Below are 144,179 nucleotides of genomic sequence, written 5' to 3'. Positions count from 1 at the left end.
GGAGCGGTTTCCAGGGAGCTGGGCTGGTTCACGGCTCCGAGCTGGGCGATCGTATCTGCACTAATGTCTCCGTGCAACTGCTGGAGACTCGGGTGACAGACTCCATTTGCACGGCTGATCATTAGAGACCGAGAAAAGAAAGAGGGAACATGAGAACCAATTACTGACGCGCAAATAGAGCCGAAGCGAGGGGGAGTCAAGTGCGTTCATTAGTGCTTTGTGTCAGATTGGTTAATTGTTCAGTGAAGTGCGCGGAATAATAACTCGGCGAGGTTGTAACGCCTTTGGTGAAATGTTGATAGGGGTTCACTGTGATCAGATATGTGTGTTTTTTGATTTTCATCCTGGATGCATTATGGAGCTCTGCTTTTGGCGGAGTTGCACCAGCATTCGCTGACCTGGCCGGCATCCAAGCACCAACTCATTGTGATGAGTGGGTTTCCTTCATTGTACCATTATTTCCCGACTACGAAATATTCTCTTTTGTAGTCGGAAAATCATTTTCCTGACCCTCAACGCAAATAAAAGACAACTTCCCACGAATTGTGCCCCGCAAATGCATTCGTACACGCAGGCAGTTCTACGTTGGCCAGAAAGTTGCATTCATGTCCAACTTGAGGATAACTCCGCTATCCCGAATGGCTTGGTTCCACTCTCAGTTTCACGTTGACTGGAGTTAGTCGTTTTCAAGAACTCAGAATATCATTAAAAGGTACGTTTAATTCAGCAGCTCAACTCTCACAGTTTTGCAGCCTTATCTACTGTTTATCTTTATTTCGAACAAAATAATAATAATAATAAAAAAAACAAGTACTTGCATTCAAAAAACACAGCAACAGAATACATTTTGCAACATTAAAAAAAGACATCTTAGCTATTTCCGTTTATTGTTAGGACTTTCCACTGAAAGGCAATGTTACATTTAAAAGCTGATAATAGACAACAGACCAATAAACCCCATTTTTTAATACAGAAATGTCTGCTTTAACACCAGTGGAAACACCAGTTTAACACCAGTAGTTTACGTTTATAAAAACTACTTTAAATCTGACAAATGAACAGTATTCTAGACCCACCGGTGTAATCTCTTTAGTAAATTGCTTTTTTAAAATAATTTTTTGGGTGTAAGATGTTCGAAATATATCTTTCTCTTATTAATCAACTGTCCCTCCCAAGTGACTTTGTGTTGGAGTTTGACACAAAAAATCCCGATTGCTTTTGTCACTTTCTCTTGATGAATTTGCACTTTGACGTTTCGGTCGCGCAGGTTGGTGAAAAAGCTGCACGTTTTGCATGTTGCCCTTCAGGCTGTACTTCTTCCAGAACCCGCTATGTGACTGAGGCATTTTTCTTTAGGCTAAGTAATTAGTTTCTGTCCAGAGTCGACTATGAGTATGACCAAACCAAATCCGTCCGATTCAAGAGAATCTGAGACGTTTTAAGCACTTTGGTTTTGTTCCCGGTTGAAGATCGGTCTTTTCTTCAGCTCGTCTCCTCCAGCTGCTTCACGCTTGTTCGAATCAATGGAATCCAGTTTGAATCAGTTTTGCATATTGTTTGTTATCAGCCCTTTTCGGCTCTAAGCTTTGTGATTGAGTTATTTACTCCTCTGTGATTGTTTTGCCTGCAGCATTTATCAGATGGAAATATTGAATGTGTTTGGTGGATCGCTGATAGAATTTTAATTTACAGCCGCTCACTGCAACAAACACAATGCTCGTAAGAAGTTGTCTAGGAAAAAAAAGAAACGACAACAAAAACGGCATATTTTGGTTAGCACGAGTCTTGGAGCAAATTCAATTATTCGTATCTCATTAGCTGTACTCATAATTCTTTACAATGACGGAGAGGGTATTGTCTCCTTTATTAAGAATAGATTGAAGAAAAACAATTTATGAAAGTATTCAGTCTTTGTGAAGAAACCTTATCAAGCTGCGATGTACAACTTAGCAGGAATCAATCCTAACTAAATCAATTCGATATTCGAGATAACGAAATGAGAATCAGAAGGCACTTAAACTTGTTTTGGTCCTGCAAAGCAGGACCAAAACAAGAGCAAAGTCTGTTGAAGCACTAAGAAACACATTTTATTTTATTTATTTCATCAAACAGGATAGCTGTGCTTTCTTATCACTTACCAAAGAATCCTAACCTGTTACTATAGCAGTTTAGTTAGAAACGTCCCTTTCCAATGATGCAACAGAGATCCCCTAATAATGCTACTGAAACTCATGCTACGCCATGCAGACCCTCTGTTGAAGATTCAGTAAACCAACAAGGCAGAGGAGTTGTAGGTTTTACATTAATTGATATTGTTCCCATCTGTCTGGGGACATTCATGTAGTTCTACTCATTAAACGTTTGTCCTGAGACGGCCAGCCGATGTGATACAAAATATACTATGCATGATAAAATATTTTGTATTCTGTCACATATTTCTTTAAAGAGAGAGGAAAAAATACACCCCCAGAAAAAAAAAAAAAACTGAAAATGTGCACATCTTCAAACCGACGCGTTGAGAATCAGAAGGCGCTTAAACTGTTGAATAATTTATCTGATGTAGTTCAACATTTCACATCTTGCAATATCTTTTCAACCCTATCATAAAAAAAAGAGCTCTCCAATCTTATTGCGTAATGTTCAAACCGTCACAAAACACTCTAAAGTAAAACTGAGAGAAAATCAGGATGCTGCCACCACCGTGTTTCCCTTTGGGTAACGTGTTGGTTTTGGTGTTTTTGTCTTAAAGCTTTGGGAACAGGGCGCCAAACCAAAACGTCAAGTTAGGATGGAGCCAAAAACGTTTAGTTTGTTTCTGAGTTGAGCTATGCAGCACGAAATAAAGCCAACAATGTAATTTGGCGCTGTCGCCGAACAGCACACTCACGAGCTGACATTATGTCGGTCACATGATTGCTTTTCTCTTCTTGAATACAAACACATTCACCAACCGAGTGCTGCTTAAAGCAAACAACTGAATACATTTCCTTTATATGTGAAACCTAGCCTTTATATGTGAAACCTAGCCTTTAGATATCATGTAAATGATTCATGTAGAAAATAAATGTAAGCCTCGACTGTTGCATAATATGCATCTTTAATGAATGCAAATGATCTTGATCATCAAAATTCCACAGAAATATCTTTATTCCTAACGGATGCAGTCCTTTGCGTGCGTCTTTATGTTATCGGCTGCTTCCCTGACTGAATGTGAATGTAACATTACGTTATTATTAAAAATGTTCTTGGCTTTAACCTTTGGAAAACATCAATACGCTGTTGGCGAGATGTCGCATTACAAAGTTTACTGTACTGAAAATGGTCAAAGTGATTACTTTACTCACGGGTATCAGATTATTGACTATTATGACACCGTTTGCTACATGGCACCTTAAAAACCAAAATGAAATTATTGACCGAATTATTGCCTGACATTTTCATGCTGGAGCATTAAAGAAAGAAAAAAAAAGACAAGAAATTTTAGATAAACACCCAAAATTTGGATCTTAAAATGTTGATTTGTGTACAGAAATCTGAAAATATTTGCTTATTTTAAGAGAAAATGCTCAAACTTAAACCAATATCTCAGAAAGTCTGTATAATTCTGGAAGTAGAATCAATTCTTTTTTCTTTTTCTTTTTGTTTTATGAAACTCTTTGACAGTGTACCCAAGCTTCAAGTTGGGGGTGAATTTTCTAAGACTCGTTAGAAAAATGTAATTAAGATATATGATGTGTTTGACAGATTTTAAATACGGATGACTGAAAATGTTCCAACGCTAAAATCAAATCAAATCAAATTTTATTTGTATAGCACATTTCAGCAGCAAGGCATTTCAAAGTGCTTTACATCATAAACACAAAGTCATGATTCATGGAATAAACAATACATTGTTACATATTACATTTCAAATACAATTCTAAACAGGTGTGTTTTTACTTGAAATTTAAAGGAAGTCAGGGTTTCCGCTGTTTCAGTTTTCTGGAAGTTTGTTCCAAATTTTTGGTGCATAGATGCTGAAAGCTGCTTCTCCTCTCATGGTAATACTCAGTTCAGTCCAAATGTCTCATTTAGCTGCAGCCGGCCTCTCTGGGGTGCACCAGTGCAGCGCTGCATCACACCAGGGTGTGATTAAAGAAACTGCTTGTCAGCCTGCTAACAAGGAACTCAACCCTCTCTGAAAATGCAAGTGTGAACGCTTGTTCGCAAGCGCCTCCCATTTAAAACCTACACAAGAAAGAAAATAAAAAATAAAAAAACTATCCAGACTCTTACTGATGGCTCAGTCCGAGTCACGAATCTGGCACAGCTTGTTAGAGCTGCAAAGCCCATCTCATGTCCAAACACACTGACATGCTGCACACAGCATATGTGACCGAAACAGTTCATTGGTTTGCTTCTGCTGCCACCTGGTGGGGATGACGGGACCAACTCTTCCCCAGTCTTTGCTTATTTATTCCGGAGCTGTTTGGAGTCTGGAGCATGGCCGGAGGGAGCACCCTTCACAGATCATCGGCTCATTACGGAGTTAACTTACTGCTGCAAACTATCACTCATGTTTCCACCTAAGGTCAATTAAAGCTCTCTCGGTCCGCCTCGCCAAGCCCGTGGAAGTGTGTGGAATTTTTAAAAGGGAAAAATGTATGCATGTGCCCTGCAGAAATATTCAGATCACTGAAGCCTTTTCTCAAAGAGCGAATGGCATCACGAAGACCAAGGGGAAGACAGCGGCGGAGGTGTTTATAGGCAGCATTGGGTTATGGAAACGGCGTCGTGGGTCTCAGAGACCACCAAGACGTGGACACCCATAACATGAAAGAAAGAAAAATAATCAGGTCGTCAACCGAGGAGCTTGGTGTGAGCTGCGGGTGGCAAAACCTGTTGACGGGAAAGTTGTGCTTTGCTGTAAAACGGGCAAGAAGACGCGGACGCTGCTAAGAGTGCAGTTCATTTCTAAAACTCACCAGTCCAACAGTGAAACATGGGGGTGGCCGTATCATGTTGTGGGGATACTCTATCATCTAATCCGATGGAGCTAATGATCATTTAAAGAACGTTTTATTGTATCACTGTCCAAACCTGGTAGAGGTGGTAATATCTCAGTTGGGGTTACAACAAGACACATTCTTCAGCTTTTTAGTTGGAGGAAGAAGAAAAAAGAAAAACATATCACTTTGATTCCACTTCAGATATTATTTTTGCTTTGATTTATCCCATGAAGTCCTGACAGTTACCTTGGCATTTTAGGCTGTCCGTAATGTGAAGACCTGAACATTTCGAGGGTAATGAATACTTTAGCAAGCCACAGAATGTCTCTAAGAAACTCCCGACGTAAAAAGCTGGAAGGAGGAATTAAACCTTCATGTCAGGAGATTATCACAGCAGGGGCTCCGGCGCTACAGCACTTTGCCCAAAGTGCCCCACTGATTGCCTTGAATTTGAATGTCGGTGGGTACTTTGAATGACTAACAGCATTAACTCCATCAAACGCGAGGAATGCAACTAAACAGGGAATATCGTTAAAAATTAATGTGATGATAATATAGCATTTGCAGTCTTTTGCTTTTTCATCCGAAACCAGGTTTTGGATGTTTTGGCATCGTTATTTTTTGAGGTGTAGAAAGAATTCTGTTTCATGTGGAATAATGAAATATTGATCAACCAGAGTAGAAAAGTGATCTTACAATATATAACAAATAGTTCAGGGCTGTAGCTTAGTGGTGGCCAGAAGGGGGCTACCCCACGTAATAAATGACAAAAGCCTCCGACAGTTTCTGAAGGTAGATGTAGTCTGTCTGCTGCCTGAGAGGTAATTCCTTTAGAGAGTAACATGCAGACTAATTTTGAGAGAAAAGTGTAACCAAACAAGAACATTTCACCTTTAGCTGCGACAAATCACAACACCTGCCAGATTAGAAATGACTCAGTCAATATTTTATTGTCCCCAGTACAAATCAAGTTTCCTTTGATGCCAGCTTCCAATTTGACATGCTTATCGCTTCCTTCAGCAAACCAAACTCTCACAGTCCTGAAATATAATGATTAGTATTTATATGGATTATTATTTACAATTCTAACCATTTCCTTTTTCTTAAATATGCATTCTGAGATGCTAAGCTAATGCTAATCCTCTCTGTTTTGATGTGAATTGGGTCAAAATGTATGTCAAGTGGTTCCAGTGAATCATGCATCGACGAAATTGCAAGAGAAGTGTTCACCTACCGGTTTGCTGTCAGCGTTCTTAAACTTCATCACTCGTGTTTCAGCTGCTCTCTGCTGAACTCATACTCCTGGAAAGTTGTTCAGGAGCATCTGCAACGCACTCTCTCGTTCAGTGTGAAAGGAAGGCGAAGGGAGGTAAACAGACTGCAGGGGAACAGTCTGAATTATTAGGGCAATAATGTGTAGTTTTGCAAACTGTTAATAACTGGCCGCACTAACACAGCCACCAGCGGTACACGAACAACAAACAACTACATTCATTAATAAATGCCTTGATCACGACTCCCATTCGATACCAAGCATTAGTGTGAAGGATGCATGAGCGTCGCTGTTTTTAAAATTGTGTTTTAGTTTAACCTTTAAAAATAGAAATGTCACCTGGATGAGGATTTAGATCTGTGCTTCAAACAAACACTTACGCCTACACTCACTGTCGTAAGAACAAATCTTGGATATCAGTGCTTGTAGATTTCGTATTGACGCTGACAAAAGACGAAAAGAAACTACCACTTCCCGGCAGCAACGTTTGGAGACTGGGCGGGGAAAGACTTCTCGTCCTCACCGACAAAATGAGACTTTGATATGCTACAACATGTGGTCCATAATGAACGATTTTATTCACAATCGTCGATCAAAACCCCTTCGGCTCATCAAACTCCGACAAAAACAGTCAAATGTGGTAACTCAGCTTTTCTTGTTTTTATTTTTTCTTTTTAATCAAAAACTGGTGAGACGGTCACTTTTCCAACAAACCAAAGTAGCGAAACAAAACCCAGCAAACAAACAAGGTGGCCTGTTATTACTCACCTGCCCAGCAGCAAAAAGGGTTAGTCAGCTCCCTTCCAACCGTCCTTCTTTCTTCTGTAGACTCATACAGCAAATAAAATCCTAGCCAGAGTCGGTTCCTGCTGGCCAATTGTCTGTTCACTTTCTTTATTTCGCTCCCAGTCCTGGTCTTATTGTGTTTTCATGTCTTCGCTACGTCTGCTGTGATGCGTGCCTGTCCACAAAAATGTCTGGTTTTTATTTTTACTTTCAGATGGGGGGGGAAAAATCATCCAACAATTTCTTTCTTATTTTATGACGCACCTGTAGGGGTGTCACTGAATGGGAAATGAACGATGTTTATGGGTTTAACGGCTGAAACGTGTGACTAAAGAAAATGTAGGAATTTGGTACAGCAGTTAGCTGCTCATGAAGTTAAAATCTGCTTTGTATTGGCTCGAAGTTGAATTATTTCAGGTATTTAACTATCTGGATGGCTTTTTTTTTTTCAAACCCAGTACAAGATGTGCAATACTTCTACACATCTCATCTAAACAGGATAAGTTTACACTAAAATTAATCACAAAGTTTGGGGTTTGCGATTCTGAAAAAATTCAAAAAGGAAGACATCTTGAATACTTTTGCAATGACTATGGAATTAGACAATCACACAAACCGTGAATTATGGAGCAGGTAGCATTTTTACACACCTTTTATGGGTAAGTGGGAAATTTTACAAATCTTTTTGGCAAGTCACATTTTCTTCTGAACAACTTTAGTCAGATTTATCTTTAATCGTTTCTGCTAAGAGGAACACAACAATGTTTGGAATGCAATTGATGAAATTGCAAAATGTTTTCTTGGGCATTTTATTACTATTATTCTCAATAATAAAGCTTGAAAATGTAATGTTATGTGAACGTCTCATGTCTTTGTACCTCATTTCTCAGAAAAAACTTGGACACACGTTTGCCTCCAATATGGTGCCATATGCACCCGTGAAAACCAAGATTTCAGAAAAAGGATTAATTTCCATAAACCAGCAGTTTGAGAACAACCAGAAATGATTTGGACAATTCTCATACCTCTCTATTTATAATTGCATGGCGTCACAGTAAGTAGAACAGAAAATAGTTTTAGGAATTTTATTGAAATCTTACAGAGTGCGTAAATTGCCACTCTGTTAAAACTTCGGACATCACCGAAAGTTAAAAACAAAACAAAAAAAATTCTCAACGCAAATAGATCTCGTCAATTGATTTATCGTAAATGTCCTCATTGCAAGCCGAGCTGAAAAGAAACTGCGGTAAAAGTAACTGAATCTTAATTAACTCTAACGCTCATATGAAGCATTCCATGATTCATCTGTATAAGTAATGTTGCAATCCCCAGGATCGCAGCTGATGAAAAGCGCAGATGCGTATCACTACAACTGCGTAACTGCACGCCGTTTCTGTGGCATAAAACTGAGTTTGACCTGAGTGCGAACTCCTGCGCTGAAAGTCAGCCTGGAGCAGAAGTTCCTGTTACATCATGCTAAAAAAAGTGCTTTTACACACACTGATGTGCTGATCTTTTCCAGAGTGTTTCCCTCCACCTTATTTCTGCTACAGAGAGCAGAACTGTGAGATGATATGCAGAAGCAGAAACTGTTCCAAGAGGTCTTCGACTGATGAGAAAGTGATGTTTGCCGATATGTCCGGAGGAGTTTTTGCGTTTAAAAATGCTTGTCAGTCTTAAAACTCAACTCCTTCAGGGGAACTCGTTGGGTTTGTTGCCTCCAATTTGCATGTTGGCAAAAAAAATAAAAACTTCTAGCTAAACTCAGCCGCTTGAGTTTTTAGATCTTTTCTTTTTGAGCAGTGCCTTGTTTGCATTTGTTGATCTTTGCTGACGTTCTTTTGGGAGGTGATTTCTATCCGTCCGTCCTCCATCGAATCTGTCTCCAAGTAAAACAATATTTTGTCTTTTACTTTATTAAAGGGGGAGTAGTGCTTAAAATTGCCTTTTTTGAGCTTGAAGTTACGTTAACATGTTATTTCCTCAAAAACATCCCTGAAGTTTTGCCTTTATTCTCTCATGCATGATTAAGAAATCCTTTAATCTCCCAATGCAACCACACGGCCGCGCAAAACACTCGGTGGGACCGGCCGCGCAAAACACTCGGTGGGACCGAACGCCACCTTTAAGGATGAAGGTCCTCCTTGGAGCTGCAGTTTCCGAGCGCACAACGCTCCCACTCGGCTCCTTCAGACTAGCTAGCAGTGATTAGCAAACACCTGGTGGAACTGAACATCTGCTGAGCTACTTCCCATTGTAATGGCAGGCAAAAACAGCTGTTAAAGGGTTAATGACGTCCTGGAGGTGGGGTGTGGGGAGGATTCTTAAAGAGACGGAGGTCCTAATTTCGAGGCATTTTATTGCAAAGTCAAATTCCTTTTAAGTCACATTTGATTTCTATTGCATTTTCATAACAACTGAAAGTAGCACTTAATTACACTATAAATGAAAAGCATAATAAATGAAAAGCATAATAAATGACCTCAAACACCTTCACATCTGGGGATCACACTAAGAACTCTAACGAGGTCAGGCACACTTCATTTTACGTGTTGCTCCGAAATGACATATGAATGTTTCATGAAATAATCTGAATGTTTTTATTACAGTCCACTGTTCCGCTTTATAAGGCGACTGTATTATTTAAATTTTTTTGTTTGTGGGGTTCATAATTTAATTAGTCCCTTCTTCCTGCTTTATTGATTTCTGACTACATCCCGGCTGCCGCGTAAAACTGTTGATGAGACCGGACGCATTGTGCAGCGTTCGGCTCACAAAACAATTATTAAACGTTTTGACTCCTTTCCCATTAAAGCCAAACTGCTTCATTATTAGCGCTGCTTTATGCGCTTGCTCGATTCCATGCTGAATAATTTGCTTGCTGGTCCCGTTTTGCCCTCCATAACCTTAATTTTTATTATTGACGTCTCAGCTCGGAGTCGGTGTCGGTTCTCTTTCATCCACATCCACCAATCTGCTCTCCTTCCACATTTTGCCCCCCTGGTAGAAAATACTTCTTTGCTCACAGAGGTGTTTTCACTTTGTACATATTTCTTCATGCTGAATGATATAAATCCAATCACGAGGGAACTTAATTATTTATCTACCTCCCCCCTTCTTCTTCTTCAAAGTTTATTAGTTACAAAAACTAATAAAACAGATCAGACTGCTCCCTTTTATGCCGTTTGTATTTATCTTGCTTTTGTCCGACCCTGAGCTTAAATTACAGCATTTTCATATTTTCAGTTATTAGTCCCAAATCCCTCTTGAGCAGCAGCCATAAGAGGTCATAATAAACTCCAGTGAGAGGCTTCAGCGCAGAAAGACTGGAGTTCAAGACTTAAAGGACAACAACTCCCCGGGTCTCAGGACAACTGTATCGTAGTTTCAGAGTTATAGGGTTTTATAACCGAGCTGACTTGCTGTCATCAGGCCTCTGAGGATGCAGTGGGTGGAACATATAGGGCTGTTTGATTTTTTATTTTTTTGATTGCTATTGGGAAAGATGGGCAGATACAGCAGTCAGTGAGCGCCTGTTAAAGTTTCCATCACTGGGGCAAAAAAAAAAAAGAGTCCATAATGTTGGAAGATTTACAATTTATGACTTTGATTTTTGCAAACGAAGAGGTTTAAGCACTTGAAACTGTGCGAAGGGTGAACTTTCGACAGAGACTGTTGGATGAACTCTGAATGGATCTGGATGAACCAGCTTCTGTTTAAAGTTTAAAGCCACTTTTGCCTGAAGCTTCTGCGGCTGCTTCTTTCGCTCTCTGGCTTGTCGAGTGTTTAGTTTTCAGACTAAAAATAAAATAACAGATTGACTCTTTGCAAAAATGTTTATATTCCTCAAAGTGTTTCCCCATTTCCTCACATCAAAATGTCAAAGTGCAATGTTTGTTTTATTGGAGTTTTATGCGATAGGCCAAGACAAGTAGTGCATTGTAAAAAGAAAAAAAAAAACATATAAATATGCAGTTCTCAAAATATGTTCAAATTGGAATCTGAAATGTGATGTACAGCTTTACATTTGTTCCCACGATGAAAAGTGTTTTTATAAACATATGTACAGCAACATAAGATGTTGAAGCCCCCATTGTTGGTTATTCCAGTGATCTGCAACCAAGAGCAAAAATATATATACAGTATATATTTATTGTACGTGTGTTCTCTCCACCATTCTCCAAGCCTGTATTCGCATTACTTTCCAGACAAAGAAACCCCATGAATATCTTCTTTTTTGGGGGCTAATACTGCCAAAAATAAACGCATTAAAGATTTAAGAGGGAGATAAATGCGTATAATCCTAAACACATCATTGCTAATCTCATACCACCACCCACAACTCACCACAAGCCGTTTTGATCTGTGAAAGATAAAGCCTTTTCCTGTTTTTGAGCATCTTAACGCTCAAAGTAATAAATGTTTACTTATTGATTGCTGTTGGCATGTATTAGTCCCACCGATAAAGGTGTGTTGAAAAAAGAAACGTACAAAGAAGATTAATCTCACATAAACAATTAGAAGGAAATGCATTCATTTGACTATTCAGTGGGGTGAAAAATAAGCATGTTTAGAATGAGGTTTTTAGCTAAATTTGTCCCGACGCGGTTCTTGGCAGCCCTGCTTTCAATACTTTGTGCAATCCCACTTTTGTCAATAGGACAGCGCTTGTCAATCCAGTCTTTTCCCACAGCATTTCACCAGTTGAGAGCATTTAAAAAAAGCTACATTTCACTCTTCTTCTTTGCACAATCTATTTAGAACAGTGGCGTCCAAGTCCATTCCTTGAGACCTACTATCCTGCAACGTTTCATCCCTTCTCTCTGTTATTATCTCTTTTTCTCAGCACATCTCACAGGTTTGGTTGAAGCTTTAGGCTATCATGCGCAGAATGAGGTTCTGAGGATAAACTCAGTCCTAATCTCATCTGAGGAAAGCGCAGGGCTCCAAATGAAGTTCAGTAGAGTTCAGCAAACTCTAAATGCTTGTATTATAGCAGAAAATAATTAGTTTTGTTTTGTATTTTTGTCAATCGGCCAGCTGGGATGGAGAAGGCATCATACTGTCGTTCTGGACGACTTTTGAGTCGCTGCTGTGGTTCTGTAACTGTGAGATTTGGCTTGTGTGTCTCTTACCATCCTGATCACTAAGTTGGATGGGAAATGGGGAGAAAGAGAAATGATCGTTTTTGTGCTAAAAGAAAAAAAAACACATCAATGTGGACACCAATTAATTAGAAATTTACAGAATATAATCAACTTAAAAATGTTGACGAAAAATACACTTATTACCAGATGTTCTCCCAGATGATTATATGAACTCAAACTACACTACAGTTGGATTTTTCCCTTTTTTTTTCAGTGTGAAATGATGCAACTGCAATGAAACATGAAGTTATATTAAGGCTCTTCATAAGGGTTGCTAGTACACCTTCTCGCCAGAAATATGGCTCCGAATCATTAAATCCCAGTGTTCCAGTCATCACGGCGACAAATGTACAAAATCCGGCACCGAGACATGCAGACGGCTCTGCCGGGGGAATTCAATATAGATTTTTCATTTAATCATCGCGGTACGCCTCGCGCGGCTGACCAGTCCTTACAGTCTGCTTCAAAGATGAAAAATATTCCCGGTGAAATGTGAGACGTCTTTTTCTTTTTTCTCTGAAATTTCCGGCTTTTTTTTTTGTTTTGGATATTTATTTTCCTTAAGAGCGTATACTTTCATTAATGAGCATTTATTATTATTATTACTTGAATATGGTCTCAAAAAAATTGTATTAGTAATACTAATTATTAGTATTAATGCCATGGGATTTAATGTCATTCATGTTTATGTATGTGAATGCTGTCAAGCAAACACCCTCTAACATAGAGGGCACTGTTGGGTTTTAAAACGAGCAGCATTTAGCTCTTCATCATAACGTGCCTTATTACCACTACAATAAAACAGCAGCATAGTTTCTAAGCAGAATTCATCTTTAACAAGTAGCTGCTCTCATCCATATTTAAGGGCACTTGAACTGCCTGAGTCTGGATACATTTTTCCTGTTATTTTTTAATTAATGCAGCACTTGGCCAGTTATGACTTGAATTAAATATACGAGTTACACACACACACGCCAGCAAATGCATATCCTTGCAAAAATTGTTATATCTCTGGACGCTTTATGTGAGTTCCAAGGATTCGAGTAATTACCATGGATCCTCTCCTAAAAATTTTTTTTTTTTAAATCCTTTTTTGTGAAAACATGCTTAGAAGGTGCAGAAATAATGGGATGGTAGGAAGCCAATCCTTGAGAAAGGTATTCTTTGAAGAATTTTGAAAAGTGAGCTCCTTCAGAACCTGATACAGTCGTCCCTCTTATAATGGCAAAAATGCATCGGTTTTTCTCCCACACTTGGTCTCCGCTCACAGAGGGAAGATAAGAACGCAAGTTCATGTTCAGATAGAAGGAGGTTTTGTCTTGGTGTGTTTTGTTGCTCGCTGGTTACTGAAACAGTAATTTGATTAGGAGCCTTTGATCAATCGGTGACGTACTGATGAGGCACAGAGGTACGGCTGGTTTGAAATGAACTCGGCAGAGAATGAAGTTGGCCGACTGATCCAGGAACACCAAAACATCAGATGATCCATCACACTGCTAATATACCGTTATTTTATTTTATTTTTTTCAAAATCGGGAGTGAAACGAGCTGCATATAAATGGATTCCTTAATTAATCATTTACCTGCACAAAGTTTGAAACCCTCCAGAGTGAAATGTGGAGATGAGTTTATGAGCTTGTTTTAAAGCCGTTTCTTCTTTCCAACTTTGAGTGCAGGAGCCATTTCAAAGCTGACGGGTTATGATTGCCTGATGAGCGCTGAGTGAATCATTTATCGCTCGGTTGGGGGATTGTGAAACTTGTGAAGTTATTTTTTTTTCTACTTTGTCAAAATCACAGAAGAAGAGAGGTATGGTTCTGTACTGGACTGACGGCTCTGTCAGACTGTCAAGATTGACCGGTCGGATGACACCTGCATGCACCAGGTTCTGGGTGAGCAATTTACGGGTGTATTGGTTTAAAGAGAAACCCCAGAAGGATCCTTAATAAGATTTGTTGGAAAGAAACTTGAGCCGTATATCCTCGCCTGCACATTTTTCAACCTTATTGACTCGTTTTCTTTTGTGTGCTGTTGTTGAATCAAATGATGCTGCTGTTCTCCAAATATGTTGTTGTGCCGGTTTGTTTTTTTTCCCCTCGTCATTGATGTATACATTGATACAAACAATGACCCATTTTGTTTGAATTCTCTTAAAGTATTCAGACGCGTGCGTTCTGTTGAGTTGCACCTTCAACTTTAATGTATTTCACTGAGATTCTATCTGACAGACCAACATAAAGTATTTGATATCAATGAAGTGAAAGGAAAAGAAACCTCTTCAACGTGTAGCGTGGATTTATTTTTACTCTCCTGTCCGACACCCTAAAATGAATTCCAGTGCTACCAGAGGAGGTTGTCTGGTAGGTAAACAATGTTCATGACTTTTATCTTCCAGTTTAGAGGCCAGACGAGGAGAACATTTATCTGAGAAACGGTCAAAAAGCTCCACAGTCGATTCGTCCCCATTTCCAGCGGTCGTTGGACAAAAGGAAGGGCATACACCCTGGAAAGGTCGCCAGTAAATCACAAACAGGACAAACGCCAACGAACACACACACACACATATTTCAATATATATATATATATATATATATATATATATACACACACATGCAAACTACATGCAAAACAACTCCAGGATGTTGCTGCATGGCAAAACTCCCACCAATAACTCAACGTGCGGCCCGTAGACAGGCCCCAACATTTATATTTATATTGCTTCAGGTACAGATAAAGGTGTAAAAAAAAAGAAGAAAAGAGAAATGGGGATCATACTCATTCTATCCACAAACAAAACACATCGAAGTTGTGAACATAATGTAGCAACATGTATGAAGGATTAACATGGCAAGAGACTGTAAGTATGTCGCATTTCTACAGGGACAGCTAAGGTCCAAATGAATAAAAACAATAAACAATCTTGGTGTCACAACTCGTGCATTTTTGTCATAATTATGTATTTTCACCTTCACTGTTTCCTTCTGGTCAGAGGGGGTCTCTTAAGCCAAGTCAGGTGTAATTTCTAACCTTGCATAGACTGAATAAATAAAGAAGCTGTGTCGTCTTGTAAAATTTATGTGCAACCTTTTCTCTGGAAGAGGTGTTAAAACATAATCGTGCGGCGGTTTCCCGAGAGACAAAGCCGGAAAAGGTCCCCTGTGAGGATCGCCCCGACTTTCCACTGTGAAAACACAGCGAGTCACTCAGCTCACCTTGGAAAGGTCAAGAGAAAAACTTTACAAAAACACACTCCCATTCTACTGAATATCTTCTTAAATAAAGCTCTTCTGCTATGCAAGAATATACGCAGTTTGAATGTTAAAGAACAGAAACATTAAAGCATTGCTTTGACTCTAGACATGAAAAGAATAAAAGTAGTAATAATGTGTCGTTATTAAAAGATGTTTTCAGATCACCTTTGGGAAAAGGTGGTCAAATGTTTCAATTAACGTTTTTTAAGCCGATTCTAATATCGTATTAGAATAAGTTGATGTAAATGGCAAAATTTGAAATATTTTCCTTACGAATAATGGGGTACTAATAACAAGGAGCTTTTGAGCTTTCCCCTGAAAAAGAGTTAATTAACTAAAGGGTAACGGAAATTTGCCCAACAAGTTTCGAAACATTCACTGGAAGGTCTGTGACTTACTAGAGGCACAGTACTCAGAAAATATCTAAGTCCAGACATTTGACTTAGTGTCTGCACATCTCAGCATCCTGTTTTTGTTGTTTTTTTACAGCATAGCATCAACATCTGAGCCTGGTTGAGTTGATCCAGACAAGTAAATGGAAATGTACTAAATTTGCTTTTTTTTTGGGGGGGGGGCAATATTTCAAAAGTTAGCAGCCCAAACAGCTCGGCTAAGCCAGAAAATAAGAAATATATTGGCACAATTCAAGACTCTTCCTTACTGCGAACTTCCTTCAAATGTAAAACGATGAGATCGAAAACATCACCGCCCCAGAGAAAACTAACCCAGATCAGAAGCCTTTTGTTAAGGAGACAAACACAGCTGCTCCGTTAAGTGAAATCTACTCCGTTGTTTTTGTGTCTTTTTTTTTTCTCCCATTAGCTCATCAATTTAACTTTTAATTTCTGCACTGGTTAAATGTTCCTGCTGGTGAATGCACAGTCAGGTCCCCGGAGAGTCCGACCGCGTTAACTATGCCTATTGCCTGATGCAACAGGGCTTTGTTGCTGTGAATGAGTGCCACATCGTTTTTCCTCAGACCATTATCAGCCAAAACAAGACTCATTTTGCTAGTCATGCTTTGCTCTGAGTGGGCGTTGCGGGCTGGCGAAAGGAGGACGTCTGAAAATATCTAAGTCCAGACATTTGACTTAGTGTCTGCACATCTCAGACATGGGCACAGCAAATGACCGTCTGAATGAATGAAAATCTGCAGGTACGCTAAGCTGCTCACTGAGCTGAGGTTCTCCGGACTGCGGAAACCCTTCACATACAATTTTAGACTATAACCCAATGTCAGTCCAAGAACTTTGTGTTGCGTTGCAGTCCCCAGACAATGTGGCACACAGAGATTTAAAGAGCTGCTCTGCAGTGAAGACGCTCCCAAACATACAGGGGACTTGCATCATCCAATGAGTGAATTCAGCTGTGAAGTAGAATCTGCCGTAATCATGACTCCCACGTGTTTCTGCCACGGATTTCAATTCTCCAACATTTACCCTCTTTTCCACTTCAGTCGGTTCAAAGCGATGCTGTTGAATTAAATGGAGTGTGCTTAACTGTGGAGCCTTTTAACTCTGATTCCTACTAATGCGTAAATGCGGACGCTGTATTTCCGTCCCACTTGCAAAAGACGGAACCTTGAATTCACCGACGCACTTTTAAAAACCGTTATGGTGCCTCCACCCGGCTTAAGTGTTTATTTATTTTGATGTCAAAACTCACAGATTTTATTTTTTTTTGGGAGGGATTTTATGTGGCAATAACATGTGCATTGTGAAGGAAGACACTAAGGATGGTTTTCTAAATATTTCCCAAATAAAAATATGAAAAGTGTGCAAAGGCAATACTTTGTAGAATTAAGTTTTGCTGCAATTTCAACTGTGAGAAATCTTTTGGAGTTTATCTCTGCACTGCAAAAACACAATCTTACTGAGTGCTTAAAAAAAAAAAATCTAGTTGTACAAATATCTTAGTGCACTTGAAACGTACACCACCAGTACCGTTCTCACCCCAGTCCATTACAGCCAATCAAATTGCTTAAACTTGATTTTGTCCTTTAACTGTGGCCACGTTTAAGCTGTAAGTGTGGTCACAGTTAACAGCTTTGGTCATTTCCCACTCAGCAGCCAAGCAGTGAACATCTAACACAGTGCACTTACAGTTAACATTTAACATTCAGCAGGCAACACATTCACAGCACACAAACATTTACACTTAATCATTAACTACAGGCCGTTTACACTCATTTCACACACAGCAGCCAACTCGTCAACATGCAGAGCTCCCAGTCAGATATTGTTGAGGTTGGCTCTTTGAATTCTCAGACACTTCACGATGCTGTCTCACAGTTTCCTACAGTGTCTGAGTTTCTTGGAGCTGACATTAGAATGAGTTTCCATTCCACATATATCAGTGAGCCTGAACGAGACATTGAAATGAGGTTTGACGTTGATGGTCTGGTGGTGGAGCTGCAACGTACAACAGCTCTCTTAGCTCCCCTCCACTACCTATTGCTGCCTTACATTAAGGTCCACATGCTGAAGGACAGCTACGTGTTCCTGAAAAAGCATGTGGACCTCACAAAGTGCAGTCCAGAGGGGCTTACCGCACTCTGAAATAGCTGTGGCTACACGATTGCTTATGTGGATGGTGGCTACCATCTCTCCATAATCTTCACGCCAGTTTCGTTGAGTGACCCAGACACACGTCTGAAAAAAGAAGTCCCTGTTTCAAATCTATGCATGTGAAATGTTTAACTGCATAGTTCATGAATACCAAAAGGAGCTGAAGAACGCAAAGGGGGCAGATAAATCCAGGGCCACCCTGCAGAAACAGGTAACAAGCAACACAAGCCGTTACCATGTCCTCAGGCGTGACATCTTTTATATCCTTTCCCTGCTTGACAAGGCTATGAAGAATATAGGTGAAAGCCACCTCTTGAAGCCTGCTCTGTACCTTACTGTTTTTGGACAGAAGGACGAAGACAGTCTGGACATGGCAGAAGTCGTAGCTCCCACGGGAGTCGCCAGTTTGCACCTCAGCTTCCGCGTTCGGGGAAAAACGGCTCAATTGTTTCTGGTACATTAAACATGTCATTTTACAGTAGGTATTTGCAGGGCTTGCCAAAGCTAACAATTAATGATGTACATCGGATTTGTAAGGCGGGATCCAAAGCCCCATCAAGCAAACTAGAAAAAGGTTTTAAGATGTAGTCTCATCATATATTCATGGATACGAGGGTGAGTATTACTTTAAAGTTCTTAAAACTTTGTGGCTAATGTTAGCTTATGCTTATGCTAATACGCAATATTCTCGGACATTTTACTCATACAATTGTGCTATTTATATATCTAAACATTCTTATTCTTTCTAAGTACAATATTGTTACGTGATTTTGTATTTATTTTTAAGTGTATAGTCTGATTGTGTTTGTTGTTGTTAGTGTCAAACACAGACCAAGTAACGGGGGAGATTACGGTTCGGGCTTTTTGCTTCCGAATCATGAGGAAGCATGAGAAGCCCCATGACTTAAAAGTAGGGCAGCACTATTAATGATTTTGAGTTTGAGTTCAGCTGAATGTTTAGGTTCAAATTTGTTATTTTGATAAATATAAGGCCGTGTTCCTTAAGGCCTCCGTGTTATTTCGTTTTACTACTTGTGCATGCTTCTTGTGGGATTGTGTTTACAGCCTCCTCCCCTTCAGACATATTTAATTAAGAAACCAGAGGCGAGGCGAGTAACCCAAATTTTAAAAAGAAAAAGGTTTGTTGCGGTTTTAGCTTAGCTTACCTTGTGCAAAATCGGATGTCATCGTCAGACCCGGCGAACCTTTGTAATCCAAAGGCAGATTGAATTTTCAGTTCTTTAATCTGGTTAGTCAGGGCTTTTAGTTCTTCTTTTAATTTCTCATTTTCATTTATTGCCATGTCCAGGCCAGCTGGTTCTGGGACAGAGCAATAATCGTGATCAGCATAAGTGCATTGCACAGGCGGCTCAGCTGCTCGGCTGTCAGGCTCTGGTCTGCTCACTCGTTCCCAAACACTGGCTCTTTCAGGCTGAACTCAGAAGTTGTTCCACTGAAATAACAAAGGGACGGGTCCTTTCTTCACCATTCTTCTCCCACCTGCAGTTTTAGGTTGAAAAAGCTGATCCGGAGGGAAGTGAAGGCTGCAAACTTTGCTATGAGCTGTTAGCTTGAATTTGACTCGACGAATATTTTATAAGCCACCGTCTTTTTACGTCAGGATCTTTCGGAAATCCGTGAAAACTTAAAAGGCCGTTATGTTTGGAGGACGCTATGCACCGTGGAACACAACAGTTTCGTGGTATTGCTTAAATTGCTTTTGAAATACGACTTTGTCTTTCTTTGCGGTCATGATCGGGTTAGGTTAACCGTAAAGCGGAAAAGAATTAGCCGCTTTTGCGCATGCGGATGTGACGTCAGCGCGGCAGGTGCAAAGAGCTCATAAGGTAGAGACAAGTAAAATTGATGCATTTACTGGCGGTAGTAAATAACAGTAATTAACAAAACGCTACATTTATTCTGTGCTTTAAAAGTTATGGACTTTTACAGTGGGTAAAACCTCCAATATGTGAGTGTAAAACATTAACCAGGTTAAGTAAAAGGTGATTACTGTTTAAGGCGAAAAGGCCTACAATACATTGTATTTAAAGATATGTTTAAAGTGTGTAGGAGAAAAGAGCTTTATATATAACCTCAAGGGGTTACATTATTATTGACTTCCCACCAAGCTCCTACATTTCTACTTTGTTGTTTTAAGTGTACTAAGTTGTTTGCACTAGAAACTAAATCAGAAAGACTCGATAAAATGTTGTGTTTTTGTATGTCTGGGGACATCTATCTTCTTTTCCCATTATTCTTTGCTAAATCCAATACTGGCCTTAAAATGACTTTTCCAATTTGATTCATAACTCAATGAAGGCCTGAAATTTGGGACATTTTCACAAGTTGTTTTCATCTCAGCTATTTGACTTTAGCTGTTTGTGTTGAGTTATTGTCGTGCTGAAGGGTGAATCTCTGACCCATATCACGTCTGCATGGAAATTGCATATTCTTTAGATATCATTTTCAGGTCTTAAAGTTCTGTTTTGTTTTTCGTCACATTCAATAAAATTTTGCATAAAAACAATTTCAGTGTTGATCATTCAAAGCAAGCCAAAGCCAGTTTGAGTAGAGTAAATGCATGCTACAAAATCATCACAGAAAGATTTGTAATCCTGTAGTGACAAGGAATTCATAGAGTTTCATAGCATGTGGCAGCTGTTGGGTAGCTTCCGTGAACAACCTCCACAGAGACTTGCTGACAGATTCTCCCATCCAGTCCAGAATTTCATCAATTCTTTTAGTTCAGGTGGTGTGGCTTTGGAAGAGAACAAAGCCACAATCACATTTTCAAATCTAATTTACTATACATCTGCAACATATGGATAAGATACTGGTAGTATATTTGTAACTGGATTAGTCAAGACAGTTTTACTCTTTATTAAAATGTCAGTTCTACCCTGAGAACCATTATTTTAGTAAAACAGAATGTACTTTTATAGATATAAGCTCACTGGCAGCAAAAAAATTTATAGCTTTGGCTTGGAAAAATGTCAACAGACCAAGTGCCACGCAATGGTTGAGAGAGATGGCATCCAATTTGCCGCTAGAAAGAATAACATATATTAAGAAATCCAAACAATATCTTTTTGAGAGAATATGGGAGCCTTTCATTACTTTCATTAAGGACTTAGACCTGTCAGAGGGCCCATTTGAATTCTGACTTGTAGGAACCTGCAATGTGCTACGATGTATAGAAGTGTACACTTATATCTAAATTGTCTGAACACCCCCGTTTTATGAGAAGCTGTGTTCTGTGTGTCTTTTTTCTTTTTTTTTTCTGGTTGTCTTTTCTTTTTTTCTCTAAAGATGTGGGAAATTACAGTCATGTAAAAACTGTAAGGAGAACTTGTTCAAAAACTCAATAAAAAATGTTTTGGGGAAAAAAAAAAGTCAGTTCTGGAGCCGCATGTTGGGATAGAGCTAGACTACACACTGAGAACACACAAACATGCATGCAATTCAACTGTTTGAATTTTGAGATAAGATGAAAACTGAATTGTGAGGTACCACTGCAAGCAACTAAGAAAAGAAATTTCTCCTACAGCAATGCTTCATTAAAAAGTTATCTGAAAATGTCCAATCAGACATTGCTAACATTAGCATTTGCAATAAACTGTTTCAGATATCCTGAAATGCGGCATTTCTTTTCTTTTGAGCAGTCGTCGTCTTCATCACTTCTGTCATCTGTATCTGGCCAAGTGATATGCTGAAGTACCACCTAGGTTTAGTAGAAAAAACTAATTACGTTGTGTTTAACACAAGAAAATGTGTTATTGAAAAGGCATTTCATTAAAAGAAGAACAGATGCAACACCATAATTCCAGTTAAATCGAGCTTTAATGTATCGAACTTCAGGAGCAAAATGAAATGTATTACAAAAATATGAAAGCATTAAACTCACTGTTGGATTAGCATTCGCCTCCATAGTCGCCAGCCTCGGTGATTTCTTCTATATGACGTGGCGTCTTTTGATTGGCTGGTGTTGGACTCTGACATCCATTGCTCATGTCTGTGACCTGAAGTAACCTTGCCATTTTTAAACAGCGGATTTTTAGACACTGAATTTGAGACAGCGAATTTGAGCAAGTTGAATTTGAGGACAATGAAAATATTGCATTTGAATTTTGAAAAGCTGAATTTTTTATATGCTGAATTTTTTGACACTGAAAAATTAAACTGGAAAAATATGTACGTTGAAAATGTTATCACTTTGAAATAGGAATGTGAATTTTTTTAACAAATGAAAATTGCAACCACGTGCAAATAATGACATAGTTTTTTTTAGGTGAAAAATATATTCTACATTTATTTTAACACTGAAAATGTAAAGACTAATATACAACATTCAAATTTCAGAGGCATTTTTTATTAAAATCCTCATGGCACATATTTACTTCCATAAAGAAATGCCCTGAACAACCCCGACGGCAGCGGCTCAAGGTGAGTGTGAGGAGGCACTCAGCTGATTTCGTGCCAGTTTTTCCATTAGCTTTCAAAACATGGCTGTTTAAAAAAACACACACACACTCACACAGATGGACGTAAACATTAAAATGATCTTCCTATTTATAGCAAAAGACACTCCAAAGGTGTTTCAATGTACAGGAAGAAGTGTTAGTGATTTTTATTGAGGGTTCATTTTATATTAAGCATTTAGTGCATGCCTTAGCACCATAAATATCCAGTGACCGATGGAGTCTCTCTTTTAAGCATCAGGGTAATTGGGCTGTGAAGTATTGCTGGCCAGGGATAACATCCATTTAGTCGCATTTTCAGGCCTCTGTTTCTTGTGCCGTCGATGCCGTGCAACAAACTGGCAGCTCAGATAAAGTGCTTGGATTGCAGATTCACTTTGATGTATTATTGACTCTCTTCAGAGAGAAAGCAGTTAATGTTGGTCTAAAAATCAATGGATTTGTCGTTAGGCTCCTGTTCTGAAATAAAGACTCGCAGAGAGTTTTGCTGCTGCGGTTTCAGCCTCGCGTTTTTGGCCATGTATTGACAGAGTCTTTCGTTCATTTTTGTCGAATTGATTATAAAACAGAGTTTCGATTATTTATTTATTTTTTTTCCCTACATGCATCATATAAAATGCACATAGCTATTTTTATCCTGCAATCTGTGTGACATGTCAGACTTAACTTCCCGTTTCACCTTTTGCCAGATTTAGAAGTTTGAAAAACTTCCCTTTAGTATTTAGCTGAATTGCTTTTTCGACTATGAGTATTTACTCTTTGGCATTTTGCTATGAAATTCTGTGACTTGGGTCAAAAACCTGAGACATTCCTGAGGCTTCACATGATAATGTGCTCACATTCTGTTCCATCCCTCCTGGTTTGTAGTCCTTTTTCTTGCGAACACCTATTTCGTTGCTCGTTTGTCCAAAAAAAATCAAGCCATGCCTCAGAGGAAAAACAAGAGGATGAGGATGAAATTCACAAATTCAGGGACAGAAATGAGCAAACGAAACAGAAGAAAACCAGCAAAGTTGAAATTTAGCTTTATCCAAGATTGATTTATGTCCATTATCATACATGAAAGCATTAATAGTAATAGCAAACTACTAGCCAAGGATCATACAGGTGTCTTTTGAGGTTTTTAATTTTCAATTTCTCTCTTCAATCTCGGTTTTTTCTGTCAACACTGCAAAAACTACAAAAAACGATTTCTAAAAAATAATTTTACAATTGTGTTACAATTCTTTTTGAGAGCCTATTTCACCTAGTTTCAGCCCCAAGCAGTCCCTTTACACTATTTTTGCATCTTGAATGCAAAAATAGCACAATGAAATTGAGTAACCATCTGGGGCTCACCTTTGAGGGTATAGCTCACCTCAAAGGTGAGCTATACCCCCCCCTTGTGGAAGTATAAAATAAAACAGCAGAACCAGATGGACAGTTTCTGTTTGGACAACATACTGAATAATTCCTCTGTCCACTTTTTCTCTTTCTGTGTCCATTGTGGCCTTTCCTTTTGACTTTATCTAAAAATAATTTCATTCCAAATGATACTAGGTATCAAACACTACTGTAGGCTAAATGTAATTAATCAAAGTAGTTTAAAAAGTGTCTAAGGAAACCCAGCAGATTGCATCGAGTCGGTGACTTGCAGCATTCACTCCTCCTGGACTTTGAAACGGAAGACAACGGCTTGTGTTGTTGTTGACTTTACAGCAATTTGTCATACATAGCATGTGGTGACAGTGACAAGGAAAACCTCCCCCTTTAACAGGGAGAAACCTCCAGCAGAACCAGAACCCAGCTAAAGATAAGTGTCCGACTTGGTCAAAAGCCATGATGAAAATGTGATGCGTTTAGGTGAACGGTGGTGAATGGGATATCTCGTTGTCCATGATCAGCTTCCAGTATGTTTTCAGTTACATGTATTCTTTGAATTTGTCTGTGTCATAAAATTTGTAGCCGTCTTATTTGCAGTATATAGTATTTGGACAACTTTCCTCACAAATTATGAGTAAACAGGAGTTATTTTAAAATAACTAAAAATGTTTGATTGTACCATTGCTGCAATCAATGGTGCAATCAATTGATTGCACCATTGCAATCATGATGATGACGACAACCAGTGTCATTATCATCATGATTATCATCAAGTGACTTTTGGAAGGAATAGAGCTGAGAACCAGAATTCAAATGCTCCTCATAATTTTTCAGATTCTTTTTTTTTTTTGGTCAAAATGCTTGAATGCTCACCAAAAATGAAGTCCCAATACAATAAAATAATGTAATGCGTATTACAATTCTGAGGTTTCTTCACCCAGCTGACACACACTTTATCTACAAAAGACGGAAATCAGCTCAATTTTGTGTACGATTTCAATATCTGTTGACAATGATGGATTATAATTGGCATTATGGACGCCAGTTGTTGGCATTTATTGATTGCGTCATTCAGGATTTTTATTTATTTATTTTTTTTGTCTTAACCTTTTGAAATTCGGCAAAACATTGTTCAGGCTTGCAGGCCAGAGGAGCTCTGAACTGGACAAAACCACATACTCATATTTTGCAGCTGACTTTTTCCACATCAAAGTCAAAAAGAAAAAAAAATCGTTTCAGTAAACGGTGCGACTGAAAGCTACTCAAGTGAAGGTCTCATCGCGGGGTGATGTCAAATCTCAGCAGTTATCTTCGTATCCAAGTCGTCATGGATGTCTGAGAAAGGACAGGGAGGCCCTTCAGGCTGCAGCGTCCAATCAGTGCTCTTTTCAGGCCTTCGATGTGTGACATTAACAGATCAGTGGAGCCATGAAATGGAAAGCCGAGGAGTCCGGCTCACGCTGTTATCCTCTCTCCGGTATTAAAAGTGATCCCCCCTTTTCCTTACTGCCCCCCCGTGTTACTTCAAATAATTCACCGACTTACTGCCCAGTGCGTTTTTTTTTTTTTCTTTTCTCTTGAGGCAAACTTGTAAGAAAAAGATGAATAAGAGGAAGTGGAGTGTTGTAACAGTGGGGATCCAGCCTCTGGTGGGGAGCTGAACATGCAAGGCAGTCGAGCTGCCTATGCGTTGCCAGCTGTTTCACGCCTGCTCCCGATCTACATGCGGGCTCATTTAGCAACTGGCCGCTTGTGATTCGGCTTCGCGTAGTGGGGTCTACGCAGCGAAAGGCCGAGGAAAACATATGCCCCCCCCCCCCCGGGAGGCCCTGGATGTGGAGGACAAACTGTGCAGTGTATCTGCTAAAAATGTCAGGCGAGAGAAAAAAATGCTGCAACCTTTATATGAAACTGTCTGTGTTTCATTTATAAGACTGTGCATTTAAAGCTACATTATTTGTCCAGTTCAGCCGCTGTAATGGACAACCTGGGTTGCTTGATAAACCAAAGCCGCAGGTCTTCATTCATCCAGTGACGGGGCAATTTTCCCCTCACCTCAGCCTTTCCTAAATTAGCTCATCAGGCTCTTGCCATTTCAGGATCCTCTGCTAATAAGTTTGTGTTTCTTAACTGTGATGTAGGCTGTACTCTTTATATGATTGCTACGATAAACTATGTTCACTTGCTAAGGCTTTTCCTCACAGATCCTGTCTCTGTTTGATTTCACCATGCAGGAGTTTGAAGAAAACCATTCCGTAGACGAGATTCTCGCTCCGGGGTGCAGTGAAGAGTAATCCCGACAAACACTGCAACTCCTCTAATGAGACGCATTAATTATAATATCTTGTGATGTTGCTCCTATCCCTACACGTTTTCTTTGGCAACCACACACTCGAGGTGTGACCAACACACCGTAGCGCAATAAACTGCCAGGCAGCACAAAGAGAACACTAATCAAAGAAACACCCAAGAGGCCCGTGGTAGAGAAGCCACAGCTTATGTGGGAGAATCTGTTGACTGCAGCCTAGTGTTTATTTATTTATTTATTTATTTATTTTAGAAATACAATGTATTCCTTATGCTCAGGAAAAACTGGGCAATGAAATAATAAAAAGTCATAAAAGGACACTCATGCCAGGACAATTTAGTCTTCTAAAATTTAGTCCTCTAAAGCCTGAATGTCTTAGGGACATCCAGGCTTTTACCTCCTCAAGTCGTGTCTGTAATCTACCTGATTGGATTCATCAGGATTTATGGATTTATATGGCTGAGTACCATTCGGCATACAGTGGAAATTTTTCTCATGTGGTTTGATTTTATTTTGTTTTTCTTGTTCCCACTGGAAGCGTCCGTGCTAAAAAGAACTGATCTTAACACAGAGCCCTGTGGTACTCCACAAGTCCATTATCTGAGGCCAAGAGAATATTGTTTGCAACTTAAACGAGTGCTATGATCTCCGAAATGTGACCAACTCTTCAAACAAGTCACTGCCATTTAAATGCTCACACACTTTGTTAGCAACTACTTCCTCAAGGACTGTAGATAATAAGTCACAGACCTATATCTAATCTTCCGTTCATACGACGCCTATATTGGGTAAGCAGTAATCTAAAGTAACAGTCCAAACTCATATGTTCAGTTCTGTATCACTCACTAAAGCAATCGTGTTCGGAAGGAATGGGCAAAATATGGCACGAGCAAAGCTTCGTCACAGAATTTGAAAGCCATAAATCATTTGTTTCACCTCACAATTATGCGTCACTTTAAAACAGTGTCCAGGTATGTTTAGTTTTACATTTTAAGTGGCAAAGCTTATGTGGTTTGTTACTTTTTCAAGAAACCTTCAAAAATAGTAGCCACCAGCACGTCCAGTCCGTGCAAACCAGTTCCTTTCTGCACAGACTGTTTCTCTTCATCTCCACTTGCATAGTGATGACTTGGTACTGAAACCCTGCTCCTGCTTGCTGCGACGCACTGTGACGACGTAGATCCTTCACGACTTTTCAAAACGTCACTGGATGTCTACATGTTTCCATCCACATGAGGGCAGCATAACACAACTTTTTTTTCTTTCTTTTTCTTTTTTTTCCTTCACTGTCACCCAGTATTCAGATGGAGAGTGCACAGCCCCGCCTGTAGCAGTCAGATGTGTTAAAGTGTAACAGATTGAAGCCAGTGGGATGAATGCAGCTTGTGAGTCCTGCAGCACTGAACCACTCTGCCTGCGCTGTTTACCCAGTAGGTGATCTGTTGCTGTGTTAACAGGCAGGCGGGCCCAACAGGAGCGCTGCAGCACCAACCCACCTGCAGAGTCACAGATGTAAAGAGTGATTTTTTTTTTTTTTGTAAACCATCCCGCTTCTCAACTCAGCTGGCTCTCTCTTTTGCTTTCACTTTCTTTCTCTCCATGAGTCGTCATGAGCTGTGATGCAGAGGGCAGTCATCTGCAGTAAAAACAAAAGAATATCTTCTTCTTCTTGGTCAGCCGTGGACAGAAACACCCTTTCATTCTCTCTGGTGCTGCAGACTCGCGTGCATGCAGTTAGACGGAGAAGTAATTGAGAGTCCCGACACCCCCGTATCCATCGACGCATCCGCGAAATGCGGCGCTGATGAATAAATAATGGCAGCTCCTTTCAAGCGCACCTTTGAACAGAGATGAAGTTTTCAGCCCAATGAAACCTGCAGACAGTTACAGCCCCGCAGACCATAAACCTCTTATTCAAGCCTCACGCGTTTCGCCTTTCTCTTTCAACGCCCCCACCCCGGTTTTCTTTCTACTATAGTGCCCCCCACACCCCATCCCCACCCCCCCTCTGGCTCTCCTTTCATCAGCACCAACTCTCTGCGAGATGCAAACACAAAGCTCCCTTATATGTTATGAGCCAAGGATGTGGCAGAGACCCCAACTCCCCCCGCACCCTCGTTTCACTTTTGTGGAACAGCTCAGGAGCCCTGGAGGGATCAGGGGCCCCAATCATTTTTTCTTACTTTGAAAATCCGGAGGCGGCCGCGCCCGCTGCGGCTCATTTGTTTGCGTCCCCCAGAACAGATTTGTCACATTACTATGGCACTGAAAGAGTTAAACGGCGCCATCTAATTTCTAATAAAACAAAAAACACAAAAAACGGCTGAACTGCGTTCACCGTTCAGGTGAATCAAGTATCAGTGTCACATTGGGCTGAGCTTCAGCCGGGCTTCCAGTCACGGCCTCCGAGTGGAAACGGTGTTGATGCGTGGCTCTGTTTTGCTGTTTGTCCTCGTATTATGACAGGAAAGTACGTCTGAAAACGCATTTATCAGGGCTTTCGATCGGGGGTCATGTTTCTTCAGAGAGATGACGTGTTTTTTTTGGTTTGTTTATTGAATGGAGTTGAATTCTTTTTTTCTTCTTTCATCTTTTTCTATTTTGATTTGTATTCTCTTTTGCTTACTCCAATTTTGTAGATGTTTTCTCTTTCTTTGCAGTTGGTAGCACTGTTACTTTGCAGCAAGAAGGAGGTCATGGGTTTGATTCCTGACCCAGGCTCTTCCTGCATTTGCCTGGGTGGGTGCAGGTACTCCCACATGATTGGTCTCTCTAAATTCTCCCTGGGTGAGTGCGTGTGTGTGTGTGTGTGTGTGCGTGTGTGTGCATGGTTCTTTGTCTCTGTGTTGCCCTGCGACAGGCTGGTGACCTGTCCTGTCAGCAGGCACCTTTAGAAAGTGGGTGGATGGATTGTTGTACATTGGTCTTTATTTTTTCAGCAAAATGACTTAAATCTCTTGACTGACTAATCTTACCTACCCTCCATAAGTTGTTGTGACTGATGAGCTTCAAAACGTTTAAGAACAGAACTCAACCTCCAAGCTTTCCAATGAGGAAATCAAATTTTTTATTTTTTTTTGTCTTAAACAGTTGTATACATTTGTATTATTTTCTATTAACTCTGTGCGCTTGACTGCCATTGATGAGCCAACGATACAAGATATTCTATCTTTGTACCAAATAGGTCTTATTATTCACAGTCTGGCTCGTTGAGGAAATATCTTTGTTTTTGTAGTTCTTTTGCTCATGGCGGCGCAGCTGCTAAGCTGTGGTCCTGCTTCTTGAGTTTGCATTTTCTTCCATGAGTTATCTGACAGTGCTCTGGCTTCCTTTGACTGCCCAAAAACATTAAAAAAAATAAAAAATACTAAACCAATTTGTTTGCAAGAGACATCACCGGACTGAACAGGATGGAAGGTATTGGAGACGCACAACAGCCGCCAGAAACCCTGGATGATTTAAGCAGGTAAGATGGGATGAAGAAGCCTTCTTCTAAAGTTAGTGACTAAGAAAAACTATTTTGCGTATAAAAAATGGCTGCCAGCAAAGTTTCGAGCCCGCGGCGACGGATTGACGGTGGAAGCTCCTCGAACAGCTCCGGCTCTCAGCTGGATTTCTCCAGGATTGGCTATTTCAGCCCTCGACTGCCGCTGTCCTTTCTGTTGTGGGTCATTTTTCTGCTCCGACACACCTGGATTGAAAGAGCGGGTCATTAGCGGGCCCCTGCAGAACTCGGTGACAGGCTGAAGAGTTAATTCGTCAAGTCTGAGTAAAAGCCCAGCGCACACCGTGGCACTCCAAACATTGTGGAAGGTTTTGCTGGATGTAACATGTTGACGCTATCTTCTGTCGCACTTTGCGAACTTCACCTGTCACCGCGAGCATCTGACAGGGACCGATGTAATGAGGAGACAGTTGCTCCGCTCTTGTTGTGAGGTTTTGACTCAGGAACAGCTGCAGAGGTGCTCATAGCTGGAGGGGTGGGAGGGAGGATAGACTATCGGACATGAGTCACAGCTACTTAATGTTTCCAGAAAATGTCAGAAAGTGCTTGGTTAACTTTTGCTTTCTCAGACTACTTCACACATGGTTGTGAATTGCCACAATGAGCAAATCGCAACGGTGAGAAAATATTCTATGTTTCTGGCAATGACAGCTTTTGTTTGAGATGGCTGAACCAACAAGTTTTTCAGTGTCTTACGAGAATTCCTTCATGACTCTTCAAACGGCAATCCCTTTGTTATTTACTTCAGGCAAGATGCTTACTGCTTGTAACTACTCCGCGAAAAGCCTTTCTGAGAAAATCAGAAAGTCATCATGGCCTGATTTCAGCGCAGCCATGAAGCAAAGTGACTGATATTGTTCTGGTAAGGGTCACAAAATGTGTCCAAGGTTTTGGAACTTCAGACGTTGTCGTCAAACAGAGAAAACACGGGACAGTGGCGGACGTGTCCAGGAGTCGACCAAAGTGACTCGAACCTTTTCACTCGATTAAACGGACCAGTGATAACTTGACTGAGTCTGGAGCTCTAAGTTGAAGTGTTTGGCTGTCTGCCGAAGACCAGTCGTCACGATCCACGGGTCTTTAATGTTTCGCTTTTCTTCAAAAGAAAAACAAAACAAAAACTTTCTTCTTTTTTTTCCCGGCTCTTTCAAATGAATGGAGTGTTTCTGGCCTCCGGGGAGCTGGATGACTGAACGCTGACGGGAGAATTCAGAAACCCGACTGATGTGTTTGGGCCCAGAAATACTTGTGACGGCTGAGGTCGTCGTGATCGGTGGGAGCGCCTCTGTTTTTCTTTTGCGTTTCTTTTCCAAGACGTACATGCTCGTGTTGCTCACTCTTTGTTTCATTTCTTTTGTCAGTTTCTACACGTTTCTTGTGTGCTCCTCCATGCAGTTTGTTTCATTATCTCTTGCCATTGCTTGGCTTTTTCCTCTTTTTGACCTGCAGATGATCTTGAGTCCAGTTCGTCTGCCCGAAGTAGCAGAAGTGTCATGAAGGGGGCAAAAAAAAACAAACAAACCCAAAAAGCTCTAAAGAGTTAGAGAAGACGATTGCTTGGTGTCTGGTTCTCTGCAGGTAGAATAGTAGAGGGTGAGAATGTGTTGGCTGGTACAGTCGGGTGAGTCTGGAGATGTCAGTACGTTCAAACGAATAAAACGTCATTGATCGTTTGTGGTGTATTGTCAATCGGCGGATGAGACACGACAGTCAATTGATGCGGTTTTTCCTCCCCCTCAAAAAAGAGAAAATAATGTGTGAGTTCATAGTTTCAGGCTGAGATTTGTGCAGTAAAACTAATTTCTTTCTCTTTGTTTTAAAATGAGAAATTTCTTGGCCGTGAATCACAGCTGGCACACACACATCAGTTGTATTATTGTATCAGTCAAGTATTTCTATTGGACCACATGACACCAGTGAGAAAAGATGTTGAAAATAAAGATGGACTAATCCAACGCTGAGAGAACTATAACATTTTAAGTTTCTTAAAGGCTCGTTTAATCTGCCACAAAGGAATGCTTGAACTATATTAACCTGTGTGCAAACGGTCAGTTTAATATGTCAATTTGACTGTTCAAATGTAATGCAGACTAAATGAACTTTTTAACAGTTTTCTATGCAGCTACACATGAAGACCCTCTCTTTCGGTTTGCCTTACTTTTGTTGTCTCTCAGCCACCTGATGGGAGCCACGTATTTTGGGCCCTGCAAAATTTGGCCCCACAGCTCTTTTACATTTTTACACGCAACCAAACCAAACCCCCCCCCCAAAAAAAAACATCCAGCACCCTATCATCACCAGTCTCCCTTTCTCTCCTCTGTGTGCCTCCCTCTCTCTCTCTCTCTCTCTCTCTCTCTCTCTCTCTCTGCTCTTTTCCTGAGTGCTGAAGTGGAGATTGCAAGTGCGCACGGTGGCAGCGCTCCGCGTCTCACTTTACGGACTTTTGCCGCGCCGAGGAGCACCAGCCCCGGACACCCGGATATTAACAGGACCGGGGGAAACGGGAGCGTCAAAGGAAGTGGGCAGCGCCTGTCAGCGGGTGGGCGACTTGAGAAGAGGACGGAGAAGCGGCCGGAAGGGCTGGACGGAGCGCGGCGTAGCGGCATAGCGGCGCACCATGGCGTCAAAGGAGAACTCGGCGGCCGGCTTTGTCAGCGTGAGCCGGGAAATCACAGGTAAGTTCAGCGGGTGCGGAGTCGAGGCGTGTTTTAGGAACGAACGAGAAGGATGGATGAGCTGGGGGAGAGATCACTGGATGTTGTTGTTTTTGATCCCCCATCTCTCTCTCTCTCTCTCTCTGAATGTGATTTAAAACCGGTTTGACACCGCAGGCGGGCGCTGGAAGCGCAGAAACAAACTAAATAACTAAAAATCAAAGACAAACTGCCACGCTCGCCTGCGTGAACTGTGGGTCCTGTCGACCTACGTGCGTGGACGCTCACTTCTGGCGTTCGTCTGTGCAGTAAAAAAAACAAACAAACAAAAAAACAACAACTGCTTTTTACCGCGCTGGGTCCATTTTATTTTCCGAGTTATTTTTTAAGCCTTTAAGTGCGAGCGCGCTGCACTTTATGGATTCATGATGAGTTTCCCCCATCCTCTGTGTGTGTGTGTGTGTGTGTGTGTGTGTGTGTGTGTGTGTGTGTGTGTGTGCGTGTGTGTGTGTGTGCGTGGGAGTTGGGATGTGACTGGGAGCAGTTTGCGTGCAGAAGGCTGTAGCAGAATGCACTGGGGAGGATGGTGGTGGGGTGTGTGTGTGTGTGTGTGTGTGTGTGTGTGTGTGTGTGTGTGTGTGTTACACTGTGAGTCCTCAGACAGTGCAGCCCACAAAGCGCATCAACATATTTAGACGATGGGATGTCAGAGAAGGCCCTTCTCTCAGTGCTGATTATCCTGTTAGGTCCCGCTGTTTACCAGGTCAACCTTGTCAGGCCCCTTCTGTCTAAGCACCAGGCGGCATTTGGTTCATTAACTCACCTGTCAGTGGAGGGCGAGGTGGAGGAGGGGGTGGGGATAAATACTTCTGAGAAAGCTGCTGGAAACTGTAGAAAGACTTTTTGGATTTGACAAAACAAAACAAAACAAAAAAACATGCAGCATTCAGAGGAAGGTTATCAGGTCAAAAGAGACCGAGACCGATTTGCATTCAAAACACGGCGTTGGGTGACGGCATGGTGGTGTGGCGATGCCTTTCTGGCTTATACAAATTGCTGTGTTTAATGGACGGAGAGCCAGCACTGACAACAATCGCACCATCCTGGCAAAACATGGCGGTGGAAGCGTGACGCTGTTTGGATTCATCGTGGGGTACGGCCAGAGTACACGCGGAGACGAATAGAACTTCATAGGCGAGAAGAAAGCTTGTCTTGTACAGGCCAGCATCCTTACAATCCAAAGAACTAGATTTCATTGTTACTGATTCCTCTAGGGTGCCCAGGGTCGGTCCTGCATACTTTAGTTCTCTCCCTGGTGGTGGTCACAACCTTCTCAGCATGTCAGTGTCCTTCTTAGGCCTTCCGACGAGCCATCATTGGATGCGGGTGGGTTAAACCAAGGAGAGAACTGAAACAGTGCAGGACGCCGGCCCTCAAGGACCCACTTTGGGCCAGAGATCGTGTATAACCCTCGAAAGAAATGTAAGCTTCCTTTCTTTTTAGTTTAGCATTTTTGGTATTGCTAAGATGCATGTGACTTAAAATGTTCCTGAATTAGCAATGAACTACTTACATTTATTCTGAGATGAAATGTACACCTTTGCCATTGAAATTGTCATTCTTAACAGACGTTTATTGCTTCAGGGTTGCAAACTTCAACTTGCTTGCAAGTTAGACATTTACATTAGCTCAGTCACCAAACCAGCCAACATTAGAGGCGTAGGATTGCTCTTAATTCCAAGACTTGTGAATGTTTTTAACTATTAGTAAGTTAAAAAATCCATTCAGCATGCGACTCAGGTTCCATCATTAGCACGAACTGCATCAGGGCAATGAAACTTGACTTGCTAGCATGTTTGGCTTCAGCATTTTTGGCATTGCTTAAACTTGAAAAACAAAGACAATCAAAAAATGGTGTTACCAAACTTTACTCAAGTGGCACAATTATTGATGACCCCAAAACAATTGCAAATATATGTGAAACTTTTTACTAATCATTATACGAGTCTAGACATTGGCCTGAGTAACACAATTCTTTCTTTAACTCCGTAAGTGGCATAGGAATAATTGGTGACCAAAACAAAATATTATGTGATTCTGCAATCATGCTTGACGAAATTAAAGAAGCTATTAATAGTCTTAAATCAAATAAATCCCCTGGCACAGATGGACTTGCATCAGAACTTTACAAGATGTTCTCAGAAGAACTCACTCCTTTTTTACATTGTGCATTTACTGAAAGCATCAATAATGAAAGACTCCCCCCATCACTGTCTCAAAGTTTAATTACTCTAATAGCAAAACCTTAGAAGGATGCATTATTTTTGGATAATTGGCGTCCTACTTCTTTATTGAACAATGACTACAAAATTTTAGCTATTTGTTTGGCAAAAAAAAAAAGTGAAAAGTTATTAGTGGAATTATAGAGGAATCTCAGAACGGATTTATGGCTGGAAGGCATATTATTTACAACATAAGACTGGTTCTTGATATCTTGGATTATCCAGAAATGGTTTCAGAGAACAGCTTTATTTTATTCTTAGATTTTCAAAAAGCATTTGACTCAATAGAACATGAATTTATCTTCAAAGCCCTCAGTCTGTTTGGCTTTGGAGAAAATTTTCAAAAATCAATCAATACTTCAATCAATCAATTTTCAAAAATCAATCAATACTCTTTAATTTCATTTGGAAAAAGAAGCCCCATCTTATTAGGAAGAATGTTATGATAAATAGACTAAGTTCTGGTGGTTTCAATGTTCTGGATTTTAAAACCCTGCATTCTACATTCAAAGTTAGGTGGATTCAAAGATATTTGAAAAATCCTAACTCAATGTGGCATTGGATTCCTACACAAGTCTTTAAATCCTTGGGTGGCCTAGACTTTTTATTAAGATGCAACTACAAATTAGAAAAGCTCCCTGTTAATTTATCTAGCTTCCATGAACAACTTCTTTTATCTTGGTTATTGGTTTATAAACATAACTTTTCTCCTCATAAATGTTTTATTTGGAATGACCAAAATATTTGCTTCAAGCATAAATCTATATTTCTTAAGAACTGGGTGGATAATGATATTCTAACCGTAAAACAATTTGTGAGCAGATGCTGAGGTCACCCGGGCAGGCCACCGGAGTGCCGCATAGTAAGTTAAATGGTTTAAGTGATTGGGTCCTTAATGCCCGTAACTCCGTGTTTGCCTTCAGCTGATCCCTCCCTCAGTCCACCGGCGAGCTCCCCGCCCCCGCCTCATCCTCCCCGCATCTGCCGCTGCTCGATCAGGCGTGACGGCCAACTTCCACCGCCGCTGCCGGACGGGGGAGAACGGCAGTCTGGTGGGAGAAGTCTGGGAGACTTTGACACAATGGAGTGTCGTGACACAGCACGACTCGCAGCATCTCCCATCTGCTGAGCTCCATGAGCGCTCATTTCGAGTGGCGGGCTCGGTTGGGATGTGGGCCGCGAATATATCTCGCAGCTTGTTGGCACGCGCGTGTGCTTGCCGTCAGAAGATATAGGTTGACATTGTGCTTGCGTAATAGCGGAACATGGTGTGGCTCAACACCGGAAATTGTAAATGGAGTACTCGAGCACGTTTCAGTGAGTTATAGGAGGGTCGACCAGCTTGACGGAGTGTGACTCCCTCGCAGGTTGTGCTCAGACTTACTTTCTCATGTTTTCCCACATTGCAGCTGTGAACCGTATTAAGCAGCACGGTACTATAAAGTAGCATCCAATAAAGTCGTGCATGACTGTGACGTGGAAAGACAATTACGCATGGTTTTCAATTTTTGTTTTTACAAACAAGCATTTCTGTTGAGCCCCCTTAACCTGATGCCACAAAATGAAATCAGGATAATCAGAAGTCTCTGTATTAGTATACGGCATCAATGTAATTAAAACAGCAATAGTAAACTAGCGGTGCAACTAATCGATTAAGCTATCGATTAGTTTGACGAGTAATCTAGTAAAGATTTTTACATTTCGCTGATTTTTTCATTTAAACATGTAAGCCTTTTTTTAACTGCCTAAAATGCAGCAAAATGTTATAACTTTAGTGAATTTGAACTGGTTGAGGAGTTTTGGGTAAAACATATTTACATCTAAAGGTGTTAACTTAAATGCCAAATGTTACCATTATTTGTGCAGTTTCGGTGACAAAACGAAGCTCTGAATGCGTTGATTTTTCTTTCAGCAAATGACTTTTTCCTTTGAGTCTGTGCACTTCAGTCAACGATTAATCGATTGCTAAATCAGTTGACGATTAGTTCAATAATCGATTAATCCGGTGAATCGTTTCAGCCCCGCAGTTAAACATGGCTGTCCTGAGACGCCCTCTGAGGTTTGTTAGAAGAAAACCAAAGTCAACAAGCGGCTTTGTGAACACCGAGGAACTCGGCAGACGGGTCGAGGAAAACGACGGAGAAGTCTACAGCAAGGTTGGGTCATGAAACAATAGTCAATGCCCAGAAAATCTCCCCGTTCATGAATTTCAAAACCAATAGCCCGGTACACCTCTAAACCTACCAGCGACATGACTTTCGACCTGAATTCGACAGACTGGGCAAGGTCAGCGAAAATCAAAGCAGACGAGACGCCTTTGGTGACTAACTGGAGAGAGACCAGAGCCAAGGTGTTGGAATCTGTTGACAGCTCCCTACAAATCTCCTACCAAGACTTGGCCATCTGCTTGAACTCGCGAGGAAGGAAGGGGGAGCATTAATCACAGCGGCGATCGTTTCGGTGCAGATCTGGAGATCCGTTGATCAGGCGGATGAATCTGTTAGCAAGGCTGTTATGTCACTTCACAAATTTTTTATTTATTTATTTTTTTTAAAGAGTGGCCAGGAAAATAAAAGTCATCGTTGAAAGAAAGACATAAAACCACAATTCACACAATCTATGCAGAGGATATAGCAAAACATGAACAAAGGTTCTCTGGCCAAATGAGACCAAAATTTGACTTTTTGTTGAAAAATACAAAATGCCAAAAACAAAATGCAAATCTGGTTGAAAAGAAAAAGACAGAGCCTGCTAGGGACTTCAGACAGGGGTGCAGGTCCACTTTCTATTAGAACAGCCTTTCAGCACAGATAACTACAAAAGAATGATTTAGACCAAAGCATATCCTGATGTTAGAATGGTCTAATTAAAGTTCAGATCTTAATCTAATTAGGAAAACTGATGTTCAAAGACACCCTCTATCCACTCTGGCTGAGCTGGAGCTGCTTTGCAAAGCAGATGAAGCAGAAAGTTAAGACACTTCTGAAACCTGACAGCTGGTGGTTTTACACTGTTGTGGCTTAAGAGGGACGAACACAGCTATAGGCCAACATTAATGTAAAGACAATGCACTTTTCCTCCATTTCATAAAAACAAATTCAAATAAAACTCAGAGGTTTACAGTAACAAAGTGCTCTGAAACTGATCCACCGAAGTGCAGCAGGGACCTCAGTTCATTCTTGAGCATATTGTTAGTTTTCCATGTGGCTGTTCACACAAGCACTGTGTCTCTGATTGTACTCTATGGCCTATTTTAAATTAGCAATCCATGTTAACAATAAGAAATGTGATTTTTCTTTTTTTTTTACTTTTGCAATGAAACAGAAAGCCCTTTTAAGAAGGATTCTGTTGAGATGGAAGAAACGCCGATCAACAAACTATCTCTGAATGGTTCCAAAATAAAGGTTTTACTGGTCAGATGTTGAGAAAATGATGAAACGAAACAGAACCGAGCACCAACTTGTTGGCTTCATCGTCATCTTACCTTCTTATTGTACGTTACACTCTCTGGCAGGTTCTTGTTCAGGTATTCAACCCCAGCATAAAGCAAAGTTTTACATGGTTATTATCATGGATTGCACAAAATGCCTTTTTGTGTTTTGTTAAATGTTATTTCCCTCTTCCAGCAAATCATTCTTAATGGAGAAAGCGCAGTTGATCATGTTCGAGAGCCGTTAACTCCGAAGCTCAGAATATGATTTACAAATATTTCACTCAGAGGTGAAGACCCAATGTGCTGAAATTGCATCTCTGCTGATATAGAAGTCATAATTCTCGTGTTATATTGGCAGTAAATTAACCATATTAAGTTGTACTTCTCTGTCAGCATTTAGCTTTAAAAGGTTTGTATCAATTTAAATAACTGAATAGGGGTCGGAGTGAAAAGGTGGGATCCGAATACACATGGGAAATTGGCTCCCTCCCCCCGGTCTCTCCATTTCAGGGATTTAACGTAAGCAGAAAACTAACAGAATATTGAGGATAACAGCTCAAGCTCAGTGTTGCTGCAATCGATATTTACTGTGGTTTTCACCTTAAATATATAAACGGCATTACAACAGGAGTACCTCTGTTCTTCAGTTCATAAAGTATTGAGCTGCTACTGTTCCTATAGCAGCTCGAGATGTTGCTGTGTAGTTTTCTGCAGTTTTGCATATAACCAACATTTGCATAAATGTAAATCACTGTGTTCTTTTCATGATTAAGTTGAACTTTTTTTTTTTTCGCCGTGCAATGGCTGTACGACAACTTCAGTGAATTCTAGGAAGAAAATTTGGAAGCTTGAATATATTGCAGATTTTTTCTAAAACATTTCAGTCACTTGAAGTTGAATTTCTACGTCTGACTTTTTTTTTTTTTTTTTTTTTTACTTCTGGTGCAATTTTGGATATTTGACCGATCAAATATGTTTTGTACCTATTCTCACCGAGTCGCTGACTAAAGTCGGCGCCATGAGAAGGCCTCTCCAGATGGTTAATGTTGGCCTGCTTTACCATTTTAATGTGTTTTGTAAGACTGTTAACCTGCTGGAACATCTAAAAGTTTTAAGAATTTCCAGTAGTTATTTTTATTCACTGTCATATTCAGTTTATCAAGTGAACCAGTTGCGCAAATAAGATTCTGAACAGTCCTGGAACCGTATGGCTTCAATCAGTCATTTCAAAATAATGATCACTTATGAACGGGGAAACTGTCCCCATTACTGTGGTTGAAGTAGCTTTCAATGTCTCCACGCTGCCTGTGGGGAAACCACTCGCTAAGGACCCATCAGGGAACAGAAAGCAAAAAAAAAATTAAAAAAAATATTTTGGCAAGCGGCGTTTTGACTTCAATCAATATTGATTATCAATAAAGACGGTGCTTACTTATAAGAGCTTTTACACTAATTCTTCGGCCTGGGCTGTGTATTTATGTTGTATCAATTTTCTTTGCAAAACCCTTTAGCCGTCTTTAAATGATTAATTTAGATCACTATGTATTTTATATTTTCTCTTTCTTTCTCCGTCCCCTTCTCCCCCCACCAGAGAGCATCAGGAAGGTTTTGGACAAACAGCCCGTTAAGTTTGTGCGAGCCATCAAGCAGGAGACGAGAGGCGGCAAGTCAGAGGACAGAATCCTGGTAAGAGCCTCTGTTTTCTTCCACCAGCAGAGACCATACTTGTGAACACTGGTAGTTGAGCTCTGGGGACGGGGGGGACCCAACTTGACATTTAAGCACTTCAGTCGGACCGAACTCCAAGAAACGTAGGGAGTCGTAAGAAGTCGCAGATTGCGCTTTGCGTCGCGAGACGTCCGACAGACGCGTTGCAAATCAGGCTTAGGACAGATGCCGCCTAAGCAGAGCAAAGTGGACACCATGCCACTGCCTACTGAGTTCTGGCTGAGAGTTTATTAGATGTGGCAGGATGACCTTAATGCCACAGGCGGTAGTGGTATGCGTGTGTGTGTGTGTGTGAGAGAGAGAGAGGGAGGGCGTATAAGCCCAGACGTCGTGTGCTGGCGTGGCGTTTGTCGAGTTTGTTTTAAAGTAAAGAAAATGCGGATGCCAGAAGGCCCGTGGGCAGGCCGCAACGCAGCGGAGGAACCCGCCGGCGCCGAGGCCACCGCTGTTTATGACACAGTGACGATTAGTCAGCGGCGTTAGTGACCGATCGCTTACTCACACGGTGTCGTTATACACAGGAGTGAGCTCATTACCTCCCCCTGAAGCCAGCAAGACGCACATGCTGATAAGTGAATTAGTCGCTCTCCACCTTCTTCGTTTTTTTTTTTTCAATCTCTATTGTCTGTCTTCCATTCTGGCTTATATTTTTATTGCTCCAGCCCCACCTCCCCCCTCTCTTTATTTTCCTTCCCTCCCTGCCTCCTTATCTGTCCATCTCGATTATTCTCCACCCTGTCGTCTCCCCTCCGCCACCACGCTTACTTCCTGTGCTTCTTCTCCTCATGCCCTTCCCCTCCGTCCCCTCATCCTCCCTCAGACCTGTTAAGGGGTATTGAGCTCCTCTTACCATCCAAAGCAATTCAATTAGGTCTTTGCCTTACAAGACTTTTTATTTATTTATTTATTTTTTACTATCCAAATAAACCCTGCCGCTAAGCGAGGGGAGGAGGGAGAACTCGTAGACAATTTAAATTCATCCCAGCTCGTTGTCAAGGTCTCTCTTTCTTCAAAAGTAATCTTTTCGCTCTGATGAATGCGTTTACCTGTCCGCATGAAGGCTGAATAGACAGGCTTGTAAATGGAGCGGCTTATTCATCCTACGCTGCGCAACAAATGCCCACAATACCGAAAACATCGCTGGCGGTGGAAGGGAGCGTCTGTTTAACGGCGTCGACTCGTTACGTACGGCGCTTTGCAGACGTGTTCGTGACCTAAGAAGTTAAAAGCCGACGTAATGCACGCGTGCGAAACGAAAACGGTTCAATATCACCCACCGTTTCCTTCTGTGAACGTTTTTGTAAGTGTGCCATATTACATCCCACTGATCTGCACTGAAAGTTACAATTTTAATAAGTCCAAATGTTGACCACAGGAGGTTTTCTTACTTTGCAATGTATCTATCTTTTTAAAGCCTGCAGGAAAAGGCTGCAGCAACTTTCTCCCTTTACCTTCTCTGCATGTGAAACTGGAATGAACTGGTCAAAATCATAGTCGTCATTATGACATCTCCCATTTTTTCCCTGCGTTTCATGGCGGTAGAGTGAAATAGATTAGCGCTTTATGCTTCTGGTTTATGTATATCATTAAGCCTTTGTTCTAAATTTTGCTCCTTCTTCCGGCCCCCTTTTCGCCTCTGGAGGTTTGTTAATATCCAACTGTCATTGTGTGTTGACTGTACCAGCCGTCATTCTGTGACGCACACACACGAACACACACACACACACACACACACACACCTCAGACAGACCCTGGGAGGGCACAGCATGACATCCAAACAGCACCCAGGGCAACGTGTCGGGACGCATCAACACGCATGCATCTATCGCATCCAAACACACTACATGCGTGCAGATTGGCATGTACAGCTCACTTAGACACAGACACACACGCACACACACGCATACACACATAAGGCTCAGAGCTACAGAACTCGCTTGCACACACACTCTTGCGGCCGTTATTAGATCACCCTATTTGAAGATTAGAGGCAAGTCAAGAAAACAAAGCATCTTCAAAGGCAGAGAGGGCGAGGTGGGGGGAGAGAGGGGTGGTGAATATGATGGAGGGAAAGGGGAGGGCTTCCCACTGGAGGAGTGTGAATGAAGGATGGAGTGAGCAGGGAGAATGAGAGAGAGAGAGAGAATGCGGAGGTAATCTCTGATGTGTTGTGATGCCCCACTTGCCGATTTGGCTCTTCCGCCACTTATTTATCCTGATCGGTTGCTCCGTTTTATCCTCTGTTGACTCTGCGGTTTCTGTGCTCTCACCAATAATAGCCAATTACTTGCTGAGCGAGTCACTGCTTGACAGTCCTGGACACACTCGGGTGCTCATCCCTGCCCAGGGTTCTACAGTTAACGCAGAGAAGCTGCTCAAGAGAACTCGGCCCAAAGAGCCGAGGTCGGCTAAGTGCTACTTCGCCGTCTGAAGGTTTAGTTATGCTTGGATGTTCAGCGACTGTAGTTGTGTGGTTAGGATGTTTGTGTGTGTGTGTGTGTGTGTGTGGGTGTGTGTGTGTGTGTGTGTGTGGGTGTGTGTGTGTGTGGGGGGGGGGTGTGATGTTTACAGCAGGGTTGTAATTTATGAAACTCATGGTGGGTGTAATATGTAATGATGATTTATGGCTTTGAATTGCCTTTTAAAGTCCCCCCGTTGCACATAAATCATTCATAAGTGTAAGTGGCTCCCCGTTTTCTGGTCTCTACAAGCTGAAACCGGTTGAAATGAGAGGTTTGGAGTGAAAGTGAACTTTCATCCCAATGGATGAAGGTTCTCCTGGTAGTCGATGACGCAGCGCTCCCTTCGTTTGTTAGCAGCCTGGCAAAGACGTGGGGGAAGTTTGAAAATAAATCCCTCTTTTATGCACGAAACGTCTCGCGCCGAAAAACTTTAGGAAGCCTTCTTTAACTTGGAAAAAGCCTCATGCTCAGGGATTCTGGGACTGGATAGTGTGCCTTGCCGAAAGAAGGTCTTCGGTTCAAATCCCAGCCAGAGGTCTTTGTGCACTCCAGTTTCCTCCCTCAGTCTAAAAATATCTGTTAGATCAAAGCAGGGAAAGCAGGATGGATAACATATTGTTCCCAGGATTTAGTTCTGCTCTGGTGAACCATTGCTGTCTTGACTTGCCTTTTTTGGTCACACCTTAATTTTTAACATTAATAAAACAATACATAATATAAAACAACTGACTTGAACAAACACCACAATCTAGCCCTACTTGAAATAAGACCTAAGTAGATGAAAATGTACTGCAGGTAGAAGTGACACATCAAGCTCCGATATAAAAATAAACTGAAGAGTTGTTGAGAAGCAACGTCACTGTCTTTCTGAAGTCTGGAAACGGATGCTGAGGGTTTGGAAATCAAACGAATCACAGCGGGAGCCGTCGTTTTCAGCGGTGAAGCTTCCCAGGGGGCCATCCTCCCGAAATGACCCCCAAAAACATGAGATCAAAAACGACCAAAAACGTTACTTTTCCTGAATTCCCACTTCTACGTGTCAAATGTAAACTAAGCTTTCTCACTTTGACTGTTTTTTTTTTTTTTGTTTAGTTATTTCATGGTTTTGTGTTTTTACAGACATTTATCAACGTTTTAATTTGTGTTTTTAGTGTTGAAAAGTGTCCTTGGTTCTGAAAGTTGCTGTAAATGAAATGCGATATTATTCTTCTTATTGTTGTCATTATTATTATAAGAGCTTCTCATCTAGCCACAGACAAATACGCAGCACCTTGGTGACTTGGATTGCTGTTCGTTGCCCCCTGTGGAAGTGGATCAAAAACAGATGTTGACGAACGTGCACCCGTGTGAGATCATGCCCGAACATTGCCTCTAAAATGAAACCGTGAAAGCCTGAAAGAGACTGCAGCAAGGAACGTCTCTGACGATGTCAATGGAATGCAATTTTGTGTTTGTGTTGGGTAAAAAAGAAAAAAAAAGGAAACCTTTGGAAAAATCAAGCCCTTTGATGGAAATTGAAAATCTTTTGCTTGGTGGCAATAAAGTCATTTGAGGTACAATATCAGAAAGTCACAGGGCTTTTGCACAAATCTCTTTAACAAGAGGGAAGAATAACTGAGGCAGCTCAAAATTCTCTCGTTTTTATGGGCAAACCTACTATGATTTTGCAGAAATTCAGCAACGATTGAAGAACACAAAAGCAAAAACTATTCTGCTACTTTGAAAGTAGCACGTCTTACAGACTGCTAGTTACAAGTAAAACATGCAATGCTTTGAAGAGGTAATTTTGTTCTTACAGGTTTCTTCTGTCTTTCGCCAAATTTGCCCGATTGCAAAATTCTGTTTTTTCCAACATCAGCGGAAAGTCAACAAAGTTTTACACACATTTTTAATGGAAACACAATTTATGACACTTAATACTTTAACACGGAACGACATCAAAGCAACACAAAGATATGATCGGCACAGATAGAAATGTACACTTTCAATGGTAACAATATGTTCCACCAGGTTGAAGTCCCTGCAGCAGAGACCCACAGTGGACGATGGCGTCTGCGATACAAAAGGTCAACCGAGAGTTTGGCATTTGGCGAGTATTGAAATGGCCGACGAGAGACAAAGGAGTCAGCAGAATGATCACCCCAAACTATGCTGTATAAATAGCAGATTAAAATGTTCGCCACTGCATAGTTTTCTAATGTCATGTATCCACAGTGTACATTTGTGGCACATTAGATGCCATGACTTTAAATGCTGTAAGAGAAATTACAGCATTTACGTGATGGAAAAGCTGCAACTGAGTTACTCAACCCCGAAAACGGAAAACACAAAATTATTAGAAAAAGGCTCAGAAAAAACAATGACAAAAAAAAAAAAGAGAACAAAAAGCATCCCCACAGCATGATGCCACCTCCACAACAGGAAATTACATTTTAATTCAGACCAGGATTGACTCATCTTATCAACGACGACATAAATGTAAATTTTTTTGTCTACGCTGAAAGCGAGGCTCGGAAATCCGTTAAGCGGCGCTTTAACGGCGAGCTTCTCAGGCGATCTCTTGAGAACGCGCACGTCTTCCGGGTGACTTTGATTTGCTTTACGCTGTTAGTTTTATTTCATTTCAATTCCTCCGACAAGGTGCAGCACATCATCCATCCATGTTTAATGGCGCACGGAAGCGCCGTTTCCTCTGCAGCTCGCCAAAACCGCTCCAGACACCTGAGCCGACCGATAGGCAAGAGCAGCTCCAATGCTGCCTCAGCGTTTGGTGTTTTTAGCGCCGATAAAGAAAACGGCGAGCAAGTGTAGCGTGCGGCCGCCTCAGGGCAAACCTCATCTGAAAGCTGATCTTCGTTGGGGTTTTTTTTGCCCTGGCATCTCATGCACACTTGCGGTTTTTATGCTCTCAAGAAAAAAAGCCCCAAAAACTCCTGAGTTTTGTCGAGCATCTCGTTTAAAGAAAAAGTCATGAGCCGGAGAACGAGATGTTCTCCTGAGGCATTGCTCTGTGTCTTTTTGTTGTTTTTTTTTAGTGGTTGGGAAAATGCGTGTTCACGGATCATGCATTGGTCGATGTTTTGTTTAGCCACATACAGATGCCGCATAGTGGATGGGCCCCTCGCCGCTCTACCTCTCCACGTTTTCATGGGCGCATCAGAAATATAATGCCGAGTCCAGAAAAACGTCTCGTTTTTCCACATGATTCCCCCCGGAGGTCAGTAGCCGTGTCTCGTTTGCTTATTGAATGCGTCCCACCGACTTGGGCTCGTCGTGCGGATGTAATTTGTAAAAAGCTAAGTTCCAGAGTGAAACTTGGAAAGTTGAAGCTCGATGCTTGTACTCAGGGAAATTGTGTAATTGGAGACCTGCTTCTGAGCAAGCGTTCTCCTCCTGCAAACTTCATTGCTTCACCCCAGTGACACCTGGTGCTGCAGCGTCAGCAGGAAGCGCCCGGCTGCCAATATGAATAAGTCGCCTTGTGTGTGAAGTTTAATGTTGTCTGCAACTTTGTCTTCCAGCTGGAAGACGGCCAGTGCCTTTCGCACCTGCAGTGCCCTGAACTCCCTCAGCAGTCGTCCCGCTTTGCTGCAAAACTCTGTTTCATTGGGATTTTGCGTCTAAAATAAAACGTCATTTTATTGTGGGTGGAAAAATGATGCTTTGTTTTCTAAACATTATGGATTCATGCTATAAATCTGAGATCCTGGATGAAGCTCATCTTTGTACAGCAATTTTCAAATCTTCTATTACATACCTGGATCTAAACCGTTCCACTGTTGTTGCGGTTGTTTTAACGTTGTTGTTCTGCTTGAAGGTGAACCTCTGTTGTAGTCGTTTGCAGGTTTTCTTGCCCTACATTTAACTTTATCCAATCAACACCGGTGAGCTTTCCTGTCCTTACTGATAAAAAAAGAAAAAGATAAAAAATATATATATATATATATAATCCCACCTTATGATGCTTCCTAACCCAGTGGGGGTGATTTGTTCAGAGCAAAAGGCAGAGTAAATTTTCTGCCACACATAATGCTTAAATGATGGGGAAAAAAACCCAGTTTGGCTAGTTTCTCTGTCTGCTAAAGGAAAAGCTTAATCCTTTTGGCAGTATGTTGCTAAACCCAAAAGCAACACTTGAATTCGATGAGTGCACCAATATTTGTCCTGAGATCCTCCCACCTGAACGACGTGAGAACGATGTGGACTTCAAGATTTATCAAGATGGTTTGTGGCACTGCTGTAAGAACAAAAACTATTAATACTTTTTTTTTTTTTTTTTTTTTTAGGTAACCGTACAACTGTGACCGCATGATAATAATCACAGTCTCACAAGCACAAACACCAATTTGTGAAAAAAACATTCCAATTTGTAACACGCAATCACATTAAGAAGTCAAAAAGTGATTTTTATCGCTGAAATGCACACAGAAGCTGCGTCTGATTACGATATAAACATTTGTTGATATTTATGTGTACAGCTTTATGGAACAAACGGTCAACAATTGTGAAAATAATCCTAACAATGCAGCGAGTTTTAGGGGCTTTAAATGTCATTAATTTGAATATGTTGTGACAACGATGAATCAAAATATTATCACGAAAAAAAATGTATCATGGTAACTGATAAACGATACAATAAATGCTGCCACTTAACCTGAGCCGTGGATCTCTTTGGCGCTTTTTGGCGACTATTTTCGTCAGTGCCAGAGCTTCTAGTCTGTCTCAGGAAAATGTTTTCTGCTGCAGAAAGTCTGCGTTTTCTTTCTGTTCTCTGTCGAGTTCAAGACCCCACATTTTCTGTGCTGCAACGAACCAGTTTAACACGCTAAAAACTGAAAGAAAAAAAAGCCAACATCATCAGCCTCACAGTCTTTGGTCGCGATTCTTTCTGTCCTCCGCATTTTATGCCGTCGTTGAGAAAAGCCCCGTCTGACACACAGCAAGTCCGCTCTGATAGTGAATGCAGGCCAAAGAGCTCTCTGTCAATTACATAATTCAAAATGGTGAAAGTGAGCCTGCGTGATGACTCAGTTTCCCAGAGACCTCCAGCTGTGTTCTAAGGCTCTGCAGGAAGGCGCAGCACAAAAGCTCTGATACAGATGTGGCCCGTGCTTTGAGGATGAGCCCCTTCATTCTGGCGGTCTTCTCTCTGAAACGTAACGAACATCGCCATGAATTTCTTTCTTTTTCTTTTTTTAATGTCTCTGGCCCTGCAAAATTGCCTCTGAAAAGTCGTTTTTCTCGGCAGGCCTCTAGATTTGCCATCCGATGGCGCACGGCGAGCGCTCGGCGCCGTAATTAGGACTGAAATTTCCTTTGATTATCTTAACACATGTCGGCGAGCCTGTGGCGGCGTGAGTGTGAAGCGTGACTGCTGACCTTCCCTCTTCCCTCGCGGTAGCGGGAGAGAGAAAGAGAGAGAAAGTGTGAATGAGTGTGAGCGTGCACTGTCAGGACGTAAAGGCAAACCCCTCTACATCTTATTCATTTCCCGTCTCTCGTTTCAATCCAGACACTTGTCCTTCTCTCCGTCTCGTCTGTCTGTCGCCATTTAACCCCGGTGGTTCTTTTTTCCTTTTAATCTTGGCTTTGTCAGTTTGCCAAAAGTTTGATTTATTTATTTATTTAATTTTTAAATCTCCGTGTCAAAGCTCTGGATTATAGTTCTTTTTTTGTTTCCGAAAAAAACCCAGAGCGTTATTATACTCTCAAGTTCTGCGTTTGTTTTTTTCCTCGTGATTTTATTCCTTTGTCATCCATCAGAATCAGGGACATCTCCATTTTCCCGATCATGAACAGATGGAAGGACAACATGGTTTTGCTCTGTTTCTCGAGCTTACTTAATTTATTGAGTTACTTAGTGACTTGGTCGTGCAGTTTTTCTTTATTCTTTCTTTCTTTTTGTCAATGGCTTATTCTTGTTTCAGCACAAGAACCACAGTTAAGACCAAACTATCCACCTTCATGCCTGATTTAAGTCTACAGTATATAGTTTGTCCTTAAATTTTAAAAAAAATTTTACTCCTTTTTAATGTAAGGTAAAAAACTACTAAAATGCTTCAAAGACTGTGGATGGAACATGATAAAATATGAAACAGTCTGTGGGGTGTGACTAGTTCCTCCAGTCTCATGAATGTGCGACATGTTAGCATGTGTCCGCTTCGATGTGAGCGTGTTGGGAATTTTCTGTGCGCTCGTTTTGATGTGCCCTTGTGGACGGGCCAAAAATACCGCTGGTGACCAAATCTGGCACAGACCCCCCGCCCCCCTGCTTGTTCCCTCGGAGGCTACGCCACGCCGCGGCGCGCGCCCGTGTGCGATCACACACCATCCAGTGAAATGCTTTGATTTCCACCACATCTCGTTTGAAGTGCAAGAGCCTGACAGCTTAAGATTAATATAAGCCCCCGCCCTCTGAACCTCCCTCATGAATGGGTGTGCGTGTGTGTGTGTGTGTGAGCGAAAAGAGACACAAAGTTGCTCTCCTGTGTGTGCGGCACAGAGGCTCTCCTGAGTGACACACCAGCCCCGTCCCCGTTCTCCCGGCGTCGCTGCCGGGTCCGACTCGCCGGCTGGCTGGTCGGTTCTTTGAACTGGAGCTTCTGACACTCGCACATCACAGCAAGGGCACCTCTCTACCTCTCATCTTGTCATCTTTACATTCCAGTCCTTTCTCCTGCCACTTCCTGCATTCGTGTTTTTTTTTCTTCTTTTCTTCTTCTTCAAACTGTCACTTGCTGGCTTCTTGGCTGACCACATCGAAGAAGCTGACCATCTCATCTCCAACAGTTCCAGGAGCTGCATTTGAGCAGCTTTTCAGGCTTTTTGGATCGAGCTCTCTAGGAGAATGCAACAAGTAGGCCGAATGGCCCGATTCCTTCTGCCGGGGTTTGTCTTAAGCTCTGGCTGGCAGGGCTAATTAATAATAAATTGCTGAATATTCTTTCTTGTGGCTTAATTTGTGTTTTTGAGACAACTAATTTATCCAAAGATAAGTGGGTGCTCCCAATCCAAGGACGTAATCTTTATGCATAATTACAACAATCCTCTTATAAACCCACCTAAAACGTACACCTTAGGGTGTATGTATCACAGATTTTATTGCGTAACTCACTAATATTTGTAAGTATAAATTATGGATAAGGAGGGAAATTATGATTCCACGCCCCACATAGGGGTAAATGTCTGGGAAAAGTCTAGAATTGTCCCCCAAAAAAAAAAATCACTGAAGAAACGTTTGCGTCTATATAATGTCAATATGAAAAGACAAAATAAGCAAACATAACAAAATAAATCTGCCATTTATCTCAGAAAAAAATTATTAGTTTTTAGTTCCTCCCCTACCATTATTAGATCAAAGTGTCGGAAGAGCAACAGCGGCGCTGAACGGCACAGGCTCCATTAGAGCCGCCGAAGTGAGGAGCTTTTGAATTTTAGTTTCACTTCTCAACAGTTTGTTTACGGAGAAAAACACGTTTGATGTGCGTTGCTAGTCATTTTTTGGTTCTGCAGCTTGAATGTGCATATCTTGCGTTACATTTCACTGTAACCTCGCTGACCCCCGTCAACATCACTCTTAAAAAATGTCCCTGTTTACGGTCCCCCCGATAATGAGATGGGATTTAAGGCCCCAAAAGGACTCAGAGATGTACAGAGAAATAAGTTGATTTTCAGCTTATTCAGGTTGTTGGAAATTCAAAAATCCAATCAGTTAACACTCACCAGAGCTACAAAGTACATGGCAACAATCTTTAGTGTAGAAGCTGTCATAGCTCAGTACCACAATAAACACCCAACCAGACGCCGGTTTGAGCCGCAGCTGCATCCATCTCTGTTGTTGAGTCCTTAGAAAAGACGCGTCATCCATCTTGCCTGCTGGTGTCGGTCAGGAGGGCCGACGGCGCAGCGTAGCAACCTGCCCCATGGTAGCTGTGGCTACAGTCCTGTAGCTCGCCATCATTATCATGTGGATTCAGTGTCTTAATAAGAAGCTCAGAAATACTTCTGATGTAATTTATGAAAAATGCCGTCATCGAACTATTAAGCCCAAATGTTAGATCGGTTTGGAGCTGAGAATTTCAGAGTATCAGTTTTTTTTCGGAACCTCTTCCACAACAGTCATGCAGCGGCGCCACCGCTTTTCCGTTTGTGCCTCAGACGCAGCGTCACCTCAGGCAACCTTCGATTCACCTTTTATTATAGGTTTTCTTCATATACGTTTTGTCATTTATTTATTTGTGTAACGCAAAAAAAAAAAAAAACACCCACCAGCTGTTTGACGAGTGTCAGATTGACATACTGTACCCTCAGGTGCCCTGCTTGCTGTACGAGGGCACACTGATGCAACCTGGGCTTTTAATGCCAAGTCTGTGACCCGAGCTGGAATCTTCCCGAGATTCCAGCTGGCCCTTTGGCGGGCTTGCATTATTGATGTCTTTGTTTACAAGAGGAGACCCTTCGTCAGGTTGCGGGGCCTTTTGAAGGCTTTTATTAGTCACTTTATAATTAGTTGTTTATGTCTCGGTTCGGCTCCGTCTGGAAGTGCCCCGCTCTCCCTGCATTTACAGACGCTTTCAGACTTGTCCTCAAGCTTCTTGTTTGACTTCAGATCTTCAGAGAAGATGCATTCGTTTTCTGGTTTTGTTCCCGTTTCGATGGGAGGTATCGTTCCATCTCCCTTTGGTTTCGTCTCAGAACTCTGTTGGAGTCTGTTGTGCGTGTCTGTCTGTATATTTAAGGCGCCGGGCGTTGATGTGTAACGCCGCCTCTGCCGGGAGACGGTGTGGCATCGTTAAGAGGAATCCGAAGAGTCCATTATCAGGCGGGAAAAAATAAATAAATAAATTGAAAAAATGTCTTTGCGCTTCTATCTGCCCTTCCCCTCTTCTTTCTTTTTGTCTCTGTACATTTGATTTTCTTTCTTCCTCTCTCCGCTTCTCTGCGGGGCGCCATTAGCCATTCAGCACAAAAAGGCCTTGAGGAATTGAAAGCGACAGAGCAGAAAAGAAATAGAAAAAACTGAACTGCGGCGGGTGGAAAGGGCTGAGGGCACAAGGGGATGGAGTGAGGTGTCGGGGGTTCTGGGCACAAACCCGGCAGAGAAGACGTACGGCGTGGAGATGGGAGGAATTAGGGACGGGCCGAGAAGATGAAAAGCAAACAACAACAAAAGATAAATCCAATGGACTGACATGAAACAAGAAAGAGATTTAAAACTGAGATAGAAAGAGAACTAAGCGCGAGACTGGAGAAGATACAGAGGAAGTGTGACTAATAGACAGAGAGGGTTGGAGTGAGTGGAGGAGAGATGCACAGTGTGCATACATGGGGTATGCTAATTGTGGATTTCTGAATTATAAATGAGATTAATAGGATGGGCAGAATATTAATATATTCTCGTTTTGCTTCTCCTGTTTTACCCCAGACACTTTAAAATGGTAATGCTCCCCAAACCCTCTTCTTTTTTTTTTTTTTGCCAACAAAAAGCAGTTTTTGTTTTTTCGTCTTTGTCTTCCATCTTCCTGTTTCACCGATGATTTCCTCTCTCTCTCTCTCTCTGTCTCTCTCTTGCACAATGAGGCATCTGTTGAATAATTGCTACTTAGTTCCATCAACACAACTTACTGAAATAAATTAGTCTGTCACATGACTCGCAGGCTCATCATTATATTTCTTTCACATCCCGCCTAACCCCGTCGCCATTAGCGGGCTAATGTTTAGAGTGCTCCGTTCATTTGGACGAACCGCGGAGACGATTGGCGCTCTTTTCGTGCGACGTTTTGTGCCGTGCTTTCTTTTTGTTTTGTTTGCTGTGATTTGCGTCTTTGCGTTTGCCGGCTCAGTGACAGAAACAAAAATAAATGTCTTCTCCCCCTCAGGTCCTGGCAACATGGAGACTGTATCTCTTCGCTGTCAAAGTGCCCACCAAGGTAAATGTTTCTCGCTCTCAGTGGAATTTAATGCCTTTTGCTTGCCAGACGTGAGCTCACGCTAATGCCGAGGCAAAACAAAATCCTCAGCCGAGAAGGGAGAAGCAATATTTACAACTCCGATGATGGTATGTAATGATACTGACCATGAAAGTGATATGTGGCCACCGGTATAAGGCAACAGAAGGGTATCTTAAATATTGAAAGCAAAAAAAACTTTTATCTCCCAATAAAACGGGATGATCTATATGTGAGCCGAAAACAGACAGAAAGAGAATCTTTGTTCCTCTTCCTGGTTCTTGTCTTTGCTTTTGATGTAAATTGTTAATCTAGATAGTTTACATTTTGTCCCTGAGTACGAAGTCTAAAACTGAAATTGGACATTAGTAAAGCTTCCTCTTCTGTGCAGTATCCCAGCTCATCTGAAAGGTTGTTTGTGCAAACCACTGCAGCAACTTCCTCAATTTCAGGGTCCAATTTCCAAGTGCATCGATGATCACTGGCACCAACGAGACCTGGACTCTCCACAGCTTCTCCATTTCCTTTTTGAGACCTTCATTTGTTTCTGTTCACTACTCCACTCTTCTTTGGGGATCCATAAAGTCATTCGCCACATTTGCCTTCATCTGCTTGGCATACAATCTCAGGATGCCGGAGTTTGGGTAGAACCTTCCAAGTCTTCACATCGGTGGCTATTCTCCCGTGGAATCTGTTGGCCATGAGCAGCAAAAAGTCATTGTTTCTAAGGTCAAACCCGTCAAGACAGTTATTATTGAAGGCTATGGGCCCAAAAGGTTAAATGGCAACCCTCCGAAAAGACCCTCGAGGATGCTGACTGCAGCCCCAAAAAACCACAAAAGAAGAAATTCAAGACCTTGGAAGGTCGTGTCTCTTACCGTAAAACCAACTTCCCCTTTTTAGTTGATCTCAATCTTATTGTGTTCTTGGCTTTAATTTGAATGAAAGCCAATGTGAAAAGACTTCATACAAAACAGAACTGTATTTGATTCACTCTTGTTTGACTTTTAAAGAGCCTCACAATGACATTTGCTGTAAATTGGCTCTATTTTTGACAGAAAAACATTCTTGATTAATTTGTGTTCAAATAAAAGTTGATGTGAAAAGCTGGACAAAAAAATAATGAGATCTAAATTTAATCGTAGATATTTAAGGTGTGAGGCCAGACTTAGTCGAAACTGTTGTGGGTCAATTTGCATTCATTGTTTTCTGGATTCAGCAGGCAGTGACTTCTTCTTTTAACCCCATTTGCATATTTTTAAAACTCCAGGGTCTGATTAATGTTGTAGCAATTCTCAACAGATTGTTGTTGTTGTTGTTTTGGGTTTCTTCAAATGTGCATACATTATGCGCGTCGCTGAAAACCAAAGTGATCGTTTGTTCCCATTTTCTTCTTTCAGGTGGAAGTCACTTTCAACTTTTTGGAAATCAGAGCAATGAACACCTATCCAGAACACCAGGTCAGAAGCTCCCCTGTGTGTGAACCGTCCAATAAGAGTGACTTGTCGCAGGAGAAAAACTGATCTGGTGTTTACGTGCAGGTGGTCATCGATACAGACAAGACCACCTACTCGCTGCGCCTTCAGACCCAGGACCAGCTGGATCACATGGTCAACCACATCAACTACGCCCTCTCCCGCGTCTTCAACAACTCCATTTATGCGTAAGTCTTGAAGGAGAAGAAATGAAGTTTTTTGTGTTTTTTTTGTTTGTTTTCCGAGACGAACGACACTCGTCATTGTATTGTTTTCTTCTTCAGCCGGCAGATTTGTTTGTTTTTATCGGCGCTGTAATTTGCAACAGCTTTATTTCATCTTCTTCCACGTGTGGAAAAAGATGAAGCAGCTGTAAAAAACCCGCCGGCAAACCCTCACTCTACATGCAAGAAGCCGTTCTTGAACTGGACCGTTTGTCCTGGATGGATTGTCTTGTGTTTAAGTCCGATTTACTTTCAGATTCTCAGTTTTTGACGTTCCTCCACACTTTTCAAACTCAATGCATCTGACTTTGTCCCGCTCGTTGGCGCGCTTGTTGGCCCTCCAGTTCCACGCACTTAAACGGCTGTTTTTCATCCGGCTCCTGGCAGATGCTCGCTTCCAGTGAGCACATTGAAAGGCACTAAGGAGCGGAGAGAACAGAAGAAGAGATGATGATGTGGGTTTGATTGCACAGCCGCGTAACTGATTGGTTCTGCTGCGCCGAAGTGAAAAACGCAGATGGTGTAAAAATAACTGCCTCCCGATGATGATTGTGGTGATAAGGAAGGATTAAGGTCACCGATGTGGTCAGGTGTGTGCGGTTTGTTGACAAACAGGATTAACCGCGGTGTGTGCTGAATTCAACAGCGTGATGTAATTCTTTCATAAAAAAAAAAAAAAAGGAAGCAGATGCAACCAAACATGATGTACGAACGGTAAAAGGATTCTTACTTACTTTGTTGTTGTTTTTTCCTGCATTTGGTGACATTATAATCACAAGCTACAAAGTATGTTGACGAAAACCTCCTGCTGCAACTACAGCAAAAGGCGAATTTAAAGTACTGACTGAAGGGGCGTTAGAACAACACACACACCACACTTTTCAGATTGTAATCTGTGAAGAAATGTGGTCACCCTTGCATCCTGTTGCTTCATAACTTTGCTCCGCATTTTGTTGGTCTGCCACACACAATCTCAATGCGATATTTTGAAGATTGGGCAATATGAAAAGGTTTTAGGCATGCAACGCCTTTGCAAGGCACCCCATGGTGACTTTCTCCAGAATCCGACTTCATGTATTTCGCTGGTTTAAAATCCCTGTTCTTATAGATCTCTGCATACTGAGTGTCAGCTTTCAGAAAAGAAACAATGGCATCAGAAGTCTTTGCTGTTAGGTTGCCAACCAGCATGTCAGGAATCAAATTCTCCTGTCTGCTTTTTATTTATTCATGACCAGTGCACAATGTCATAATCAGCTTTGACTTTGTATTAGCTTTTGATCCATCTCAGCTCTGACTTAAGTGTCTGTAATGAACAAAGATGAGCCTGTTGCAAATGAGCCTCTTCCTCAGTGCAAACAGGGCTCTGTAGTAACCTTAAAAATGATTACAGAGTTTAGCTGTGGAGGTTTGTGTAGTTTTGTCGAAATGCTCTCTTTGTGCGCTTACGTAACTCAGCCAGAAAGGAGACATGCATTATTGTTATTATTGCTAATAGCAGAAGCCTGCCCGGCAATAAACGGGCGGGCTGCGCCGAAGCTTGAAAGCCGTCTTGTGCCAGGCCTTTGAGCGCAGCTTTGAAAAGGGCAAAAAAAAAAAAAGAAAAGAAAAGAAAAGGGGAGTCATTTGCAGAGGGGTCTGCTCATTTTGTCCGACCTGCAACTAAATCCGTAGCTCTTTAATGCGCAGCTCCTGTTGGGAGCGATTTGTGTCAGCTTAGATGTGCCTGAAGGACTGCGGGTGTTTCAGGTGGCGCTTTACGAGCCGTCGGATTGATTACTGCTAAACCTGGTCTCAGTGGTTTGTTCATTTGCAATGATTTTTGGCTTTTGTTGTTGGCTTTTTAACTGTTTAACTATGATCACTTTTGAACCGTCAGCCCTGTGTTTAACTATTTGACAGAATGAGACAAGAGGATCCCTCGTTGGGTCTTTACTGTGAAATACAGCAGAAAACCTGTGGGCAAATTGTTTGTAGATTGATTTACTTGTCACCGGCTAAATTAAATCTATCGCCACTAAAAGGCAGATCGAATCCGGGTAAAACAGCTGAAACACTGGCAAAGAAAAAGTGAAGATATTTGTAGGGGGGGATACTTTTTCCTGACACGATAAGAAGTTAGATGGATGTTTCGACATTCCCAGCTATTCATTTCCAGACTTTACAATACAATACATTTTCATTTCTGTTCTTTCTCAGAAACCTAAACCTCGTCTCTTCCTTTGTTGCAATTACCACAGTTCTTCACACCAACACTTGGCTGCAGGACAGCAACCAGGAGAAGCAAACACCTACTTAACATCTGCTTGTTTTTTTGTTTTTCTTTCTTTTTTTTTTCTTTTTTTTTCCACTGCAGGTATCAAACATTAAGTTGCAGCTCAGTTCGACATGACCTGCCTGTAGATTTTGTGCACGGCTGAACGTTTTTTTTTTTTTTTTTTTGTCCTGTTTTCTTTTTCCATTTTCAGTCCTCCGATTTGCAGAGCGGAGGGAGACGTGCCCGATGGCAGCCAGAAGTTTTCACCCAGCTCCGAATCGTCGCTAGAGCCTCCGAAAACCTGCGGTCAGTTCTGCACACACATGCCCACGTAACTGGAGGTCAACAACGACTGCAATCGAGAGTCCATTTCCCCGCTCTGACAGCCCATCTCAGTCTCACACATTCTGACTTTAATGCACCTCGAATATTTTAAGCTTCAGATTCCTATTCAACTTTTTTTTAATTTATCTTTTTGCACCTCGTCTGTGATTTGTGGACGCGTCTCGTCATTCCAGGCGGGTTTTCGGAGACGTACGCTGCCCTTTGTGACTACAACGGGATCGGCTGCAAAGAAGAAGTCCAGTGGGTGAGAAGGCCATGTCGATGCTAATTCGATTCCTTTTTGATACGATCAATATTGATGGAACAGGTGCACCTCGATGAGTTTGGATGTCGTCAAAATGTAGACGTATTTACATTATTGGCTAATCGAAAAATAAGCTTATTTCCTAATATTGTGAAATATCTTTCGCGTTTTAAACCCGCAGCATCGTCAAAATCAAAACAATCTTTCTCGAATGTTTTCCTCTTAGAAATTTCAGCTGAAGTCAAACTTGTGAAAAAATAAACAAATAATCACAATCAAATCTTTATGTATTTGTTGTACAAAAAAAAAAAAAAGTGGAAAAAATTGTACTTAAATAATTTTCAAATTTAAAAAGTAAAACACTGTTTCAACTTCTCACAACTATTATTCTGTGCCTGAATCCCTCTGACTGAATTATCATTGCATTTAATATTAACTACACAAGGCCAAGGATTTCGAATGCAGATATGTCATGTCACCACTACATTTTGTTCAACACAATGTCCTCTGCAAAGAGAATAAACAACTACGGTTCACTGCTAAAGAAGCTGGGTGTTCAAAGTGCTGCATCCTTGAATATTAATAGAAAGTTGAGTGAAAGGAAAACGTGACAGAAAATGGCGCAGAAGGAACAGGATTCACCGCGTCCGATTTAAGCCTGTTTAAGAATTTTTAGGAGATTTTTCTTCTTACTTTCAGTAAACTCAACAAAAAAGAAAAAGAAAAGCTGATCTGTTGCTAAGCGGTCCAGAATTTTCTCTCTCCTTCGGGTGAAAGTACATTTTATATTTCATCTGGAAATAAATACTCCAGAGTCTCGGGGTGAGGGGAGAATGAAAAGAAACAAAATCAATGCTGCTTGAGATCCAGTCCAAGATTTGGAGAACTTCCTGCTTCTCTTGACTGACAACCTTTGCTGAGATGCAGATTTTGTTTGTTCTTTTCTTTCATCAGGTCTTGGCGCCAAATGTACCGACGATTGATTTAATGATCCTGGTGAAATTATGTTTGATAGGATAGAAAACTGCAAATGAAAATGAAAAACTAGAGAGACCACTGCAGAGGAGCTGAGGGAATAATAATAATGAATGCATATGTCTCAATTACCCTGTTCTCAAAGGTTTTTCTTTGAAACTCTTGCTTGCTTCTCTGTCGTTTCAGGACGTTGACACGATCTATCACTCTCAGGACAACCGGGAGTTCAACCTGCTGGACTTCAGCCACCTCGACAGCAGGTGACACACTTCTCCGGAGTTGGAAAAACCTCCAGACTCGCTAGGGCTCGCCGGCGTCTGCTGCTCTCAGAGAGCGTCGTTAGTTCGAGTCAAACTTTTAATCCGCGGCGCCACACCGCTCCGGCTCCCCCGAGTTTGACACGTTGCACAGAAACCGGGCCAAAGGCATGAATAAATGAAGGTTGTTGACAACTCCACCAAGGGCCATTTAGTAACTGGAGGAAAATAACAAACACACATTTGATACTTGTCAGTTCTGCTGCAGTCGATATCTGGCTGATGTCTGCGGGTCGCACACATCTGCCTGGTTTTTCCCTCTTTTTTTTTCTTTCTTTCTTTCCTCTCTGATTCACACATACAGCCGTGCCTTTGCCAGTACAGAGACGCAGCTGAATGAGTCGGTGTAAAAGTGATTAACCATCAAGGTCATGGATGGTGTGAGATGTGCTAATATTTCTTAACTGCTTCAGTTAAGAATGTCTCGTTTAATCTTTGAACAAGACATTCTGACGTTGTTTAAAACGCCTTTCATCAGTGCGATGCATTAAGCGCTTGATCTGAATTGAGAAAGCATCCAATGTTTTGAGCTGTAATTGCTTACCGAATCAAATGAGGCTCGAAACTAAGTTGTGTCGAAGTTCAGACGTTGACTCCACTTAACTTTGAACTGGGAAATTTGCAATTGGAATTTTGCAAATGGCCTGGGTTTCTGCAGAAACTGTCTGTGGACACGGCTTCCACAATTTTCGCAAGTTGTAATCTGAAGAGTGTGGCATGCAAGCCAAATTTCACTGCAGTTGCTGCTCCAGGAACCGCTGCGTTGCCTTAAAAAGGTTTGCACATCATTCAACCTCCTTAGGGCGTCTCATTGGCTACGTTCAGACGGCAGATGTTGATGCTCAACTCTGTTCCTTTTGCTACGAATTAAATGCAGCCACATAATCAGACTTGTGGGTGAACGATTTGTGATAATGTGATAATGGATCGATTTTTGAAGCAACTGTCGAGCAGTGGGAGCCGACGCTATTATCAGAAGACCAGAAGACGAAGGAAGCTAAGAAACAAAACTGGTAGTAATGACCTTTTGTGGAGCTTTGGCTGCAACTTTGTTGGAGACGTCTGTAGGGATGCGACTTTATCCAACAAAAGTCGGTCGAATAAAATGCCTTGCGACCATTCTGACTTCAACCGCTTGGAAAACGATGTGATAGTGGAACAAATCAGAATTTCTTTAATGAATTATGTCGAACGTGGCAGCAGTACCGTCTATCTGCTTGGCTTGGTTGTAATTCTACTCCAGCCTTGGTCTTTAAAAACAAACCCTGCTCCTGTTCGTCCCGTCAGCAAGGTCCATTTGGTCCGATGTCCGTCCAGTCGTGTCTTCAGCAGACACGTCCTCTGGTTTTGCAAATAGAGGGAACTCGTCTTTTTTTGTGTGTGTGTTCGTTTCAGGTCTTTTTGTTTGAAAAAAAGACATACTATTCATTTTAACTGACTGCTCCATTTTATACTCATGAACATACCATGTCACGCCTTTGCACTTAACCATTCCATATCACCATATTTCTGTGTTGTTGGATATTCCGATGGAGTCAGGTCATCCAAAAAAAATCTCACAAATAATTTATTTTTATATCACTTTTGAAAGATATACCACAATATCACAAAGTGAGTTTATAACAAGCAACCTACTTATAATCTACAAACTAAAAAGTGAACATTTGAAACCTGAAACTGATCAACTGTTTCTTGCAGTTCTCAAACTAGACTCTAAAAGCCAAGATAATATTTGCAGTAGCATACGAGTTGGTATACTGCACGACTTGCCATTTCTTTTCCTCTTTTTTGTTTTGTTTGACCTCTTGATATTTAGCTTAAAGGTCGACCACATAGACTCAAACAGCAGCTCTGTATGCCATGAAATAAGCACTCTTCAATACATTATTAATGTTTTACTTCCAGCAGCAGTGTAACCTTTTTGTTTCACACCAAGATCAAAGCTGCTGTTTGTCCACATTATTGTATAGAAATAAGCTTCCCTGAAACGTGGTGTAATTTGACCCCAAATGTCTGCAAGGAGTTTGAAGTATTTACCAGAAATGTTCCCAAATCATCCTCTTATTACAGGCTCACTGTGTGCTTTAAAAAGTGTGATAATTAAAGATAATAATACCAATGTTCCAGCTGTATAGCAGAAGTGGTGGGGGGTAAGGATCACGGCATGCCATTTAAAACCGAACTCGAGTTTTCTCGAGCGCCATCGAACAAAGTGGTTCACGCTTTCCTTACCGCCGGGTCACAAACCAAACCGTGACAGGGAACTGCCCGGGACGTCAAATGTCGCTGAGATTTCCGCTATCACTGCGTATGAAATCTGTCAGTACGCGCCTGAAGACGCTAAAATATATTTCACGTGTCCATCCGTCACCTGAACCCTCTCGTCCCAGCAGAGGTCGCAGGTGGGTTGGTGTCTACCTCCAGCAGGCCGAGAAATCATTTTTGCTCTCATATTTTCTGGCTGAACTTTTGTTTTGTGAAACTTCTCCTTTTCTATTTTACTTATTTATTTCTTTTTTTCTATTGCGCGTCATGGCGTTTTGGAGCAGAAGCATTCCCCAGATGATGCCTGGCATCTCGTCAGCTGTCACTTCACATGACAGTGGAGTGTTTTTAATCTAATAAGATCCTGTCTGGGTAAAATATTCAGTGTCAGTCTTTTGTTCAGTCCTTGGCTCCCTTTCTGTCTCGTGCTCTCTTTTGCGTTTTTTTTTTTTGTAGATGTTTGGTAATCTTGGAACACAGACGAGGGATGATATGCTTGTCAGAGGCAGAATCAAGGAGTCGCACAGCTGCAACGTGCCATGTGCTCACTTTGCCTTTTTTTTTTAATCTCTTGCTTCTTAACTCAGGTTTTTGGGTTAGAGTGCGTATTTTCAAGAATTTTGCTGGTCCTAAAATGACTTGACGGATGATTTTGACTGCTTCCCTCATCCTCATCTTATGTTTTATAAATGTTTTGTTATGAAAAGTTCTCTTAGGCTCGTTTTATTTTCCGTTACATCTGTAGCCGCGTTGCTCCACGTATCTGAAATGCTTTCACAACACGAATGATAATTTTTTTATTTTCTATTCTTTCATCATAAGAGTGAAGCCTTGCTTGGATTCCTCTTTCTTTTTTTTTGGAAGTCACATTACGAGCACCGCATTCATTCTTTTGAACTGAAGCTGTACGTGATAAACCAAAGCAAAGCAGCACGTAACAATAAAAAGAAAAGAAAAGGTCCTTCGGTTCAACACATTTTTAACTGATCAAAATCTGAAAAGTGTGGCAGTCGTTTCTGGGTCCGGCTCCCTGAGTCAAATACTTTTAAAGGACGATCTTTGCACATCTGAAAGCAGAAGTGCAGCCGCTGCTCTTTAGGAAATAGCTCGTGCTTGGTGAAGCAACACACATTTTTAACGCTTTAATTTAGGTCTGGGCCATTATAACACTTAAATGTGGTTGGTTCTAAACCGTCCCACTAAAGCGATTTAATCTCGCCAATCTCGTTTACTGTAATGAAACTACAAACGGGTGGATCTACAAGATAAAGCGCATCTGATGATCTGGATTATAATTTTGAATATAATTAGTGGCTGAATATATTTTCATGCAACACTTTTCCACATTCAATGCAAAACTGTGCCGCCATGTATTCTATGAATGCCATTTTACACTTTCGTAACTACTTTCTCCATGGAAAAAAAAACCCTATAATTTTGTGATTACAAAGTACTAAAATTTGCTCTAGTACATTGGTGTCCAAATGTTTTGTCATTCGGACCATAATTGAGTTAACTGAGTCTAACTCCAGAACCACTTTCTTTTTTCTTTTTTTCTTAACATTTTAAAAAATTATTTCTTATGACATTTGGTGTTTTATAAAACCTCTTTGATTGAGTAAATAGACAATATCTTAATTAAGCAAAGATTTTGTTTTGTCTGTGAAAATCATTGGACATCCCTGATCTAATATGACCAACCTTCTCACCTTGTCTTCAAGGTGACAACATTTCAAACGTGGGCTACCTCTTCAAAAACAGAGCAAGCCGATAAACGATAAAGGCAGATATGGTTGAGCAATGAGTCGCTTGAAACCGCCGCCCGCTCTCTGTCCTTTCTGGCATCAGTCCCATTTTCGCAAATTAGTTGAGCCGTATCAGTGAAATGAAGATGTCTGCATCAGATATGCTCCGGTAATTCACCAAAAAAGCTAAACATGTCACTGTGTCGCCGCATCAGTGTGTGCCAAACAAGTCCCCGTGACAGAGTGAGCAGAGATCACTTCACAGATGCACTCCAGTTCTGTGACTGCTGCTGTCGCCTTAGAGATGCATCAGTGGCAGGTCAAGCTCTCTCCCCTCCCGCCCCCGATGCCGGCCCCCCTCTCGTTTTACTCGAAACATCGAGGAAACCGCGTCAGGGCCATCTTGGAAGGTGTTTTCCTCCTAAAATAATGTCTTCCTTTCAAGATGTTCCTCCCTTAAGCGAAGTGATGGGTCTTTGGGTTGTGAAGGCAAACTGTTAGGAAATAATCAACTGTCATTTCCAGGCAACTCTTCGCAGGCCCGAGCCTATTTGCGGCGCGCCGCTTTCCCTCGCAACCCCTCTCGTCGCGGCACATCTTCACTCCATCCGTCTCTCTCCCGTCTGATCTCATTTTGCGTTGCCATGAGTGACGGGGAGATGCTTTTTATTTCCCCGCTGGTTGACGTCCGTCCGAACATTGTCTTTGGTCATTGCTGTTGACTGAAAGGGGACAAGTATTTCTGCCTCTCCCATCTTCTCTTGTTATTCTAAATTTACTTTTGACCCATTTTTCTCCGTTCAGTCAGTCATGGACCGTACCTGCCACCATTCTGTCTGGCCTCTTGCAGGATGACAACACAGCGCAAAGACGGCACAGCAATGTGATTTTTAAATTTTTAATTTTATTCAAATTTGCGTTTGGACGCATTCATATGTTCTGCTTGTGAAAATGGCTAAGCCTTTCGGGAAAGTGTTTTGACGCCTTCCGACATATCATATCAGTCAGTCGTCTCTCTCTCGCTCTTGATGCGAGCCTCAGCACGTCCTGACAGATGCAGGTGTCCAGATTGTCACAGCCTCAGGTTGTTTGTTGAACAAAATTTCATCTGGACACCAATGTGTAACCAGTGCCCTAAATTTGTCACCACTGCAGGCAGTGAGTCATGCTTAAAGTTCTAGATTTTAGTGCTGATTTATAGCATATCGATGTGTTATCAGATGAGCTGTTTCCACCGAAGCCTGGCGACTGTTCTGTCTCTGCAAATTCAGACCCTTTTAGATGCATCGTCTTGACATTTGCAAAAGTTTTCCTTTCCTTGTTTGCGCTCGGCAAAGAGGAAACCACGTGAGGACGCGCTCCGTTGTAATTAATTAACGTGATTCGTTGGCGTAAAAGGTTGCAGGCACCTTCGCGCAACGGGGGAAACTTTTATTTCAACCAGCCTGAGTGTCTTATCTTGGGAGCAACTTCAGAACCGATGGAAACAAAGTTACGCCTCTGCCGCACTTCTGCTTATCTCGCCCTGTGGGTTGGCGTATCTACAACGGAAAGAAATTCTGCACATTTTGTGAAACCTCAAGTCAAATCGCATCTAAAGAGTGTGTGAGTGTCGTGTGTTAGTATTGGACTAAAAGGTGCAAAACAGATTGGTGCTGATCACTTTTTGCTACTTTTTGGGACAGTATCACCTTTTAATGCTTTTTAAAAATAAAAAAAAATAATTCATTTTCCAAACCATTGTGTCTGAGTGCCTTTAAATGGGTGAAATCAAACATATCTGAGGGAATATTTGCTGCACATAGAGAGGGGAACTGCAAAATAATAAAATACGATGAGAAAAGGGTGATGGGGACTTTCACTCCCCAGCTTTACGCATGATACATGCTTATTTTCATCTTGTACATTTGAAACCTAACAAATACGGCGGTGCAAAGCCAAGGCTTTCAAACCTAACCACTGAGCAGCACTCCCTTAGGTAAGTATCAAAGCTTGTCATCACTTTGTAAAGCTGCCGGGGACACTGTCACTTCTTGCTCGAGAGCATTCAGTGCATCATTTCCAACCACTGCCTTTTCAGTTCAGTGAGTTTATAGGCTGCCCTCTCTTTACTACACCTCTGAATCTGTCCGTTTTGAAAGGGCTCATAGCTTCTGCGGCGGCTCGCAAAGATCCCTCTCACTTCTCGAGCTGGTTTGGCTGAGATTGTTTGGTTAATTCATAGAAAACAATCTCTGTCGACGTGTACGCTGCGAGTCGCCACGCTCCTTGGCTCAGTGAGACAGAGGTCAATTACATGTCCCCGCTGTCTGTACGATTCAGCGCCGATGACGGATCCTGACATGCGCTCCATCTGTTTGGGCACAAACACGGACTCAGCTGTTATTCACAATGGACTGGTATGACGGCTGCGCTTGGTAATGAAACAGGAATGCAGCCTGTTAGCTGTTTTTATTTCCAAGAGCAGCAGTGATATCTGAAATTCGGACCCTACTGGACCCTTCCTGACTAGATTAACCTTTTCTTAATTTATTCTTCCTCCCTATCACTGCATCTTCCTGCCTTCCTGACTGTGGGCTTCTTCTTCGTTTTCTCCGTGCCTTCCCTGTATGTTGGCTACCTGTTTTGTCAGATGATGTATGGCGGGTGCAGAGGCAGCACGGTTCTAGTTGGGCCTCGGAGAATTGGACAACCCTTCCTCTCCGTCCCTTTCCTCCCTCTCAAACACGCAAATCTGTGCTCCTGCTAACTGTGACTGGTAGCAGCGTTTGAGGTTCGTAGCTGGATTCAAAGTGTGGCTTTATTGAATAATCCACTGACCCATCCATCGATCCTCTTTATCTCCCCATTTTCTTTTTTTTCCCCTCTATGGTGCAGCTGCAGTATCAGTCATCTTTAGGAAAGCAACTCCGCCCGGGGTGTTCTCCCTGTCACAATGACAAACTGCTCTTTTACCAAACGGGGAGCAAAGTAAAAGTTTGGCTCAACACTATGGGAATTCATACATGGTTCACATAAAATGTTATTGAGCAGATGGCGTTGGCTAATTTAAACGTTTGAATTTTCTATCTAATTTGTGTGTGTTTGTGTGTGTGTGTGCTTGTTTCTTCCAGGGACTTGGCAGTAATTGTGGCATCCATTGCCTACAACACCTGGTTCACCAAGCTGTACTGCAAAGACATGCGAATAGTAATGAAAATATATATTTTTCTTTCTTCCATATATTTATCCATTCACATTTGTACCAGATTCTGTAATTACCCGGCCTAGACTTATTAGATACTTATCGCTGGTATTATTAATAATTTTATCAATCATTTTATTTTTGGTTTTTACTGTATAATTTCTTACATGAACAAAAAATAACATAAAATAAAATAACAACAACATACAAATATTTCTAAAAACAAGAATAGCATAAAACAGTGTTTAGTCATTGCAGATTTTCTCTTATCTACACAAGGCCATAATTATACATACAGGCTTAAATATCTTCATACAGGCCACTAATATCTAGACGGGGGCTTTCAGAGGCTTCGATTCAATTTCAAAGCCAGTTTTAATATGCCAAGTTTATTTGTGTCGCACATTTCGGCAGCAGGGCAGTTGCATCACAAAAACATCATGCAGTCATCAATTATGAAACAAGCAACACGTCTGAGCTCCAGGGAGCCGGTGTAACGACCTTAGGACTGGGGCGATGTGCTCTGTCTTCCTGGTTTTAGTGAGAATGTGACCAGCAGTGTTCTGGATCAGCAGGGTTCTGGATCAGCAGGGTTCTGGAGCACTGCTGATCCAGAACACCTGAAAAAAAGCTGTCCGGCTTTTTTTCAGGTGAAGACGCTGTCGCAGTAATCAGTGTGACTAAAGATAGACATATTGATGAATTTCTCTAGATCTACTGTAACAAGCCTGGAAATGTTCTTCAGGTGACAGAAGGCCGACTTTGTTGTTGTCTTTATGTGGCTCTGGAAGTTCAGGTCAGAGTCCGTCACCACACCCAGATTCTGGGCCCAATCGCTCGTTTCTAGCTGCATTGGCTAAACCTACGATCTCGTTCTGGATCGTTCCTCTTTAGGTCCAAAGATAATAACTTCAGTTTTGTGTCTGTTCAGTTGGAGAAAGTTAAGGTAGTCCTCGTTTTTTATTTCATCCATCTTATCTAATGCAACGGTTTTACTGTTGGCAAAACAGACCCTTGCCATGATGCTACCACCACCATGCTGGACAGTAGGACTTTGTTTAAAAGCCTGATTGAAACTTCACACATTCTCCTTGTCATTGTAGCCAAACAGCTCAACCCTTGTCTTGTTTGACAAGCTTTTCTCCAGAAAGCATCTGTATTATACAAGTGGGTCAATGAAAATTTCATTTGAGTTTGAAAGTGTGAATTATAGAGTAGCGCCTTCTTTCTTTCTGCACAAGCTCTCAGTGGTGTTTTGGCAGCTTTCCGGTTAAACATTCACAGTTCCTTTCATCTGAAGGTGACAGATTGGATCTAATGGCTGACACTGTCAAATCTAAACTTTGGTGCAGATGGGTAAATAATGCTAGTATTTCTGAGGAATAGGGCCTGGCCTCTTAGTTTAAGTTAGACAAAATCTTGATGCTGCAGCCTACGAAGACATTGTGGACAGTTCCATGCCTTTAACTTTGTGGGAACAGTTTGGAGAAACCAAAACAAAGTCCATGAAGACAAGGATGATTAGGTTTGGGGAGGAAGAACTGGACTGGTCTGCAAATCCATGACCCCACAAAACACATTTCGTGTGAATTGGAGTTGAGACTGTGAGCCAGTCCTTCACGTCCAACATCGGTGTTTGACCTCACTGTTCCGGAAGAATAGTCAAAAATCCCCATAAACTCACTCCTCAACCTTGTGGAGGGGCTTTCTAGAAAAGTTGAAGCCGTGTTAGGCTGACATTGTATTTGTGCTCAATTCTTGTTTTTAAAAATCTCATTCAGTATAATCTATCCATACTAATAAAGAATGTCTTCAATCACACACAAAAAACAAACTAAATTGAAAACATTCTCACTCAGGGCGGCATGTGAGCTTCTGATCTAATGTTTTATTGCCTTGTGGGTGACTCATGTCAAAATGTTTGCATAAAAACATGAATTATGTATCATTGATGCTCTCCTCGTCAATACACACACCAACCTGAGCCTCTCATCAAGATTTTTTTTTACACTTTTATCGCACCTGACGGCTAAAGTCGAAGCCATCCCCGCGTTTCGTAACTGATTTACACATCAAAGTTCAGGCAGTGCATTGAGCTATTTTTAGTAGGAAGCTGAAAAATCTAAATTCTCCTTCCTTTGTGGAGATTATTTTATGTGACTGGTTTGCAGCAAGCGAAGCTGCGCCGATGTATCAAGTTAAGAAACACATTTGTGCGCGACGGTCGATTATTAAGACCATTCAGGGGAAGGAAGATTCAATTTGAAAAGCAAAGGCTGAAGAGGACAGAGCTACGCGTTCCAGCTGACTCACTGAGTCTTTATTAATTATTTATAGTGCTCACAGTTTTGGGTTCATACTGAGAGTAACTTTCATTTCATACATTTGCAATAAAACTTGAACTGATTAGATGACCAAAACTCTGATTTTGAGTCAGTTTCTTCTTCTTTCTCTTCTCCTCTGGAATTGACATGTTTAACTCGCAAGACTTAACGAGATTGCTTTAACGAAATCGCTAAAATAGTTTTATTTCTTTTTTTTAAAGTTTTGGTAAAGATGAAATGCACTTTGATTTTGCTGGACATTAATTTCTGCTATAATTCTCCATATATTGGTGCTATACATATTTCTGTCTCAGCTCTTTAGGTCGTGAGGAATGCTTTTCTGAAATATATAAAAAGCCCTAATCGTCTGAAACATTAAATTAAAAATAAGTTCAAAGGGGATGCAGATGCAATTACTTTTAAGTTTTCATATTTTATTATTGCTTTAATGAAAGTACAGTATGGAGATAAATCACTGCCCTCACCCTAGTTTCTGTGTGTACGTCAAGGCCGGCTAGGTTTTTTTTTTTTTTTTTTTTCATTTGCTTCCCCCCACCAGAAAACCTCAGCCACAGATTTTGCTTTGCATTTCTCAACAGGGGTCAGAGGTGGTGGATCAGATTCTGCACACGGTCAGCAAGTCCAACAGTCTGGAGGAGCTCACGCTGGAGAACGCCGGACTCAAAGCGTAGGTTTCCACTTCCCTGAAAAATGACCAGGCTGCCCTGTCGCCTCTTTTCGCTGAATCCAATTTACTCTCCTCTATTTTCTCCTGCATCTTTACCTCCTTCCCCCCCTGTTCTCCCCCCTGTTCTTTTACTCAAGCCTTTCTCTCTCTCCTCTTCTACCCCCTCTTGTCTCACCTCACTCTCCTCCTTTTCTTTGATGACCTGACCTTTCCAGTCTTGTCTCTACTCCCTCTTCCCCCCGTCGCTCACCTCCGTTCAGCCTCGGTCTTTCATCCAGCAAAGCTCCGATAAAGCCTCCCTTCTGCCTTTTGATGGCGAACGCGGCATTTATCTGCCGAAATTACTGAGAAATCGCGAGCAATAACTGGCAGAGCCGTCCACCTGCGGGGCAATGCTGCTAAAACTTAGCAGGGCATTTTTCTTATTTAGCATTAATTGAGATGAATTCGCTGCCTCAGGGAGAAATAATTTACAGCCTCATGAAGGCGCAGGGTTTTATATTTTCCTGGTAGTGACGCTCTTTAAGTGGGAAAGGCAACTGGCTTTGCAGTAGAAGTGCATCAAAAAAACAACAAAAGTAGATTTTCAATCGAATAGTGAAATTATATGTCGCACATAAAGTCACGCACCAGCATCCTCAATTTAAGTCTGATTTTAATGTGGGAGCTGAAAAGGTTATTAAATGGGAACTGCAACACAAGTAGTGCTCATAGTTTATTTTTATCTCTCTTCTTTTTTATCTTAGCGAGGTTAAACCTTTGCTTTAGCAAAAATAAGCCCAATTGTATTACCTCAGTCATGCCATATCAACAATAAGCAAAAATAAATGTTCCAAACACCATTTCCATCCACATTTTCTTTTTGAAATGCCTGAAGATTTAGGGTTGCTGTGAGTCACTGGGTGAATATTTGGTGGCATAACCCCATGTTTCTGAGAACCGCTTCATATCTGTGAAGACGACTGACTTCTGGCACCTTTGATTGGCCCACATTCCAATCCACAAAATGTAATGAACAGGCTCAACAAACACTGCATGAGAAACATCCCTGTGGCTTGTTGCTGCTTGCAGGTTTTCTCGAAATCCTAGAATGAATTTTTGTCAGCATAGACAGACCGACTGCACAGCGTAGCATGAGATTAAATAAAACCATGCAGCCATATTTGCAAAGCGCTTCAATACATTCCATATTAATGGTAGTGATGCTCATGTCTATTATGAATTGTCCACCCAAGTGGTGTTAAATTTACCAACATCAGACCAAATGTTTGGATGCGAGATCAAACTGATTTCTGAAGTTATGCTTAATATGTTCACTTTACCATATAACAAGTTATTACATAAATATTCAGAACACATTATATCTTTCTTGCTTTGCTTTTTTTCTCTTTGTCAACGTAACCTCCTCTGGCTTTGCCAACAGCGTTGCAAACATAAATGTGCAAACTATTGCTCTCAGGTTGTGCAAATGTTCTCAACCCTAAAACAAAGCCCCTTTTTGTCAACAGTCTCGCAGCGATGGTCTGGCAACACTGATGCGTACCTAAAGGTGAACTGAGGACATTTATGCTTAGCAATGACAGAAAAGAGTGTGATGACACAGAAAGCGCATCTCGAAACCCCCACCGGATTTTAAGGCATAGTGAAAAGGAATTGGAAGATGCTTCCAACCTTGTGGGGTTGGGCAATGCATGCTGCAGATCGCACATCTGCTTGGTGCTTAAATTTCTGTGGTGGAAAAATTAGCATAATAGACTCTTGAATGTTTGACACAAAATATTGCTCACAGGAGTTTTCAGACATTTTATTATTTCGACTTGCCTGGAAGTTGTTGTTTTTTTTAAAGCCTGTATTGTATAATTGATTTGTTATGGCACTTGGGGATAAACGATCTATACAAAAGTGTTGGCAAACGACAGCCACAGACGAGCATTAGTATTCATGCCGAGTTCAGTCTTTGGCCAGCAGACGAGTATAACTTCCAGTGACGTCTGTCCTTTAAGCTCTGTGAGAAATGTTTGATCCTTCGATTGCCGTGCTTTCACTGTTTGAAAGTTTCAACCTAATTCCTATTTTTGGCTCGATCTAAGTTTTGCTTGTATTTACCGAAGTGATTGAAGCTGGAACTGAACGGGGACAGTGATCCCTCCGCAGGTGGGTCAATACGAGACATGCAAAAGACGAAAGGGGGAATTGTTTTGGCGGATACTTGTTTGAGGAGAAATGTTTAAAATGACAGCGTTGGCAGCCATGCTCAAGTTTTCCATGTTTTAGATCAGATCGATTTTTAGGCAAGACAAAAAGTGCTAGTGTTAAAACTGCTTCATTACAAATGCTTAGACCTTGTGGAAATGACCTCAGAAGTTCAGCTTAATTGAGTTGCTGGAAGCAGGAGGGAACCCACTGTTTTTCCAGGGAATTCAATTTCCTGTTTCTCCTGTTCTCTCCAGGGATTTTCCACAGAAGATGGCGTCGGCTTTATCGGAGAACCCAGCCTCCGTGATTCACTCCCTCAATCTGGCTCATAACACACTTGACAACCAAGGTAGCGACTCGGTGAACTCATTCTCCCTCCCACTGACTCCTCTCTGTGGGCACATCCTATTGTTCTTTGACTATTACTTGAGCAAAGCTTTTGTTTGCTTTCAAAGAACCCTGAATCAATCACTGTCCTTGCAGCTCCCTCACTCTCAACGTGCCTCCCAACCACCTTTCATTGTGTTTGATTATCTGTGCTTCTCATGATAAAAGACTCTTTCTTTTTCTTTTTGTCGCCACAACTGAAACTTTTTTATTTCTTTTTGCGTGTAGAAACAAATTGCTATCTCCTGGTGCATGCACAGGCGATGAACACAAAGGGGTGGAAACATATGGGAAAACGATCCTATTCAGATTATTATTAGAATTTTCTTTTTCATCAGGACACTGTGAGCATCACCAAAAAAATACGACTTCTTGAATAAAAGCATGAACAAGGTCATAGCACACTTTTGAAAGATGTTGATGTGTTTCTGCCATTTCACCAACATGTATGAAGGCCAATTAATATTTAATAACTAGGCACCAGGCGACTATGACATTCTAATTTTATGACAGACGTAAAAAATTCCTCTACAAGATGGAGGTCATTGAAAGGACATTGAAAGCAAAAAATGCATAACATAATTTTATTACAATACTACATGGTGACTATTGAAGTTATAGTCAATCAATCAATCAATCAATCAATCAATCAGTCAAGTTTAGTTCTGTAGCACATTTCAGCAACACCGCAGTTCAAAGCTTTTTACATCACGAAAACACAAAAAGCGAAAGAAGCGTCCAACTTGGACTAATAATAATCCAGCATTCATGACGGACGTTTGTCAGAACAAATCAGACATTTTTTTCCACCACACCACCAAAATCCTCTTGGCCAGGAATAAAATTAAGACGTTCTGACCTTATTCATTCACAAAAGCACAAAGCATCTTTGGGGGCCCCAGAAGTGTCTGGACCCCGGGCTGCTGCCCTGGTAAGCCCAGGCTAAAATCTCGACTTGGCTTCACCTGCAAACAAGTAAACATGCAAGTGTAGATAATATCATTACTGTGACAAATATTAAGCAGGAAATATGGGGCGAGTCTGGACGCAGGTGCATAAGCGAGAAAAATCCACGCTCCAGCTGTTCTGTGCTCTGAGCTAGCTAGCTAGCAAATGGCTAACAAACCATTTTCTGATTATTTTTTTTAGGCTTGCAGGTTAAAAAATAGGTCCAAGCTAAAAAGATGCCTACAAATAATGAAAGCAGAACACCAGCTGTTGACATTGTCGCCAATTTACTCAGGTTTAATTGACTCAAAATCAAGACTCGAAATCTTTAATCGAAAGTCAATTAAACCCGACCAGTCGTTGCATTCGCCACTCATCTCACAAAGTTGTTTAGCTTAAATGAATTTCGGGAGCTTCCTCCTGGGGTGACCCCGTGACCTCGCTGCCTCAGCGGATCCTCTACCTATTCTAATCCCTCGCAGCCTCTCATCCTACAAGGAGACAGCGTTGGGCTTTGTGTGAGCCAGAGCCGGGCTTTCGCACGCACACCACCGTCCCTCATTAGCTGATTTATGTCCCCACCCCTGCGCCCTCCGTCTGACACTTGTCACTTCCACTTGCCTCAGTGGATTCCTTGCGCTCACACCCCCTGGTGTCAGGGCCCCTGGTGTGTCGCCGTGTGTTTATGAGTATTGACAGGGTGCAGGCCTTTTTACTGTGATTGCGAATAAGATGTATGATCACAAAGAAGCTAAGAATCACACAGGGATCCTGAGCATAAAAATAAACAGATTTTTAATGAGCAAGAGGCTTTTATGTGTCCATCGTGATTGCTGTAGATTAAGAAGAAAAGAAAGAAATCAATTGAAACCGTGTTACGTAATTTAGCTTAGCGCTTGGTCTGCTTCTGGCTTCATCCACCGCAAAACAGAGACAAAAGTCATTTGGCTTTTATGCATGTTTATTTTATTTGAGGGCTTAAAACATAAATACACATTTCTCTTTGAAAAACGTCTCTTTAGCTGACAATTTTGTCCATAAGCCGTAAGTATGTTTGTGCTGCCTTGATTATTTTATTGTCTCTTCCATATGATCAGATACACATTTAAATTGAATAAGTCTGCCTTCTCTCTGTGTCTTTATTAGTCATCTTTTTTTTTTATGAAATGGAGGTAATTTCTCATCTTTTCTCTCTCCCTTCCACCTCCCTGTCTTCATCCAGGAGTCTCCAACCTAATTCAACAGGTCTGCCGGCTCAACAAAGGCCTACGGCTCCTGAATCTCTCCAAGACGTCTCTCTCCTCCAAGGGTAGGCAGAGCAAGGCCTTGTTCACCGGGACATTGCTGAGCTCTCTTGAACGTAATGAGACGTGGCGCAAAGTTGAGGGTGGAAAAAAGGTCTGTTGCTGATCCACGGCAATGGCTCAAGTGCTTTTGGTTTGTCCGTTTTTCGCACAGCTTAACAGGCCCGTTTACGCATGACTCCTCTTCAAAATGATATTGGGGTCAGAATTATAAGCAGTGTTTTGTTTTTTTTAAATGCATTTTATTTAATGCCTGCATGCGATTGTAGGCAGTGCCCCAGTTGCTTTTATCCTCAACAATTTGACCATCCTCGAACAGAATCGCTGATTCAAAAGGATTATATGTGTGCCAAAGCAAATCCACATATATTCTTGTTCATAGCTCTCCATTTTTTTTTAGATCGTTTTATTTCAAGCCATTTTTTTAAATCTTCTATAGCATTTATAGGTATATTAATTTGACATTATCTTCCGTATAAATGTATTAGAGAACGACTGCAATGATTGTTATGAATAAAAACATAAAGCTACATAAGTTTTAAAGTTTAATCAGTGATACTTTTGCAACAGATTTATGTCAGATCATGATTTCTTAGTTAATGACAAGTTGTCACAACAAAGACATTTTGAATAATGTCAACTTTGTATTAAAAGCGTCATGATTTACCGAATGATACTTTATGACAACAGTCATGAATATTCATGCAGACTTACTCATGTTCATGACGGCTGTTATTACATGTTTATGACAGTCTTATATCAAATACAATGTTACCACGGTTTTTGTGTGACGTGTGCAGAGGTGTAGGTGTGCTCTTCGACTCTTTAAAGCTTTTTGATTCGTCATTATGTGGACGGCCTGCCTCAATTGATTGGACGCGAAGCATTTTTGACGATGCCTGTTCTGTGTACTCCATCAACCCAAAGAGCAACGTTTACTCATGGCTGACGACGAAGCCAAAGATGCGTTGTGTCCAAGAGGAGACAGATGATTGATTTGGAAACGTTTTTGCCATATTTTTGACCGAGTCCTGTAGCGTTCTGACCCAGTTTCAGCTGTGGTTGCAGAAGCAGCTTTGCTTTTCTTCACTGTATTAAAGTTTGTGGACGTTCACTAATCGTGCGGTAGAAACTAACAATAATATAGAAGGTCGCACAGGGTTAACTGGGTAGGTTGTTGCTGTCATGACGCGTGTTCTAATAACTTCAAGTGGCTCCTTTGTGTTGTTGTTAACATCAATTTATTTTATATATCAGCTTAAATACTTAAGAACTGACACATGCTGACCAGGCTAAATCATAATGATACTACTAAAACAATATTTAACACGGTCAACAGAAATTATGACTCTCCACCCGGTGCACCCGTTTCCTTCTACATAGTGACCAGCGCGTCAGTACGGCTCTCATTCATACTAAGTGACAGTCACGCCCACTTATGACACACCCACCATTAAGTGTCACAGCTGTGCCACAAATAATGCTCATTTAGGTCATTTGGCTCTTACATACCGGCCCCTAATTATTATAAAGATAATTATCCATCATATTAACATTATAAGAGCCAAGCCTCGGCAATAAATGACCATAAATTTACTCAATATCAAATTCATCCTAATCTATTCTTCTTGAGTAAGCAATCGATTAGAAAGAAAGTCACTAACAATCCTAAAAAGGGAGAGAAAAGGTTATTAAAATGTTCATGGTATCTCCGCCTCCTGAAGCAGACACAACTTGGTAATGGGTCTTTCCAGGTAGTTTGTCTTAGTCTTGATGCGAACTGATCGCACAAGTCCTCCTTTATCAGGAACAATGTTCACAACTCTTCCCATTAACCAAGAGTTGCGTGGAGCAGAGTCGTCCACGATGAGGACAACATCTCCAGGAATGAAGTTCCGTCTCGTTCTTTGCCACTTCTGTCGCTCTTGTAGTTGAGGCAAGTACTCTTTTGACCAACGCTTCCAGAAGAGATCCGCCATATATTGCACCTGTCTCCATCTTCGTCGAGCGTATACATCATTCTTGGAAAAACACTCCTGGTGGTAATGAAGGTGTAGTCTTTAGAAGAAGAAGATGATTTGGAGTTAGTGCTTCCAGGTCTTGAACATCAGTTGATGCTTTGGTTATAGGTCGACTATTGATAATGGCCTCAACTTCGCAGAAAACTGTATGAAGACTTTCTTCATCAAGACTCTGCGTCCTTAAAACAGAATTTAACACCTTTCGCACAGACTTAATAAGACTTTCCCATGCACCTCCATGGTGTGAGCCAGTAGGAGGATTGAAAGACCATTTTATTCCTTTCTGAAGGAGAGTGTTACTGATCAGAGTTTGATTCCATCTTTCAATTTCTTCCCTTAATTCCCGTTCAGCTCCTACAAAGTTGGTTCCATTGTCTGAACGCAGCTCCAACACTTGACCACGTCTGGAAATAAATCTTCGTAGACCATTGATGAAAGAATCAGTATCCAGTGATGACAACATCTCAAGGTGAACCGCTCTTATTGCCATACACGTAAAAATGACTCCATATCGTTTTAACAGGCTCCTGCCACGCTTAATTTCAAAGGGACCAAAACAATCCACACCCACACAAGTAAATGGGGGTTTGTCTGGATACACTCGTTCCTGTGGAAGGTCTGCCATCCTTTGAATTCCTGGTGTGGCATGGAGTCGTCGACAAGTTATGCACCTTGATAGAGTCTTTCTGATTGCAACACTGGCACCTGGGATCCAATACTTTTGACGTAGTTCAGCGAGCATATGATTACGTCCACCATGGCCTGTCTGATGATGTATATGGCGCAGTAAGATTTCAGAGATGTGAAGATCTTTAGACAATATGGCTGGATATTTGGCTTCAGCTGGCATAGCTGCTTTGCTTAGCCTTCCACCAACTCTCAATACACCACTTTCAAGAATAGGATTAAGCTTGTAGAGCTGACTTGTTTTCTTCACACTTTCATGTTTTTGCAAACTTGTTATTTCTTCTGGATATCGCTGTCTTTGACAATAACAAATGATGGCACTCTCAGCTTTCTCAAACTCCTCTACTGTTAAGGCTCCCAATGCAACATCTTTCTTGTAGACATTCATTTCTTTCGTAAGCCTTTCTTGAAAATTTTCATCATCAAGATTGGAGTCTGCAAGTTCCAACTTCAGTTGTGCTCTCTTTTGAGCCAGTTTGGAAAGCAATTGTTTGAACCTGAGTAGCCACCCAACCATTGTTTTTAGTTTGTTCCAAGAGGAAAATGTATGAATAAAATTCATAATTGGATCCACTTGCTCATTAAGGCATGTTGCATTAACAGAAACCAATGTCTTGACCTCTGGATCTTCTGGATCCTCCTGAGCAAAACGACTTATGCACTCAGGATTTGTAGGCCATTTCCATTCAGGATTATGAAGAAACTTTGGTCCAGACATCCAGGTATTTGTCTTGAGAAAAGACTTCACACTTGTTCCTCTGGATGCCAAATCTGCTGGGTTCATACTGGTAGCAACGTACCTCCACTGCAAGGGATTTGACAAATTGAGTATCTCTCCAACTCGATTTGTCACAAAGGTCTTGAACCTCAATCTTTCATTGTTGATGTACTTCAAAACTGAAGTACTATCAGTCCAAAACACTGAGTCTTTCAGTTCCATTCTTAACTCCTTCTTCAACAGCTTATCCATACGGCTGGCAACCACTGCAGCAGTCAACTCCATCCGAGGGATGGTGATTGGTTTCAGTGGAGCTACACGAGCTTTACCCATTACAAATGCACAATGCACCTGTCCATCAGCATTATACTGCAACAAGTAGCTCACTGTTCCATATCCATTCTCACTTGCATCACTGAAATGATGAAGCTGCAAATTTGTGGCTTGTCCAAAGTCCTGTGGTTTCAAACATCTGTTAACTTCAAATTGTTCAAGCTGATGAAGTTCTTCCAACCAGTTTTTCCACTTCTGTAACACATCATGCGGCAAAGAATCATCCCAGCCAACATGTCTTCTGCTTAGGTCTTGTAAAATCCCCTTTGCGACCAAAACAACTGGTGCCAAAAAGCCAAGAGGATCGTAGATGGAACTTATGATGGACAAGATTCCTCGTCTTGTCAGAGGTCTATTTTTGAGAATGATCTTGAATTTTAGCAGGTCTGATTGTACACACCACTGTACACCCAACACACGTTCCACAGGTAGATCATCATTTTCCATATCCAGGTTCTTCACCTCAATGGATCTTTCATGCTGTGGTATTGCAGTAAGAACACTGCGTCGGTTGCTTATCCATTTGAGAAGTTGAAATCCACCTTTCTTGCACAAATCACGAAGTCCTTGATATAATGACACAGCTTCTTCTTCTGTGCTCACAGAAACCAAACAGTCATCCACATAAAAATTGTGAAGCACAGCATCTATAACATTAGATGGAAACAGTTGTATGTTATCCTCTGCACACCTTCTCAATGCAAAACATGCACAGTTTGGAGATGATGTAGCTCCAAAAGGATGTGCAACCATTCGGTATTCCACCAGCTGCTGCTCATACTCTCCATTCGGCCACCAGAGAAATCTCAACAGATCCGAGTCAGATGGTGGTACTCGGACCTGATGAAACATGGCCTCAATGTCTGCTGTTATAACAACAGGTTCCTTTCTGAATCTGATGATGACACCAACCAATGAACTGGTGAGGTTTGGACCTTGTAAGAGTTGAGTGTTTAAAGATGTTCCTCCAAATGTTGCACCACAATCAAACACAACTCTTATCTTCTTCTTGTGAGGATGATATACTCCATGATGTGGTATATGCCAAACCTTCTCATCACACCTTTCAAGATTTTCAACTGGTACTTTCTCAGCATAGCCCTTGGAAATTATATCATTCATGAAGTTGGTATAGTCAGAAAGAAATTGATGGTTTTAGTAAACTTCCTTCTGAGATTCAAAATGCGTTGTTCTGCCATTTTCCTGTTATTAGGCATTTTCAGATCTTTCTGTCTCAGAGGTAGAGCAATGGTGTAACGTCCATCTTTCAGCTCAATTGATTCTGTAACCCGCTCCATGAACTGAATATCTTCTCTGGACCATCCAGGTTGTTCATCTTGAGGACATTCAGGAAAATCGACCTTCAGTTGTTGTTGCCACAAGTCCTCCAGTCTTGTCACCGAAATCCTGTTAACAGTAACAGTTGTTTGTAGCTCTCTTGTGTCAACATCACAGTCTCCTCTGAGAGGTCCATTTACTGTCCATCCAAGAATCGTTTTAACTGCATATGGTCCTCCATTTTGACTCCGAATGACATCCCATGGCTCAAGTACTTTAGGCACATTGGTTCCAATGAGCAAATCAACTCCTGAATTTATTTCAGTGATCTTCAAATTTTTCAGATGTGGCCATCTTTCGATGTCTTCTTGGTGAGGAATGTTGTTATAATGAACAGGCATGTTTCTCTGTGTGAATAAATCAGGTAATTCACAAAAGATGTCTTCATTCAGCCCAGCAATCTCCAAATCTGACACAATGTTGCTTTCAACCACCTTTTCTTGACCCATTGTTCGTAAAAGGATGCTTGTATGTCTCCCAGTGACATATAATTTGTTCATCAATTCTTCAGTACAGAATGATGCAGAGCTTCCAGGATCCAAAAAAGCATATGTTATTATTGTCTTTTGGCTTTTTGTAGACTTCACTCTGACTGGTAAAATAGAGAGAGTACAACTGAGATCACCGGCCCCAGTTAGACCACTGGATTGGGCAGAAACGGAGGCACTTCCACTTGTTGTCTCCACTTCCTTCTTCTTATGAACTGGAACAATTTCCTTTTCTTTAGAAAAGACATGTAACATGGTGGGATGTCTTAAGCTACACACTTTACAGTAGTGTCGCCTTTTACAATCTTTGCTGATGTGCCCAGTGCATAAACAGCCAAAACACACCCCATTTTCTTTCAAAAATGTCAATTTCTCCACATGTGTCCTCCTTTCCAGTAGAGGGCATGTGTCCAAGGAATGTCCAGCTTCACAAAACAAACAACTCCTTTTAACAGTTGTCTCCTGTCTTTTCTTTACTTCAAGGTCAGCTTTCTTCTGCATATCTCCAACAATAGTAGCGAAACTACTTCCTTTTATCTTTGATCGCTGTTGTGATTTATAGATTCCAACATCCTTCTTTGGTCGAGATAAAGAATCTTGAATATCACCAAAAAGTGGATCACTGGCAATCTTCACTTGCCTTTCTACAAACTGAACAATGTCACTGAAAATTACTCTTCTATTAAACTTCTCCTGTAAATCACACACATCATTTCTCCATCTGTCCCGCAGTTTAAAGGGCAGTTTCTTGATAATTGTTTGCATATTAGCAGGAACGTCCAACTCATGCATACATCCATTATTTTCCATCACATTGCAGCATTCCCTGAGCAGAAAGCTGAATGCTTGTAAAGCCTTTGCATCCTCTGCTTGCAAAGCAGGCCAAGATAAGACCTTATTCATGTATGCAGCAATTATCTTCAATGAACAACCAAAATGCTCTTGAAGCAAAGCTTTAGCTTTAGCATATCCAGAATCATCAGGCATATGAACACAGCTTCTTACTAAGTCATGAGGCTGACCTCTGGTATACTGCTCCAAGAAGTATAAACAGTCTTTGGCACTGTGCGCCTTTGTTTCAATACTGTGTTCAAACGCTGTCATGAATATCTTAAATTGGAGTGGATCACCATCAAATATTGGTATGTCCCGTTTTGGCAGAAAAAATAAAGATTGTTGATTTACAAGCAAGCTTGTAATTTCATTCTGTCTCTCCAAAACACTTAACAGTTGTTTATTTTCATCAACTGGCAATACATTTTTATATTGTGATGGTTGTAACTGTACTTGATGAAACATTTCTTGTGTTGGAACTTCAACTGGTGCTGTTTTTATCTTCACCTGGTCAGTCAATGTGTCTGAAATTTGTTTAACCTTTGTGTCTTTAGGTCGTGCACCCAAATAAGAATATAACTGAAAGTCTGGAGCTTTATTATGACAATCAGTTCCAGCTGCTGTAGGTACAAATGTATCTGCATCAACATTCAACATTGGAGATCTTTTATTTTCATGCTCCAAATATGAATTCATGCCATCAGACTTATTCTGTGCAGCACTAGATACTTGAGAACAGACAGAGCCCTGGAACACTTTAACTTTAGCCATTGAGGCTGCAATTTCAATCTCCAAATCCAGTTCTTCTTTCTTTTTTCTTAGCTGTTCCTCCTGTTCCTCTAAAGCATGTTTCTGTTTCAACAGTTTGTGTCGTGCCTTTAATGCAGCCATATCTGCTTCTGCTTTAACACGAGCTGAAGCTGTAGAAGACAGAGAGGACTTAATTCTTGATGAACGACTTCCTCTAGACCTTCTGCTATCAACATTAGAAACACTGTCACTTGGCTTGATATCATCCACATCATCAGCATTGTCAACACACTGTAAATGCTGAGAAACTAAAGGTGCATTAAGCTCATTATTCACACAAGGTTCAAAACTGGACAATTGAGCCTGATTGAAATCAGCTTCTCCACCCATTTGAGCTGCATTGTTGATTCCTGCACCTGAGAGCCACTTTTCAACTTCTTGTACAAATACAGAATTATATTTACACAGGCTTAAAAACCAAGTGTTTTGTCTTTCTTGTTCTTCAGCAGGAAACAATGGAATAACAGACTCATACAGCTGATTTGCATTTTCAAGCAATAGTTTTAAATCATCACAATGAGACTGAACACTCTCAAGATTTCCTTCATTTCTCATAAGTTCTTTTATAATGTTTATTTCTCCTTTAATTTTATGAACCTTTGTCTTGAGATCCTTTTGAAGTTTCTCAATTTTATTTTGTAATGCTTTGACAGTTAATTTTGATGGTCTTTTTTCATCTTTACCGCTGACAACTGAACTTGTTTTAGATCCAGTTGACTCCATTTCTTGTTGTTTGTCTTTAACAATTCTTCTTCAGACAACGATACTCAGTGTGTGTATGTGTCCATACCTCAGTTCCAGCGGACTTGATTGCGCTGCAATGAAGGAATCTCATTCAGTTAATTGATGACGCTGATCTGCGCTTCATGCGCCATTACCGTTCCAAACTGTTCCAAGCAGAAGCGAAGAATCCAAACTTTCTTTCTTTAAGCCGCTCATTCAATTGTCATTTCTGTTGATGATAATTGTGCGGTAGAAACTAACAATAATATAGAAGGTCGCACAGGGTTAACTGGGTAGGTTTGATGCTGTCATGACGCGTGTTCCAATAACTTCCAGCGGCTCCTTTGTGTTGTTGTTAACATCAATTTATTTTATATATCAGCTTAAATACTTAAGAACTGACACATGCTGACCAGGCTAAATCATAATGATACTAACAATAAACAATATTTAACACGGTCAACAGAAATTATGACTCTCCACCCGGTGCACCCGTTTCCTTCTACATAGTGACCAGCGCGTCAGTACGGCTCTCATTCATACTAAGTGACAGTCACGCCCACTTATGACACACCCACCATTAAGTGTCACAGCTGTGCCACAAATAATGCTCATTTAGGTCATTTGGCTCTTACATTCACTATTGAACATTTCTGTTAAATCCCACAGCAACGTCTCAGTAGAGAGCAGGAACTAACCTGGACAGCTGTCTCACATTTCAGCCCTTCTTTCTCTCTCTCTCTTTATTCTTTTATAGAGTGAAGTTGTTGTAGATTTGCTGTGGTTCAAGACAGCTGTCTTATTGCATGAGTCAAATTAAGTGCAATCCAATTGATAGCTTTATGTTTGACCATAAAGACTTGCCACCTCATTTGTGCCATAGATTCAACTAGGTGACAGAAACATTGGGAAGACATGTTGGCCTACATTGACACACTGCTAACTGATTGGCTGGACACCCATGACAAGAATTGCCCCTTGTAACTGTGGAGGCTAATGATGGGTAGCCATTGGTCAAGAAACAGGCAATCCAATATCCTGCAGGAAAGTAGACTGTGGTAAGAAAAGGACAAGCTTAGCAGTCAGTACCAAAACTGACAAAATATCAACAACTATCCTACAATAGAAGTTGAAATCCCCCAAAATTTGGGGATGTTTAGGGATGATCCCCAAATGTTTAGGGATCATCCCCAGATAGTGACCCTGACACCAAACAGGTTATTTACACCAGGCCTAAATGCTCTGAGTTGCTGACATCTGATTGGCTGACATAATTAAGAGTAAACTACTCATTTCATTGGCTCACTCAACTGAACCAAAAACAAGTCGACATCATCCTTTCTCCAGCTATTGACGCGCATCGGTATGTTTGGCTCTCTTCTGTCTAAAGGACATTGCTTAAAAAGCCTTGTCTTGTTCAGGCGTGATTTTGCAAATATGAGTCATGTATGTTCTGTTAAGGGACAAGAAACGGCACCTCATGCAAAATTACACCTTTTTTTTTGCTGATACTCAGAGCATTTGTCTTTCATGTCTTTGAAAGTAAACCTTGTCCTTTTTTCTGTGAACATTGACTGTCCTAAATATTCCCCACCTGAGTATTTTCTTGTTCTTTGTAAAACAATGGATGACAGATTGTTTGAAAATAGCCTTGCAGCTCTTCCCATGCTGATTGGAAAAAAAAAAAAAAAAAAAGGGCCTCTCTGCGGCGCTCGACATAGTGCTCACACACAAACGCACAATTTTTCATATCAACACAAAGTCAATGACTCTGTCTCACATTTGTTGAAGCTGATCAAGTGTGTCTGTTAAGCAAATGTATTCACCCACTCAGTTTTTCTTCATCTTTTTGCCCCGGACGCAGCTTTCCTGTGCATCGTCACGCAGCAGATTAAATAAGGATAGGCTAAATGCAATATTTAGGGATAAAAGTGTCGCGTGTGTTCCAGATAGTGACCCTGACACCAAGTTAGCGTGTTATAAATGAGAGTGTTTTTTTTTTAAAGCCAGCGAGTTTAGACAGTGATTCAGCAGGATGCAGTTGGTCTGACCTTGAGTCGTAGTTGTTGGCGTGACTTTGGGGAGGCTGACCACTTTTTGCTGAATATTTATAGATCTCCCTCTGCTTCTCTCTCTTTCCCCCCTCCTTTACCTTTCCATGTGATTCTTTAACACCTACCGGTCGGTGCCTTGCGAGTTCATTGTTTCTTCACTCAGTCAGAATACGGCCATCAGCTTCAATGCATTTCAATGGGATTTTACGTGCTAGAACAGCAGAAAGTGGTGATTAATTGTGAGCCAAAAATCATGCAAGTTTTTCTTTTTTCCAGAGACAATTTGAAGAGGGCGTGTCCTGTATTTGATCAGCGTTTTGTAAAACCAGCTTGGCTCATCTGGAGACCGCTCTGTCAGATTTTTAGTTGGACTCTCACTGGGTCATTCTAACATGAACATCCTTGGATCTAAGCACTGTAGCTCTGTTTGGATCATTGTCCTGCCTGGAAGTTGTACCTTCAGCCCAGGACCTTTGCAGCCTCTAACAATTTTATTTTTTTAAGGGTTACCCCGGTTTCATCTCCATATATCTCCCCATCATCTCCTGACATCTTACAGTACTGGCTGTAGAAAAATGTAGACATGGCATTTCTTCAATGAAATGTCATTTTGTCAATAAAATTAGTGGTTGTAACAGGACAGGATGTAGAAAGACGCTGTACGTACACACTTTGGCGATAAAGTCGGGTCATCTTGATGGCTTTCCAACGTCCCCCCCCCAGCTCACAGCAGCTGATGAGTAGATGGATGGTGGGGGGGGATTAGACTCTCTGTCCTCTCTTTTGCCATTTCCCTCTTAATCGCTACAAATTAAGGCATGAGGAGCTTAGCGCCTCGTCTGCTTTCGAGCAACATGTGCCATATCTGCCTTCTAGCGCAGATGCTCTTTGAAGCAACAGAACAGGCGAAGCGCGCTTCCTGCACCGGCTGCTGAGGGCCCAATATGATTCCCTCACTGTATTGTGTTTTTTGTGCAACGAGAGGTACGGCAGACCTGTCACCTGTTTTGGTTCAGGGTACACTCTGAAAGTACTATGGAGACAATATGTTTTTTGCAGCTCCTTTCCTTATGAAAACTTATTTAAAAGAAAAATTCTGTTGTTTGTTTTCACACATTTTGTCTCTTTTAATCCATTTTGACCCTTTCTAATCTACAGTTACTTATTGCTCAGTGTTGAAATTGTCACTTAAAAAGAAAGGGAACGTGTTCATCGGTCCTTGGCTTGTTAAATGATGGATCCGTTCATTTCTGTTTTATTCCACCAGGTGTTGTTTCGTTGTCTCAGGCTCTGTGTTCAAGTGACGACTACTCCAACTCTCTGCTGCACCTGGACCTCAGCAAGAACCCCGGGGTCCTGTCTGGAGAGGACGCCACGGTGGGTGACTCTCACCAAGCCACATGGACCATGTCTGCTGTTTTTCTGGAGTTGCTGCATAGAAACCGACTGGATGAATCAGACCTGCTAGTATTGGCATCTCAGACTAACCGAGAAGCACGTCTGACAAATTTGAAAAACTTTTACCTTAAATTATGATGCCAGGTGACACTGAGAATCATTGCAGGTCTTTTACCAAAGACAAACGAAAACCACAACCACAGAAAAATCTGACGCAAATTCATTTTTGCTTACATTTTGCAAAAAGGGTAGTTCTGTTCTTGTCGTCTCCAGAGGTTTTCTTATTGTTTCATTCAGTGGTTCTTGGAGCAGCGCCACCCCAGGCCAGGAGGTCAACAGGTTTCTCAAAGGGTTTGGTTCAATGGTACCCAGTCGAACAGAGACTAACAGACGACCAGGTGTAAAAACACCCTAAATTGGACTCGACTCACAGGTGTTGTCAGTTCTAAAGGCAGGCGATTGAACTGGATTTCATTTTATGGTCTAAAAATATGGGGGCTGAAAACATGCCACTAAATGTTCAAACAATGTGCTACTTTGTGTGGCTGTTATATAGAATCCAAATAAAATATGTTGACGTTTGTGGGTATAATATGAATACACCTGAAGTGTCTCACAAAAATGTCTTTTAAAAGTCCTTAATGTATTAATTGCCATTTATTTTTCCTTCTCTGCAGAACCTGTACCTGTTCCTGGCCCAGCCCAACTGCCTGGTCCATTTAGACCTGTCAGGGACAGACTGCACCGTGGACTCGGTTTGTACTTCCTTCCTCTCTCTTTTTTTTTTTTTTTTACAGCCTCCGTCCTCCCAGAGCTGTCTGATTTCATCTCCCGGTACGGGATTCAGGCCAAGAAAAGTGAGCGGGCTACTGTCCTGAATGCGAATAGCACCGTCATGCAAAATCCTTGGCTGACTCTGTTATAGAGCCGTTCTGTGAAAGCTCCAAGGAGGCACCGCCTCAGAAATCTGTATCCGCTCATGAATTATACGGAGGTCTTTTATAAAACTCGTAGTGTTTTTATTATATTTATATTTATATATCTCTAAGGCAAAGTGACAAAGTTGTTGTTCCTGTCTAAGCTTACAAATCTGCGCGCCGGCAGCGTCTCACCCCATTAGCAGATTGGCTAACAGCTGACGGGGTGTGAGTGCGTTCTGTCTGAGAACAGTTCAGTAACTGTCTGTGAATGTGTCTGCCTCCGTATGTCTCCGCCTGATAAGGCCTTTCGGATTGTGTCACTGTTTTCATTCAAGGCAAAATGTCAGCTCGAAGCGGGAGCCGGTACGTTCTGGCGTCTTTATTTTCCTCGGCATCATGGGGGAGAATAAAAAAAAAAAGAGATGTCTGACTCTCTACTTAAGAGGTCGGGTTTATTGTTCAGCCTTTCCTCGCGTCTGCTTTATGAGTGCTGCGCTAATGCTGACGGCACACAGCACAGCCGGCTCGATTAAGGTCGGATGATGAAGATGGATGTTGTTTTTGTTTTGTTTTTTTTCCCCGCTGGTTGTTTTTCATATCGGCGTCGGCTGCAGGGACAGTTGAAACCAGAAGTTTACATACACCACATAAAAGGACATGTTCGCCTGTTTTCTTATTACCGATCCCAAACCGTTTCCCTTTTTTTCTTGGTAACGTTATAAACATAAAAACAAATCAAGAGTTGATGTTGTATAAACTATTGGCTATGTAGACTTAAAATATTTACACAAAATTAAAACCGCATATTTCAGACTAATTATAAAAACAAGGGCGGCAAAGCCATTTATTGGTGTTCAGGTTTTCTGTAGTTTTCTTTTGAGCAGCCTTTAACATTTACAAAAAAAAGGAGGTCATAATTTGAAAATAAAAACACATTTTCTATTTCCTCAGGTTATCCTAAAATGCCATGAAATATTGAAGTTGCTTACTTTACACTGTATTTAATTTAAACCTGGTATATATTTATTCATTTTAGTGTTTTGAAAAACAAATATTTTTTTGATGTTGTTGTGTCTTTAATGCAGCAGCCGACCTCATTTATTTCTTTGTTCGCGATGCTTTGATATATTTTTGGCCAATAATACTGTAAAAAAACCTAAATAATAAATAAAAAATGACACATGATTGATGGCTGTCAGCTCTAATGCTTTTGGCTTGACTTTCTGCAGTGCCTTCGAAATTGAATGCTTTAAACGTAGCTCCTCTTGTTTGTGCACACCGTGAAAAGATATTTCTTTAGTCTTTTCCTGAACGCTATATGATTCTAAAAATGAACAAACCAAGCTGACTCCATATACAATTCAAACCATATACAATTACATCAAAGAAAAACACATCTTTTTTGTCTTCCTCTGAAGCTAAACCAGATTGCAAAAGTCCTTTCTGTTTGCAAAATGCCAACCATCTAACGCTTATATATTTTATGTTTTACTCTATTTTTGAAGTTTTATCTTAAGAAAAAAGCTGGAAACTGTTTCAAGCGCGGCCAGCTGAGCATCCTTCATTGATTTTTCCCGTGGAAAAAGAGAGGGACAATGACGGGGGGGAAACAAACCTCCAAAATTCACTGTTAAATACCGAAAACGTTCAGTGACAAGAAGGATGCTGCCGTGATGAAAGATAAATGGATTTGACTCCCGTTCACACATCCTGACCAAAGGTGCTAATTAATATGGACGGTGCTGCAAACGTGAGCGTAGAAAATTCTTTTTCGCTTCAAAAGGTGTGTGTGAATACACAAATCAGAGAAAAGTCTGCACTTACAGCAAATGTGACGACCTGCTATTGAAGAACATCCACACAGGCAAAAACAGGAATGAATTGTTGAAGCATTTTTTTGTTTTATGGAAGCACTGATACGAAAGTCTCACCAGCCGTCGGTGAAAAGTTACCGAAAGCCCAGAAGCCAGCTGGAATCGGTCAGCATTTCGAAAGCATTGATGTTGTGAAATGAAAATGAATACCTGTGAGCTTGATGTTAACTAAGGACCGTAAAGAGATTGCTTATTCATTAAAAATGCCCCAATTTTGCAAAACAATACCGATGGAAATGTCTGCAGCCACGTAATTTAACTTTCTGGATGTTGAAATGAGTGTATGTTCCCCAGCCACTTGCAAACAATAGTCCCAACCACATAGCTGAGGAAACTGCTGGCTGGTTTGGGAGAAACAAAGCAGAACTGACTTGAAAATCCAGGGGAAAGGCCAAAAAACATTTCAAGATTTACAAGATTTACAGATGGTTTGTGAGGAAGAATGGTTCAAAATGACAACCGAGCAAATATTGAGAGGCTCTCCATAAAGTACAGGATACTTTATGGAAATTCTTCAAATGCGTGCAATACGTTTTCCTGACGCCATTCAATTTGCTTCGATTTGCTAATGTTTGCAGTATTTGGTAGCTGCTAACATCTCATGTAAATTTGATCTCAGTTGCGTCATTGGAAATATTTAAAGGTTCTGTGACACGGATAACTAACTTCTCACATAAACACTGAAACCGTGGCTTTTCTTTCTGACGGATTTGTTTTGTTGGTTTCACTTAAAAAACTCGTCCCGACGGGTGTAACTGCTCCAGCTCTTCTGGTTTTCTGTGATTTGTTTGTTTGCTTTTCCTGGAGCGCCTCACCTCACACTTTAAACACCCCATTAGAGAAGAAATTGTCAAGCAGGAATCCGTTTCTCAGGAAAATAGCCGGCCCTCAGAAACCAATCTCCCTTTAATGTGGGGCACAGATTTTGTTTTGAATTCATTCTGGGTTTTTTTTTTTTTTTTTCTTTTACATTTTCTCAAACTCGCTTCTCTCCGATCCTGGAGAGAAGCGTCTTGTCCTCCGTTTTCATTTCATTCATCCTTCAGAAGTCCCTGGGAGACTCCTATTTTTTTCTTCTTTTTATTATTTTTTGGGAGTTAGCATCTTAAATTGAATTACCCATAAGCTTCTGATTTGAATCTGCATGCGTTTTCAGACCGCGGCTGATTAGTGATGCTGCGTGATGGATCACCTTGTCAGGAAATACCTGAACCTGTCTGACAGTGTGACCTCTCGCTAATGATGAGATGCTCCCTTTTTTTCTTTTTTCTTCTCTTTTTCTCTCTCTCTCTCTCTGAACGTTTAATGTTGTCCTCTCAAGTCCAACAAACATATCCGGGTCATTTTGTTCTAAGAATAATTGGCTCCCTGTTTAGTTCATTTAAAGCTCTTCATCTAAAGCTGACCAAAAAGCGCTTGATTTAATATCCCACTGATAGATGGACGATAGCATTATGGGTATACATTGATTATTCACTGCAGGCACAGGAACCGAATGTGTCTCAGCATGCTTAATTTAAAGGGTCTCTTTCCTATTTAATGTAAAGCTGTACGTTTGATGAATATGTGCGATAAGAAGTTGAAGAACAGTAGGTAATTAATTCCCCCCCCCCATCCTCCTCCCGATATGGGCCTCAACTTTGATTCAGTGCTGTACGATTAAACTCTTATTGCTCATTTGGTCCCTCTGGCGAGAATTAGTGCAGTCATATCTGGCAGAGGAGCGCTCGCCGTACGCACGTTGACAGATTGGTGGGAACGCTGGCCGCTGAAGCCGGGCGGCATTAACCCAGTGACGGATCAGAGTGTAGAAATAATTGCCGAAAATAAGTTATAGTCATAGATCCAACGGTGTGCCTTTCTATTTAAGTGGCTGCTCGATTTGGGAGTCGGTTTGAAGGAGGGGTGTGGTAAGGATGCAATAGCAATTCAGTTGAGAGATAAAATAAAAAGTCAGTATCTTACCAAGTGTTTTTGGTCGAGTCTCTAGTGCAAATATCTCAGTACGGCTGAAATACGGCAAAACTAACTTTTCAGAAGGAAGTAGGAGATTGTTTTAAGTTATTGATTCCTTAATATTGATGAAAAAGTTCTCGTTCCATTGGCAGATTATTTCACTTATTATCTTCTTATTTCATGTTAAACGACATATGTTTGACATGTTAGAAGTAAAATAATCTGCCAATGGAACCAGTAATTTTTCATAATTACAGGGATTATTGACTTAAAACAATCGCCAATGTCCTGCTCAAAGGCTGTCTATTACTTGGTTTTGTCTTAATTCAATATATACAATATATTTAGTATATTGAAACTCAACCAGAAATACTTGGTAAGATTTTGTGCTTTTGCAGTGAAAACACTGAGAATTCGATTCAATCCAAATCAAACGATTTTATTTCTCCCCAAAAAGGTTCGTAAGGAATGCAAATGGTGTCAAACGTCATAACTCGGACAACACAATCAAATCAAATTCACACACGGTATTTAAAATACGTAGGTAGTAAAAAGTGCAGCGTGATTTGTGACTGTGTGAAGTCAGGAACAAAATTAAGAGGCTCATCAGTACTGCGAGACACATTGAAACTGTGAAAGATTTTATTTGTCTCCAATGCGTTCGGTGCGTTCGAGGGACTCGTCTAACACTTTTACAGCTGTGACGCTGAAAGCACACAGAGACCGTGAGATCACTGCGTAACAGCAAATAAAGAAGAATGTCAGGAATATTATCGTTAGTGGAATCAGTTTCGCCGGTAAAACTTACAGCTGTGCTAATAAACTTTGTTGTCCTCTAGCCTAATGTTGCTTTGTTTGCCAAATCTGACAAGTTAAGATCTGCTTACTTTCCTTTCTCCTCCTTTCAAAGTAAGAGTCTCCAACATAGGTAAAGCTTAAAGCCTTCGCCTCTGTGTTCATGAAGTTGTTTTACTACTTCAGGACAATTTGAATTACGAAAGCCACTAAATTGTGCTACGCCGAAGACATTTCACTTTGTTCCCCCACAAATTGAGCGCTTGTGTAAATAATGACCCAATGCCGTTTGAAAGATTTAGAGAAGAGCCTTGATTTAGATGCCACGCATCAAAAAACAAAAACAGCAAAACGTTTTTGTGCACAGAGCTGCAGCTTTAAGGCTAATCTGTTTCCGGAAACTAAACTTTTATGGCTCCTGGACCAAATTCAGCCCAGGAGCCGAATATGGTCTCTTGACTTTACCCGCGTGAAGTTAATAGACGATGACGTATCGGCTGCATTGTTGAAATGTGCTGTTTACACTTCATTAACTTTATGACAACCACTGAGTTTTAATGTTTCTTCATGTTTACAGTATTTAATAATTTAATTCAAACACCTGGCAGACTTAGGCTTGAAGACATCTTTTGATATATTTTTTTGTCTACGTGCTTCCTCTCCATGGAAATGATACTAAAGTTTAATTCTTTTCAATTATTAATACAATTAATGCAACACTGTTTTCACACTTTTTAAATTGGTTTCTGAAACCCAGCTGAAGGATTACTCTTATTTATTTCTACAAACATCTTAAAGTGAGGCAGAACTACGCGAGCCATAGCTCAGTGATGAAACAAGAAGGAGAACTGCTCCATAGCTCAATCTCTTCGTTTAATTAGAGCTCTGGTTGTTCCTTTCAGTTGTTGCTTGTTTCTGTTTTTGTTTTTTTTTATGTACATTGGTGCCTCGGGGCCAGTCGTTGACGGCGGTGGACCTGGTCTGCCTCCGAGTGTCACAGGATAAGTTCAGCAGGTTCTCCGGAGGTTAATTGAAAGGCGAGTTGAAAAGCAAACAGTAATTCGTTATAAGAAGTGCTTTGGCCCCTTACTCATGTGGAAACAAAGCATTCTTGATCCAGAATCCCCCATTGGTTTTCTCAAACCAACCCAATATGGAACTAATAAGAAGTGGTTTTTCTTATTATCCGGTGGTCAAAGTGTGTATGCTGGCAGTCATTTCTAATGTATGTGGAAGTTGCTTCGTTACCTTGCAGATACTGATGCTTGGAAACTTTCTACGATTTGATGTGAAAACGTGGAAACGCATGTCAGAGGTGAATCGGGTGATTTCGGTCTCACCTGTGATGCTTTTGCTTTTCGGTGTCCTTCAGCCCGCACGGCTAAAATAACTGTTGTGCAACATGATCGTCGAACAGTTGTGAACAGACCTCTGGTATTGATCTGTCTCTCTCCTGGCAGCTATTCGGGGCCCTGCTGCGAGGCTGCTGCGCCGACCTCTCCTACCTGAATCTGTCCAAGAACTCCTTCTCTCACAGGTGGGCATCGCATATCTTTCTTTCTTCATCTTTTTCAAAAAAGGAGGAAAAAAACACAAATAACTCAGGAGACTTTTAAGAGATCTTTTTTGTTTCCTCGGCTGTGTTGATGTTTTGTCTGGGACCTACGCTGAGCGTTAGCGTATTTTCTCCTCTTCCGCTGAGTTGTTCTTCTCTTGCCGCATATGTGTTTGCAGAATGTGTTGGTGTTTTTTTTTTTTTTTTTTCGTCCATGCACATGTCTCTGTTTGCCAACTAGTTTTCAATCTGTCAAGAGCTCGTTTGGATGCCCACAAGTTTTTTTTTTCTTTTCTTTAATTTTCTTCTTCTTCTCCTTATTCTTTTTTTTTCTTTTAAATGTGTGCATGTCTCTCTGTTTACCTTTGCCGGAAGGCTGGAGCAGTTCCGGCTCTCGACAGACCGCGTCCCCTTGGGGCCCGGGAGCTTCCCTGCTCAGCATATTGCATTACGGAATTACAGAGTGGGAGAAGTTGAAAAATGAGACTAATTTTAGATGGGGAATTATTATTGTTGCAGTCCCCAGGCTCCCATGAATGCATTTTTTTTTTTGTGCGTTTGTTCTGTCTTTGCATCTGCTGGATCTCTTTTATGTCTCCTCACCACTCTTTTTGGTTTTTTTTCCTCTCTCCGCCATCCACCTCTCATCATCTTTCCTAGCACTTCTCTCCCTCCATCTCTCCTCCATCACCTCCCTCCCGCCCCCCTGTCGTCTCGCGTTGTATGTAATCCACGCTCCTGGTAAGGTGGCCCCGGTGTAGCCGTGACAGCACGGAGCCGGGAGCCTGAAGGCGGCCGATAAGAAACGGCCCCTGCTGCTGATTCTCCTAAATACGAAACCCGGACCCGGATCACCTCCCCTGTCCACCACACACGTACACGTGTCTCCTCGAGAGACAATGAAGGTGTCCGTGCAGATGCTGTTACACACACACACACACACACACACACACACCCTCCCCCCCCCCCACACACACACACTTGTGGCTCAGAGTTGCTGATAAAGCTCTCTGGGAGCGTATCGCCAGAGAGACGGCGACACAGTATCTGCCCCGGCGACACAAGCCGTTGTGAATCTGTGGAGAGACTCGACAAGCTGTATGCTAATCGTTAGAAATGAACCGGTAAAGAGGAAGAAGAAGAAGAGAGGGAGGTTATCGCTCTAACTGCGGCTGTAATGCGGCTCCCCCGTTTCTTCCCTCGCTGCTATCTCGATGGCTCCGTCTTCCTTTCTTCTATTGACCCTTTCCATTTTTAGCCTGCATAACTTCATTTGCTCTCCATTTCCTCCATCTTTATCTCGCGCCCCGTTCATTCACCTTTATCTCCGCGCCAAGTTAACATGCTTTTATCTCTGCAGGTTGAAAGGATTTCATGTTTTGCCATTTTAAAACCATTATCTGGGTTTTACCAGGATCATTGGGGCAAGAATAAAGACAAAGTCGTGCAGAATTGCCCAGCGTGAGAATTGACGCATAACTTTTACACAGATCACACAGATCACCTGCGGTGGCGCTGCACCAAGAACGGATGAAGAAACGATACGAAAACCTCTGAAGAAGACAACAGCCGCGTCTTCGTTACGAAATGTGTGCAAATCTTTGTCTGTCCTTTGCTAAGGCGGTAAAAAACACAATTTTGCAATTGGGAAATTTCCACCAGAAAATTAAATTAAAATTAAACGTGAACGAACTTGTTCACGTTTGGGTCAGCAAACACCCAAATGGGAGTTTTTGCTGACTCCCATTTGAATGATGAGTCATCAAAAATGATATCAGCAACAAACATGAACTCATACATGAGATTATGTTCATATTTCAACCATGGCGCTAACGCTCATCGTTTTCAGGCGGAGTGAGGAGGCCCTTATATTTGGATCAAATGCATCGTGTTGGGGAAATTGCAGTCTGTGATTGCAATTTCAACACATTTGGATGACATGCAGTTGTTATGAACTGTGCCTTGCTGTGAGAGCTCTGGTGGCGCCAGAAGCAGAAGCACAATCTCCAATTCCTCCTGCTACTTCCTCTTGCTTTTTTGTCATACCACTTCTTATTGAAAAAAGCGATTTTTGAAAAAATGTTTTTCTCAAAATCATTATGTTTCCATGAAGCAAATTTACTCTTATGATTTCAAGTTGCGCAATTTTATGGCTTATGAAAACGCGGCCACCAAGTGTTGCTTTCTCCTTCAACAAATCTTAACAAAATCAGAGCGGCGTTAGGTTTCAGAACTTGCAGGACTTTTCTTTTTGTCTCTGTCAAAAGGCCTGAAGCTGTTTCTCCCAGTAGCGCTAGTGGGTTTGTTTTGGTTGTGTTTACCCAGTAGGCCCTGCACTAAAGTCTTCTTCTTGCGCTTGGAGCTGCCTTTGCCATCCACGTGTGCATTTGAACCACACCAGAGTTGCCCTCCACACCTCCTCAAACAAACCTCCTCAAACCAACGAGAGCTCGTTTAAGTTGGAATAAGTGCGGCTGCGGTGAATGAATGTACGTTCAACCAGTTCGACACAGTTAGAGCTGCTTTTGAAACGATGTTCAAAAAACGAATGCAAATGCACGCCGCACCTTTCAGATTTGTCTTTGAATTTGTTTAAACAATTCAAGACATTGCAACGTAATTAATCCTACTTTTTTTTTCCAATAACCACAAGCTGCTTTTATTTTTATCTGTCGCATGGGAGGATTCCTGAAGAGTTATAGTGAAAATAACAATCCTTCATCCTAGTAATATGTTGTGTGTGTGCGTGCGTGCGTGTGAACCTACAGGTTGTGAAAATGGAAACACAATCCAAAACAAAATCCATTGAAGCTTGTAATCTTTCATTATCCCTAAAGCCTAAGTTGGCAAGCTATCAGTCAAGCTCTGATTGCTCTAATTTTGACTCCTAATCATCATAAAGCATTGGGTCACGACATACACGAGGGCAGGATGGGTGGGGGTGGGGCTGGGCACGGAGCATGAAATGTTCTGAACCGAGCCAGGGACCGCGAAGGCAGAATGATTCGTCATTTCAGCCCTAATACGTTACATTACCGCTCTCATATCCGTGCACCAGCTGTGGCAAGCGCATGAAGACGTGGAAAAAAATATATTTTTATTATTATTTTTTTTTATTAAATTGGCTCAGCAATCAAAGAGGAGAGCAGAGGGCAGCTTGACAATCCATATCCGAGGTCCAGGTGATGTTACGGCTGCAGCTGCAGGCCGGCTTTTTCTGATTAACCTCGCCGTAACAGATGAACTCAGGAAGAGCAGACAGGAGAAAAGGCGTCTTTTCACAATACCAGCTCTATGAAGGAACAAAATAGATGACCAGGTGATGATCATTTCCTGAAAAAACCCCAGCAAACTCCATCTTTCCTCTGCCACTCATCACTTCACCCTTGCATTCCCTAGAAACCCTTTTTCCCCATCCACCGCTGGGAGGTGAATTACCTGTGCAGCGGGAAGCAGAAGTGGCAGATCGGTGGCCGTGACGAGTGCTAAACACATCCGATCCAGCTCTCTCTCTCTCTCTTGATCTCTTGATTTCTCTCTTTCTGTCTGTGTCCCCTGTTGACAGGCTAATTTACTGTATTTGCCAAGCAGATGGTTGGCTGATTTGTTATTCTTACCTTTTAAGGTGGTGGCAGCAATAAATGCCAAGACCCAGCGCTATATAGCACCTCCTGGAAGTAATTCTGACCTAAATGTCTCCGCCGGCATCTGTTTGCTTCAGCACATCCCTACCGTCAGCTCCCCGCTCATCTGCCGAACGCTTTCCATCACTTTTTATAAGCTTTTCTTTTTTTTTCTCTCCCCCTCTTCCTGATGTCGTTCTCTCTCTGTCTTCGTTCAGTCTTCCATCTGTTCTTGTTCTCGCCTAAGCACTTTTTATGTACTGTCGTGTCTGTCTGGTGGTGATCCGTCTCTCTCTATTTAAACTTCTCTGTCTTTCTTTTTGCTCTGTTGTGCCCTCCCAGGAGAGGCAGAGACTCTCTGCCGACTTTCCGCCAGTTCTTCAGCTCGGCCTTCAGCCTCACCCAAGTCAGCCTGGCCTCCGTGAAGGTCCCGCCGGATTCGCTGAGGTGAGACGCGTTCTTAAGCGGCTTCGCTTACAAGTCCGTCGGCCAGACTCTGTTCCAAGTGACGTCTACCGGCTGGGCAAAGCAGCTGTAATTAATTCATTCCCAAATCGTTTTTAATTGAATTTCGAACGAATGTGTTCAGTTTAAAAGCCGGTTTTACAGCCAAAGTGAGTTGTAAAAAAAAAAAAAAAAAAAGAAGTAAATACATTTTAAAGGTCTGTCGCTTTTCAAGTGATGCATGAATCAGAATCCCTGCCAGAGTCTGTTCTAATGAAGACCATAAAGCAGTATCGACAGTAAGGGTCTCTTAACGTTTAAAGTGAGGATGAGGGCAGTAAAGTAGCCACAGAATTAGATTTCTATAAAACATGGGTAGACCTTGCAAATGTAAATTACGCTTTTAGTCAGCCTCAGTATATAAACAGAGGAAGCTTTGTCTGCAGAGCATTGTTCCTGAGCCCAGGGGAGATAAAGACTGAGTGGAAACATGCAGTAGAATAGTGGGGATTTTCTACTAAAACTGTTCCAGTTCTCAACAAGTGCTTGAACTAGACCTGACAGCTTCCATAAAATGACCTGTTTGGGTTTCCACAGCCAGAGGAGTATCTTATTCCCTAATAATTGCAGTGGTCTCCCACCTTTTATTGGTTTCATATTCGCAGACTCGCTTGTTTGTGGATGTTTTTATGGAACCTGATCCCAAATTATTTGTGCAAAATCCACCTACTGGCTTTTTTTTTTCTTTTTTTCTTTATTGAGCATATCTAAAATATTTGACACAAACTGCAGCTAGGGAAACTGCAATGCCTTGGCACAATGCTACTTGATACACTACTGGCTGTAGTTTGCAAAGCAGCCAATCCAGGACTAGCATTTCTTTTGCTTGGCAATGATTGGTTGATGATTGCGGCGATAAAGAAACCTGAAGACGTTAGCTTCTGCGGTAGTGCTAAGACGGTGCTAACTGTGTGTAAAAATGCTTATTAAAGGTGTATCTGTTGTTTAAACTATTAAAATAGGTATTTAATTCTCCAAAGATTCAATGGGTGGTTTTGTACCGTAAGCCTTGAGTAAGCCAGTGGTTCTCTATAAGTCACTAGAAACATCTCATTCGGTAAATTAGTCATTAAGTTGCAGTGCACTATTGTTCACTTTCTTTGTTTTGGTGGTAAATACAATCAAAACAAACCAGCAAGTTTTCCACCAGCTGGAGTGATGACACATGATGTTTTGCTGACGATGACAGAGAAACCCTACGACCCCTAAAATCCTTTTTGTACAGTGCGGTGTGAAAGCAAACTGCACCGGCTGAAAATGTAGCAAATGTTGCCATTTTGGTCCCCAATCAAACCGAGTCTGTACATGATCGAACATTTTTCAGACCGTTTTACTTCTCCCTTTAGTTAGCAATAACCCTTTAATTGACCACTTAACTAGCATCAGCATCACTCATCATCCATCTGTTCTCAAAGAGTTTACAGTCCGCTCAACAAAAGCACTGTGCACTCTCCAGCTATAAGCAGGTCAACACTAGTTTGAACCACAACGAGCAGACTACTTACATTTGGGGAATCCCATTATCCATGGCACCCTGCATGGAGAGCCGTAACGCCTTTAAGCTTGCTTTTTCTACAAGCTCAACAGCTGATGAGACTCTGAGTGTTGAAGAGATGAGAAAGATGCATTTATTTTGTCATTAAATAATGGGGATTAGAAGTAGAACTCTTAAGTTTGTGCGAATGAACTTACACGACTACGGCATCACCACTTTAATGACCATATTTCCACTTCAACCCACGGCCGTAATGACCCAGCAGTCAATCGGGCCCCCTCAGTCAGCAGGTGGAGTTTAGTGTGATATGGGATCTAATGTGGGTAACTGTACCCTGAGCTGAACTCATAATTAGGATTCAGTGTTAAAAATAACAAAAATAATGTCTGATGGACAGCCCTTTTTGTTATATGACCATGTCCTCTGTTTTAATCATGCACGTATGATGTACTGACTGTGTTTGGTCTTCTTGCTCTGCCTGTATTAGGAACATTCTGCTGACTGTGTCGCTCTGACTAATGTTTCACCACCTGTGACAGCCACTTGGTAATTGAATCTCCTCTCCTCTCATTTGGAATGTGTTTGAACAAGAGGCATCTACTTAGTTGGCAAAAGAATAAATTGCGATACAAGCAGTTTTTGTTCCCATACAGTAAATATCTGAGCAGTTTGTTAAGTAGTTTGAAAAGAAACACACAAATCCCTCAGGCGGTGGTCGTTACCAGCCAATTTTCTCGCGAACGGTTCTGACCGGTGGTGACTGACGAATCAGCTTTATTTTATTTTTTTTGTCACCCGTCATTGAACGCATCAAAAGTGAGAATTGTCTCATTTCTGGTCTGTGAAAGTAACATGTCAGCGAACTTGATTTTGTGGTTCAGTATTTGCAGATTCAACTCTTTGTGATTTTGTAAGTGTGAATTATTTGCCTGAAAATGTGTCTGTTTGTGGATATTTTGTTTTTTAAAGAGCATATAATATTCGAAAGAATGTGGCTGCTCGACAAGCTGCGATACGTTAGCGCATTGCTACTTTACGCAAAGCGGCAAATCCGGGAGTGTCACTGATTTTTGTCTCGATCGGCTGCGATCCCAAAAATGAAAATAAGGAATGAGTTAGCCTGTTAGCTTCCATGGTCATGCTGAGAAAGGTTTGGACTGTGCATATCAATACATGTTAAGGTATCATTGGTGTTTGAACTCTTGCAAAAAACAGACCTGGAAGAAATGTATGAATTTGCATTACTAAAACACACCAATACCTGACCAAAGGACCATCTTAGTAGGATCTGTTTCATTTGCCCAATGTGTTTTTTATTATAACTAAATATGTTACTAACACCTAAAAAAGTTATTAGATTAAAAGTAAATGTCTGAAATTGTCACAAAATGAATAAAAAGAAACCTGACCCTTGTTTATTCAAAGGAGCAAACCTAAAAACTGTTTCCTTGGATGCGCTTTGTTGTGAGTCTTGTAAAAAAAACAAAACAAAAAAAAACGCAAGATGAGGAACATGATCTTATGACCTCTTCCTCTTTTTTTAAGTACAACTTCACTAGCTACTTTTGAAATGAAGTGTTATTTCATCCGATAAGTTCACAAGTGATACCGTCTTGAGAAAGAAAATCAAAATTATCAAGCAAACAAAAAAAAAACCAAGTACAAAGAAAGACTCCAGCATGCCATTAGCCTTAAAAAGAAGAGTCTGAATTAGCTCTCCGAGCAACTAAACAACTAAATTCAATTGAATCCATCACTCTCATCTTGAATAAATCCCTCAGCAGTCTTGACAGATCCACCTGTTTGTTGGTAGAAATGTCAGGACGTGTTTGTTGTCGTTGCACGGAGCCGCTCGTGCTAAAAATACACCCACCTACGAGGCTGGAAGGCGCCGTTGGTGAAAAACCTGGAGGAGAACATCGACAATGTCTAAAGCCGGAGTGAGAACTCAAATATGAAAGCAGCAGCGGCGGCAGTCATGAAAACTCTTGATTTAGGTTATAATTGGTGTGTAAAAATGTAAGAAAATTCAATCTCCCCTTTAATGTTTCACGTTGGGTATTGAACTTTCATTTGCCCATTTATTTTTGTAACTTTGGATTTTTCTTTTTGATTTTCTCTTTTACTTCTGCATAAATAGACATATTTCTTATTTGGCTGACTTAGGCATTGTTTTCTTCATCGAGCGTTTATTGATCTATTTTTTATGTCTGTGCATGAATTTCTTTCACATCAGGACTTATTTACTTGCTTCTTGAGACTTTTTGTAGCCTACTTTATGTTGTCAGACAGATACTTTTGAAGTGATGCGTTGGAGTAATGGTGTTATTACTTTTTAACATAGATCCATGTTGGTTAGGTTAGCCTTTTTTTCCCCATTTGGTTATTAGATTGTCTTTTTTTTGGTGATAAATTGGGTGATTTTTTTTTCTCAATTTGTATTCTCATGAGGAAGCCGTTTTTCTAGAGACCTGAAAGATCGACCATCGACTGCCTTCAAATTTTTCTGCCATCTTCAGAAATTGTTTTTTTTTGCGTATTGTTTTAGGTTTGCAGACTAAAATAGCTCGTGCGTGCAAAGGGTTGTTTGCGCCCTCGCCATCTGCCCATTAGTCCTCCAACGTTTTCTACTAGATCCAGTCGACGAACACGTGCGTGTGGACTGGCCTTCAATCAGACGGTCCGGACCAAAGCGTCCTGCGCTGACGGGACTCTGTGTTCTCGGCAGCTTCGTGAGATCTGCTATCGAAACCACAGCAACCAAAAACAGAGAGGGTTTCTCCGACATGGATGAACGGAGTGCAGAAAATTTCCACTAACCCTAACCCTATAAGGTGCACAAACCTGCTGTTAACAAGCAAGAGCCAAGAAACAAACAAAAAAGAAAAAAAAAACAACACATAATCAATAGCAGAAAAAATACAAAGCAAAATTGGCAGCAAACAGAGAGCCGCATGCTGCATGATGGATGCCAGCCAAAATGGAACAGACTTTTTTTTTTCTGCTTACCTCCTTCTGGTGCATCTTTCGTACTTTTTTTTTTTTCGCAGGAAAATAAATTTCCTCCATGCTCCTGCTGTGCTGCCGCATCCAGCTGAGTTTGTGCGCTTGCATAACTTTTTATGTCGCATTACATCTGGCTGTTTGGCCTTAATAAATATTGAAAGCTTTTTGAGGCAATTCTTCTTTCTAAGCTACTTTTCTCTAATCTTTTAAGAAGGCTCCAAAAACGTTCAGGTGCGCACGGGAAAATATGGAACAAGATGTGCTGGGGCATTGATCCCATTCAGATGCAAGGTCGGATTTGTGTGGAAGAGGAATCTATTTTCATTTCCCCCCCCATTTCTTATTAGCGTTCCCACCTCCTCCGCACACATTTTCCGCCATCGTTATGTTCTCCTCTGTTTTTTCACCCCTTTTTTTTGTTTTTCTTTCGTGTTTTCTTTCAGAGCTCTCTTCCTGGGCTTGTCCAACAACCCTCACATCTCCGACCTTCACCTGGACATCAGCAGCTGTGAGGTATCGTCCGCCGGCCCTCCCTTTCTTGCGCCAACCCACTCGTGATCTTTCTCAGATAAGCCTCCCGTCATGATCCTCTCTGCTTCTTGTTCCTCCCCGCAGCTGAGGTCGGCGGGTGCCGGCGTGATTCAGGAGCTCTTCCCTCGCGTGTCCTGCGTGGGGACTTTAGACGTCTCTGATAACGGTGAGAAACTTCAGTCTGTCGGCACACCCTGCCGCGCTTTCCTCTGTAACAGCCGAGGTAGTTTTCAGTCGCGCGAAAAGAGGCTTTGAATGGAAATACATCATATGTCACCTCTTTTAATTTGATGTCTTTTGGATTTTCTCTTTTACTTCTGCATAATTTGTACACAGTTTGTGAGCAAATCGCTAATCTTTGTGTGAAAGTGTTGATGCGGACTGCTGGCCTGCTGACGGTGGGTATAGATGGTGGAAGATTGAACTATTATACGTTGTCTTGTTCCAACGTTAAAGAGGCAGATTTACGCGTTTTCTAAACACATAGTGCCATTTTATAGTACAATCATGTAACTGTTACTTTAAACAAAATGCTGTATATATCAAACATGTCTTAAAAGAAAATTTTCTTCCTGATTTGAAATTGGGCCTCTGTCTCTTTAAGAAACTTTTGCTCACTTTTTGACGCTCATCTCAACATTCTCCCTCTGATGTCGACAACCTTCTACCAACGTTTTCACCAGCGTTGCAACAAAAACTGACTTTAGTGAGCTGAAGACGAGCAGTTCCACCTGGTGTTTGCTAATTGCAGCTGGCTAGTCTGAAGGAGTGGAGAAGTCGCGGCGGAGGGCGGAAGCTTGGAGACCTGAGCTACATCTTGAAGGCGGCGCTCTGTTTGCACAGCTGACTGGTTGCCATGGGAGATTAAACAATTTCTCACACATGAATGAAAGAATGAAAATAATGCCAATTTTGAATTGTCATTATTTCCAGGAAATCGGTTTTCACGTTGACATTGAGGCGATTTTGTTTTTGTTCAATATTTTGTCCAAAAATCCACATTTTGTCGCTCCTGATTGATTCGTAAAAGCATGAAAAAGAGGGAAACTTCTAAAGGGGTGAATATTTTCGTCCCACTTCACTTCGACTGTGCACCGCTTTCTTGTCGTCTCTCAGACTAAATCTTAACAGAATACTGTAATATTTCTGCCTGTAACAGTTGTGCAGGGTGGTGTCGGGTGTGTGTAACAGAATACCACAACTCTCCAGGTTTTCAGCGCACATTGATTTTTCGACATTCTATCCTTGGTAATGCAAAAGCGGGTTTCCAAGTATTTCATGTCCAGAAAAATAGAATTTCATGAAACTCCAAAGAACTCGCGTTCACCTTGAAGCTACTACTTGCTGAGACCAGACTAGATTCTTTGATGTTGCAACAGTTACAGGAAATATGTTTAACTTCTCCTGCAAACCTTTTACAGCAAAGCAAATAAGACGAGCAGCATGCATAAATACTTGAGTTGTTTTCATTGAATAACATTAAACTAGTCATTTCAATAACCTGGGGACGAAATACTTTTTCCGCCTTTTTTCCGCTTAATCATCTGGGCTGTTTTCTGCATTCATATACAAAATATATATATATATATATTTTTTCTTTATATATATATATATATATATATATTATATATATATATATATATATATATATATATATATATATATATATATATATTTTTTTTTTTTTTTTTTTTTGCTTTTTTTTTGCTCTCTGAACCAAGCTTCTTGGATGCAGTCACATTTTACCATGGTTACCACTTTCTCTTTTTCTCCCTCATTTTACAAAAAAGGCTGAGTAGGTGTGTGTGTGTGTGTGTGTGTGTGTTGGCATGCAGTCGGGAATATTTTGGAATTTTTGCGGATCGTCTCTCTCTCTCTCTCTCTCTTCAAAAATGAGACATTTTCACCGTGAGGACGAAGCAGGCTCTCTTATTAAAAACAAACGAGTCGCCGCTGTCACTCATGCAACAGCTACTGCGATCTGAGGAGGTATTTCCCCGTTTTTCTCTCCTGGTCACACTTAAACGATTCAGGTCGCTCACATTTCTTAAATATCCGACTGAGACGACCTGAATGGTTATCAAAAGCATTTTTCAAATTATGATGTTTACTAAGAACTCTTTTTGAAAGCAAGATAAGTAATTGCCCACTAAACATAGTTGCTGTTCCTTTCACTCTTGATGGGGTGAATGGTCATCAATGTCTTGCAATAATGAGTCTTTTTGAGTTTTCTACTGCACATGGACAAACCATCAGATCTCCGACTAAATAGCATCCGAGTAAAATGCGGTATGTATCAAATATGGCTCCTGATTTAATGCCTTAAAACTGGGCCTCTGTTTCTAAAAACTGTTGCTCTTTCCGGCACTCAGTCTTCAGGAAGTCATCACAACATTGCTCGTCTTTTAAACCCTTTAACAACATTTTTACCAGCGTTTCACTGAGACGGAGCTCGTACAATGAGCTGAGCTGATGCACAGTTCCACCAGGTGTGTGCTAATTGCCGCTGGCTAGTCTGAAGGTGAAGCTTGGAAACTGCGGCTCCGAGGAGGAGCTGTGCCAAGAAGAGACAGTGCTTGTTTCAAATGAATGGGTGCTATGAGAGATGAAATAATTGAATGTGTGAAAGAATCAGAACAACACTCCAGGTATTTTTGATGAGCATGAATCTCATAACATGATATGTTATGATTTATTTATATATATATATATATATATATGTACTAAAAAGGAATCTCCATCCTTATTTACGGCTCTGTAGTTCTTGGCAAAACCCATTTTTATCCTCTGACTATGCTATTATTTTCCTTTCCAGCGCTGAAACGCTAAAAGTTGAACACCTGTTCTCAGGCTTTATTGGCACTTGCAAGGCGGTGATTAAAGATCTTCTCTGAAGCAGGATCTCAGAGCGACTCCACAGAGCTCAGTCCTGCTGGCTTTTTAACTCGATGCACTTCTCTGTTTTGCGTTTGGTTCAGGTTTGGACGCCGACTTGTTGGCCGTCATCCCGGCGTTCTCCCGGCACCCCTCCCTCAAACACCTGATGTTGGGGAAAAACTTCAACATCAAGGGCAGGTACGGACCGCGGCGGGGAGGGGAGGGAAGAGGGAGCAGCGGCACAGATGGCAGTGAAGTTGATGCAGATGATGAATGTTTTTTTTTTTTTCTTCTTTTTTCTTTCTCCCTCCCTCCCGTTTGTGCCTCCTCAGGGTGCTGGATGAAATCCTGCAGAAACTAGTTCATTTGGTGCAAGAAGAAGAGTGTGTGAGTTCGATTATGTAACATATTGTACACATGCACGCATGCAGATATTCTCTGTGGTGTCATGCACAGATGCACGCCTACGCACGCCTCACAAAGTTGTCGCACGCCCAGAGACACACACACTTGTCACCGAGCTGAATCCTTGTCCTCGTTTATGCCTGTTTAAGCTCAATCCCCCACCTGCCACACACACAAGGTGCAAACATCCTCGCAAGTGATGTTGTCTGCGGGCCTGATGAGTGGATTATTTGGTCTCAGTCTATCCGGAAGACTCCAGAGGCTCTCTGGTTTTCTTAACTCGGCAAATCCAGCGTGACAACTCGCTTACTCAATTATTTACCGCTGTTGATGGCGATGGCTCACAACAGCGCTCTTTCACACAGTGAAAACGAAAGCGTGTGCGCGTGAACTCTTACGCCGCTCGGCATAGAGGAGCACGCTTAAAGGGATTGCGTGGTTGAACTAGTTTGTCGCATGGCAGCCCGTTCTTTTGACACGGCGAGGTGATAACGACACGGACTTTAGACGCGTCAAATGTCGAGTCTAAGGGTGGATCCACGTCAGTCGTGTTTTAATCAGACTCTAGTTCGGCAATGGAAGCACAATCGAACTCTGGTGCGGACCAAAAACCTAGGTCTCTTCTGTGGCATGAATACACGCATGAATGCCAAGCGCACTGACGACTGCTCCATAAGCAGGACGCGTGGTACAGCGCAAGGCATTCTGGGTAAATACAAGCAAAACAGACATGTGAGAAATGACTCGTGGTCTTGTACCAAAGAAAAATCTCATAGCCTCTCAAATCTGACGCTGTTTTGCCTTTGAAGATTTTCGTGTTGTTGACCTCGGTGGTTCTTGGGGAAATAGGTTTTTGAAAGGGTTTGATTTGTTTGACACAGTGCAGTGTGAAAACTAACCAGCTGAAAATATGACAAATGTTGCAGTTTTGGTCCACAGTCAAACCCAATCATGTCTGGACTATCAGGTGTAGAAACGCTTTGTCTTGTTTTAATAATGAAGTATGAGGATAAGGAATTTGGCATAAAACATAAAGATGAGAAATGGCATTAAATGTATTTATAAAGTGCCTTCCTCTCTTTATGAACAAATAGAAAGCATAAACCGAACTCTAGACTAGGACGTGTTCACAGGATAGTTGACGTGTATCAAGTAGCAAGGCAGCCAATCCAGCAGCACCATTCACCTCCCTGGGCGTTGATTGGCTGCTCTCCAACAGTTGTCTCTGAAAACCTACAGTTGCCATCTATAGATCCGTAACCCTTTACTAGATTTGTCCCATTTTTTTGCCCCCTCGGTTGAATCTGGCAGGCCCTGCAGTCCCTCTCTCTGGCCGACTCGAGGCTTCGCCACCGGGGAACAGTGCTGGTCAACGCCCTGGGCTCCAACGCCTGCCTGCGTAAGGTGGACCTGAGCGGCAACCTGCTGGAGGACTCCGGGGCCAAGATGCTGAGCAAGGCCCTGCAGATCAATACGACACTCAGGTATGCACCTGATAACGTATTGGTGTATATATTTTATTCTACATTCTAAAGGGATTTTCCGCGGAGAACCAAGCAAACAAACTTACAGAAGTTAGTCGAGATGAAAGGGTCTGAATAAATAGAAAAACGAAGATGCGGAGACAGGAGAGTTGCTGAGAGGCAGAGATTCAGAGGAAAGACTCACCATGCGGGGGGCGAAAACGTAACTGAGCACTCCGGGGAATTCAGCGATGAATCATAAGAAAATAAAAGTCCTTCAGGCATCCTGTGTGTTATAACACTCAGGAGTCAGAGAAATGATGCTGAGTAGCTCTTTATGTATCGGGAAATACAGGTATGAAAAGAAATAATGGGAGCTGGAGAAGCCGCAAATGAGGACAAAATCCACATTGGGGGAGTGGATGATTGAATGGTTTGAAATGGAGATGAAAGAAAGAAAGAGAGAAAGAAAGACATGGAAGGGATGGAAATGGAAGACCACCTGCAGAGAGTGAGAGATTTGGGTTTTGTTGATTTGAATTTCTAGGGCAAAACGTGTTGGAGACGGATAAAAAGGGAATATGGACAAGAACTGGTATAAAAAGGATGGATGGAAGGGGAATATTTCACAGGGGCTCATTAAACGGCTGGATGCTGTTCTCGTGTCCTCAATGCAGGAAAAGAGCGATCCAATCATCGTCCTCCAGCCGACCAATTACTGAGGCTGCCTTACAGCAGGAAGGTGTGAAAGGCAGCTGAGTGTCTTCCTCCTGATTTCTCAGCCTGTCCCTTTCTATTTCCTGTCTGTCCGATTCTCTCCCCCAACCCCCACCCTTCAGGAGCGTGACGTGGGATCGCAACAACACCACGGGAGTCGGCTTCCAAGACGTGGCGAGAGCGCTGGAGCAGTAAGCCGAACGCGACGCATAGCAGCCATTTTTTATTTATTTATTTATTTTTTGTCCTTTTGAAGACGAGGGGCTCCCTCATAAAGCAGAGACATATGAAAGGCAGATAACCATCCTTCTGAAGTGTTTTCTGTTTCACGGCATTTCATCAGTCTTCTGACTGGTGTGCCTGTCAGATCTGTGGAAGTGCAAAAGTTTCTAAACTTATGTGTGCAAAGGCATGTAGGTGTTTTTTTTGTTGTTTGTTTTTTCATCTTTGGGAACTGGCTACGTCTGTAAGAGAGGAGCTACGGGCATCAAGTTAGCATCAAGATCGTTTTCTTTTCATCCATGCAAAAGTGACTTTTCTTTCTCCGTCTCTCCATCTCTTAGCAACTTCACGCTGCAGTACATGCCCCTCCCCCTTTGTGACATCGCTCAGGCGTACCGTGGCGCCCCGGAAAAGACCGAACACGCCTTGGCCAAGGTCGGAAGTGCTAACACGTTGTTCTCTTACCTCACAGTGCGGTGAACGTACTCATCTTCTCATTGCTGCCATTTCGAATGTGGTGCCTCTTGAGCTTTTTTGAACTCTTTGCATTTTATCGGGATTTTACGTGTCAGACTGACACAAAAGGGTGGATATCTGTGAAGTGGAAGGGAAATGACATATGGATTGATTATATATTTTTTAAAATAATTTAGAGAACACGGTGCCCACTTGTGTTCGTCTCTTTTGGGTGAATAAAACAACAGCAGCTAGTTTTATTCAATACCTAGCATTTCTAGAAATGAAAATTTCTGCCATTAAGTAATTAAAAAAAAGTATAAAGCCATGTATCAAAAAGAAATAGCCTCTATTGTCATACAGACGGGAAATTTACAGCAGCTTCAAGACATATTCATATTTCATTTTCAAAATAACTCTACTTTGTCACTCTACTGCATAGAATCTGAACAAAATGCATTTGAGTGTCACAAAATGTAAACAAAAAAGTGGAATCTATAAGAATTTGAGCTTCTCAGTTCACTCATTGCAATCCCTCTTTGTAGTACTTTTATAATAAAAAGCTGCTTGAATGAGATGTTTGGAAGAATACCGTGTTTTTAAGTTCCATTCATCCAAATCATGTATACCAATAATGCGTTTGCCCCACTGGATGTTTTTTCCATCAACTTTCGCACTGATGTTCAGTAAATAACTTTAACCTTTGATCGATGTGCCACACATAATTCTACACTGAAAACATAAATACAATAAACCTGTGGCTGTAATGTGAGAAAAGTGATTCTGTAACTGCATTGTCGTTGTTGCTGTCGCACATTCAGCAAAAGGATCCCGGCGACTTGCTTCCTGCCATCCTGCAGGCCCAGTGAGAAGGCCTTTTTGCAGACCAGTGTACTTTGTACAATGAAACCACATCAGAGCCATACATTTTTTATCAGTGAGGTCCAATTTATTCTAAACGTATTCTGCACTTGGATGGAACCTGTGAATGTGCGGCGACAGAGGGAGGCGTGTGTTAGCAGCTGATCCGGACAGAATCCGCTCCCGAATGAGTATTTTCTGGTTCTGAAATGGGTCAGTCATGTTGCCTCCATCGGTATTAGAGCCGTCTACAGACTTTGCTGCTCTCTGGCCTTGTAAACGGCAGTGGGGTTTACATCCCATGTCAAGTTCTGCTTTGCCAGAAAAAAACAAAAATAAGCATCATATCTATGCCAGAAAGCACTTTTAGCGCCATGTCTGTCGGCTCTTGTTATGCCGGGTCACCTTTGCTGTTGCAACAGCACCGTCTGGTTAATTTATATTTTTTAGAAAAGACTAAAGTAATGTTTTTCTTTTCCCTCCCCAACTCTGTCTGAACATCATAATTCCCGGCGTAATCTTCTACCTTGCAAAATTTGATGATCCAGCGTTTGCTTTCCATCTGCTGAGTCAGGAAAACAAATCAAAGTCACTCCTTTCTATTGCAAGGGATCTAAATCCTGTTTTCCTATTACCATGCAAATGAACTTGTCTTCTGCCTCCTGTCATCCTGCAGTGTTGTGTTGTGTTGTTTTGTTTTGATTTTGTTTTGTTTTGCGGGGTTTTTCTGTGGGGCCAGATCCAGCGTGCGCTGCTCAGGAACAACCAGACTCAGCGCTTCTCTCAGAAGCAGGCGCTCCGGCTGCACCAGGGTCTCGTCACCAGCACCGCTGAGCAGGTCTGTGACTACAAGATATGTCGGCGTGTGGAATATTTGGGTCGGACATTGATATTAATTGACGCATTTTAGGTGATGGAGCGTCTTTGCGTGAGGGTGCAGCAGCAGCTTTGTGTGCTGAAGTCCTGCGAGGACGGAGACGAGGTCCAGACTGCCAGACAAATCCTCAAAGAGGCCAGAAACTCGAGAGCTGTGAGTGAGCTCTGTGTGTGTGTGTGTGTGTGTGTGTGTGTGCATGTGTGTGTGTGTGTGAGAGAGAGAGAAAAGCTCAGACTTTGGCAAACTGGGCATACTGTTGCAAATGGGAATTACAGGAATTATTTCCACTGGATTTAGTGTTTTTTGAGACACTTCAGTGCTCCTCAGTCAAAGTCATGGATGCTGGAGTCTATGCTTACAATCTGAGACAAAATGAAGAATATTTATGCAAGCCATTGTAAATGGTGCAGTTTTAAGTGCTACACTAAATGAAAAGGAACCCAGCATCGTGCAAACAGCAAAGTAATTCTGTAGTGTAAATAAAAGGACAAAATGAACACTCCACGCACATAAAATAACAACGCTCAGTCCTGAGTTTTTAGTTTTAAATAGGGGACTTTGTAACAAAAATCAACAATTTTTTAGCTTTGTATAATGCTATAAAGTTACGTCATCATAAAAAAACATACCCCAAGTGTTGCTTTGACTCATTCATGGATGTTTGAGAAATATTTGAATCTCCCATGGCAACCACCGTGGGCGTGCCTCAGCGCCTGCTCTGACAGTGCGCTGCACATTTGCCCAACACTCCGCCGTAGAGCTTCAGTCTCCTACTGAACTCCTCCAGACTAGCGGCAGCAGCAATTAGTAAACACCTGGTGGAACTGGGAATCTGCTGAGAACAGTTGTAAATGGCGCCAGTGGGCGGCTCAGAAAAGCGTCGTTGTGATGACATGCTTGGCTGAAAGGAAGAGACAGAGGCCAATTTCAAGGGTAAATTATTTACTTGATTGTGCTATAAGATGACACCTTATGCCTGAAAAATACATAAGAAACTAAGCATGAATAGAAACTTTTGAAGAAGTTTAGGCGCGTCTGTCTGCATGCCGATTCTACGAGCCGACTGGAAATCTTGTGCATTTGGCTTCTACAGATGTAAAATATTTCCTCATACGACGATGGAATTGCATCAAACTCAAAGGCTGTACATGAAAAGTACAAACTTTTAAGGCTTTCTTCAGAGCTTTTGTTTTAAGAACGTTCTCTCCGTTTCGCTCTGGATGCACTAACCCCACTGCTCTGGTACACTCATACAGCAATGCAGGATTTGGGATGGATCGTTCCCATAAGAAGCGAGGTATGATCAATGGCATTGATGGTGCTTAATTAGTCATGGCCAATTGTGTTATTGAGTCTATAATCAAAAGTCCATGCACGGTAATTTTGAAGAATTTCCTCTGTAATGAACCGCCAATAGTTTAATATTCAGGTAATTAGCTGAATAAGCCGTCAGGTCAGAAGTTACGGCGTAAGGACAGAATTTATAAAAGCTCAAACAGCAGGAAGGTAACACTGGGATGGGTTTTTTTCTGATTAGATGTAGATGAAATCAGCACCAACTACAGACAAATGGCTATTATTGAAGGTTTCATGCATTATTAAATGACGCTTGGCAGAAGATGAAAGCAAATGAGGCAACTCTAGTTGAACCAGTTAATTGTTTATGCCCCCAAATATCAAGTCGGTGCATTTCATAATGCTCGACTTGAATCTGCTTTCACACCACTTTTAGGGTGTTATTGAGATCATTGCCCCTTTAGAAAATCCCATGTATTTCCAAACTGCTACCCATAAATCAGGTCAAAATGAGATTAGATTTTCAGTTACTTGGCTGCAATGTTTGAAGAAGTCTAGGTAAGACTTTCTGACGTGAGAAACCTGTAGAAAGGTGGCGGCAGTATCATACTGTGGAAATATTTCACTCTCGGGTGCATTGCACAGGCTGGCAGGGATTTGGTTGCATCTTTAAACACCCAAACTGAATAAAACACGGTCTGCATACAATTAACAGCTCTGCGTTTTGTCGCTTATTTCTTTGCTATAATTCGGATTATATATCCCACATCATTACTGACTTTGATATGGGCATGAAGGTTAAACCTTGAGCCCGTACTAAAGAGAATAACGCTCAAAATTAGTTTGCATCAAATGCAATTTGGAATGGACTATAAGAGTTCTGTCTCCTTTTCAACCTGTTGATTTATTCAATCAATCAAGTTTTATTTGCTCAGCACATTTCAGCAACAAGGCACTTCAAAGAGCTTTACATCATAAAAACACAGAGTCGTGCAACACACAGTCAACATTTGAAACATTACATTTTGTCAAGTCCCATCATTAATCATGAGATTGTTGATTCATGTTTCACCGATTATGTTTCAAATGCAACTCTGAACAGCCGGGGTTTTAGTCTACATTTAAAGTGTTTCAGCTGTTTTTTTTTTTCAGTTTTCTGGAAGTTTGTTGAAGCTGAAAGCTGCTTCTCCACATTCGGTTGTGGTTCTGCAGAGCGGGCCAGAACCAGAAGACCTGAGAGATCCAGAAGGTGAATGCGACAACAGCTTAACTTGATGAGTTTAATTCAGCGAACGCTGGATGTTTGTGTCTCCGTCAGCTGTACCCGTCCCTGTGCGAGCTGGCCCACGTCCTGTCGGTGGACGGCCCGGTCAAGCAGCGGCTGGACACGCTGGCTGGAGAGCTGGCCAAGGCCGCAGACAAAGAGCTGCAGGTAAATCACCCCTTTGTTTCCGATGATGCGGTTGTTGCTTATATAGCAGTGAACTGGCTGCATTCAGGTTGCCTGTTAATGCCGACTTCAAAAGAATTGTTGCATTTTGAACCCACAGGAAAAAAAGAAACACAAACTTGAAAATCATTTCCGAAGGGAAACGGAAATGCGGAGAATCTAAAATACTTTGCAAAGTTTAATTACTTTGCTTGTTGGGATTTTTCAGCCGCTCGCCTCCAACAGATGAGGCGAACATTTGTGGGAACAGACCATATGATTCATTAGCTTAATAACACCTCAAACAGCTGCGTTGCACAGGCAGCCCTGAATAAATTTAGAGGAACCGACAGCAACTTTTCCAACAATCTTGAGTTCTCGTCACATTGTCGCCTGTCCAGGTGGTGGTGGACTCCATGGTGTCTCTGTGCCGAGAGCTGTGTCCCATGTCCTGCTCGGCCGCCGAGAGACTCAGCCCGCCTCTCTCCTCCATCTCCGAGCAAGTCTCCATCCCTCGCTCAGCCATCCGCAGCGCTCTGATGGAGAGAGCAGCCGAAGACATCAACCAGGCTCTGGAGTGAGAAACGCCGCAGACTGAAAGCTTCCAGTCACGCAGGACTCTGGAGAACACGCTGACTGAACTGTCATTTCTTCGCGTGCAGAGAGGTGAAGCTGTCCGTGGTCTCTTACCTGACAAACTCTATCGTGGATCAGATCCTGCAGGAGCTCTACACCACCCATAAAACCCTGGTACTGGTAATATCTCTTTAATGCATGACTTCTTTTTAGATGGTAGAAAACTCGTGTTTGTTGTAGCTTATAGTTTTCTGGTTTATAGCTAAACGTAGTGCCTAAATGGCAACCGCCACAATATTTTTTTCTGTTCCGGAGGGAAAAAAAGTGTCCACTTTTGTAAAAAGTGAAGACTTTGGTAATTTCCTTATTTGCAGTATTGTGAGGTGTCTTGATTTGTCGAGAAGTTATCAGAAATCAAGTTCCTGTCAACGAATCCAAAGAGAATTTAGACCATTTTCTTTTTTAAAAAAAAAAACGTGAAGTCCGTCATGGTATGGTGAGAAACGTTATTCACAAGCGGAAAAACCTCAAAAATCTTTCTCAAAGTGTGGAAATGCTTTGGCAAATTACAAAAACCTCGAACGTTGCATCAAATAGCGTACAGGTATTAGTGTATACATTTTAGAACCATGCAGTGGGAAAAAAAGACTGTAAATAAGTACGTAGAGATGACAAAATTCCAGAAAAGAATATTTCTCTCCAAAGAAGAAGATGGCAGCATGACTTATTTTTGTAGATCTTTATCTAAAAGAAGCAGCATTACTTTGAACAGATGACACCAACATAGAGATGTTTGTTTATAATCTAATCTGCACGTATAGGAGGCAGCAAAACACGTTGATCTCTCCACGTCACTGCCAAACACGAGGGTGGAGGTGTCATAATGTGGGCTTGTTTTGCTGTCATTAGGCTGTTTGCAGGATCAAATTGACAATTAACCGAACTATACCAATGTATTCTAGGCCCAAATGTGAAGTTATGTTTGTTTAAAGATAAGGGAGAGTCGTGCAGACTTTGATGAACTAACATTATGTTATTGCTGTTTTACACAAATATGAGGGTTGATCAAATTAAAACATCCAAATTTTTCAATATTATTTCAAGAAATTTTGCTGCTGCATGTTTTCCTACAAGCCATCAGGTTACAATGTCTGCGTTTCTCCGCCATCACTATACGGACAAGAAGGTCAACCTTTTTTTAAGTCCACTCGATGCTGTTGACTTGAATTTTTCCAGAGCTGTTCGGCGATCTCTTTCCCTGGCCGGTTTTGCCTGTGAAACAAAGGACTGCTGTATATCACCTCCTCATAATTGTGCTGCAGGAACATAATGAGCGAAATGAGTCCAGCTGTTGGAAACTGGGCAGATATTGTTTCAATTTCATTAAACCTTGATTTATTTATTTTTTTTTAATCAAAACTCTGACTTGCACTACGAGTTTGAGTTAGACTGTAAATAACGCCTTGTTATTTTGCCACATTCTGCATGCTCGGCGCTATGCTAATATTGTATTAGGTTGCGTTGCTAGCTGTTGGCTAATTGTTATCTAATTCTGTCGTGTTACAGATGTGAAGTTATCTTTTCTTTTTTACCAAAAATTCTTCCAGACGCTGATACATTTTCCACGGGCGCCATGCTTGGTGATTCACACAAACTGCTATGAATTCCTCGATACTTCTGATGTTCAGCCTCAAAGTTCAATTTCATCAACCTCTTCGAAGCATAACTAAAACTCCTTTTCCCTAATGCCAGGCAGTTACTGCATTGATAAGCTTAGTTAAACAAAATAATGAAATAATCCAGGAGATTTAGACAGATCATGAATGATTGATGGAGATGGTTATAATTTTAGATAATTAATGACCTTCATTGGCCTGTTTGTTGTTAACACCTTTATGCAACCTGAAGAAAATATTGAGAAGCGACTTTTCTTCCTCTCCTCTCCTCTCGATGATGCAGATTGTGCCGCTTAAAGTCGAAGCTCAACGGGACGCAAATGAAAACTTTATGGCGACCCGCTGCAGATGGAAATGTAAAGTGAATCAAAACCAGCATCAGAAATCGTATTTTCTGATGCTGGAAAAGAAGCCTGTAGTATGTGGAGTTATGTCAAAGTGGCTGTGATTCTAGTGTTTACCTCCAACACTAGAAATGTTCGCCTCTTTGTAGGGGAAATATATATATATATATGCTCTCGAGCAACACAGAAACCTGGCTTTGAGGTAGTTAAATTCATGATCTGGTGCTGCAGGATCCAATCTTTACATAATGTAATCTCCGAAATGGACTCGGCTGAAAAGTGGACCAGGAAAGGCTTCAAACAGCATCGCCGCCTGGCCGGCTCTGCTTTACATTCTGTTCACTGTCTCCACTGTTGTGTCTCATTCTCATCGCTGTGTTTTGCTGCAGTGCCAGCCTGTCCTCTATCCTCCCTCGCTCTGCTTTGATGATCAAGAATTTGAGTGTAATTCATGTTTGTCTGAGGCTTTTTGCAAACCAAATCGCCCTTTTGTTCTGTTTGTGAACCTGACACGCAGAGAGGTGTCCTCTCCTAGGACACCGCATTTAAGGACAGTAGTGTGATTGATGTGAGCACTTGAGTGACGCTATTGTTGAGTCTTGTTGATGTGTGTGTGTGTGTGTGTGTGTGTGTGTGTGTGTGTGTGTGTGTGTGTGTGTGTGTGTGTGTGTGTGTGTTGCGTCAGATGCGACAGGTCTCTCAGGCGAAGCGCTGGGACGATGTCGGGACGGGTAGACGATCCGTCAGACATTCGAGACTTGTTGAATCGCTGGATTTCCCCGATGAGGACTTTGGAGTGAACCTCGGAATAGTAAGTGTTTGTAAAGCGTGACGGTATGATGAAAAGTCTACATTTGTTTTTCGTCGTTCTGGCATGATGAAGATTTCAACATAGTTCCCACGACCATACAAAATTTCCTACTTGGTCTCGATGCAACTTTTTAAATTTCCGACACGATACCCGTATCGCAGCTTTGAGTGCTGGCCGATACCGATGTTGACCCGATACGACATCAGCATGAATCATGGACGTCTATTATGTATTTTGTCAGAAAAGACTTGATCAAGTGGTAATGCTCAACATCAATAGATGTGAGAACAACTGATCCATTTATTTAATGGGTCTGCTTTTGGGAGTCAAGCGCTGCTGGATTAAAATGCAAGGGCAGAATGCTTCTACTCTGCAAAAACACAACATAATATTTTTCTATTCTCAAGTCCAAATATCTTAAAACGGTTTAAATAAGAAGAAGCCAACTTACAAGTAAATATTTAGCAGGAAAATGTAAAGATTTTTCTTGTTTTAAGTCAATAATTATTTAATATGGATTAAGAAAAGTACTAGTTCCACTAGAAGATTATATTATTGTGATGCTCTTTATTTGGCTGATATCAGACCGATCTCCAATATCAATCAGTTGCATTTTTGTATGCAAAGCAAACACTGATTGCTTTGCAAATATATTCCTTTACATTTTTATTACAAATGAAAACTTAAGTAGGAATTTATAGTGTGTTGGGCATTTGTGTTCAGGTGTCTTCCGAGCGCCTCCAGCTTTTATGCATTATCCTGCAGCATGATGTTTTAAGTGGATACTGTGTTATGTTTACACCACACCTCATGCGAGTCAGAAAGCTCAAGGATAATTCACACTGTTTGCAATGCACTGCACTTATGTCGTGTCTTCATCTTCCCCGGTGAAGGATACCATGGCGATCAAGAAGCGGAGCTCCAGAACCAGAAGGATCCGCCCCGTCTCCACCAGAATGAGTGAGTCTTGTGCCTCTCTTCCAGCTTGCTTTCGACGCCACACGCAGCCGAGATCAAAGGAGACTGAAGCAGGAGTGGAGGAATATGTGATTAATGTGCTGCGGGTCAAACGCGGCGGGGTAGAGAGATCTCTGTCCCAATTCATTCCTGTCTCCCAGGTTTAGGTGACGAGCCCAGTCCCTCTCCCACTCCCTCCGCTCCTTCCCACTCAGCATCTCTCACCCACTCGGCATCTTGGGAGTGCCTTTCCACTCTCCCCACCAACGGCTCGCCTCTGCGTCACGTGACCCACGTCCGGCCACGCCCGCCGCGGCGGCACAGAGCCGCACACATTCCTCCTGAATCTGTGAGTAGACTCGTCTTGCGCAAAATGCCAAAAAATTAATAAATAAAAATCACTCGTGTCCCTATGAACATTTCGTAGAATTTGTCATATTACCACCACAGGCTGAAGGTGTCGGGGTTTTGTGTTTGTTTTTCTGATATACAATCACAAAGAAGTGTGTGGTTAATAATCGGAGGGAAAATGGTTCATGGTTTCCGAAATTTAAGTCACTGAAAATATCTAAAGTGTGTAGAATTCCAGCAAGTGAGAAATCCGTTCTGTGAATCTCTCTGAGGTTTGTTTGAGAGCATTAGCAATCAAACAGCATCGCAAAGACAGAGAAACCTATCAGACCCGTCAGGGATAAAGTTGTGGAGTTGTCTGGGTTATCGAAGAACTTGAACGTCTCACATCTGCGGTCGATGTGGGAGAATCCGACCATTCGGCAAATATTAGTTGTGAACTCCATGAATTTGGCACGTGTGGAACAGTGGTGAGAAGAAAGCAAAGGACGCCCATCCAGTGTCTATATATTAGTGTTCACCCTCCTTTAGATGCTTTACTCTTTCCACTGCTGTTGCAAAACAGTCAATTTGGCTTTTTTTTAAAAAACAAGTTACAAATAAAAATCTTTCAGTGTCCAAGTGAAGACAGATTTCGACAAGATAATGATATCTAACATAAACAGGCGATTACATAAATATTCGCCCCTTTTATTTAATTAGGAGTGACTGACATAATTAAACAGAGGTCCTTTCAACTGGTGCCAGTAGTGGAGATCAAATGAGACTGCGTCTGTAAGGTCACCTAGTTGTAAAAGGTGCATTCAGTGGTTAATCAGCCACTCCGAGCAAATAATTACAAATCGGGGGATGGGTGCAAAAAAAACCCCAAAAAACCCTCTGTGTCTGAACATTGCCTGGATTTCAGAGGCTTGTAAAGGGAGAAGGTAAAATTAGTGCAGCAAAACAATCTGTTTCCATCTGCAACAGAACCACGACTTCAGAGAACATTTACTTTCCAGCAGGAGAGCAAACTTGAAGCGTCCAACTAAATGGTTTGATGAGAAGAAGGTGGATGCTCAGAAGTGGCCTAGCCAAAGCCCAGTTCACAACTGATCCCCCACTCAACTTGATAGAGTGTGAGCAGTTTTGAGAGTAAAATTGCAGCATCCAGATGTGCAAATCTGTCCACACAGACTCCATGCTGGGGCTGCAGCCAAAGATGTAATTACTAAGTAGTGACTTGAAGGGAATGAATAGTAACATAGTCACTGCTTTTATGGAAATAAATTCATTTAATTGCCATTATTTTGTAGGAATTTGCTTTTTGTTTGTTAAAAAAGACCAATTTTCTTGATTGACTTGCAAAAGCTATCAAGGCTAAGACATCCAAATGTTGTCGCCACAGTAAAACATGGTAGTAGCGGCGTCATGCTGATCAAACATGTTTATGTTGGGGATATTTTGGTAGCAAATATTGACGTTTTCTAAAGGTTTGACGGACAGTTCCCTTTGTTTCCAAACTCACATAAAGGTGACAGCGATTCAACTGTAATCCCAACACCTGCGACTTTGAGGGATTTTTTTTTCCTTCTCTCCTTTTCTATGTGTGAACTTTTGGTATTCATTTCATGTTTGTTGCCAGAGGTGCCTTCCAAAAATAAGTTCCTTTCAAAGCAGGAAGCTGCCACATGTGCCTCTGTGACTCAAATGTTAATAGCGAACCGCCGTCTCCCCGGGAGACCGCGGGGCATCAACAAGCTGAGCAATTTGTTTGTTTAGTCTCTTTCAAAGCTCATTTCTAAATCGGTGCAAATTTATTTGGGGCGGCGTGTTAAAGGAGGTGTTTTACGGACGGACTCCTGCTGGCTTCGGATTCAGGTCCGCCAGCCAGCCTTTTGAAACGATCGCACCTTTTTGTTATCCTTTCCGCTTCTTGTGGACTTGGCAGACTGATCATTTGTTGTTCTCTTTCTCGTTATCTGTGTGTATGTGTGTGTGTGTGTGTGTGGGTGTGTGTGGGTGTGTGTGCGTGTGTGTGTGTGTGTGTGTGTGTGTGTGTGTGCAGCATTGCTCTGAGAATGGAGGAGTCAGTATGCTGGAGGACGGACTTCCAGATTTCTACAGCAAGAGAGTTCTGCCTGACAGGTGGGGATTTTTTTTTTATTTGACCTGTTGCTCTGTGACCTCTGACCTCTTAACAAAGCCATTCAAGGGTGACTTCTCAGTTAGGTCACCTAGACACTAAACTCACTGAGAAATGTCATTTTCAAAGCAGCTAAGATCAATAGCAGATTCATTTTTATGCGAAATTATTTTTCTTTTAAACTAGCGACTGTCCTACCAGCTGCTTTCAGGGTTTCTAACAGACTCGGTTGACAAAGTTAAAGGTATTTTTGCAGAAACTGTAAAAGGAAGGAAAGAAACTTTTTTTCCCTCACTCTTATACATTGAATCAGACTCCACTTTTTTTTTTAAACTCAATTCATTTAGTTTATTTTTGTCAATTCAATTCAATCCCACATTCAGTCCGACTGATCCTAGTTATCAAAACAGTACAGTGCGCTCTATCAATTATTCGCCAAACTGGCTGGGACTGCCTCTGCATGCGCTGCTTTATCACAGGGACACAAAATCAATTTGCAATACAAAGAAGAATCGGTTTTTAAGAACGTCTTGCATTTCCCCCTTTCACGTGCAGAGGAACACTGAGGCCGGGTTTTCAGTTTTTATCCTTCAGACCGCAAACATTAGATTTGAAATAAAAGTGTGTGAGACGTTGTTTTCCAGGTTTATACAAAAAAGAAAAAAAGAAAAGATGGCATCATTTGTCACTCTTCAAGGGCAAAAGTACTGCGATTGTGACTCTGAGACACATCGCTGAAATTACACTCCGTCAGGTCGTGGCGCTGAAGACGCCTTTCATAATACCAGGTGTAACTAACATTAAAAAGCAGACAGCTGCCTGTGGATGAAAGTCGAGCGATCGTGAAGATGGAAAATCAATCAAACCTTTTTATACAAACGCTGAAAGAAAGAGAAAAAGAACCAGAACAACCGTTTTGGAAAACCTGTCAAACTGTTCGACCGAGGAGCAAATTTAGCAGCTGACAGCAGAGACGTTGACAACCATTAGAGATGTCATTGCCAGCCTGCAGGGGGCAGGAGTGAGTCACAAGAACGTTGCATGGGCAAAATACCAGAGGATGCAAAACATTATTAGCTCGAGGAACAGGGAAGCCAGTCAGTAATTTGTCCGAGAATTTAAGAGACAAACCTTTAAAAGAAAAATGTGAGAAAAAGAAAACTGTCTCCCCATGCCTGTCTCCCCATGCCTGCAAACATATAAGCTCACCTGTGAGGTATCATGGTTGGAGTTTGCATGTCTTCTTGTGGAACAGGTTCAATGATCTTTCTTTATAGAAGAAAAACAATCTTGGGACGTTAGAGAAAATTGTTATTTGTCTGTTGAAAGGAAAAACTGGTGCTTTATCTACTATTGTCAAAAGTTAAAATATACAGCGAGAGAGTCATCTTTAAACCATGGATGGTCTCTTCTCTTCACCTCACCACACAGTTTTTCTTCTGTTTTGTATCTTTTCGGAAACTTTAGTTCATGGACTATGATTGCCATGGAAGTAGTCGATTTTGGATCGACTACTTCCAAACCCTTTGATCACAGGGTTTGGATTGTTATTCAGCTAGATTTCACTATAACCATCCTATTTCAGTTTCATTAAGCGGAGCCCGCTAGAATATTGCTTGAAATCTCCTGGGCATAGGAAAAGGCTAAGCGCGTCATTTATCTTCAGCCGCTCTTAAAACGGCGCATGATGTTCTTTTCCACCGTTTCACGTCTTCTGTTTTACATCAGGCCTTGCATGGAGTATTTTCCATCAGCAGAACAAAATCAGTGTCTGTATCGCCACCATGTTTCGAAATGATCCTGGTCCTTTGACAATCTGCTCAATAGTTGGTGAAGAAATCACAAAACTGTATACTAGGAAGCCGACAACTTTCATGGAACGACTGAGAAGAAAATTGGTGTCACGGTGCGTCCCCGATCCGCAGAGCTGGATGTCTTCACCGGACCTGGTCCCCGCCTTCCTGCGTGTTTTAGATGTTTTTCTGCTCCATCGCAGGCGATTTAAATGATTAAATTAGTCCCTCAGCAGGTCATTGAGATCGCTGGCGGCTGTTTAATGGTCCGTCACTTTAAATCAGACGCACTGGAGCAACGGCGAATCTGAAACACACCAGACTGTGAACTTCCAGACAAATGGCGGTCGCCATCGTTGCGGCTCGTAGGCGGAAAGCTGCTCGCTCTGGCTCGTCCCGCTCCAGCAGCAAATGTCTACAATTTGCAAGAATTGGGTCTTTATTTATTTTATTTTATTTATTTTTTACCAAAATAACCAACATTTTGAGAAAATACCTAAAAATGTGTGACTGCGTTGTCTGAATTCTGATTTTTTTTCAGGTTTCCCATCTAACTTTACCCCTCCAACCTTCTCACCAGCATTCACACTTCTTCTCTTTTTTTGTTATATCCCTCTTCCTTCAGTCAGCTGTCATCCCTCCATCAGGCCCAATCGCTCAGGAGAAAGAAGAGGCGCAGCGTACTGTCGATTTTCTCCGGCTTCCGCAAGAACCGCAACTCCACCTTCTCCAACCAGGAGTCTGAGTGAGTGAGCAGCGTCGGCGCGGGCGGCCGGAGGGACGTTCAAAGCGCGGCAAATTACGCTGCGGATTGCGACGGCTGCCGACGGAAGTCAGCTGCGTGGATCCGCGACGCTTACTATTCATAATCATTTCAGCGTTTTCCTCGTCTTCAGCTGTTTTCGCTTTGAATTTACGGCTCTCTGTACGTCCAGGCAGTTCTTATTTACTCCTCGACTTTTTCGAACGGCGGCGTTTTGCCAAATGGAGAAAACAAGAGCCGGCGAACAACTTTTTTCTTCTTTTTTTCTACTTATCGTTGCCCTCTCTGAGAAAGAGAGCTGAGGGCGGCGCTCAGTGGGAGCTCGCTTATTAAACTGTGTCACCGATCAAAGAAGGAAAAGGTGACACTTGATGAAAGCTCCGATTTGTCTTCCTGAACATCGGTCATGCCGGTAGCTCTGCCGGTAAACAACTCTTCTATTGAGAAGTGAAAAACACATTACATGAACTTTCAAGCGAATCAGAAGGATAATTAAAGACGTTCGCTCACATGAAGGCCAGCTCTTATTAATTTGACTCTTTGAAAACAGGAGATATTGTCTAATAGCGGATAACAAATTGGTAGGCGGGATGTTTATTGCTGCTTTCACTCAGGCTTCTCTTCATTATTATTATTATTATTATTATTATTATTATTGTTGTTGTTATTGTGACTATTATTATATGAATGGTGGACCCTGACATAAAAAAACAACCTTGTGAATCCCTAAAAACCCAAAACACGAACCTTCATTCTAACTATGACGGTTTTTAACCTTCTGACGTAAACAGTGATTATTCTGTCAAGTATTATAAATCAAATTAAAAAACAAACAAATTTTACTAGATTATTTAAACTGCAAAGGTGTAAGGCAATTTGAAAAAAAGTCAGGCAGGGCTGAAACAATTAGACTGAACAATCATGATTTATTGATTAATGAAATAATCGTCAACTAATTTAGCGACTGACTAATCGCTAACTGGAGTGTTCAGACTCTAAATCTGCATGTCTGTAAAGATGATCTGCCTGGAATTCCTAAAGCGCTGGTTTTAGCTTCACCTGCTCCAAATGTTGGCCGAACATAAACTCTGTTAAGAACTTTTTGCTGTACAGCTGTTATTAATGTAATCAAAATATAGTCAGCAGATCAGTCACACTCTGTATTTATGCAGAGTCGAGACGAAAAGGCTGCGCTTTTCACTGATGCTAGAAGTTTACTTTTAGCTGCAGATTCACGCTTCACTGCAAGTGTTCAAGCATACTCAGTAGTGCTACTGTTGCTGCATCTTGGGAAATAAAATGTTTTTTTTCTTATTTAAAAAGTAAACCAAATTATTATTTGCATTTCTTGTATTGTGTAAAAAGAACTGAAGTGGAAATCGTTTTATCCGATCGATTGATTAATCGTCAAAACGATCTAGTAAAAATCGATCACTAGGCTAATCGTTAGCTGAGTCAGAGCCAGTGTGCCGACCAACATATTTGTGCCTGAGCTGTCAGGTCACCACTGAGGCCCTGTGTGTTTCCAGCTGCGCCTCGGAGAACGTCTACTCCATGATTCAGCACCCGAAAGACACCGGGAGGCCAGAGAGCGCCGTTCCGGGAGCAAACGGGACCCTGTCCTCGCCTCGGCCGGCCCAGGGCGTACCTGCTCATGGACTGAGGGCCGCCAGCCCCCCCTGCTCCGTCCAAAGACAGGTACGGAGTAACGGATCGTCCCCGGGAGCCAGCAGCTGTCCGCACGCCGTCTGCTTTCGATTAGTTGCGAGATCGAGGCGGGCATCCTTGAAAAGTGGGCCTGTGTGCTTCTTTTAAAAACAAATTATTCTGTAGCTGAATGGTGCAACAGCAGGTCACAGCATTAAAACAAATGATATGATATGACCTTTGTTCTTTCAACAGTTACACTCAGACGTGTCTTGATTATTTTTCCCACACTTTGTGCCCCTTCTACAGGGGCACAGGCTGGAGAAGGGTGGCACGAAAAAATTGCAATTTCGTCTAATTGTCTTGCGAAACTGGAAAAACAAAACCATTTATGTACCCAAAAGACGTGGCTCGGATTAGCGCGCCAAAAGAGTGGATTGGGGCACAAGCTAATTTTTCAGGTCCACACAATTAGCCTGTCTAGCTAAGCATAGCTTTCACTGTACAACAAAATTTATAGCGTAGCTTTGCTAACTCAGTTCAACTTGAAGTCAAAGTTATTGAACCATTGTGGGTGACAAAAAGTTAGTAAAGAGGTTTTTTTGTACGGTAGTCTGAAGCTCTGTTTTTAGCACCGCTATGCTAACTCTATCCAACTTATCAGCTTCAAATCAAACTTATTGAACCCTTATAAACTACAAATTACAAATAACTGTTTAATTACTCCCTTTTATTCTTTCTGACAAGTGTTTTTTATTACGTCTGCAATATATACAGAACATCAACTTAGCCACTTGGCCATAATCTCATAATATGTGATGTCCTTTCTGAAAATATAAACTTGAAATAATCAACGGCAACAAAACAATTAATGGCGGTTGTAAAAAAAAAAGATTAAAGAAGGCATATAAAGAACAATCAAAGCTGGGCTTTAAAGTTCACTTTATCAGCAAGATGTCAGTTTATGCTCCAACCTCTGTAGTCCCATGTGATGGCAGAGCAGAGCTGCCTGCTGTGCCCACCACCTGCTATTCCCAGCGTTTTTATGTCTGGGATTTGTGCAGCTGCTTGTGTGAAACGTAGACATTCAGGCTTATTTTAAATCTCTGCTGCACACTCTTACAGAAACCAAAACGCCCGCTCCGACTCTTACTGGCAGTTCTTCCTGTCAAATTGAGTTGGAGATCTTTCAATATTTAGATATTTGGGGTCGTAATAGGCATTCGGTTTGTTGTCTACGAAACCTTCCCAGGACGTCCGCAAAAAGCTGTGGGTTGCGCATGACGCAAACATGTATCTGATTGTGACTAATTGGGATTCTGTGTGCGGCCTTCCCCTGTGCTCTAGTCCACGGATCTGGTCAGCATGGTGTACAGCTGCATTGGGGCGGAAATAGAGGACTCTGACAGCAGCAGCACCTGCGACATCAAAGAGTCGTCGCAGCACAGCGCCGATGGATCAAACGCCATCTCGGACGCCCTGACAGATCCGCGGAGTAACGGACATGTGGCGTCCTCCAAACACCAGACGGACAGGCAGATGGAGACGGCCAGGCAGGAGAGGATCGTCCCACTGACGGAGTCGCGGACCGAGGCGGGAGAAGACGTCCAGAGCAGCGGCGGCAGCGCCAGGCCGGAGCCGCCTACACACAGCACCAAGCCCAATCTGGTTGTGATAAGGCAGAGACATCTGCAGGACACCTCAGGTACTGCAACTTCTACAGTAGATAAGAGTTTGATCTCTCAGCAGACACATTGTTGGAGACGGGGAAGCGTCTGTGGTATGCAGCGTCTTGCAAAAGTAGGACTTCTGATAGATGCCCAAAAGGAAGGGCGTGATTGTGAATTATTTTTTGGGAAAAAAAAGAAAAAAAAATTAACGCAAATGTATCGTCTATTTGTAGTTAGTCTACCTTTTCTGGAATTATTTTAACTGCAATTACAGCTTTACACGTTAAGGATGCAGTCACAATAACCCTTCTTAGTAATCTAACTTTTGAAAGTCCAGGTTGTGTGGGGAGGTGTAAATGCACAATCAAACTCTGATGCAGACTGAAAAAAAAAGCGAACTCCTAACGGCCTAAAAACCTCGGTTCGTTTGAAGAGATTCAAATTCAAATCATGTGAATGCAAAGGATGCAAAGAATTCAAAGGACTCAAGGCTCTGCATACTGGACAAATTCAAACGGGTTGAAATGCAAAGTTTAACGTGCAGAACAGCCTTGTTAGACAATCTGATTCACCTCCAGCATGGCCACGAAGAAACGCAGAGGCTTCATCTGGGAACTGTGCCTCGTCAGAATTGTTTGAAAATGTTTTAAATGAATGAGCTGGTAGCTGGATAGAGTAAAAATGGAATGATTCCGACACAATGATGTTCTCCAGATTCACAGAGTCGTAGTCGAGGACTATTGTCAGTTTACTCACTGCATATCAGAATGCTAAATAGCTAAATGGAATTATTAATAAGCAACAAAAATACACAGATATTTGGCTTTTGTGGAGGGAATAACTTGTTTGTCTCACATCTTGGAACCCATAACTTCTGCCTCTTTGCTCTCTCCCAGAGTCTCTGCTTCAGGGCTTTTGGTTTTGAATCAGAAACAAAGTTTTGGTTGATCACGGAGTTGATGGAGTTTCCTGTGGTTTTGTGCCCAGAAGAGGCAGGATTGCCAGAGGGAGAAGAGCAGAGCGAGAGCCTGCAGGAAGAGAGGCAGAGAGGGCGAGGACCAGAGGGACAGCGTCCTCTTATTCCCAAAAAGGTATGTGGTAAATAAATAGGATTTTTTTTTTTTCTGCTGCAGGCCAATAGACATGAAAAATGGAATAAACACGTGCTACCCTCTGCTGCTAGCCCAGCGTAGACCTCCAGAGAGACAAGACCTCTCCGGAAAAGACCAAGACTTCACCGAAAACCCCCGCGGGCCTTGAAGAACAGAACAGCGACCAGAAGGGTTCGCCTCTGGCCCGGACAGCGTCTGAAGACGACGTGAGCGGCGAGGCGAGGAGCCCCTCGGTCTCTGTGAAGCCTGGCTTAGAGGATGCCGATTCCACCGTCATCAGCCACGGTATTATTAAAATGCCATCACATGGTCGTAGCCAGATATCGGGACTCAAATTCTTAGATTTCAGACTAAACTTAGTCTCCAAACCAGAGGTCTCAAACTTCAGGCCCTCAAGGCCCGGCGTCCCGCAACTTTAGCTGTGTCTTCAAAACACCTGAGTCTAATATTCTGATATGTGGGACCAGGGACGAACCTAAATGTTACAGAACCACAGCTGTGACTCAGATCATTGTTAAATAGGTTGAATCCCGGAAAAAAAAACTTCAACTTCCCACATTGATTGAGTCGCTACACTTGTTTCGCTTTTACTTTGCAAATTAGAACATGTTTATTGTCTTGATTTGACAGCTTTTATATTGTTTTTAGGAATTGGTTCTCTAAGAATCTTCACTAAGGAGCCGAACAATTTTGGGGGAAAAAAAGTCAAAACAGTTAATAGAAATGCATCATCCGTTTGTATTTAGCCTCCCTTTAAAGACTCATTTTAACTGCAATTATAGCTTTACACGTTTCAGATGCATTCACAGTAAGCCAGCCATAAACCGATCTGTCATTATGACAGCACTCATTGTTTTTCAAACTCAAACTCTGTTCAGTTTGTCTGGTTTTAAAATGAGATAACGTTAGCTGTATACACCTCACTGTTCATTTTGTTACTCAATCCCAGAATATGTATATATTTTTAAATCCACAGAAGTTGAGAGCAGTTTCTGCGCATCAAATCAAGTGTTTTTGAAAAATGATCGCCGTTAAGTGTCCACATATTTAAACGAAGAGGTGATTGGCATTCATTTTTTATCGTTACTTCATCTGCACTTCATATTGTTATTATTATTGAAGATTTTCAGACGTTCTCCTCGTCCCGATCAGCAGAGGTCAGATTTTTCTGATTTAACAGCTTCATTTCTACTCGTTCAGATAAATCCTGATCTTAAATGAAGCCAGTAAACCATTTGGGCAGAATGTGGTGAATAATGATGATGACCCCCCTCCCCCCTGTATACGCCCGCAGATGAGGAAGCAGATCATAATGGATTCCCCAAAACATCCCATCACACCAGGAAGTCCAACTCATTTGACATAGGTACTGCTCCTCTGACATGGTCTGCTCCAGGCCCCCTGCTGTGGCGTTCCTTTGTGCTGTGGAGTGCATGCTGCAGTATGAATGCACCTCTCTCTACATTTGTTCAAAACAATTTCATCATGCCTTTTTTTTTTACTTTCATTTCTATACCTAATGAACTCGTCATGGGTTTGTTATTTTGTGTTCTTCCAACCCTCTGCTGACATCGTGTGCTTCCACCACCCCGCCCTCCTTTGTTGCTTCCTTTTCTGTATTTTAATTCCCACACCCCACTTTGTGTTCGTCTCCTGACGTTTCCCCCCTCAGGCGTGGAAAGGGACGTACCCTGTGATCCGGAGAGGTCCTCAGATCGCAGGTTCCCTGTGAAAAAGCCCACCTTTCCCCAGCACAGAAACAGATCCCTGGACTTCTCTGCTGGGTGTATGTATTTGCTCCACTCCCTTTCTGATGCATGTGGTATGGCCACTAATTACCCTCCACCCGATTTTACACCGCACGTGTTTTTGAACAGAAATTTTCCTCTCTTTTTTTCCCCCCACTTTTTAACGTTTGCTATTTTTGCTCGACCTCGCGTTTATCGAGCCCCTCACGCACGAGTCGTACGCTCCACATTAAAAGCAAGGCTGTGCAGTCGCTTTATAAATGATTGATCAAAGTAAGAGAATATCATTTAAAGGGGCACTCTGGCTAATTTCCAGGCATGTCTCACTTCTGTTGGCAGCCTTTGGCGAGAAAACAGGCGACAGCTTCCTTGTTTCCGACTTTTTATTTCTCACGCTTAATTATTTTCCTTGGTTCCATTATTGTGATAATTGCCCGGCGAGTTTAGCTGATTCATTATCATTTTCCACTCTAAGCAGCGCCGTGCTGAAGAAGTCGACCTCGGGGTTGCTGGAACTGAAAGAATGCTAATGACGAGGCGAAACCCACTGCCAATTACCCTTGTAATCCAGAGTGGTGCATCTTAAGATTCTGCTACAGAAACCTTCAACACAGTGTGGCTGCGCATCCTTGACTTTGTTGCATTAGAGCTAATTATCTCAAGTATTAAAGCTCTGATCACCCTCTGTGATCCGTCATATCAGGGATTCGACACAGTCGTATCATTTGCTTCGCTTATTACGCCGGGGTCTCAATGTCTCCCGTCGCAGATCAATACTTGACACAGCGTCTGCCTTGTGAAAAAAAATACAAAAAACGTCACCATTAGGTTTTCGTCTGAAGACAGCCGACCGATTAAAACGGCCTTGTCTCCGAATGTGTGGGATTTTAAATTGAAATTCCTGCAGACGCTTGAAGAAACAAAGGGAGGCTACCGGCGTTGTCATCTACATTGCCTAAACGTCGAAAATGTCCAGCGCTCGCTGAAAGCGTTAGCAAAGAAAGCCAGTCTTTGATGTGCAAAACCTAAAAACGTCAAACATCAGATCAGACATTTTGTGTGACATCGATGGATGGGGGAAGGCTCCTTTACTGAGAGCCACCAAGAAATCGGCCTGCCTTCAGACACCGTTGATTTTACTCTCTTACTTAAAACCCGGACTTTCATCCGATCTGGAAGCTTGTCAGCAGGTCACGCAAACAACAACACTCTTTGGCGTGGAAGTTGCTGCAGAGGGAGGAAGATTTAAAGTTAGTTATTTTTAGCTTCGTTGAAGCATTTAGTGATGAAGGCAGAGGAAGCGCCGAGTTGTCCTGGCTGCCGCTTTGTTTTTGTCTCTTCAGGAAGCCGAATATGTAAAAGTATAAAAGTGGTGTTGCTTTGTTTTACCATTTAGGTGAATCTGACCTGCTGGGATGGGAGAAGATGACCATCATTCAGAAGCCTAATTGTCTCGTAACAGGAAATACTCACTTTAGTAGCATACGCTCAGCAAGCTAACCGCTAATGCAAGAGACTTTCTGTTTTAACTCTAATCCTTTTGTGTTTGTTTTTAAAGTAGTCGTATCATGTATAGACACAGTGTGACATCACGTCTGGTCCCCATATGAATAATTCATAATCACAGAGAGGCGCATGGAAGCTACAGAAAAATCAACCAGCTCAAAATCTTTTGAAATATGCAGTTGGACACGGCTACTTTTATTCTGTTTTTTTTTCTCATTTGAATGGATCTTTAACAAGAACACATGTTAATGTCCCTCAATGTGTTTTTCCTGATTCTGAGTTTTTCCTTTTGCTCGTTCTTGAACAGACGTCAGGATTGGCTAAAATCTAACCTAAGAGATTCAGCTTCACAAAATCGGTGATCAGAAATCAGCATCTTGAATCTAGTATAATGTGTTCATCTGTGGCATTAGCATAAATAGTTTGATACAAAGTTATATGTCAGGTAGTCATGTAAGTTTCTGATCAAAAAAATTATGAGCTGTGACCTCGCAGAGTGAAAACACCAGCCATCACATGAGATATTTTGTCAATTGTGCAGCAATATAACCCTCTAAATCACCTTACATATTTTGCTGTACCTATGCTCAGTCTGCATTTATGAAGATTCTCTCACCTCAGCATGTCAAATGCTTGAAGTGGCCCGACAGGGAGCAGTCCAGATACTTAATCGGCTTTAAATATTTGGACTTAACACAATCAAAGACCGTGAATAGAGCATTGAGTTTTCATCCAAAGAAAGTCAGTCAGAGGGTAAACATGTAACATGGAGCAATCACTCTTTTTGTTCTGCATTATAGCGCTGTATGGTGTACGACATTAATCCCAGTAAGCATCAACTACACAAAATGGGAGCCCATGAGAAGCCAAACATTTACTTCATGTATATAATTTTGTATTTTATTTTTTACAAAATCTGCTTAATTCCCTCTGATTTAAACTCCAGTGCAGCATCATGTTTAGGCTTAAACAGCGTTACACACACAGGACATCAGTGTTAACCAGAGGATAGTGTTTATTATGGGCGAGTCAGTCGATTGCAACCTAATCAACCTGCATGTGACTTCCTAAAAGCATTACTAAAGGCGAAAAATTGCTCACAAAGACGTCGCAAAAGAAAAACTGTCCTTTGAAAGGAAGGAAGCATGGGAAGGCGATTTTGGCTCGAGCTCAAGGTTTTTAAATGTCAGACTGTCATTGTCCGAGGAAAGACTTTCAACAGAGCAATAAAAAATGAACATTTTATTTATTGTCATGCATTAAATGTGAGTCCTTGGGAGAGAAAGCCTTTCGTTAGCGGGAGTTGGTAACCTTTCACCAGATCGGGATGTGAAGCACCACAAAATCCAAGCCTTGAGGCCAGACGTCTGGGTTTACTCTTACTTTAAACTATCGGGACCTTTTGCTTTTCCACTTCTGCTTTGGTAACAGAATCTTTTCTGTGTTGCCTATAATTGGATCTCTTAACAATACAATTCAATGAGTCCAACTTTTATTCCACCTCGCGTTACATTTTCTCCCGCAGGTTACGAAGGCGGTAACGGAGACGCATTATGACATTACCCCGGGACGGAGAAGACGCTGCTGGGAAGGAGAGCCTGGAGGACGGAGAACTGGAGTGAGACGAGCTTTTAGCACCCCTCCCCACTCCCACGGACTTGAACTGAAAAAGGGATTCATCGAGGGGATTCTTCGCCATTTCATCAATCTGTTGCTGAAAGTGCATGTTCTGTATACCTTCTTTTTAACTGCTTGCACTCGTTATGGTTTCTCTCGCGTAACGAGAAGATCCTCTCACACAAACACACACTCACACACACACGCGCGCAAAGCAGTTTTGTTCTCCAGCAAGCTCAAGGGAGTTTTATGCATCTGTGCGAGTCGGTTAATGTTAAAAGATGTCTCCTCATCGCCTCCCCCCACCTTTTACTGACAATCTGTGATTACTAAAAGTGAGTTTGTACTGTATTTATTTCAATGAGATGTAGATCAAATGCACTAACCACTGTGGTACCGCTGTTAGTTCACAATCAGGATTTAATTTATGATAATAGAATATTTGATAAATGTGTTTGTGAGTATGCTTTTATTTTTTGTTTCTGTTTGTTTTTTTCTGGTTTTGTTTTGTGGTTTTTTTTTTTTTTTTTTGGTGTATGCTGATGTTGATTGAGAAACTTGTTACCATGAACTTAGCTCTCTCCCATCTCTTCAAGAGTATTTAATTCAGCTGGCGGGTGGTTTTAATGTGATTTCAACTGCTGGAAAATAATTATATTTTCTAAAAATGCTTCTATGAATCAGAATAAATAAAATCGAATTAATAGAAGGAAGCAGTGTGTGAAATGTCAAGCTTGTTAAGCTTTCGCTCGTGTTCAAGTCTTACCGAGTTACAGCGATCCACGTCCTAGAAAGTGGAAAATGTGGAACCACAAGAGTGCCACCAAAATGGCATTTAAAACATCGATAAATCAAACGCAAGAAGTAAAACGACAGACTGCGTAACCAACGGCCTCCGCAGTCAAGATGTCCCAGTGGGATCCGAGACCTTGAGACATGGTGGAATAAGATGTTTGCGTCACGGATGAACAGATAACAAATCTGCAGCGACTGCGTGATGCTGTCCTGTCCACGTGGATCAAAATCTGGGAGGAATATTCGGATCTGTTCCATGGAGAATTAAGACTGTTCTGGAGGCAAAGTGAGGTCCAACTCCATACTGGGGGGGAACCTAACCAAAGAGGCTGGTAAGCTTAAATCCAAGGGTAAGATGTAGAACTCATGGATGTCAAAATGTCAAGCAAATGTTCACAGTTGTCGAAACTTCATCAAAACTTTTAAACTGGGATGAAGCAGCACCAAGTGCAAGAGGGTCCTCTTAAATGTGTGTTTCCGCTGTTGCTCAGCAGGTGGCAGCAGAGACTGTGACAATTTGGCCTGAACCTCTCAGATTCGCAGTTGTTTGATGTGGCTGCCCAGACGCTGCTCAGTCAGTGTTCTGGGATCTGATGGAGACTTGCCAAATGTCACCGACAGCAGGACCATGATGTGTTAAACAGTCAGGTGTCTGGCATGTGTTTCTGCAGACGAGCACGCGCTTCCTGTGCACAAGCGAGCCCAGGCTGTTTGGACGTCCATCATTCTTTTCCCAGACAATGACGATCCTCCTGACAATGAGGAGCTTTTAATTCCCTCCATGCAGCCACCTGATCTCCTGCACTGCCAGGCCTCCTCACAGCCAGGGGTTGTAGCATTCACATCCAACCTACCCTCAGATAAGCTCGGATAAATCCCTCTTTGTCTCTCCACACACACACACCCATATGGTGCCTGTTCGGCACGCCATATGCTTCAGGTGAACGCTTCATCACAGTGCATGTTAAACCTCCACGAGCCACACACACATCAACATAAAGATGATCTAATAAATCTGTTTTGTTTCATTCACTCAGACGGTGTGAGGTTTGCTGAAAGGTGTGTGTTGCGTGTGTTTAACCAAGGCAAATGGGTCAGCAGCAAGTCATCTGATCCCTCTTCGCAAACACTAGTTGTGTGGTAATGAGTTTATGAAAGCTGGTGTTGCTCCTACCGAGCAGCGCCTCACCAGGTAACAGCCTGCTAAGTTCAAAAGAAAAAAAGGATGTTTGTATCCTGCCAAGCCTTTTGTCAGTAATAATACACCTGACAAAAGACTTGGGCTTAGTGTCTGAGCCAAAACGTTGCCTTTAGAGTGAGGTACCGTCGTCATAAATGCAACGCAGTGCAATAATCCTCTTAGAAACACCTAAGCACTGGCTTATCTACATGCGGACAAGCAGCTTTTATCCAGGAGTTCTGATTCACTACTATGTAAACGGAGGAAGAGTGAACTTGAAGGCTGTCATGTTCGTATTTTATGCTGGGCTGTGTGAGGACCAGCCTTCAAATCGCTTCCTGCAAGCTCCAGAAACAGTCAGAAGGGAATGTTTGAATCAAGTGGCTCACTAAGGGAATGGTAAAAACAATGCCCTGCAAACATATTCATATTTTGTCCTGTTGTAACAACACATGTCACTGCATGCTTTGAGGTAAGCTAACAAAATAACATCCTATATAAAAAGTCATATATGTGGCTTTACCTTTAGCCCCGTTTTACCTGATACCCCTATAAAGGGTGGCCATTTATCCTGAAAGGCTGGTTGATCATCCCATCCAGCTGTTTGGTTCAGGCCTTGAGGAATAAACGCCACCGTGAAGAGCTTCCCCGCCTCGGAAAAAAACACTACTTGATCGCAAGTTGATCTAAGTAATTGGCAGAGAAATACATTCATTACCATTTATCAAACAGGACAGGATGAAGGCTGTGGAAATGGATGATTTGATGAGGGATGCTCAGGGGACGCCGTCGCTGATGAGGATGATTCTTACGTGTTTCATGGGAACCACGAAACAGAAGACACCAACATGAAGGTGATGAAGGTCCTGGAAACAAGGGAGCTGTGACTGTCTGAGGGAAAGCAGATGATGCTCTGTTCATCTGACTCTGGGCACGGTGGTGTGATGCTAGCTTGACCATGGAAAAAGGAGTGCATGCTCGGAGGCTGGCCTTGAGGGACGACGACGAGCAAGCATCGTGCTGAGAAGAAAGTTTGGGAGTGGCTTTCTTTACAGTTTGGAGGGTCATCTGTGGATTTCAGTATGACGCACCTGTCCAGAAGCTAACGCTCTTTTGGGAGCAGTCAGGCTCTGGTCCTGGTTCTGAAGGTCCGTAAACTGCGGTTCATCGACTGACCCAGAATCCATGGAGAGTGAAGAGTTCCCCTCTACATTAAGAAAACATTGACTCAAAGCAAACTCCTTTATCTTACTGTAAAGTTACTTGTAGGTCTGGTGTTCAGTTTAGGAGTCAGTCAGGATCCAGATGGAGATGGGACTCTGTAAGACCCTCCTCCCGCCAGGTTCTTTAAAAACCTCCACTTTGAAAGCTTTACTCTCAAACGTCAAACTGATGTCACTCCGTCTGTTTCGTCCCAAAAGGGCTCAACATATTTGAGGACATGGAGGCAAGAATGAGGACTCAGAAATCATTAGAAAAAAATCAGTCCCCCGTGTTCCAAAAGAGGAGAGGAAAAAAAAACAAAACCTCAAAAAGTATTAACAGAAAGTTGGACCTGGTGAGCCGATCACAAAGAACGAAACGGTACAGCAGGGGTTACCACCAAATGAGAGAGAAACATGGTCAAAATAGACCGTTTCGACGTTAGCGTCCTGTAATTGGAGCTGCTAAGTGAACCAGAGGGCCCATAAAGCTAAATGCCTCCGTCTCCCTGCCATCTCTCTATTAGCCACCCTTAAAGCTTCTTGAACAGGGAACAGAGTGTGACGCTGAACGCGCTCTCCGGATTCCTCCGGCTCCAGGCTCGAGTCTGCACGACTCAGTCGTCTCCCCCGAGACACGGCTGTCACCGTGTTTTTCCTCTCGGGTTCATAAAGCCCTCCCCACTCAAGTTGACCTATCTTTCTTATCTGAGGAAGCGGGTTTGGCGGCACTCTTTACACCTTTTCCCATCATGCCGTTTTGCCTGGCTCAGGACTCTCTTCCAACATTTTCCTTCACCTCGCATGTTTGTTTCCCTAAAAACAACTCGCTGCTGGCAATTAGAGTAGATTAAAGTGGTGTGTGTAAGTGTGTATTTGCATTTTTGCCCTTCGCTGATGGAGTGACTCATGCGTTTCAATCTGAGGCGTCGCTGAACAGTTGAGCTTTTTCATTTTCTCACTGACATGAAGCGGTCAAGACAGATGAGGACCGGATGTTACTTTATTTTCTACAGAATTATTATGTCACCACAGCATTAATAAAACCAGTCAAATACCTCCGTTTGCTCTTTTATAATTATTGTTATTTATTTTTTTGTGAGTAGGCGCCAGTCAGATCTACATCAAATCCCAGACACCATTTAACTCTGAACCGATGAAGATGCTAGTTGATAATTCATTTTTTTATTTTTAAATACGCCATGGAGAACATGATGAAATAACAAGAAGTTGATTGAATTTGTACAAAAGACTGAAATTATGTCACCGTTGCTGAACAGTACGCTAAATAGAATGGAAGACATTTCCAGTTTTAAGTCAGTAGATTTGACTTTTCACAGGCTTCACTGTTGAATTAAATCACAGAAGATTGTTTAATTCTTTTACAATTGAGTTTTTGTTCATCCTTGCTGGACATTAAAGAATTTTGCAAGGGATTTTTCAATAAAAGTGGCAAAACTGAAGACTTGGTGACGCCAAATCTGTGACATTCTAAAAAGTGATATTATTGACCTCAGAATACAGCTTATGTTGGAGGTTATGTAGAGCCAAAGGAGGGGAGAGGGAATGCTGGAAAAACCCACAGGCTCTCTTAACTCATCTGCATGCATGTGCAGATGTGTGTGTGTGTGTGTGTGTGTGTGTGTGTGTGTGTGTGTGTGTGTGTGTGTGTGTGTGTGTGTGTGTGTGTGTGTGTGTGTGTGTGTGTGTGTGGGGAGTCGAGAGGCGGAGTGAGCGTGGGGAGCAGTACAGGTGTGTGCCCTCCGTTTCTCCTCTTTATACGGCACATCAGCTGACGGAGAGTGGAGGGGCTTTTGTCCGGCAGCAGGTCTCCTTTCGCAGTGAGTGAAGAACGGTCATTTAACGTCCTCTCTCTCTTTGTATTTCCCTCCGGTTCTGCTCCGTCTCTCCTTCTTCCTTTTAAATTCACCCGGGTCAGGTAATAGCTGGAGGGCCAGCTTTGATTTTTTTTTTTTTTTATTTTCCTTTTTACTCGGCCAGGGCGTGTGACGGGTTTCCCTGTTGATTTGGCACGTTGACATGAAAATATCAAACCATCGCAAACTCTGATCTCTGGAGTTTTCAGTGTTTTGTTGAGCAGAAGTTGTTTACTGCCAGCCAGTGTGAGCCAGTTTTCATGCTTTAAAGGAGAAACTAGCAAAAACACATGAAGCTGCAAAGTGGAATGAAGACTGCTTTTCTTTCTACACTCCCCAGAATCCTTGATTTTTGATCGTCTTTCTAAAAACAATATCTTCTGTTCTTCTAGATCTTTTGAACGGCAAAAGAGAAGCCCATAAAAGTTTTTTTGTTTTTTTTTGTCGAGAAACTTCCCAGGAAGGAGGTCAGATCACACATGGGGACGAGGCTGCCCAGAGCGGGAACCCGGCTCACTGGGGCAGCAGCGGAAAGGCCTAGTGAAGCAAAAAGAAAGTCCAGGAGCAAAGCAAAACATTAACAAAAACAAAACTATTTAATTCCATTAAAAATGACTTCATGCCACAAATGTAGGTAAAATCTAACCGTGACCCCGGTGCTGAAGTGGAGACGGCAGCCTGGAATCGGCCTCGACGTCTTCATGGGTTCAGCTGGAGGCCAACGTGTCTAAAATTAAACGTGATTAGTTTTAGCTCATTGTTGTGCAGTCCATGTTTCTGTGTTGGTTCTCGGCCGTCTTTCTTCATCTGTGCCGTTGGAGGCTTCCCTCTCGTCTCCACCGCGCTGTTTCTGATCTCTGCTCCTCCTGCAGCAGCAACAGTGGTGTGGTAGTTTATGAAATTCAGACTAATACGTACAGTTGGCCTCAGACTTGTTTCTTAAATAAATGACCGCTGCTTTTTTTAAACAATGGCTTACAATGATTCTTTTTAGTTTGCTTTTTTAGATATCCTTTGAATTTCATACATTTTTGCCAGATTCCAACCACAAACCTTAAAGCTGCAGTAACTTTTATAAACACATTTTTGATCAATTAGAACTCTCACCACGCCATAATGTACGAGACAGATATTCTGTGAAAAAAAAATCTACTTCCTTCCTCCCTGTGGTTCCACTGCCATCTGCAAAAAAAAAAAAAAAAATCCACTGCTCCTGGTCAGAAACAACCAATCAGAGCCAGGAGGAGGATCTTAGTGTTGTCAATCAAGCTTGTGTATGTTTGAGGTCCAGATAATGTGTGCAGTGAGGGGTTACAAGTATTGTTTTGGATTGCAGGTTTAATTAGACACATTTGTTCACTGTTCGCTAACAAACCTCTGAGGCTTTCACTAAAGTCACCCCGTGTTTCCTCTCAAATAAAATCCTCCCGCTTACCTTTGCTAAATGCTGGCGTAGCTGTTTTCATCTTGCCCCGACTCCTACAAAGCGCTCTGGATTATCCCGCCGTGACCTTTTTTTGCTCCGCAGCCAAAGAGCAGCCTGACTCCTACGCCTCCAACAAAGGAATCAGGGCAGGATTGTTAAGCCTCAGTGAGACTCAGCATCACAGGGACAGATGGGCGAAAGAATGAACAAACATTTATTCATTCTTTCGTCCATCTGTCATCCACACAGTGTTGTGGATGCGTTTACCCAAGTGGGCGTTATTAAGCGTCCCGCCGCCACACTGAGGTACACCGAAGTTGTTCTGATGATACAGTGGGTGAGATTTGGGGAGGCCCGGAGTGCTAAAAATAAATGTATGTGGTGGGATTGCTTGTTTTAAGTAAGAAGCCCACAGATTTTGTATCTTACCTGCTCTTTCTTAGAGTCTGTTCTCTTCCTTCCCTTTTACAGCTGCTTTTTGTGTGTTTTATCCTGGTCGACCCCCTGGGGAACAAGAGCTCCCTTCGTCCGCCGGTTTGTTTAAAACGCCTGCCTGAGCCCACCGAGGTGAGTCGCCTTGTTGGCGTCGTGACGCGGGCGACTTGCTGATGATGTCTTGGGAGTGTTTGTTGCCCAGGTCTCCTGAGAGACGCGCTGTCTAGTCTGAATCACCAGGCTTGTCAGTCACAGGGTAGGCCTGGCGAGCGCTGAGCTGTGAGTGATTCAGGAATCCCGTGGAGGCAGCTTGTATGAATATGAATAATAGATTGCAGTTTGTTGATTATTAGGATGATAATTGTTCTGTTTATCATTTTCATTGTTTTTATTTTTTTAAGTTTTGATTTGGCCCGTTAAAGTATGTGGTTGCTTTAAGTATTTTAGATTTGCAAAGTGAAGAAACGTGAAAAACAATCTTTTGCTTTGAGCAAATGCAGTGATGTTCACTGTGTGTATAATTAGGATGTAATATTCTTAATTTCATAGATTTTTTTTAAACTCCATTTCAGCTGGTGGGTCTTTCAGGTTATTGTTTGTATTAATGGAAGCCACATAATTTAATTTGGGATTAATAAAGTAGGCTTTTTACAGTTAGCTAACTAGTTTCAAATGTTGTTAGCAACATTCAAAGCTAGCTTTTGACAAGTTGTCGAATGTTTGTAGCTAGCTTGAAGTTAACATTTGAAATTAGTTAGCTAGTTAACGCTCGAGCAGTTGTTATCAAATGCTTGCAGCTAGCTTCAGATATTGTTGTTGAGTGTTTGTAGCAAACAAGTGTCAAATGTTTTTGTCAACAAAATTTGAAGCTAGTTTGCTACAAAAACCTGACAACAACTTGTTGAATATTTGCAGCTAACTAGCCTGTTGTTTAATGTTTGTAGCTAGCTATCTGAAATAATGATAGATGACAACTTTCATACTCTTTCACATCACCTGGATTCATTCAAATGTCCCCAAAGGTGTCAAGTTTCTGGAAATGCACAAGGCTCAGCTCTGTTTATAGGCAATAAAAATGAACTGTACTATTTCTGAAAAAGATTCAGCGAGTCTCCTCAATCTTGCTAATGACTGCAAAAAGCATATCTGCAACAATTATTCAAATGTTTATGTGGTGTATGTGCACATCTAACCTTATGTGCAAAACTGATGCATATTAAAGAAATTTCCCAGTAAATTCAAATATATTCACCAAATTCTGAGAATAGTTTGTGTGAGTTTATCTAAACTTCTTATTGGCACTCAAAGCTAAAAATCTCCATAGCTCATAATCTCTCCTCTCTTTTCTGCACTGTCAGCTATGCCTGCCATTGTCAACCTCCTGTTCAACGTGGTGTCAACCAACACCACCATCTCCTTCTCAGTGGTGCTGCCCATGGTGAGCCTGATCTCTCTTTTCGCCGGGGTCGGAGGTCACCTCCTGCTGTGGCTGGTGGTGGTGAGGAACCCCCGGAGCCGCTCCAAGCCCAGCTCCGTCCTGCTCCTCAACCTCAGCCTGGCGGACCTGGGAGCCCTGCTCACCCTGCCCTGTGTGCTCCTGAGCGCCAGCTTCCAGAACTGGCAGCTCGGCGGCGGGACCTGCGTCCTGCTGGGGTTCATGACTTCGGTGACAGTAGGAGTAGAGATCTTCAGCCTGGCAGCGTTGGCAGTGCTGAGGTATCGCATTGTTGCGCCGAGGATGAGGCCGCCTGCCAGTTTGACGCAAGTGTGAGTAATGAATGACGAGGTCTGTTGTTGTTCAAAGGCATCATCACAAAATGTTGACCTTTTTGGACGGTATTGAAATGCAGTAACATGTTCATTGTGGATCCTTTTTTAATTATTATTATTTTTTGCTTTACTGGGTAAGTCATCTAAGTAAAAAAAAAAACTCGAAAATGATCTTTTTTTCCCATAAACTGTCCCCACATCATAAGTAAAACTGGATTGGTTTTTTCACAGCAATATTAAGAAATATGATAATTTTTGCAAGCACAAAAAACATATTGGAAATGTTTTCCAAATCAGACGTGCCATATGGAAGCTGTGGTATTTTTTATTTACTTTTTCCTGAACTGATAGTTCCCAATATGTTGTAATGATTTGTATTTTTGTTAATGTCTAGACCAGAAGATTGTTTTTCTAGACTAAAAATGCTGAGTTGAAAAGTAATCACACAAACTCACCACGTCCTACGCAGAGTGACACAGCTCAATATTACGGTAAACCTGAATGTATGTTCAATAGAGCTCCCAGGTTGAGCTGCTGTCAAACTGTTTTCCTATCTCAAACATGTGTTAGAAAATATTTCCTAAAACTTGCTTAAATTTTAGGAAGTTGTTTTTTGGGTGGGTTCCACTATCTGAGCAAATTTGTACATTTTACAAAACCGTGGCTGGAACAAGCATGAGGCACAACTAAAGGTACTCAGCTGTACCAAATATTGCCAACTGTTAAAATGTGTAGAGATGCGCAAAGATATCGACTGGTTGGACTATTTTCATCTTGACCCATCCTGACCGCTGGTCAGTCAGTCGGAAGCATCTGATTTTTTTTCGTTCCAATAAACATTTCTGACATAAAAAAAGGGACAGAGATAGCCTCCCTATCTTTCAATACCAGTGATTCATTCCTTTCATGGAGTCTGTGAGTTTCCTGATCTGTTGATGATCAGCTCTTTGTGCAGCAGCGACTAATCTCCCAGACACGTTTGAGAGAGGGGGACTATTTTTCTTCCCGGTAAATCTCCTGTTGCACAACTGTCAACAATGAATTTCTCTTTAAGAGAAATAGGAAGCAGCTAAAAACAGGTAAAAACAAAAGACGCTTTAGCAGAGTGTTACAATGCAGGCAAAATATGAGCTACTACCCAAAGTCGGCATTAAGGCATGAGCACATTTGTTGAAGAATGTAGATACAATTATACAAATTTCAATAATGTCTGCAGGATCTTGGTTCTTCATAACTTGGAGAACTTTCATAATTATAAAAGACACTGGATCCTAAAAAGAAATTCCCTTTAGTGAGTGTTAGTGATGCATCCGGAGGGATCTGAAACCACTAACATACTAAAGTTAAACTTTACTGGCTTCTGTGGGAGCTTCATTGATTTGAGATGGAAGACATCCAATTTAAACAGGGTGGCACATTAATCAACCCTTCTGTTAAGCGTCGAGCAATCCATACACCTGCAATTTAATTTAGAGGCAAATTCACAGTGGGACAGAGGACAGGTTTTTAATGGGAAAGCCAACTGTCGCTAAGGTCGTTCCCCTTGAAATGCGTCAATGCGTTTAAGATTGCGGTGGGGTTGGTGAAGCAGGTAACAGCTACGTGATTGGATGCTTCCTCTGAACGTCACTCTGAAGAGAGTGACTGTGGAAGACCAGGTCTGATGGATGGAACTGTGTTTTGTTGTACAGGTGCAGATTTCATCTCCGTTTGCAAAAATGTTTGGGGTATAGTTAGAACAGATAAAAGAATCCCAACCCATTAACATGTGAGTGACTGGAAACAAGTGGTGGCGGATTTATGGTCTCAAACTTTTTCTTTTGGCGTGTGATTCCATAAGATTTGAGTATCAAGAGGAACTTCAAGTTAACGAATTGAAGAGTTCTAGATTACATTTTTCTGCACAGAAAATATAATATTCTGTCCCTGTTTCCCTCAGGCTGTGCATCGTGTGGGCCATCTGGCTGGTCTCAGTAACTATGGCCTTGCCGAAGGTCACCTACATCAACTTTGACGGCGGATGCACCTGGTCGGTTGGTCAGCAGGAGTGGCTGTTCTTCCTGGTCCCTGCCTTCCTGGTGTACTACATGGCGCCCCTCTTGTGCATCGCCATCAACTGTGGCCTCATCATCTCCCACCTCCACCGCTGCAGAGGCAGCCTGGTTGCCGACAGACGCAACAAGAAAGCCACCGCCCTGCTAATTGGCTCGACGTTGGTTTTCGCGGTCAGCTGGTTGCCGTATTACGCGCTCGAGTTTGTCAACGTTTTGTCCCCGTACGTCAGTTCAGCGGCGTCTCCCACAAGCAGATTAGATACCGGCCCATCTTGGACTTTGCCTGCTTTCTATCCACCGGCCGCTCCGTCCAGGCCCAGTGAGCAAACCTTGACGAGGGTCACGCTGCTCTGGGAGGTGGCCTCTCTGGCGGCCATTTTGTTGGTGTGCCTGGCTCCGTGTTGGAACCCTCCGCTGTACTTCTTGTTGTCACGCCCGGCTGTTCGCCAGCTAACAGCTCTCCTGCCTTCTTTCATCTGAGAGCAGCTGGGGAGAAAGCCTGCGGCGCGCTGGCGCATCGCTCCGGCTCCGCCGCCGTGTCTGCCGGCGCCTGGCGCGGCCTCGGACCCGCTCAGTCGGCAAAACCTGACGCACAGATTGACTCAGTGAAGATGGCAGGCGCCGTGCTCTATCTCATCCATTCACAGGATGCACTGTTCGTGTACGTACTGAGTACACTCATGGCTCTTGGCAACAATAAACTCTCACGTTGGATCATAATCAGACCCCATTCTAGGCTATAAACAGGGTTTATGTCTAAGATCACAATTCCAGATACACTTAGCTACTTGCTGTCCGGTCAATTCCAGCTAGAAGAGGGAGCCATACTGAATGGAAAATGAAAACTGAAAAGCCAAACAATGCAATTTCTGTCTGTATCACAGCCCAAATCATCCTTTATATTCAGGTCACTGAACCTAAATATATGGATTTAAGCTCACACATGGGACTTTGAACCGCAGTAGTTTGCTTTTTTGGTGCTGAAGGGCATCAGCTAAATCCATCCTGACTGGCTCAACCCATTCAAGCAAATATAAACCAAAACTCCCCATGGGGATTTTACACACAAAACCTTAACCTCAATGAAGAAAAACAAAAAACATCCGGCGAGTAGGATAAACGGCATCTGCATTGTGGAAAATTGGCTTTGCTCTTTGCAAATTGTTAGAACCTTCTATAGTGCAGCACAGCAATGCATCACGACACGCAGCGCAGGCCTGCAACCCCCAATACAGAGACGGAGCGGAAACACAGGAGATGACGCGCCTTTAGAAATCCCCCTGAAAAGCTCGGCGGCAGCTGATTCTGGATTCAATGTCATGGTAATAACCCCGGTGAGAAGAGGGCCCTTTGACTTTGACGCGCATCAAAAGACGCTGGCTTGTTTGGTTCAGAACCTGACTGCTGAGAAGTGGTTATTAAAAAGAGATTTGACTCAAAGTACTGCATCTGCTCTGCTGGGGGAAAATGACTTGCCTAGAAGTGGATCCTATCTGCATCGAGAGTGGATTAATGTCACAACGTAAAGGTCATGTAAAGGTCATGTTGCGTACTGCCTGTAACTTGGTTGTACTCATTAATGAAATAGCGAAGGCCGTGTAATTTGTTTTGCTGTTTTCTATTGATGGTGCAGTTTTGTGTGCCGCAGAGGACCGGATGTAAACATTTGCAGAAGTATTGAAACCCCCTCAGCTCCTCCATGTTACAACCAGGAACTGATTGTAACATGTATTTGAATTCAGTCTCTCTTTACTCAAAGAAACTGCTGATAAAACTCCAGTTTTACCTTTAGGATAGCTGGCATACAGATTTGTGGAGTGCGTGAATAATCCTCTGGTTTTTCCATGTTGATTTTCGCTGTTTGCCTGATTAACGGTCCCCGTAGCCTCGCCTGTGGGTCCGGGTGACCGGCTTAGGTGTTGGTCAGTTTTCAGGTTCGTCTTTCTATCTTGACTTTTGGGGTAAAGTAATTGAAATCGTCTGTGAGATGTTCGAAGCTTTGCTGTTTGTCTTTTAACCCAACCCTGCTTTAAACTTCTCCACCACGTCATCCCCGACCCTTCTGCCACTTTCTCCAACAAATCTCTCATGGATTTACAGAATGACTGCATTTATATATTGAGATTGATGTGGACAAATCCAGGAAGGCGGCTTGAGAAGGCAATCGGTTGTTCTGTATTTTATTCAGGGATACCAGGATATTGGATGTTGCCATTTGGATTCCATTGCAGCCAAATTGACGGAGACTTGGGCTTATAGCATGAAGCAATTTCAAAGAGCTGAAAAAAAATAGGAAAGCCATAGTGGTACAGGCTTATTTGTTTTCTTGCAGAGAATCAGATGAGAGTATTACCGAAGCACTTCTATTTGACTGATGAATGTTGTGCAAATCCTGTTGAAGCCTAAAACATGGCAGGATAAGCTCTTTGAAAGTGAATCTCTAAAAAAAAATTCTATGTTACAGGCCTTGGAGGATCCACTAATTAAAGCAATCAGGTAAAAAAAACACAACTCAAGTGTGCTGCTGAATGTAATTTACATCAAAGGGAGATGCTGAACTATACAGACACAAGAAAAGTACTGAAAACTCTGGACGGCTTCATCTTCGGTCCAGACCATCCCAGATGATGCGACTGAATTCACAGACCTTCACCGATTGCGACGGTGCTGCTTTCCTCAGTTTCTCAGCTTGGAGCTGTTGTTGTGCTGTGTGACAAAACTGAAAAAATATCAAACCACTTCCTGAAGATAAGGGTGAAACAGAAACAGGAAATATCCAAGTTGGATCAAGATCACAAAGTTTGCCTCTGGCAACGTATCTCCTAACCGTAAATTATGCCTTCTAGTTCCTGGCTGCAAGGGATGGGCGCCAGAGAGTCAGGCATTATGCCTCTGTGCATCCACAAAACTCTGTCAGTCATCCTCAGCCCACTTCCTTCTCACTTTTTATGCTCTTAAAGGTTTAAAAGCAGATCCTTCTAATGACGAGATGCTACTTTAGAGCTTTTTGAACTGCGTTGACTGATATTTTTGTGTTTCCTCAATTACAAAAGTGTCGTAGATTGTGTTGATTCTTGGATAAATTCTTGTTTTTCTTAAAACAGTGCTGTGGAATGTTCTCTTTTATTTATTTTTTTTACTCCTATATTTGTGATTTAAGACGCTTAAAATCACTGAGCTGAAAAAAAAAATCACCATTTAACAACAGAAACTCAGGAAGTGTTGAACATGTTTCTTTAAGCATCATGTCATGAGCCCAAATGTACATTAAGTGCAGGAGAGTCGCTTCAAGCACCTGACATGCTAAGCTGAGTGAATCTTCAGTGCAAATAAAGCGTCTCCACAGCGTATAACATGATATTAAGTAGTGTTATTATTGGGTCATTATAGAAACATCACAATGGTATGATTGGTTAACTGAGAAATTATTTT

General features: G+C 41.9%; 1 protein-coding gene across 3 annotated transcripts; it reads left to right on the top strand.

Annotated features, from left to right (window-relative positions):
- Window positions 1-32,054: 32,054 nt before the first annotated feature.
- Window positions 32,055-130,738, top strand: carmil3 (capping protein regulator and myosin 1 linker 3). 3 transcript variants are annotated; one of them, XM_055033050.1, is made up of 40 exons: window positions 32,055-32,340; window positions 39,626-39,720; window positions 52,103-52,153; window positions 53,572-53,631; window positions 53,713-53,834; window positions 56,336-56,430; window positions 56,643-56,713; window positions 57,875-57,948; window positions 65,129-65,204; window positions 68,123-68,211; window positions 70,662-70,756; window positions 72,965-73,051; window positions 84,320-84,429; window positions 85,128-85,205; window positions 91,456-91,532; window positions 95,516-95,620; window positions 100,622-100,691; window positions 100,794-100,875; window positions 103,688-103,784; window positions 103,919-103,973; window positions 105,303-105,475; window positions 106,294-106,362; window positions 106,735-106,828; window positions 108,450-108,548; window positions 108,621-108,740; window positions 111,202-111,315; window positions 111,714-111,889; window positions 111,975-112,062; window positions 114,594-114,719; window positions 115,613-115,679; window positions 115,838-116,025; window positions 118,075-118,154; window positions 120,571-120,690; window positions 122,238-122,406; window positions 123,703-124,060; window positions 125,013-125,116; window positions 125,209-125,422; window positions 126,432-126,503; window positions 126,810-126,923; window positions 129,917-130,738. In XM_055033050.1, the coding sequence occupies exons 1-40, from the start codon at window positions 32,283-32,285 to the stop codon at window positions 129,946-129,948; spliced, it is 4,224 nt and encodes a 1,407-aa protein (XP_054889025.1). In that variant the 5' UTR covers window positions 32,055-32,282; the 3' UTR covers window positions 129,949-130,738. The 3 variants fall into 3 exon arrangements, with proteins under 3 accessions (XP_054889025.1, XP_054889026.1, XP_054889027.1); XM_055033051.1 differs by lacking the exon at window positions 126,810-126,923; XM_055033052.1 differs by lacking the exons at window positions 126,432-126,503; window positions 126,810-126,923.
- The last annotated feature ends 13,441 nt before the right edge of the window (window positions 130,739-144,179 follow it).

Source organism: Poeciliopsis prolifica, unplaced genomic scaffold (genome assembly GCF_027474105.1).
Source record: "Poeciliopsis prolifica strain line A6 unplaced genomic scaffold, Auburn_PproV2 SCAFFOLD008, whole genome shotgun sequence".
Taxonomy (NCBI): domain Eukaryota; kingdom Metazoa; phylum Chordata; class Actinopteri; order Cyprinodontiformes; family Poeciliidae; genus Poeciliopsis; species Poeciliopsis prolifica.
Note: the sequence above shows the minus strand (reverse complement) of the source record. Positions and strands in the feature narration are given on the sequence as shown.

What these genes read in the sequence shown, in the direction of transcription:
- carmil3 (XM_055033050.1), top strand. Translation starts at nt 32,283, where the DNA reads ATGGCGTCAAAGGAGAACTCGGCGGCCGGCTTTGTCAGCGTGAGCCGG. An exon ending in TTTAGACGTCTCTGATAACG is followed by an intron (nt 100,876 to 103,687) that starts GTGAGAAACTTC and finishes CGTTTGGTTCAG; the next exon opens with GTTTGGACGCCGACTTGTTG. An exon ending in ACATCTGCAGGACACCTCAG is followed by an intron (nt 124,061 to 125,012) that starts GTACTGCAACTT and finishes TTTTGTGCCCAG; the next exon opens with AAGAGGCAGGATTGCCAGAG.